The sequence below is a fragment of the Cuculus canorus genome, chromosome 13, assembly GCF_017976375.1.
Source record: "Cuculus canorus isolate bCucCan1 chromosome 13, bCucCan1.pri, whole genome shotgun sequence".
Lineage (NCBI taxonomy): Eukaryota > Metazoa > Chordata > Aves > Cuculiformes > Cuculidae > Cuculus > Cuculus canorus.
In genome coordinates this window covers 8,853,243-8,975,028 of record NC_071413.1, presented here as the reverse complement: position 1 = coordinate 8,975,028, position 121,786 = coordinate 8,853,243, and the positions used below count along the sequence as shown (strand labels likewise).

General features: G+C 40.3%; 4 protein-coding genes across 4 annotated transcripts; 2 read left to right on the top strand and 2 right to left on the bottom strand.

Moving 5' to 3' along the window:
- Window positions 1-363: 363 nt before the first annotated feature.
- GCSH (glycine cleavage system protein H) lies at window positions 364-5,800 on the bottom strand. Its single transcript, XM_054079139.1, has 5 exons — window positions 5,566-5,800; window positions 2,890-2,969; window positions 1,612-1,675; window positions 1,071-1,202; window positions 364-493 (listed from the first exon to the last, which is right to left on the bottom strand). The coding sequence occupies exons 1-5, from the start codon at window positions 5,696-5,698 to the stop codon at window positions 396-398; spliced, it is 507 nt and encodes a 168-aa protein (XP_053935114.1). The 5' UTR covers window positions 5,699-5,800; the 3' UTR covers window positions 364-395.
- A 1,364-nt stretch (window positions 5,801-7,164) lies between these two features.
- On the bottom strand, window positions 7,165-53,906 carry LOC104059400 (polycystic kidney disease protein 1-like 2). Its single transcript, XM_054079070.1, has 45 exons — window positions 53,789-53,906; window positions 48,655-48,768; window positions 46,544-47,011; window positions 45,835-45,999; window positions 42,568-42,753; window positions 41,678-41,788; window positions 41,174-41,321; window positions 39,307-39,536; window positions 38,246-38,650; window positions 37,058-37,156; window positions 36,307-36,356; window positions 35,104-35,221; window positions 34,330-34,537; window positions 33,483-33,600; window positions 33,082-33,223; window positions 32,397-32,597; window positions 31,798-31,943; window positions 31,126-31,320; window positions 30,136-30,261; window positions 28,554-28,736; window positions 27,384-27,508; window positions 26,466-26,592; window positions 25,230-25,364; window positions 24,345-24,570; window positions 23,775-23,968; window positions 23,106-23,336; window positions 22,784-22,885; window positions 22,391-22,569; window positions 21,891-22,037; window positions 21,203-21,402; window positions 20,828-21,054; window positions 20,079-20,295; window positions 18,754-18,982; window positions 17,749-17,980; window positions 17,217-17,313; window positions 16,055-16,195; window positions 15,183-15,368; window positions 13,954-14,281; window positions 13,309-13,442; window positions 12,281-12,408; window positions 11,782-11,942; window positions 10,896-11,106; window positions 9,414-9,515; window positions 8,153-8,284; window positions 7,165-7,489 (listed from the first exon to the last, which is right to left on the bottom strand). The coding sequence occupies exons 1-45, from the start codon at window positions 53,904-53,906 to the stop codon at window positions 7,364-7,366; spliced, it is 7,848 nt and encodes a 2,615-aa protein (XP_053935045.1). The 3' UTR covers window positions 7,165-7,363.
- Window positions 53,907-56,589: 2,683 nt separating this feature from the next.
- Window positions 56,590-75,091, top strand: BCO1 (beta-carotene oxygenase 1). Its single transcript, XM_054079137.1, has 11 exons — window positions 56,590-56,775; window positions 60,794-60,922; window positions 62,258-62,387; window positions 62,893-63,040; window positions 63,896-64,043; window positions 65,110-65,330; window positions 66,008-66,265; window positions 67,457-67,559; window positions 68,605-68,699; window positions 70,604-70,715; window positions 71,379-75,091. The coding sequence occupies exons 1-11, from the start codon at window positions 56,712-56,714 to the stop codon at window positions 71,549-71,551; spliced, it is 1,581 nt and encodes a 526-aa protein (XP_053935112.1). The 5' UTR covers window positions 56,590-56,711; the 3' UTR covers window positions 71,552-75,091.
- Window positions 75,092-77,247: 2,156 nt separating this feature from the next.
- GAN (gigaxonin) lies at window positions 77,248-111,128 on the top strand. The gene is made up of 11 exons (XM_054079074.1): window positions 77,248-77,486; window positions 91,780-91,894; window positions 92,749-93,099; window positions 93,578-93,795; window positions 94,652-94,773; window positions 95,256-95,368; window positions 96,389-96,538; window positions 96,819-96,955; window positions 97,458-97,586; window positions 103,504-103,613; window positions 104,926-111,128. The coding sequence occupies exons 1-11, from the start codon at window positions 77,320-77,322 to the stop codon at window positions 105,105-105,107; spliced, it is 1,794 nt and encodes a 597-aa protein (XP_053935049.1). The 5' UTR covers window positions 77,248-77,319; the 3' UTR covers window positions 105,108-111,128.
- The last annotated feature ends 10,658 nt before the right edge of the window (window positions 111,129-121,786 follow it).

Here is a 121,786-nt window from a genome sequence, read left to right as displayed (position 1 = left end):
TTTTCAATATCTTGGAAGCAATAGAAAAGTATTTCAGGTAAAGCTGTAGTCCAGGTTACAAGAACAGTCATGTGCCTACCACAGCATTAGCACATTAAGGCTGTTACTGCTAAACTTGTCAAATTAATCTTGGGAAGTATATATTTTAGCAAATACATTGTTTTCAAAAACATTAGAAATAACATCCTGAAGTTATGTTAATCAAGACAACAGGATAAAGAACCCTCGCAGGTATGCAGATGTTAAACGCTTTTATCACTGCAATGATTTATGGCCCTGTGTATGTGATCAAAAGTGGTATTTTTCAGGTTGCCAAAACTGTATATTCTGTACTTCACTGACTGATGACAAACTACATTGAAATATTGTACATGGATTTATTTCATAATTCCAGCTCAGTCCTCAATGGATTTTATGTATTTCTCATAGGCATCTTCGTTCATCAGTTCATCAAGTTCAGCAGGGTTTTCCACAGACATCTTGATAAGCCAACCTTAAGTTAGGAAATTAAAAACAGTTGTTAATATCCTACAAGAAAGATGCATTCATGTTACTATTAGAGAAGTCCTTCTCCCAGTAGGCATAAAAGCCCTGTAGCACTGGTAGAATCAACAGGATTTCTTGTGAAACCAAAACAATGTCTCAATACTTTAAAAAAGGAACAAACAAAAACCTGCCCTAAGAAAGGGCCTCTTGAGTCAGAGCAGCTGTCTGATGTAGTACTGTCTGTCAGTGGCGTTAAGGTGACACTGCCTAGAAAGAGTAAAAGAGCCTGAGCTCTCGATACCATGAGCTGTTACCTGATCAAGAAGAGAAATGTGATCGAGGGAAATAGATTTAAATTCAACCACAGTCTATGTCTGAAAAGAACACGTTGTAAAGCAGCTGTCAGCACAGACATGACTAAAATAAGACTTTCACGTTAAATTTTATGAGTCTTGAACTATATTCAATATATTCCATGCAACCCTCCACACCATTAAACGGGACGAACTAGGAACTGCAGAGCCATTTGTGATAGCAAGAATCCAGGTGGTATTCATAATTGAAATAAAAAAATGACATCTTACCATCTTGATAACAAGATTTATTGACGAGCCCTGGATTATCTGCAAGGGCAGCGTTAATCTCAGTCACTTCTCCTGAGAGAGGAGAGTAGAGTTCACTAGCAGCTTTCACACTCTCCAAAGCTCCAAACTCATCTGAAACACAGAATATGATTGAATACTTTTAAGAGGGAAATGCAGCACACTTTAGTTTTCTCAGTCAGACGTTCTGGTGACAGCCTGGCTATTGAAGAATTGTCTTAATCTTAAGCAATGAAAACTGTCAAGAGACTGAAGTCACCAACTTCCTGACAACGATCAGCAGTATTAAGTTGTATGTTTATGCCCTTGAGCTACGCTGGGGAACTTGCAGAACACTAGCTGGTCACACAGAAGGGACAGAAATTTCTTATCTTCGGCTAATCCCTCGGCTGATGCTTTACAGCATACAACATGGTATCAGGTTAGAAGGAACATAAAGATTACTTCATAAAATTGATCTTCACAAAGGGAGAGTGAGATGAGTAGAATAATGACTTCATTAGAATTCAGAGCTGAAACTTACCATTTTTACTCAATTTTGTCCCAACTTCTGGAAGACTACAGTAAACAACATCTCCTAAGGCTTCCTTAAAAGAAAAACAAAAACATCAAAGCATACATTAAGGAAACTGTACATAGGAGAGAGCAAATAAAATAACTCTAGAATCTCTCTATATAAGTAAGCTTAGTCTCTAAATGTAACTTTCATTCTTTAAGGACTGCATATTTTCACTTTTTCTTATTAAACATTTAACTTGAAAAAATTCTTTTGCTATCATGCTCCAAAAGCCAAATTATTGTTTATCTATGGCAGTGTTAATAATCCTTAGGCTGAGTTACAAGGTGTAAAGATTTCTTCAGGCAGAATGAGAAATAACTCTCAGATAACATCTGCTGATGATTTTAGCATCAGCTACAGTAACGATTTTAAAGGACACGGTTCCCAATGATTTGAGGGAACCGTTTGTTACAAAGCACAGGGGACTTACTTCCAGTGCAATTCGAAATAAAACACCATGATTCTTCCCCAGAGACATGGACAACTCCAGAGGTGTTAGCATACAATTTGTCCTCACTGAGTTAATAAGGAGCCTTATCACCTTAAGAAGCGGAACAGACTTCTGCTCTTCCCTGACCAATGCACCCCATCTCACAAAAGACCAGGGATCTTACAAAATATCAGTGTTGTTTACAGAAAACTGAGATTACAGGAAAAGCTGCTTGTCCCAAGAAATGTTAATTCCCCTTCATTGATAGCTTCTCACATTAGAATTTCTTAAGTTTCACATACAGTTGATCTCTATCCTGAAATTGGCTGTGACTATTCCAAATCAAGTACTTGCACAAGAATAAACGAAAATCCAAAGAAATTCCTGTCCGGGAGTAGGAAATATACTGCACGCTGTACTTCTATTCACAACTGTTCTTTAGCCAGAGGCATTACACCTTATTCATGTTCAAGGGAAATTTGGCCTACAATTGCACGATATCCTCTTCACACAGCCTGGAACTCCTCAGGCCTTTACAAACTGAAGTAATAAAGGTTTTAAATTCTGCTGAACCACTAAGTTTCTCATCAGGTTTGGCTGTTATAGGCTCAATCTGAAGTCATTAAGAATTTATCAGAATGCTAAATCAGCACTCACTTCACAAATAATGTGACAGATCTGAGTCCAAAATTCACGCTCGTTGTATAGCATGTGCAATTAGAACAATAAAAAACAGAAATCGTCCAAAGAGCAAGGACAAGAGCAGGTACGCATAAATAAATACTGCAGGCTTGGGTAAGGGGGATCAATACCTGTGCAAAATTGCTGATTCCTACTGTTCCAATGCCATTTTCAACTGATACCCATTCATGCTTGTCTGTGAATTTGCGGGCTAAAATGAAACAAACTTGATATTTCAGAAATATGTGACATGTTGCTCGCTTAAATACAGTAACACATTTGCAGGCTTAAACTCTGGGTTGTTTTTTTTTACTGAGGTTAGTTTTGTTTTTCTTGAAAAACATTTTAAAGAGTGCATACAATTTACAGAAGCATTTTGTTCTGCTCACAACACGCTTAGTGAAATGGTGGAAGCTCGCTAGGGGTTCTGCCGAGGGTATTGCGGTTCCTGTGCAATCACTTGGAGGCCGATGAAGTACAGGAGCAAAAGGAGTAGTTCGACTTCAAACAAAAGTATAAATCTAAAGCTTCTATGTGTACTATGCGTACTTTAATCATAGTTCTGCATTTCTATGATAGCTCAGTAGCTTTTCAAGCATATTTAGTGTTTGCTTCTGACACCCACTTTATTATTCCTGGAAAGGCCATTGTTGATGACAAGACATTAAAATCATGGATAATAGGAATTCCATTGGAAATGAGTAATAAACCATAACAATGCAGAATTGCATAGAATCTCAAATCCAAGTTGAACATTTGTGACATTACACACACCACAAAGAAGCCAATGAGTATGTTTTTATGTAGGATAATAATATTGTACACAAATTATTTATAAAGCAAGGTTTAAAATATTAACCCACCAAAAACAAAAGAGAAAAACCCAAACAACTTCCATGATCAGTTTAGAATACAGTAGTAAAGTGATCTCAGCAGTCAGAAGAGCACACAAATAGATGAAAAAGAAAGTGAATAATGATAAATTCTATCCATGCAACAAAAACCACTGCAAATAAAGTAAAGGTCAAATTAAAAAGAGTTAATAAGTAATCGCAAAATTTGAACTTTGAGCTTATGTGATCAGCCCATTAAATCAATCAAATTAAATGAATATGAAATGTCAAAGCATACCAAATCTCTTTTGTGAGCATTCTTTTTCAGAAGAGCCACCAAATTTACTCTAGCTTCGTTCATTTCAACATGACTGGTTTTGGCTTAACTAATACATTCTGAATTCAGACCTTCATTTATTCAGCCTGCCTCTATTAAATATTTTGTAAATATATACCTGAAGAATGAAGAAAAACTCACACCTCCACAAAGAGGCATACAAATTTTTTCCTCTCTGCCTAAAACAAAAGCATAATTTGTGTTATTCCTTCAAGTTATATCTATAGATACATTAAACAGAAGAGTGAAAAAAGCTTAGATCTTACTTAGACTAACTTAATTTGCAAATAATGATTAATGAATGTTATTTCTTTCACTTCTCGCAGAAGGCAGTTCAACAGATAGTCTTTAAACCTATCTGGAAGGACATGTGTGATCTTTTCTTAGTAGCACTCATTACTTTTATAGAATATTATCCTCTTCTCTGCTACCTTTTCAACACTTCTGTTTGCTAGAGTAGCGTAGATTCCGCTATTTAGACTTTGGTGGCTCAGTTTCATTCAGAGAGCTTTGACACCAGTAGATTAATTTCAGAATGAACTACATGAAGCACAAAATCACACCAAGATCTGCTGGGCAAATCCACGTCCTGCCTCACCCCTTCTGTAGCTCTACAGAAGCTCCTTCAGCACCAAACAGGCCGTGAAAACCCAGCTCGGGATTCTCAGTGGCCCACACCAACGTCTTCGCTGGGGCTGCTGCGGCCCCGTCGCAGAGCTAACAACAAGCTGTTTCAGCTCAAAAAGCCACCCGCTATTTCATTGTGTTTATTTGCTCCATGCTCAATGAAGCCTCGGGACGGGGCCAGAAGGGACAGAACCGCAGGAGTGAGACCAGAGTCGAAGCTTTCTGCCCAGGGAGGAGGTGAACCTGCTCCTCGGGGAGGAGGCACTGCAGAGTGGCATCAGGACGGGGGGCAGATGGAACCCTGAAAGCGAGGAGGCACCAACTGCCCCCGCAACAGCCACAAGCCCTTGTGAGGCTTCTGGCACCTTGGCAGCTTCCCCGCTGCCCACACGGGTCCCACGAGGGGAGATGATGCTCCATCCCACTGTCCCCAACCCCACTTGTCCATCTTTGCTCCCCTGATCCTACTGCCCCATCCCTGTTCCCTCCATCTCTGCTCCCCCCAATCCCCGCTACACATCTCTGCCTTCCCAATCCCTGCTCCTCCATCCCCGCTGCTCCATCTTTGATCCCCCAATTCCCACTTCCCCCATTCCTGCTGCCTCCAATCCCCGCTGTCCCATCCTTGCTCCTCCAATCCCGCTCCCCCCAATCCTGCTCCTCTATCCCCGTTCCTTCCATCTCTGCTGCTCCATCTCTCCTCCCTCCGCCGCTGACCCATTCCCGCTCCCCAATCCTGCTGCCCCATCTCTGCTTCCCCCATCCCCGCTGCCCTCAATCCCGCGCCCCTAATCCCTGCTCCCTCATCCCCATTTCCCCAATCCCGCTCCTCTAATCCCCGTTCCCTCCATCCACGCTCCCCTCAATCCCGTTTCCTCCCAATCCCCGCTCCCCCATCCCTTCTCCCCAATCCCCGCTCCCTTAATCCCTGTTCCCTCACCTCTGCTCCCCCAACCCCTCTGTCCCATCCCCGCTGCCCCCGGGCCGCCCCCGCTGCTCCCGCCACCCACCGGTCAGCACGGGCGCACTGGTGCTCAGCCTGCGGGCCGCGGGCACGCGCAGCAGCAGCAGCGGCGGAGGCGAGAGGCGCGGACAGCGCGGCGCCAGGACCGGCCCTACCCTCCTCAGGGCTCGCCACGCCATCTTAGCCGCGGGCGGGCGCGCGACCCTCCCGGTGCGCGGGGGGCGGGACGGAGGGAGGGGGTGTGGCTGCTCGGAGCTCCGCCCCCGCAGGCGTGGACGGGCGGGGGCGGTGCGCGCGGAGCTCCGCCCCTGCAGGGGCGGGAGTTGGGGGGGTGCGGCCGCGCTGAGCTGCTTCCTCGGGGCAGTTGTGGGGGGCGTTGTGCGCACGGAGCTCCCTCCTTGTGATGGTGGGGTGGTTGCATTGAGCTCCCTCTTCGCATTGGTGGCAGGGAGGCAGCTGCACGGAACTCCTGGCGCACGGAGCTCCGCCCTTGCAGGGGCGGACGGAAAGGGCGGTGTGCGCGGAGCTCCCCCTCGCGGGGGCAGGAGTGGAAGGGTAGAGTGGTGGTTGCACAGAGCTCGTGGCGTGCGGAGCGCCTCCTGGCGGCGGGAGGGAGCAAGGGTGGTGGGGGGGGGCGCAGGCGGCCGCGCGGGGCCTGTGCGGGAGCCCCATTCTGCCGTGGTGTCGCTGGGCGGGAAGCGAGAGGCCGCGGGCAAACGGTGCCCGGAGCGCTCGGTGTTCATTGGCTGCAGCTGCTGAGGCTGCGGAGGCTTCGTGCTGGGCTGAGCGCTGTCTCTCGGCTGAAACTCCGCGCCCAAAGCAACGGTTTATGGGTTGAACACGGCAGTGTGCGGTCAGGAGCCACGATTGATTGATGAAGAGGAGGTGAGGGGAGACATTATCGCTCTCTACAGCTACCTGAAAGGAGGTTGCAGAGAGGAGGGAGCTGGGCTCTTCTCCCAAGTGTCAGGGGACAGGACAAGGGGGAATGGCCTCAAGCTGTGCCAGGGGAGGGTCAGACTGGACATCAGGAAGAAATTTTTCACAGAAGGGGTCATGGGGGACTGTCAGAGGCTGCCCAGGGAGGGGGGGGAGTCACCATCCATGGAGGTGTTTAAAAGATGGATGAGGTGCTCAGGGACATGGTTTAGTTGCAGATAGGAATGGTTGGACTCGGTGATCTAACAGGTCTTTACCAACCCAGTGCTTCTGTGATACAGAAAATGGTAGCAAATAAACTCTCTAAGGCTTCTTTCGGAGCTTCAGGAACTGAGCATCCTTTATCAGCGTGGGCAACACAAGGAGTGATCTTCATCAATCGTGTGCCGCGAGACAAGAGGTGGGACAGAATGGATTTCCCACTTAGATGCACATGGATAAATTTCCCAGAAATCTTATGCATATTTATTACTTTCCTAGGACTAATTTTAATGTCATTATGAGCTTCACAACAGTCAAAACCCTTGCTAATTCAGGACTGGCTCCAGCTCTGCCTGACCTTGCATTTGGGATAGAAAAACACTGCAAACAGAAGACATGTCTGTTCAGCACATATCACACAAGACATTATAATTTCCAAAAGAGCCATGAGTGTAACAGTGTAACAAAAGCGCTATTTGAAAAAAAAAATGGCCATAGGAAAAACATGCAATCAGAGGGACATTCTGCCTAACTTTCAACAAGTACAGTTGGATGAAAACTCTACTTTTGCTTAAATGAAAATATCCCACTTTTTGTAATAGTAACTACTTTTTGTATCAGGATAATCTGAGCCTAACCACTGCAGCTGATAGTTAAACAGCAAATCTTTCACCCCCAAAGTGGCTTTTTGTTGTGGTTATTGTTTAATCACCAGCAGGTTGTTCCAGTTTATCGTTAGTGACTGGCTGCTCTTCCTTCTTGCATTTAATCCCGAAGAAGCTGCAAAGTTTCATTAGCATTAAATCAACAATCTCCTCTTCTTCTGAAGCCTGAAATAATAACAGGTAGTAAGTTACTCGGATGCACAGACCAGAAGTGATGCAGTCCCTGCTGGAGCCAGAGAACATCACAAGAGAAAATCATAGAACCGTTAAGGTTAGAAAAGAGCTGGGGAGGGGCTGTTCGCAAAGTCTTGTGGTGTTAGGATGGGGGAGAGTGGGTATAAAGTGGAGAGGGGCACATTTAGACTGGACATAAGGAATTTCTTCACAATGAGAGTGGTGAGGCCCTGGCACAGGTTGCCCAGGGAAGCTGTGGCTGCCCCATCCCTGGAGGCCAGGTTGGATGGGGCTTTGAGCAACCGGATCCGGTGGGAGGTGTCTCTGCTCATGACAGGGGGTGGAACTGGATGGGCTTTAAGGTCCCTTCCGACCCAAACTGTTCTATGATTCTATGATCCAGTCCAACTGTCAGCTCAACACCACCACGCCTACTAAATCATGTCCTAGAGGGACATTCTTTACTTTACATGAAATAAGCCAACTTGGACTGCCAGAGCAAAACGTGCCAATATTTTTGTCAAGACACAAGTCCCAGATGAATGTGGGTGAGCATGGATGTTACAGAAGAGTTTAAGTGGGTTTCATCCTAAACCACGAGTAAGCACTGCACAATAAATGTTAAAAATGCCAGGAGAGCTTAGATGAACACACCTGATAGTGCTTCTGCTCGTCACCAAAAGCAACCAGAATCACTGAAATGAACAGATTCAGTACCACAAACGTCATGAAAATTATGCAGGATCCAATTAAGAAGGAGCCTAAAACTGGATTGTAGTCCAAGACCTGTAGTATTTATAAGGTAAGACATCATATTATAACTGTAAAAACAAACAAACAAAGCAAGTGTACAAGCAGTTAAGACACAATAAGGACCTTGTCTCTCTGAAAATCCTTGTGGCTAATAAATTATGCTACATTTATTAGACCTATATATATATAAATTTTCTTCTCTAGTCACTTTCCCATGTTGATTTGATATAGTAGAAAGATGATGAAATATTTTATGAATATGGACAATCTTTGGAGAGTTTTAAGTATTTGCATTTGATTGTAAAGTTATGCAAGTTTCACGTGAAAGTTGACAAGCTTGGAGATCTCTTTGCCCAGTAACAGTCGAAACTCCATCATGCCTTGGCTTTCAAACTATATATAAATCTCTGTATGCTTTTATTTTATGCTTTACAGAGAAGCCCAGTCAGACTGTCATGGTCACATACAAACTAAGAGTTGTGTTAAAACCTTAAAACCTAATTCTTGTGTAAGCTATAACATAGGAATATATTTTAACGATTAACAACATGAGTGTGATGTAGAGGTGACAAACTTTGTGCCTGATTACTGATCTTCAAAGCTACCCACACCCATGGTCTGAAAACATTCACCGAGGAGGACTTTGCAGTCAGAGATGTCTGAGAATGAGCTTAATCCACTAAGAGCTGTTCAAAGGACATTGTAAGATTTGAAAGAATTTAATGAAAAAGTCAAGAATAATAGAAACAAACGTTACATAAAACTCCCTTGTGGAAAGCCTTGCCTCTCTTGGGAAGCTGATGGGGGGGTGTTCCGAACAAACGCAGGGTGTCCCTCACATTTCTGCTTGTGGCTTTGTAAGAAAATTGTTAAATACTTTCTATATTCAATAAGTAACTTATCTAGTTAAAATGCAAGCAACTTTCTCAATGAAAGGTTCACTATGAGTCTACTGATGGTCAAAATGGGATGTGAGATGTGTTTCGCTTGGTGTCTCTTTCTTGGTGAGAAAAGGTGGTTGCTTTAGGAAGCTGTGGAGCTTGCAAAGTTAGATCAATGTCTAGTGCTAATTGAAAGTCTTCCTATTTGCTGAGTCAAAGCATATCTCATAGCTCAGCTGCTAATTATACAGTGATAAGCTTCTCAAAATTAGAGATGGTACCTCCTCATAGTTGAAGATTCCCAGCTGAAGACTGACCATGGTCTCTGCTGCGTCAAAGAGAGTTTTGTAAGAGTAGAGCTTCCATCCAAATATCAAGTTTGTCTGCAGAGGAAAGAAGGCGTATCTTGTGGTATGATCAGAGCCAAAATCAGCTCATGACTGCTCTTTTCAGAGAAAGCCCTCCTGCCCTGTCCTCAGAGTCACAAAGTCCTCTCTTTGTGTTTTGGGGTCGTTTTTCTTTTTGTGTTTACAAAGAGGGGAAACACCAGACAGAGTCACGGAAGACTAACCTAGAGCTAAGAACTGGATTCACACTTTCTGAATGTATTTAGCTGTAAGACTTTTTATCATGGATATGAGAATGTCTTCTGTCTGCCAACTTGTCACTAGATATGTAAAAAATCTGCAAATACATGACACAATCACAAGAGTAATTTAGCCCACCTCCAAGGAGCGGATTTATCCTGGCATAACTGACCAAATTAATAATAGTTGCAAACACTTGCCTTTCAATGCACAGATCCTTCCAAATAGGCATTCTCCTTGTTTGGCCTCAGTGACCAAGATGCTACTTTCTTAATTTATATCTTACGGACTCGCTGTGTCTGATTTAAAAGGTGGCTGCTGCAGTCTCACCTTTTCCTCCATCCCTCTGCCTCTTTCTTTCATAGCTGCATCACTTGCATGTGACAACAGACTGGGTCATGGAACTGATCTTATCACTTATTTTACCTGTTCAGTTTGTGGCTACAGGAGTGCCTGAAATTACTCATTTATAGCGTGTCAGAGCTGGAGGGAGAGATGAGGCAAATGAAATCAGGCAGTGTGAGACTACAGCAGGTCCAGTTGGTCACAGGGCTGCCTTTTACAAAGCAGTTTGGATTTGGCTCTGATGGTTTCTACTTTTTCAGTCATTTTGCAGTTGAGATGAGCTGAATTTCCCCCATCACTCTGCCAGAATATTTACACAAAACATTTCAGCTAAACAGTAAATATACATAAATAGTTGCATCAGATAATTCTTTAATCTCATTGGAATGAAAATAACATTTTATTTGCATAATAAATGTTCCTATAATATGCCTCAAAATAATAATTTCCCACTTAAAAACTAGCCAAACATATAATGGCACTTGCTGCACTCTCCCCAATTTGAGCTATATCCAGAAAATGATTGTTCCTGTATTTTGTTCTTTGTCACATCTAATACATCCAAAGAACCCATTTTCTTATCTTAGTGTTTGATTTTCATACTAAATTTCAGTTTGCAAAGAACAGACGGTGTTATTGCAGATATTTTAACTTCTCTTTCATGTGTACTGAAGAATTGGGCACCAAGCTGCTAACCTTAGATTTAGGTAGGCAGCTTTGTTCAGTTTTATCTTTCAAAGCTATGTTGATTTCAGCATTCAAAAGTACTTCATTTAACCTGGCAGTACTTGGATGCAGATGGCAGAGAACAGAAACCACAGTGGTACTCACAGCAATAGAATAGGCAAGGAACATGATTGCAATTACAGTGATGAATCCAGAGATATCACCCCATGCCCTCCTTAGAGTTGAAGTGATCATGTTTAGTTTAGGATTGAGCCTCAGGAGATGCCACAGTTTCACTGTGGAGAGAAGCACTAGGAATGCAATCAGGTAGCCAAGAATTGCATCAGCTCTTGCTGTTTCATTAAAGCTTACACAGCTGTTAGGAAAAAAGAAAAGATGTAGTAGAGTGCACGTAGAAGCCTTTGAAGTCCATAAATGTGTACGCTGGGAGAGCCAGTCACTCTGTTCTTGTGTTCAGTGGAGAGCTAACCTGAGTTCTTGCTTTAATATTCCTGTCTGTACTTCCCACTGCGTGCCCTCAAAAAGCTTGGTTGTACACGGCAAGAGTTTTTATATCAGTGTTAGCTAGAGCTGAGGGAGGGCAGAGGCTGCAGCCCCAATGTTGCTCAGTTTCAGCATCTGTTTTTTAACAGATGGCATAATTTTCCTTTCTGTGTTAAATAAGCTATTATTGTCCTCTAGCCGATGGCTTTATACCACAAAGACTGAGGCAGGTGATGTACTACCTAGATGGGTGTCCTGTAGCAGAAAGGCTTGTTGATTCAGGAGAGGGTGATGCGGATAGGGAACTAGCAGGTAGGCTAGGGGACTTGGTGCTCACGTCTGCTGGATTTTGATACTGCAGTATCAGAAGAAATTCCTATTGCTGACACACCTCTAAGCCCTGAAAGTACTTAGATGCTTCATGAATATAGCCGTGTGGGGCAGTGTAAGCTAGCACAGAGAAGCTGCTGTCTGGGAGAGGAAAAATAGATTTATTTCTGTGTAAGTAACACCAAAAAAGGCTGCACTAGGTAGCATTAGTACTTACTCCTCTTTGTGTTCCTGGTAGTAGCTGATGTCTCGGGTCCCAAGAATTGTCCTCTTCACAAACACTGACAGAGCACTCCAGCTAATCAATATAATGGCCATCTCCAGGAGATTCCACTTGCTGTGGAAGTATCTCCATCTCAGAGTCTTTATCAGTTTTCCCTGTGAAAAGAGGAGTTTTACTGTTTCAGTCTCATGCCTTTGTATCATACAATACACCTCTAAAGATTAGGCCTATCCCCTGTGCAATAAAGCAAACTATTGCACATCAGTAAAACTACATCTTGCACTGATTTCTTATCTTTCTTCAAAAAAGCATTACAGACAAATGAAATGTTGCCTTCCTCTTATTTAATACAGATAGAGTATCTGAGTCAGACTTCCATTGCTGCAAGTCAGCAGCAGCACTACTGAAATCAAGCATAGTTCTACAGTTTTTGTAAGTGAAATCAAAACCAGACAAGGCGATGCCGTCACCCAAACATTCCATTGGGCCTCACCTGTACTATCATGTAGTACACAATAAAGAGGAAATAAATTACTTCTGCTGCAACCACAAAGATGTGGAGACTGTTGGTGTATGGGTAAAGCCGGACACTTTGCAGCTCTGCACTTGTGAAGAAGGCCCCTAAAAAACAAACAGTGTTCACCTCGGTGCTCTATGAACTACATATTTCTGTTTTTCATTCAAAGTCAGTTCACCAGTAAGACTTCCTTACTGGCATTCACATCAACGTGGGACTGAATCCAACTATCAAACTAAGATTTAGGCTTGATTATATGATTAGCCTTGTAAATGTTCTTTGAAATTTTCCTCAAATAGGAATTTAAGACAGTCAATGGTTTTTAGAGCACTAATGCTTTCCTGTGTGATGGTATGATACTAATCCCAGCAGGGCCGAGGTTGGGTTGGCCTACAAATGCAGAATTGTAGCAGAAGGACCTGGAGATGTGAATCTGAATCTCATTCTAGAAAGAGAATGAGCTGTTTTGTGGTCTAGGCATTTTCCAATACTATGCCAGACCTGTGGGAGGCTGCTTCTCAGATTAGGTGTTTTTCTATGGTCTTCAAACCAGAATCTAGTTTCACTATTTCCTTTGTTGTATTCAGATTATGTATTGTATGATTACACAGCTACATAATAGAAGTCTTCTGGAACAAAAAAGACAGGCTGTTATTTGTACTTTTTGTCATAAAATTGTATTGATTAGCTGAAATAATTAGGAAACATAATTTTTCTTGTTCCTGTTGTGTAAATTCTGGAGATGAAGTTTCAGTACCATCTTTTCAGCAGATGACCACAGCATAAGTGAACGTAAGGTATTCCTTACGTCTGTATTGCTGTAATGCTACACATTTCCTGAATGGCTTATACATTTTGCATTGATTCTATCACGATTAGATTTACTAAAACACTTCTGTTTACTGAATAAAGAGCTAGGTAGACACTGACAGCGTGTGAATCTGTCCTCTGTAAGTGCATTGCTTGCTGTCTTCAGATATGTGTAACTTTGAAAAGGTTCTTACCTAAAGCATTGGTTTCAAACATCAGGCTTACAATGCAGAACAGGTTCACATTGGCATTGTAGACTGTAAATTCCACAAACACTGCTCTTGTGAAGGTGTCGAGCCAGACTTTGTTGAAAAGGTACTGGAGAATTCTGCCAAAAAAAGTGTACAGCCAGTGATAGAACTCATACAGGAAAAAGACAGTATCACATGGAGGATAGGGGTGTTTGAATAATCTTGTAGAGAAGGAGTAAACCAGAGGTGATATGTTCAAAAGGACATCTTGTCTGTCAAGATTGGGTGTAGGGGATATTTTTACTATTAGTATAGGTGGTAACTTTCTTCTTGGCTCCTCTAGAGAAGCAGGTACCAGATATTGGCCAGTGCTAAATCTGAGGCATCTCAGGTATGTGGTCATTTAGCTCATATTGGTTAGGAGAAAAAGGTTCTACTTTTGGAACCTGATTGTTACCTGGCATGGAGCAAGATGATAGGAACATAAACTACAGTGATGGCACCATGCTAACATCTACAGTATTCAGCGCAATGCACAGCAGAAAAACTCAGGATGAAATCTGAAGTGAACCTTAAATAGGATAGAGGAAAGAGCATCATTGACGCTACAGCATATATGCCAATAATGTACAAGAATACAAGTGGTACCTGGAGGTGTTGTCAGGATCAGTCCCCAGGTGAACCACGTATCCTCCTCCCCTGTAGATGGCAAGTTTGCCCCAGATGGGTTGCCCTCGCAGTTTGGACTGACTCTGATATTGCCATGCTGAACTGAAGTCAGAAGAGTTATCAAAGACTGAAGTATTCCAGCGTTCTGCATAAACTGATGTGTCTTCTGTTTGTTGGGAATATGGAGCATGACATTCCTGAATCACATGCTGGAGCTCGGGGGAAATAGGGCAGGTGTCTCCTTTCACTCTTACTTGGCGAATTCGAGCACTACCCACCAGCTTGGAATTGCCATCTGTAATGAATCCTAAACAGAAGGTATAAAAGAGCAGCACTAGCAATATGACAGAACTACTAATAATATTTCTTTCATTTATCATTCACTGATGCATTAATATTTTGCATTAATATTTTGCATTCATATTTTGCTATGGACTCTTTTCTAAAAAGCAATGTAAGCAAAATAGTCATGAAAATTAAGCCCTCATGTTGATTCGAACCGAGTTCTTAGATAATGTCCATAGATAGTACAGTCACTACTGTGACTCACTACCTGTCTGTATCTTATACAGAAGGAAACTGAGACCTTGAGGAGAAAACTGGCTTGCTTCGAGTCACACAGAAGAGTAGTGGTTTGCAGTGTTCATTTGTACACAGTTGGTCAGTACCTGTTATATCCAGTGAACAATTCTGCTAATATATTTCAATATTTGCTCTTAAAGATGAGCTGGAAAATGGTTCATATTTTTTACTGGGTATGGCTAGACAGAAACATGGTGATATTGCATAATTAGCCTTCAAACTGACCTAAGTCATGATGCAAACAAAGCTCTTCTGAGGAAAAGCTTTATAGTGCCACCTATTTGCTGTTCTATTTTTGAATTATATAAAGGAACTTACGTAAAACTGAGACATTTATCTGAATATCTGGAATAAAGAATGTAAAATGTAAAAAATATAACATTACAGTGCAGTACTTTTGGTTTATGTTAAATGTAAGGAAAACACCAGAGCACATTGAACTTAAGATCAAACTGTGGGGTTTTTGTTATCCACTAATGTTCATATTATAAGAGCCCATATGAGACTTATAAACTCACAGTCTCTTTCTCCAGTCAAATATGTATGTGCAGGTTAGGGTAATGTAACCTAGATAATAGATAATGTTTCAGAATCTGGAAAGCTGAAGTGAAACAATGAGACAGCACCTTTATATGATCCATAAAGATTTTTGACTAAGGTGGTGTTTGCCCACTTGAAAAAGTCCTGGTAACTGCAGATATCGTGGAATCCATCTGTAAAGCTGTTCTCAATGTGTTTGTTTAAGTAGTAGGAATTGGGATCTCTCTGCCCATAGGCAACCAGTAACAGCATCCATAAAAACCCCAGATAGGCTGGAAAAATTCAAGAAGAGAGAGCATGTGTGAGCTCAGAATTAACACTGCTGTCCGAAACAGATTGCATGAAAGGTTATTGCTGTCATCACTTATTAGGTTAAAGAGATGTTTTACTAGATTCTGACTGACCAGTGCTAATGAATTTACCCAAGCTACTTCAACGTGCTGCGGTTTAAGTGTATCACATTTGCAATACGAGTAGCAGTTGAGAAAGTAAGTGGTAAGGCTGCTGGACACCAATAGTAATGACGGCTCTACTTTCAATGAGTAGTGTAACTTTGTTCCAAGTGAAGTTTATGTAATTTTTTCCCATTGCTTTTAGAGGAAATAAAAGGGGGTATAAATAATTATCTGTATGTACATACTATCTGCTTTTAGAAAGATGGCTTCCTTCTGTTCTTTTCATTTCAGCTTCATCCTTTTACCCTTTCTAACTTTTCTTTAACCCCTTGTGTCTTTAATGTATTTCTGTACTGTAACATCAAGTCGTCAGCGACACTTTTATCTCTAGTTAATATTCCCACCTCCTTTCAGCTCCAACTGCCACTGAACAGCCCTGTCTCTACATGGTAATGGCTGGCAGAAAGCTAAAGACATGCCATAACTTTTTCACCCAAGAGAATAATATTCTCACTGATGAAAAAGACTGAAATAAAAAAAGATAATCTGCATATGTATAATACCCAGGATTTCCCTGAGGAGGGCAAATGCTTTCTGCTCCTTCATGCAGCTGATTTTCATTTTCTCAACATCAGCCTTAGGAGGTGGCCGGTAAATATTGCTTCCGCTGTCCCTTCGGGCTCCAAAGAGAGGATTTGAGTCACCTGTGTGTGAGAGCAGTAAAACCTGGGATTATTTATCAGATCATCTATGTCCTGCTTTTTCTTTCTTTAAGCATTATAAGGAAACATTTCTATTTAATACTTTCCCTTAGGAAAACAGGAGATGTGATTTTAACGATTAGTGTAGTAAGGCAAACAGTGAGGAGGGAAGGAGGTCACAAATACTTAAGTGTATTAAGCTTAGGTCCAGATACAGTCCAAGTGTCTCTCTCTAGGCTGAGCATCTCAGAAGGTGATGTATTCAGAGTCTGAGACTGATCAGGAAGGAAGCTGTTGATCAGGATTCTTTGCTGTGCCCTAGGACTCCTGTCTGCTACTATCAACTTCTTTTTAAAGGTGATTGTGATTGTGGAAGCCACTATTTGGTTTATGGGAGTAATAAAGATAATTGTGGTTGTGGAAAACTGTGTGTATTGAGGACTTTAATATCATAAGACTTACAGGAGGTGGAAATTTCTTTGAGAGAGAACTGGAGTTTTAGATATGCTTGTCAGATAAAGATCTACGAGTCAGATAAAGATCTATCCATTTTGCACTGGATCTCATGTTTGTTTTCAGTAGGTTGAGGAGTAGTTACAGGTTTTGTTGTAAGCCATCCCATGAATACTCAGATATCTGCACAGAGCTAAAACAAGCCTCCTTGTGTACCTGATTTATTTTATGTCTGACATGAGAGCTAAAATATTGAAGCGTGGTTACTGCATACTAATAGCACTAATTCATTAATTTTTATTTTAATATTTTCTCCAACAGGTACAAAATGAGTTATTTAGGTTTGTTTCCACTTTCACCTTGATCTTGGCAATGCTAACGGGTAGGCACATAGTCACAGCACTTGTGGATTTAGTGATTTCTGCTAACCTTGTTAGCTAAGATTCAGGATATAAAGATAACCAGTAAAGTTCTCAGTTGAGCTGAGTCACATATTTGTGCATAAAGCATTTCAAAAACTTAGAGAATGCTTCACTTTCTGTAATAATTTTTTCATTTTACACACAGTTACCTGGTGTAGATAAAGGCCCGTTAATAGCTGTGTTTTCTTCATCCTCATGTTCCACCTTCTTCAGAACCAGAGCAAAAAAAGCAGCAAATCCCAGCACCTGGAAGGAATTAGCTATAGACTCATGATACGCTCACTTCATATAAAGAAGCTCAGGCTTTGAGCTGGATCACTTTGGATCCAAGCACTTCAGGAGAACAACTGTGCTTCAGCTTTGTTGAGCTCATGCAGCTGAAGCTCATAAAGAAGAGAACAGTGCACATCACTGGGGTCCATCCAGCTAAACTGTTTTTGCCATATGCCCCATCTTCACTCATCAGAAACCTAAGAAACTCTGACACAACAAGGGAGATAAAACTAATGGAGTTAATGTCAGCAAAAGACGACAAAACACGCTAGCCTTTGTTTTAAGGGCAGATAATTCTCATTTTACAGATGAAATCCTGTGGTTCTTTAGAACACAATACATTGTCTTCCTGAAATGATGGTAGAATGAGTTCTTATTGGCCAGTGTCTGTATTTCTAAGGATCTCACCTTTAAGGGCTGTGTGACAAAAAGACTTTCCAAGAAGGAGATGGCCATGGAGATCAGCCACTTGATGGAGTTCTCCTTGCCGTAATGCAGCCCATAGAGCATGGTAAAGAACCCAGATACTCCACTGGTGGCTACAACAAGGAACCAAGCAATGAACACAAACCACCAGGGCAGGCCTTTGGAAGAATAACTTTTCTTGCTGTCACCAGAGAAGCTTGGAATAAGAGAACACCTTGAGAGACAACCAGAAATGAAAAAATCAGTCTGCAGTGGAACAAAAGCCAAAATCCCAGTCTTTGGGTTCAGAGGTGATAGGCAATATCTTATAATTTAAAATCTCAATCAAAATAGTCTAAATTCTTTTAACTAACACAATTATATAGGAGACATAGATAGAAAAAAAGTACAATGAGCAAAAATATAAGGAAGTGTGCAGCGATCAGCTATAATCAAAACAAATATGATGGGTTTATTTACTTCTCAGTTCATACATAGTTAAACATCCAATAGGAATGTTGACAAATAAAACCACGAGAACATTTTAGCTGCTGGATGCATCTCTTGTGATCATCATGAAGGTCAGAAAGATAATTAGTAGTATTCTCTTCAATACATCTGACTTAACTATCATATTTCACTGAAATATTTTTGCCTGCTTGTTAATTTTTCTTTATCCATACATTTTAAGAGACGCCTGAGACTTTGAAACTTGGTGATTATCCCAGTTTACTATCATGTGGCATTGTATTCTAACATTCAATTTTGGAGGCAATAACGACGGAGAGCAATGATCTGTCATTATGGCTTTTGTGTGCAGTTCATTGTGCATTGAAAGTTTTTGTTGCTCCTACAACAGTATAATAGTAATACTTTGTTTCTACTGCTATAATGATGGTTATCTAGCACATATTAAACATTAATTATTTGGACTCTGTCATCCTCACCAGTTTTGAAGTCATGACCTGAATTTGCTTTGCACTGCAAATGAGATGAGAACTAGGTTACCTCTCACTGATGGACGCTGATGAGCAGATGTGGCTCTCCAGGAGGTTCTTCATGTGCTGAACCTGCTGAACAGCTTGTGTGTAACTCTGAGGTGTCTGAAATTTCTGGGGCCCTAGTAATTCCAGCTCCATCTGTACATGCTGGAGTTGCATGTACAAGCAGCGGTTGTAATCGCTGTATTTCAGTTGTTCACACATTCCCTTCTCTGGAGTTGAGCTTTTTGGTTTTTCTGCAAGTAAAGAATTATTTGATTTTTTCCAACAAAATCAGCAGAGGTTTCGCTAGATTAAAATACTGTACGGTACAAAGGTGAGCAGAACTGGAGCTAAAGCTTCTGAATGTGAAAAAGTGAAGAGTAACATTTGAAAAAGCAGATTTAATACCAGAGTTTTAATGCTTCTCTGATGGAATTGTCGCCAGGAGGCAACTTAGTAAGACAGAGGTCCTAAACCTTAACAAGAAGTCAGATAAGATCAAGTTAATTTGTTCATAGTTTACCTGTGCAATTAGTAGTTTGGAACACTAATTGGAAAAGCTAAATGCAAGTCTTAAAGAAATCAGTGGGATTGTTTACTCATATATTATCTAATTGAAAATGAATGAATGCCTAAGTTGAGTCAAACTGAAAACATCACAAAGCCGAGAAGAAAAACAGGACAAGACAGAAATACTGTGGAACAACTGATATTTGTGACTCTATGCTTTTAGATACTGATCCTGCTGCAAAGCCAGACTGTTAGCTAACATTTAATTCTGCAGCATAAGAAATAGAAATTTCACAGTGTCTTTACTCAGTTGAGCACTCAGTGGTGCACCGTGAAAGGGCAAGAGGCAACAGGCACAAATTAAAACATGGGAAATTCTATCTGAACATAAGGAAAAATTTTTGGGTTGTGAGAGGGATTGGACACTGGAAGAGGTTGCTCAGAAAATTTGTGGAGTCTCCATCCTTGGAGATACTCAGCATCCGACTGAACATGATCCTGGGCAACCTGCTCCAGCTGATCCCGCTCTGACTAGGATTGTGGACTAGACAATCTCCAGAGATCCATTCCAACCTCAACTATTCTATTTGTGGAGTCTCCATCCTTGGAGATACTCAGCATCCGACTGAACATGATCCTGGGCAACCTGCTCCAGCTGATCCCGCTCTGACTAGGATTGTGGACTAGACAATCTCCAGAGATCCATTCCAACCTCAACTATTCTATGAACCTCTAATGGCCTTTGAGTCAGAATGAAAGAAGAGCTTGGGTCTCACATCCAGCGTTACTGTCATTTTCGCTATAAAGGATTCAGTAGGCATGCCACATTGTGTTGTTTACCTTGCATAGCCGAAGTGCCTAATGTGACAATTATAGGGTCATCCTTCTTTTTGCTCTCATCATAAAACTCTTGCCCAGCTCTGTTCTGCTGGCAGATAATGTCCTCAACCAGTGCCAAAAGTGTATTGATGTTAGTTGATTTTCCAAGAGCTGATACTGAAGTGACAGCTGGAGTCCTCAGGGCTTTAAAAAGTGAGTTGGCAATTCTTCTTATATCCTAAAAAACACAGCAGCAGTGCAACAATGACTCTGAGTGGAGTGACTTAAGCTGATGTGATCTGAAGGCACTGCTGGCTGGGAGCTGCACCTGTGGCTAAAACCTGCAGAACGGATATGGATAGCACATCCTGCAGTGCTGGACGGGACAGGCACATTTCAATGTATTCAGCAAGACAACTCTCAGGATTCAAAAGTACAGCTTACCTGCCCGAGGACATAAGCTGAGAAAGATGGGGTCTATGCTACGTTTTATCTTCATTGTCTTGCTTAATGTTTGCTTTTAAGCCTTGAACAGTCATGCACATAAAATTGTGCAAGGGCTGGGATGTACATAAGAAGGTCTTAAGTTGGGGATTCCAGGTAGATGGGTAATTGAGTGCTTTGCACCAGTGCGTAATTGGCTTCTCACTTCTAACAAGCTGAAGGGCATCTGGCACAGAAAATTTCTGCTGTTGAGTTGAGGATGTCAGGTAGTGCATGGCAGCAGAGGGCAGTGCAGGATTCTCTAGGGTGCAACCCCAGGGACTTGCCTTTATCACCGCCTCTGGAGTGAGGGAGACAGCCTGGGTGACCTGTGGTGTGGGAGGTGGGCTTGGGGACACTCGACCATTCTTTCTTGGCTTCTTCTCCCTCCCTTTCATGGCTGGCCGGGGTCGTACATTCCTGAAGATCTGCACAATGAGCAGGTTGATGGGGAACATGAGGAAGGAGCTCTCAAAACCAATCATCACTTCCTGCCACGTGAACTCGATCTTACCTGTCAAGATCAAACAGAGACGAGAAGCAAAAATAACCTCGTGAACAATCAGATCTCTCTTGTGACAAAGCCCATTTGTTCAACTGTCCTACTTCTAGATTGTGCTGTGTCTCTATTCCCCTGCCTAAGCAATGAAGAGGATTGTTACCCAAATCCATTTTCTGCTCGGCTGGGTCCTTTGGCACTCCCCAGAACATGATGCTGGTCAGCATGGTGCACAGAAGCAGTGAGAAGCAACATGACACGCGCTGGGCTCGTGTGAAAGAACTTCGTGGAGAGCGGCTGAAAACTGAGTACCAGATGTGCCCATCCTGGAAACCTTTGGAGGTCTTCATGAAAAACAGATTGCTAGGAAGGAGGAGAGGGAAGAACAGAGCTGCAGTTCAGGGTTCTGACCTGTTCCTGCTTCTAGGCACTCTTAGAAGAAATAATAATTGTGATAAATTGCCAAATATCAGAGCGTGGTTTGCATGGAATGGTTGTAGCTACGTATATCTCTCCTTCTAGCCACACCCTGGAGGGAAAGCTAATCATTAGCAATTTCTATGCAAATTATAAAAGAAATTATACACAAGAGAAGGTAAGATGCTTGGGTTGCTGTAGGTCTTGTCAGGCTATCCTTCTTTAACACCAATAATTCCAGTGTGGTATTACTGTTAGCATAATGATTAGACTTACTTAATCATTCCTCCTCTTTTCTTTGTTCAGAGCCCTTTGAACGCAATAGAAAGACCTTCCTTATTTTCATTTTTTCTTGAGTTTGATATTCCTTTGCAAGCTTGCTTTTCTAGACTGATTGCTACCAGGAGTGCGAAAGTACATAAAACAGAGGGTACCTGAACTGCTTCATGTCCTGTTCTGTAGCTACTGGGAACACTTTATCAAGGACACATTCTCCAATATCAACAGATAGCCAAGAGTTACAGAGGAAATACCATTTCTGATCCCATGCCAGATCGTGGACCAATACTCGATTCACATACCTGTTAGAAAAACATAGAGGGCACATTCACATGTAACTGAGTAGTATAAAATTCAAGACTCAACTGGATTATGGAAGACAAATTCTGGCCTTTAACTTCTTAGGTTGTGTCTAAACTGTAAGGCACAGAACACATCCCATCCTCTACTGGACACAGGGTATGGGAAACACTCCTTTTCCTGCAGTTTAGACTATGATTTAATCTATTCATCTGCAAAAATGAGAAACTAACACTTCCTTCCTTTCTAGATTTGTAGAAAGGGTAATTTTCAAGTGCTAGAAAAGGAAATCTGTTATCATTATAAAAAATCTTGATGGATCTCTACTCTCCAGGATCTCCAGATCTCCACTTACCAGGATGGACTGTCTCCTGAGTTATCATGCCACAATCTAATACTCTGAAGCTCCCCAAGAGGGAAGAAGGTACAGAGTAGGAAAACATCCACTCCTCCACGTTCAAAGACTGGTGTATTGGGATCAGCTAGATGGTGTGGTTCACTCTCTCCTTCCAGTCCATAGAGGGTGAGAGTCACCTGGAGGATAAATTGGCAAAATCAAGACTTGCACATCTCTGTCCTATGTATGATTATTCACCTGGCACGCTCTTTCTCCTTTCATCAAATCTGAGGACTTTCTGTCTTTCTGCATTTGAGCTGTTTTGTTTAATAACCTCAGATCCTCCATTATCCATCTCATTCTCTACAAGGAATGCATAAACTGTCTTACCCCACACAGTGCCATTGATACCTTGGAGGTTGTGGCTGCACCACGGCGGTGTCCTGTGAAAACTGTCACAAGATAACGATATTGAGCAAAGGGGTCATTGTCTTCCAGTACTGTGATTTTCACCTGCAGAGTGACACGATACTAGTGATGTTAGCTGTTCTGCTAGTGTGGATTCCTTAAAGCTGTGGATAGGAATTTGTCATCTTGTGAGCAATGCATATACTTACCAGTAAACAGAAAGTTACAGAGAAGGTAGAATTGATTGAAGGATTCCTACTAAAAGGGGCTAGGCAAAGCGGGAAGTGGCCTAAACACATTCTGTCTTTATTGGCTGAAAACTTACTTTGGCATCATCCTGGATGTCTTTCCTTCGAGCCCAAATAACTGCAAGCACGTATATCAGAAAGATGCATCCTACAGTTGTCACCACCACAGGGTTGTTCACAAATGTGCCAAATAGCTCTGCAGTTTTGCTAACATCTATGGCATTGGGTAAGACAAAGAAGGAGCTCCCAAAGAAGGTCAGATGATTGCAGAGACAGTGTGTACTTCTAGGATTTGTTTTTGGTCCTACCTGAAAACCAGAAAAATTACCTGATTAAACGTTAGGCTTCAAAGTATTGAGTAACTTATCAAGTAAATGAAAAGTCTATGCTGAAACTGGTAAGTTAGTGTCGAGAAGTGCTATACAGAAAAGAATTGTTGAAGTTCTGATAGTAATATTAATTCTAATGACTAGCCAGGAACAGGTGTTAAAATATAATACAACCTTGTCAGAACGATTCTGTTTCTTCTTTTATAGAAGCCCATCCCAAGGAATTGAAATGGAAGTGTCATTTGAAGCTTAGTGTGGTGTGACTAAACTCTGAAAAATTTCACTTTATTAAAACATGTCAGAATTATTTTGCTTTATGGTTTGAGTTCAGTGCTATCATATTACCACAGGATGGTGGTTATAAGGGCTAGCTTTGAAGTAAATCATATAAACATGGTTTTGTTTTGCTTTACTTACGTGACATCCATAGCTGTTCCAGTTCCCCTGGTGCTCATCCCAGAATACGCAGCGGGATGCAAAGCAAGTGACAGCTATAGTTACCCTTTCGTAAACTGTGGAATCCATTTCCATATCTTGTAAAACCATGAAATAGTAGGTTCCCTCTCCAAAAATGAGTTCTTCTGGGCTAAGAACCCAAGCGTTTGTCTCACCTTGAACATAAATATTTTAGTTTCAATATATATAGAAATGCTAATTCAGAAGTAAGCAGTTGTGTTGTGTATAATCAAATCAACAAACTGAACTGACTAATTGTTCAAAGCATCCCACTCTCAGCTCCTGTTAGTGAACGCTGTATGCTAGAGAACTGGAACACTGAAATATGACAGATGGAAACTCCTTTGAGAAGTTTTATTCCAGTTAGGTCTGAACTCATGGTCCAGGCTCATTCTGCAAATAGATGCGTGTGCTGTAAAGCTGCGCATGAGCACTCACTGTACTGACTGCCCTTCTCTTGCTGTGGGTGGTGAAAAATCTTACAGAAGCCCAGAATTCACAAGTTCACAGGTCACTAAGAAGTTGTCTTACCTCTAGTTGTTTTGTTGTAGAACAGATGATTTTTCATATCATAGTTGGTTTCATTTGGACGATAACCATATCCTAAGTAGAGTATTAGTGGAATGTCGCGTTCGGATTCCAGGTGGATCACTATAGATGTGTTTTCTGAGGTAACATTGAATTGGAAAGTGCTAAAATTGCCCAGATTTAACAGAATCCTATCTTCCTGAGCTGCTGAAAGCCTTGGTAATATTATCTGGTTTTAGACAGAAAGACATAGCTTTATATACAACAAAGCATCTTGCGCTTTCTATCTATAAGCACAATACAGCCACATAGTAGATAATGTTTTTTCACTACATAAGGAAAGCACAGCACGCGAAAAATATTAGCTTTAAAGTAATTTTCTTGATACTGTTAGCTACTCTGAAAAGTTCATTTGAAACCTATGTAGACTCACCACAAAGTTCATGACCTTTGGTCCATTTCTGAACAAAAAACCTGAGATTATAAGTGAAACACAAAGTGCATATATGAATGATTTAGATGTCAGCTGGTACATGGGCTAGGAAGTCCAAGCAGTCACAGTAGGAACATACAGTTATTTGATAATGAAATCAGACATTACACTGTGTTTTGTGCTGACTGTAATCTGAAGTAATTTTCCATAACAATTAGCATTCTCACATCCATTTAAATGAAGAGTAAGATGCTTCTTTTTTTAAAAAAAATAAATATTTGCAATTTCATTCTTAAAATCACACAAATCCTTCCATCATAAATGCAGACACTATGATCCCATTATACACTACCATCATTTGCAGTCACTTCACAGAAGACAGCAAAAATGACGGTTTGTAAATTGAGAAAGGAAAAAAGGGAAACAGAGAGAATGATAGGAAATAGTGGGTTTACCTCAATGTTTTCTTTGAGATTGCTGACCGGTATGATCGAGCCATCTGGACCAGTAAGACTTAGACCTCCGACTGTTCCACTGATGTCAAAACTAGTGTCGCTGGAGAAAAATGGATTCATGGCAAAGCTCACCATCTATTAGCAAGACATTAATGAAGAGCTTTGAGCTATTGTTAGTATTTCATTATATTCACACTAAATTCCTAAACAGATAAAGCTTAAACTCAGACCCAAACAACAGTCAACTTTAAAGAAGCCTGCATCCAGATTTAAATAAGAAGCTACCTTATCTATAAGTTAGGCCAAAAGCGGCCCTGGAAAGTGATTTTGATTCTGAAAGGTGGTATGTGTATAACAATGTATATTGCTTTCCGTTAATGGTAACCCTTTTCCCTTTTAGATACCAGATAACAAAATGTAATCGCAGAAGACACTTTCAAAGTAGCTCCACCAAAGCTAGACTCTGACACCCCTCTTGGAATTTCTACTGCAATAGCAATGCACAGAAGAGCACATTAGAGCTGTCAGTCCAATGAGAGGCTCTCTTAATGCTCGGGTAAGTCAATGGATGTGTTTTAATTGGTTTCAGTGGGCTCTGGATAATTTTTAGCAGAGCTGGAGAAGACACAATGAAAACCTACGTGTATTTTGCAGGTATTGTGGAGGCTTCCTGAAAATGTCAAATGGAGCAGAGAGATCTTTAGAAAATTTATTATAAAAATATTATAATAATGTACAATCTATTGTTCTGAGGGAAAAAATAACATATCCTAATTCAGATGAGTAATGTGTTATCATCAGAACATTCACAGGCCTTTTGTGTCTTGCAGGATCTAGGTGGCTCAAACTCATTTATTTTTAGCTAGGATGGAACGGGGCTGCTGCAGGTTAGTTTTAATGGTGATATGGACTCTGTGCTGTTGCAGTCTCCTTGGAGCATTAAATAGATTTATAGATATTGATTCACTCCATTGTGTTCTCTAGCTATGCAAGTATGAATCAGGAGTGTACGTGAGGGGCTGATGGCGCCCTTCTTAGCTTGCTGAACCAGTCTCAGGCAATTAAGATAAGTGATGGCTTTTTGATCAAAAATATTTCAAATTATTTTCTGGGCATGACAGAAGAGATGACCTGTGTGCTTGTGTATTTGTTGTAAAAGGAAAAAGGATTCTAAAACCACTCGACCAAGAATTAAGTTGTATATCAGATTGAGTCAGATAAAAGCTGTTTACTTGCCCTTATATCCACTGTTTCATCATCAACTCCTAAAACACTGAGAGAAGAAGCAGGTGGGAGGCTAAAGCTGGCAGAGCTGGAACTGCAGATGTTGATGGATGTGCCATCTATGTTTTCTGTTTGTAGTCTGTCCAGTTAGGATTAGACACAAGCAAAACAGAATAAAAGATAAAAGGAAAAAACACTCTCTCCCCTCAACAGTGTAAACTTATATCTAGAGAAAAGGTTTCTCACTTCATAGGTACAGCTTAGCTGGAAAACTACATCTAACTCTGCCAGTAAATACTTTGTATGCTCTCTGTCCCTGACGTAGTACTCCACATCCATAGAATCATCAAAAAAGGAGTGGAATTTGTGTTTCTGGAAGTTTTACCCAAATAGATGTACTGACGTGGAAGACGTGCCTGGTTTCTCTGAGAACACACTCGTGATTTGAATGCACAATTAAAGGTGGATGCAAACCAGGCTCTCGAGAAACAATTTAGGGATGATTATAGGGAATGGAGAATGCTTGTCAGGCTCCTCATGATTATATTTTCTTTTCTAAGCTGGTTACAATTCGATATAACATGTCATTGTTGGCAACTTGGAAAATAAACCAAAACACCTTATCTGGCCTGACATGAGTTTTCCACATAATTTCAAAGGTAAAGAGCTATTGCCTCATCTAGGAAATAGAGGTAAATTTCCCATTGGTCAAAGAAGACATGAGAAATTCTAAGGCGACTTTGTGGAAGCTAATTGGAGTCCAAGCTGTTCTCACTATCAGTTAGTAATGACAGCCTCATTGCAGTGCTGAGGTTGTCATTATGCCAGAATATTTTGCTGGATGGTTCCATTTAAGGGCAATGAAATCAATATTTGGGGCAAATTTGATTAACTATGAGGAGCCTAGATGGGAGAGACTATCACTGTTACCTGTGTATATACAGCAAGGCAGAAGGAGTGGTGAGGACAGTTGGTTCGTCATCCGGTTCTTTCCCAAACAGAAGGGCGCTCTGTAGATTTTCAATTGTATTCAGGAGCTGGTGTGCTGCTGAACTCTGGAAAAGGATTAGAGGTGGAAACTTGCAATGAAGCTCCTCAGAATCACCGAGTTACACATTATTTGCCTTTTCTACCTTTAAGGATCAAATGCTAATTTTCTTACAAAGTCTTACAAAGCTGGCAAACATGGTGATGCGCTTCTTAATCTCAGAGAAAGTTATTCTAGTCAGCAGTTCAATTTCTCTAATTCTCACTAAAACATTGCAGGCAGCAAATAAATATATCTTACAGCTTTTACTTTTATATTATATTATTTATAACTTCTACACATTGACATTTGAGAATAAATACAAAAATTACATCAATTTAATGAAATATATTCCTGCACTTCTCTACATTAATGGCCTTTAGTTGCACACTTCTGTATGTAGTTACTTGCAAATGCAAGACCTAATTGTGTGTTATTAGTGTGTGATGCGGGGGGGGGGGGGGTTTGAATAGTTCGTAACCTTTTCTCTTAGTTTAGATTTGTTTCATGCCTTACTCCCTTGCAAAGTGTGTTCAGGCCAGGAAGCACACAAAGGCAACTGTGACAATTCACACACATACAGGAAAGGATAGGACAAAATAAACAAGTTGCATAATTCTGAAGAGAAAATCAGTGTGGGCTTTCTGAAAAAAAGTAAGCAGCAACCAGAGCTGATTTCAGCTTTGAAGCACTGGAGCCAATCATGAGTTTTGAATACATGTGGCTTCTTTGAATCATGGGGCAAAAGGAGAGGAATCAAATCTGATAAAAAGATCTGTGTGTGCTTGTCATCCGTTAGAGGTTGCACGTGCACACTGATGCTGTGTTCTTCAGTTCTCTGTCCTGTTCTGTTTTAAATGTAACAAATCTAGAGGTTTCTGTCATCTTCATTAGCAGACCACTCAGTCCAACAGGTCTAACTGGGGAGAAGGTTCCTTTGATATTCAAGTCCATCATGGTGTGGCAATGAACCCTACCCAACGCCAGTTTTAAAATGTGAGTGGCAGTAGAACCCTTAAAATCTTCCCAAAGCAAAAATTCATGTACAACAAACTAGACCAAAAGAAAATTACCTGTTCTGCCTCTGGCACTGAATTGTTTGCAGTTCTGATTTGTACAGAAGCTTTAAGGACATTGCTCACCGCATTAAATAGATAGTTAGCTGCATCTCTTAATTGCTGGTCATCTCTGCTGTCCTCTGTGTTTACACTGAGCAGGGAAGCACTGACCTCTTTTAGAGTGTTGCTAGCTTCCACCTGCATGGGGAGCAAGGGGAAAAGTTTATGTATTGGTACTGCAAATGACAGAAGTGGCACTTGTGTCATTTACTGAATATTGCAACATAAGTAATCTCATGGAAGTAGTTGTGGCTAACACTGTTTTTGCTATAATTATTTGTGCTGGAGTAATACCACAAACGCCAATAAAGATGATATACTAGATGGTATACTAACATGGTGGTATACTAACTAGACCTGAAAGATGCAGCCTGCTTCTACAGATTTCATCAATAAAAAAGATGAGTAGCATCAGAAGGAAGCTTGTCTGTCAAACACTAGGCAATGATACAGTTTAGGTAAATGGAGTAAATTAGGTTATATTTTTGGGTGGTGCATACGAAAAATATCATCATATTGTCCAGTGCATGTGCATTTCAGTCTCAGTTCCCACAAACGCTATTGAATTGCCAGCAAGTAATACTTTGGGCCTTGTACTGTACCAAATGCCAAACAAGAATGAGTTTTACAATTTCTGTTTTGTGCCCAAATGCAGCCAGTGATTGCTTTGTGATTGTGAAAGCACTGGCCAAGTTTCAGACTGGGGTGGTGAGAGAGCCAAGCAAATTCATTGCAAGCTTGAACATATCCATTCCCATAGTCTGCAAACAGTTAGCAGCCTTACTGTAGGGTGAGCGCTGAATCTGAGCTATGTTCTTGTCTTGCCGAAGCTAACCATGTACTGCTGAAATGCTCCCAAGCCATTGTCTGGCTGCAACTGTGTAATACATCAGAAATCAGGACAGCTCTTTTTGTTGCCAATGTGTTTGGGAAACTTCCCCAGTGACAGTTTGTTCTGTCCTGCCATGTGCTCACTCCTTATGCATAAATAGCATCATCTACTTAATGCCATGCTGCCAGATAAGATTCAATAAATACTTTACTGAGGGTATTCTGAGCATTTATGCCCAGTTCTTCGGGGTGCTGTCATGTTCCTGCTTCCCTGATAACTTGCCTACAGGCATTTTGTGGCACTGCACGGATCAGGGACCAATGGATTTGGGCAATTCTAGAAAAACCCTCCTGAGCTCTTTTTCTTCAGGATTCTAAGAGCGCTTTAAAAGATGAAATATACATCCTAACATGCCTCTGAGTAGAAGTTAAGTTTTCCATCTTAAAGGTGTATCATAAAATGTAACTGGCCAGACAGTCATAGACTGGATTGTGGTGGTTGCTGAGACAATATCTGTGAGTGCAAATTCACATGCTCTGAACAGCACAATGTGTTCTCTTCTGGTCAAAATACATATGCTGGTACAGTTGAAAAAATGGGTAAAGAACAGGTAACTGTAAGACACCAAAACTCTCCCAAGGTCAGTGGGATGCAGTAGAGTCTACGCTATTCGTGTGAGGAGATATAAGATGAATTGCTTCTTACCTGTGCTGAGACAGACAGCTCTTCACTCCTGTAAGTGATTTCTTTCAATACTTCTGACATCTTAAGAGCTGTCTGCATTGATGTGACATTAACAGCAGAGAGAGTTGTCAGCATCAGCCCTCGGAGCTTGGGATGAAAAAAGATAATTAGGCAAAAGAATAAGATGCTAATTAGGACTGTGCAAGTAATGTTGTATAATGACAGGCAGGCTTCTTGTAAATTATGCTGTAGAGTAAGACTCCACAACAAGGATCATTTGAACTGATATTAGTTCTAATGACAAGGTGCCACTTGCCTTAGTAACTGTATAATCCTGGATTTTATATTGTCTCCCAACACAGAAAATTTATACACTTAACATCTATTAATAGCAAGGAGAATTAAATGTGAAAATTTGTACTAGTTTATGGGAATTACTGTATAAGTACCACTTTCAGAGGAAGCAGAGCCATGTATGATTGATGTTACTCAAATGATGAATCATAATTGAAGGATACATTGCATTTCTCTAGGTGTTTTCATCTTAGACACTCAAAGCACTGCACAAATATAAGATTATAACTGAAACATAAACCAGTAGCTGAAATGAGCAACGTAAAATTACCTGCCATCTAGTAGGTTTTTTTTTGGAAAAACAGATAGGATATTTTCTCCCACAGGAGTGGCTTTTATTTATTTGGATTTAAATTGTTTAAGGAAAATCAGGTTGATTTTAAGTTTCAAAACACTGTCCAAATTAGTTTAAGTTAATGCAATAACAATTAAGAATCAATTGTTTTACTGGTGGATGATAAACCAAATTATTTATGTGGGCAAATGGTGAGGAATAGCTGAATCCTGTGCCAAGCACTGAGCCAAATGCTGGAAACTTGAAACATCCATTGATTTCAGGTGGTGACATATGAGCTTTTTATTACTTAACAGCCATCAAAGAATATGAAGAATGCATTATATTGCATTGTACTGCTAGGAAGCAAGTGTCTGGCTGACCTCTTTTCGTGTGTCCATCGGTAAAGACATGTTAGAGCTTCCCCCTTGAGTATCCTGGTTAAGGACTGAAGTCACGGACTTGTATAGCTGGAAGAGGCTCATGCTGTGGTTCCCATCTTTTAGGATGGTGTTTGTTTTCTTAGACACAAAAGCCTGCAGGGTCAAGTTCCCATCAATCATGTCTGCTTGTCCAACCTGATGAAGAAATCAGATGTACTCTTCACATTGCCAACACTGTTATAATTACCTTCGAACAGCTTCCATGATCATCTTATTGACAGCCTAGCTAGAGTGGGATGGAAAAAAATGTGTTTCCAGTTTTTTGTTTTATTTTGAGTGGCCTGGTTAGGGTTGCCTTACTGGGGCACTGGGGCAGAAGCAGGAGTTTTCTGGGGCCTACATAGAGTAAATCCAGACCCACTAAATACAGCTTATGCCACCCAATGTCCAATTAGATCATCTTTTGAACCTCCGTCCTAGAAAATGAACAGTCACAGATTCTTATGACTACCTTGAGTATACAAAGAACAGTCTCTGTTAGATAGGAAAATGGTGATTATGGCAAATACAGAGGGAAGTAATACATATAAAATAGAAAGAAGTTCCAAATCCTGAGTCACAGGTCAGGCATCAATTTGAGAGACCTTGAAATAAAGTAATTCTATCGTGTACCTTCACTGAAGCGTGGGTTTGAACTGTATCACCAAAGTTGTTGCTAACAGTAATTGTCAAATATAAAGTGAAATTATTTTCCTGTTCTCCAAGAGGAAGATAAACTTGGAAGAGTTCAGGATCCGGGCCACAGTGCAGGAGAGAATCTGAAATGGGAAAGAAGGGATCACTGACTGGACACCACATAGACACCTCCTGTTCTTAAGAACAGGGGACTCTGGACTTGCTCTATGCAGGCCTGATTGGCTCATTATCAGTCTTCTGGGGGAGCAGAGCTTTTGTTTGTGGAATTCTACAAGCTTTTGCTTGTAGAATCATAGATCATATAATTGTTTGGGTTGGAAAAGACCTTCAAGATGATCACGTCCAAGCTTTAACCTAGCACTGCTAGTCCACCACTAAACCATGTCCCTAAGCACCACATCTACGCATATTTTAAATACCTCCAGGGATGGTGACTCAACCACTTCCCTGGTCAGCCTCTGCCGGTGCTTCACAATCCTTTCCATGAAGAATTTTTATCTCTTGTTAGCAACACTGACAGTGCTAGTTAGAAACACAGAGAAGCAGTTAGCCAAACAGTTCACCTCAGGACTTACTTGATTTCAGATAGAAGCAGTATGTGAGCTGCCTGTTATGACTGGATTGACATGAATCCGCCAAGCATGGAGTGCTGCAGGAGACTGTGAATGCGGTGAGCACTGATCCCTGCGTGGGAGACACAGAACAACTGGGGATCTCGGGGGGAGGCACAGTGCTGACAAGATAGGTTTCCTCACCGTAGCCACGCTGAGTCATTGCTAGGAGTGGGGGAACAGAACGTCAGCACTCATCATACCCCAGCAGCACTGATCTTCAGACATTAATCTTGCCTACTCTAGCAACGATGCTGTCTGTTCAGGCACCAGAAGCATCAGGGTGGGCTTAATCAGAAACGAAATCCCACTGATGAATAAGCCATAAGAGGAAAACTATTGTTAAAAACATGGTAGTGTTTGCATTAAAAGGAAAGCTCTGTTATTTGATCAAGTAGTTAACATAACCTAATTTCCAGATGAGCTTTAACAAAGTTATTAGCAGCTTGGAGTAAGATAAATTAATCTGTCCTGCTTTACAACAGCTCTTAAATATTTTAAATAACCCATATATAAAGCAATAGCTCTGAACTTGTGGACTAATTTAACTTCATATTTGTCAGCAAGGCTCTGTGTATCTAAAATTAGTGTGATGTCACGACAGCAGAGGCTATATCAAAGGAGTCTGAAAAACCCTGCTTGTCCCTACCTGTTACTTTAATTTGAAAAGCTTCTCCCTGTGTCTGCAAGAAGGAGCTGTTCATTTTCAACAGGGATGTGTTGCTTTGAAGCAAAGTCAAAGAGTTCTGCTGGAAACCAGTCAGGCCACAGGCTAGAGGGAGGGGTGTAGACTGGAAAATGAGATAAAAGAGAACATGACACTAGGAGCTCTTTGCTGTGATTTCTGTTGTGATTTGTAAGGTGCAAGGTGGCAGTTTGGTGCCCTTCATTATAACCATTCCCAAACCAGGCACTCCCTTGTCTCAGTCTTCACTATTATTTTCAAAGCATCCGTTTGACACATTATTGCTCTGAGGCCACGTGACTTTCCCTCAGGATGGATGTTTATTTTTGAACGTGCAGTATTTCTGACAAATCTGATGTTCTCACCTTGCTTTGGAACGTGTTATCTAAATACCAGTTATAATGTATGCCCTGGGAGTCCTGCCTGGAGACACTCAAAACAACTTCATCATTAGCATCCACTGGCTTGCAGTTTGCCTCGCACCTGTAAGGAATTAAGATGGTAGTTGTAGGTAGTAACTGTAAGAGGTGTCACAGTCCTTGATGTTGATTGTTTTGCTCTCATTTGATGAGAACCTGCAAAAGCCCTGCGATATGAGACAGGTGGCGCATAACTCACAAATATTAAAATACTTAATCTTAAAGCATGAGATTTAGGAACATTCAATTCCATTTTCAACATGACTGAGGCCCAGAACCCACAAACTATTTGTGTTGCAAAACTGATGCAGGCTCTCAAAAGAAGCCTGCCTCTATGTAAGCTCCTGAAAGGATTATATTAGCAGATCTTTGAAATGCCACTGCTCTTTAATGAGGCACTAGACTGTTGATGAACAGATTCATTAAGGCAGTGGTGTGTACCTGGGTGTCTAGTACAAATTTCTTAATATCTTAATATCTTATGGCATTTATTCCCCTTATTTCAATGAGTTTTACATATGGAAATCACCAACATTGAAAAAATGTAGTGGGTTCAAAAGCCTGAATGACTTTGGGAAGAATTTTATTCAGTTTATAAAAGGATTATGTTCAGAAATGTGGACTGGAAAATGCAGCAAGACCCATTTTATCTGTAATTCCTATGATGGTAAGGTATAAATTGATTTACAAGTACCTTATCACTTTATTATCATTATTATTGGTAAATGTGGCCTTACACTATCTTTGTGTAATAATAATATAAAGTAGTGAATACTAGGGTTTAAAACCAGACCTGATTTCCAGCTGCAGATCTTGTTTTGCAGTCACATAAAGACATTGCTCATCCTGCCTCTCTTCATTGCTGTGGTTTCGGACTGTAACCCTGACAGTCACTGCTGACTTTGGAGGAGGAAGGCAGGAAGGTGGAATTTGCACCTCAGATTGGTTGGTTAGGATTGTCTGTTGCTGCACACATTCATTCCACTTAGGCCAGCATGCTCCTGCACAAAGATTTCCTTTATAATTAGAATACTCATAATAACCAATGTCTCTATAAAAGGCTTTCCTGCCATAGTTTCAAAGAGCTGAAGAAAACAAGTTTTTTGAACCCAGTTTTAAAGAGTGGGTAATCACAGTTCAGAGATAAATACAGGGACAAAACACACATGTCCTGAATCTCAATCTAGTTTTCAGCCATAAATGTTTTTGCATCATCTTTGATGCTAATTATTGCTGGTTTATTGACACACATGTACTTGCTAATTGCCTAACCAAATGAATTGCTTGGGATTAATTCTTGGCTATGAGCGTGAGGGCTTAGGGCAAGCGGATCTTGAAAAATTGAAACCTAGGAGTGGCCACCTTTGGGAAATGCCATCTTATATATCATAATTAGTTTGGTGTTAAAACCAGGGTAAGGTAGAAGGACGTTATTGCTGTACAGTAAGTGGCAAACCTAAAGAGTAAACTATTCTTTAGTCAGATTTTCACTGCCTGATCTGACTTGACAGTGAGTTTGTCACTCCTCAAATAGAAGTTGGTGGAAATGTTCAGGAAAAGCACATACCACAGGACCAGAGAAAGCTGGAATTATTGTTGTAGTCTGGCCAGCCAAGCACAACAGTTGTGAAAGGGTCCACATGGCGACTTGGTTTAATATATATTTTGCTTTTTCTTTTGTGATCCTGAATTGTAAGTAAATGTATCAGTTAAGACAGGAGCATGTATAAACACACATGGATCTTGCTTCTTTATGATGAAAAAGGTCTGAAAGTGTAGACCCTAAATCACTGCATATAGATCTGTAGTTTAAATAATCCTTTTCTGATAAGTGGTAGTATGGAAGTAGAAGCTATGGCAATAGAAGCAGATGGCACAGAAATTGTGCAGCAAAATACTCCTAAATTCCTAAGTAGCTTAGGAGCCCAGTTCCCACTTTCAAAACTAATGCAGATACTTAGGAAAGTAATTCTTATTAATTTTCCTCTTCTGGAGCAAGACCTTTAACCCTTGGACAATTATTTTTCTTCTAGTACATCTTCGAGTACATTCCTTTTTTATCTGAATTGGATACATCACAGCTATAGACAGAGAGAAAAAGAAGGTTGCTGAATTTGTCTTTCTGTGCAACGAGCTGTGATAAACTCAGTTTTGAATTAGATTTATATTCCTCTGATGCAATATATTCTTACAGGCAATCTGTAAAGCATGATGCCTTCTTGTGAAGAGGCACGTCTCCTGCTGCAGACAACTCTCTGCTAATGTTAGTTAAAAAATAGGCCTAGAATATTATCTCTGGCAATTTTATTATAATTATTTTCTCAGTTTGCCATAAACTGGATATTTCTTCTTTGCAAACTAACTTAAACATTCCAATAGAGAAGCAGGAACACCTAGAAACAATATAAAGACATATTAGACTCTGAAGGAAAGCCCCTCAAAGAGAGTTTCCATTAGACAAGAAGATGATTTAAAAATTCATCTAAGTTCATATCAACCTCCAAAACTGAATTATTGGGAATAGTTAATTTTCTCTAGTCTTGTAGTTGTTGCTAGCAGGCTTTTACAAATTGTAGGTTCCTGCCTGTAAACACGCTTGTCTCGGAGACTTCTGGTGTAGATTTTGTTAAGCCACGTGGGACGCAGAAAATCTAGTCCATAATATCGTATGCTACAAATACTTATTTTTAGTATCTATGCAGAACTTTTACTGGTAAGAACAATTTGTAAGTATTTCAATTTTAAAGAAAGTTTCTTAAATAATACTTACATTTGTCTTTTGGATATTTGTTGTGGAGCCACCTTCTTCCTTAGCAGAATCTGTTTAACACAAAAAAAGAGCTGAATATTTTAGAGCTACCTGTAAAGCTTTCAGACATCCTCAGTGAATGTGACTTAAATACACAAGATTATACTACCCACAGTCTGAGAGGTAGGGCTCTAAGAATCAGACTAGAACTGTGATAAACTGTCTAGTTACAATAGATAAAAATAAATAGGTAAAAATAAACAAGTCACACACTATGAAGAAGATGGTCCTGATTCTTCAAACTTACTGGTGTAAACCCAAATAAATTCAATGAAGGTGATGGAAAGAAAAAATGCTGGAACGTGCTGGAAAAGTCTCAGTAGAATCCATACTAAAGTCACTTTATTCCTGATATAATCTTTGTAAATGTAAGGATGAGCCACCTAGAAGCATTTACTGACAGCAATTTATGAGACTGCTGTTATGCAAATACTTTCTGGCTTCAGAGCTATGTCCTGAGCCACAAACTTCAGTAATTCCTAGGACAAATAGAAAATGTGTGATGTTTAACATATACAGGGGGTTAATTTATGGCTACTTCAAACACAGGAAATCTGCCTTCATCAGGAAAAGGCCTCCATCAAAGTTTTCAGTGCTGTTGCTTGAAGGAAAGCAATTGCTAGATGCAAACCATAAACACTCCACAGAATGCTCTGATTGCAAAAAGACACTTATGTGGTCAAAACCAACACTGTCAGATTAGTGCAATTACCTTTTTCATGAGAATTGTTTGCCAGCACAGTGATAAACCCAAGATCCAGGCTCATGTTTGAGAAGGCATTCATGGCCACCACTTTCACTAGGAAAGTGCCTAGAGAAGAGAAACGACCAATTAAGAATAGCAGTGGGAACAGTCCATCACATTTGAAATATTAAATCCACTTAGTAAAGAAAATCCTATCCTTTTCTGTTAAGAAGGTGTTTTTTTTTTCCTGATGAGTTTCCACTGATGAAACACTTTTCAAGAAATGTTCCTCTCCTTTATTTCAGCTTTTTAATAACTCTGCTGCTTTGTCCTAGCACTTGCATTACTGTTCTTTGTTGGGTGGCTATGATATTGCAACATAGGCAACTAGAAGTGTGCTAGTCCTGGAGCCCAAATGAGTTTAGGTGTCTTGAGAGAGGAGCTGTCTGGTTTGAAAATTTCTGCCCCCTTTGAAAAGGGAAGAGATGTTCAAATGGGTGTAGGGAGAACCAATAAAACTTTTAGTACTTAATACTTTTAAAACATAAAATTGAAATCATAGTTGGCTTCAAGTGTTCCAGCTTGGGCATGGGATTTGAATAGTTCATTAGAGGACGAAACTTTTTTATCTTCTGCCACTGAATGAACTTTTAAGGACAATCTCCCTAATCCAACATTTTAAAGACTTTGATTTCTTAAACCTTGTAAGAAATATTACTAAAAAGCTTTTCCATAAGTAAACCCAACAAAAGCTACATGTTGGAGACCAGAGCTCCCCTTTTCTTTGTCCTCTTTACTGAGAACTCTCCGGATTGCTAACTACTGCAGTGTAAAAAGCAGAGAAGTCTAAACTTGAAAAATTATGCGTATAAACAAACAGGGGAAAAACACTGCGGTTCATTAAAATATTATTTGTACTTGAATCAGATTATGTAATGAAAAAATAAACCCTAGTTAATTATATCTTTTTACTGTAAAAATCAGGAAACTGAAGTTTTGCTTTCAGTTTCCGTGTGGGTATCTGTTTGCAAGTTCAATTTCTTTTAGCTCACATACAAGCCAATAAGACTGTGCTATTCCTCCTGTTCTGCAGACCAAGTCTGAACAGCCAGAAAAGCTACCAAATTCAGCTGTATGTTATTGTCCCCTCCCAGACTGTTTGTGTAAACTCCTCAGCTCTGTCTTGGAAGTACAGAAGGTGTCAGCATGCTCTACCTTCAGACTGCATGGGAATGGTGTACGTTCGAGGTTCCACATGAGAGCCATCTTCTTTGTACGAGTGAGTTTCATTAGATCCAGTCACTTCAAATATCAGCTTATCTGGGGCACCATGAGACACAGAGACATTTATCTCCAAATTCTCCCTCAGCTGCAGAGTATGAGAACCTAATGTGGCCTGAAGACCAGATATTGGCTCAATTAAGTGAACAGCAATGCTCTCGGAGATCTCTGATGCGGTTGTGTTGCTGAATGCTCGGATTTCCAGTTGATGTATCCCTGGGCCTAGCAGCTCTTGAGAGGCACTGTCAAGTGTCAGATTGTGAGGGACTATTCCTTCCTTTGCACTGGATTCAGTGAGTGTCATGTTGTCTGCTAGTAGAATGTAGGTCACTTCATTGCCTGCAAAAAGACAGTTCAATATTTCTCACAGCTTGCACGTAACAGGCCAATAAATTCCAGCTGCTTTGGGCAACATTCAGGTATTTATAAAGGAGTCATAAGAATGCTGCAGCAATGCAAGCTTTTGTGCCCCTCTAGGCTCCCTATGGAAATCTATCATCACATGCGTTTTCTGCTGGGAATGTCTGGGCAATCAAGACTACTCAAACATACACCACTGAATGTTATTTTTAAGCATATATGTGGATTCCAGGAACTTGAAGTGAGAAAGAAATATACATCAGTAAGTGTGAACAGCTCAGCATGGAATACTCTTATCCTCAATCAGAGAAGCATTTCTGTGGATTCTTTAGTTCAAATATGGAGATAATCCTACTGACTTCACATGGATTCATGTGACTAAAGTTATGCCCATGCTTTGCCAGCTTTGTGTAGAGGGAAAAAGGGTTTATACTTATGTTTAAGGTGGTATAATAGCTCTGAGAAAGAACCCCTCCAATGGGGCTGAGAGCATTCAGTTGCAGGAATGCAACAATTAGAGGGAAAGCATTCACTAAAAAGTAGTATTGTTTTGCATAATGAAAATTCCACTTCTATCCCATGGGTAGCATAATATTTTGTTCACCATTTAAGTCATACAGAGTAATTACCCTCACCTCCATTGAGTTCAACTTGAATCCACAACACGTCCCCATACAGTGTGCGGCAGCAAGAGCTGTTCCCAGATTCATACTGGCTATAGCACCCAGTGATGCTTAGTTGATCCATCTTATCTTGAACAGTCACCCGCTTCTGTGCCATCACATGCCATTCGCTGGTAGAGCATTCCACAAAAACAGTAAACTCTCCAGGATATGAATATTTGTATGTGACATTGCTGACCAGTCTAGAATAAAAGAGAACAGCTGCTTGTTGTGGAAGATCATCCTGAGAAGTCCTTAACCTTACATGGTAACAGTGATTACAATTCCCAAGTTTCTTACATGACTCAGCTCTCCTGCAACGACTGTAATCTCGGGTTTAATTACATAGGATTTTTAGGGTTGAAGATTGTTCCTTTGTTCCAGCCAAGGTGTCATTAAGGATGTGTATCAAAGGTGCTTATTCTCAAAGTGTATCTACAAGGGTGGATACATTTTGATGTAAAGTAGGTAGCTCTGGTTTGTGACCTGTTGGCTCCGAGACTTGTGACTATGCACATTAGAACATGCAGCGGTGCCCTTAATTCTCTACTCTATTTTATTCCTGTTTTACTGTCTCTTAAATACATCAGCGGAAGATGAAGCTCCTCAGCATTTTGTCAGAGCATTCCTTTCTTCTTTTTTTTTCATATGCAGCTGCTTCTATACTAGCCCATGCTAAGAAAAATGTTTCTTCCCCCCTGGGTCTGGTGCAGCTCCACTCATGATAGCAATAGGAGATAGATAGGAGATAGCAAAATGAAGACGTCTGTGGCAGTTACTATTATTACTAACAAGCATAGGGAGATGGTAAAAAGAACCTAAGGATATACTTCTTGAATGACGTGGAAGGCAAATAATAAGTAATATTGCTGACACTGTTCTCTCTAATCTCTATATTCTTATCATGGTACTACCTAGAAAATGCAAACAAAGATCAGGACATATCATCCTTGGTAATGCATATATTTCATTAGCTGTTTTAATGAAGAAAAAGGTTTTATCCTAACTGCACTTCAAAAACACGCCAATGACAAGATGAGACCAGAAAAGGCAATTCTTGCAAGAGTAGGTGTCAAACTGGACACAGATAACAGATGATCAGGACTGAGAGCCATTTAATAGGTAAAGTAAAAGGGCTTCCTATAAAAAGCGAGCCTCTGCTTACAGCTAGCAAAAATATTTTATTTAAAGGCTCACTATCAAAGCTTTTTTTCTTTCAAATTCTATACAGCTACAGGCCTGTCATAGCTCTGAAAGGATGTTTACTCTTTCTAGCATGTTACTACCTTTTGGTCTTCATTCTTCTACTCTTGCTTTTCGAGTTGATTCAAGTGGGATTCCACTAGTATAAAAATAAATATCTGGAGTCATTCTCTGTCATTCCTAGCACAAGAACAAGATCTGATTTTTTTTTTATCTTTTAAAATTTAATTTTTATGCAATTAAGCAAAAATAAAAATGCCAGAATGCCACTGTATTACTTTAAACATTATCAAAAAATACTCTTTAAACTTATAAAAATAATGCTTGCCTGTTTCTTCAGCAATTACTGACATGTTTTCCATAATTTTGTGTCTTAGGATCTGGAATAAATTGTCTTAGTAGTAATAGGAATCACTTGTCATAATAAGCAGAAGAAAGATTGTGTTTGGCTGTTTGACATAAAATTTTGTATTAATTTCAAAACATATTTTTGCAGAATCCAAGTGTCTTATATATATGGTCTGTTAGTAATCTACTTAATTTTTAACATCTCATTTGAGACACTTGGAACGTTCAATAAGATGTAAGCAGTGAGATTTACTGGATGTCTGATTGATACGTGAAGGACATATCTTACGTTAGAGGGTAGTAAGGATCAATAGTGTGGCCATCTCCAGTGCTGATGATGCAGGAAAGGTTGCCAGAGTACGGAGAGAGCAGCCAGTTCAAACTGACTGTGATATTTTCAAAGACATAGCAAGTTTCTGTTACAACCAGCTGCAGGCCTGTAAAACATAATGACAGAATTCAATACCACTGTTTTCTTAAGTAATTCGATTACTTTTCATGTTTTGAGAGTAGAGCTTCTCCGGAACAGAGTTGATATTACTGCTAATCTGAGCGCATTAGTGCTGTGACAAGGAGCTGGTTCTTTTCCATACCTACTGGCCAAGATTCTTGTTGGAACATAGTTTTGTTTAAGTTAGGACAGAAAACCCACATTTTTTGTGTCTATTTTTCATTATCACTGCTCTTCAAGGTTATTCCCTGAGGATGGTGCAGTGATTTCTAACATAATGGTCACAGTGTTAGAGCAAAGAGTAGAACAGGCTTTTAGTGTTGACAGCACCCTCCCACTTACCTTCCTTGCAGTGGTAGTGAATGGACAAATAACTTCCTAAAGCTGGGCAAGGATCACCAAAGAACGTGCCATCTGCTGCCACCTGGCAGACTTGAAGCCCATGACACTGACCTGCAAATAAAGACTGTTTTATATGAACTTGTAGGATTTGCCTTTGTCATAACAGCTCAAGTGAGAAGTGATTACAGAAACTAAAAGAGTAGAGGGAGGAGTATCATATTATTGATTTCTAGACAAACTTCCACATCACTTTGACTTTAGTGTGTTGCTTATTGCCTTTTTCTGGGTGCTAAGAAATGGTGCTATTTCTTAGCGCCATTCCGCTACATTGGAATAAAGCTGAATTAGAGAGGGGCAAAAAAAAAGAAGTTACTTGTTTTGTTTAATTTTTGCTGGAAACCCAAAGAATCACCATGGAGACAGGTCGTAGTCACCGTTTAGTCTGGCAAGCAATGGAACCCTGCAGCTCCAGCAGGCTGTGTATTCAACACATGGCAGGCAGCATCAGATCCCTCCTGCCCTCGTGTCCCCATGGATGCCAGCCTTTTCACCCTCCTGGTTTGGAGTTAGGTTTGTGTAGATGTGTTCTCTTCCATCTCTCTCAAAACTAGTGTCTCCCATTGAGTTCATCAGGGCATTGCTGTGCCCACACATTTTCTTCACACTGAGATGAACTCGGTATGCCCTTGTTCTCCATTTCTTCTCCTTCTCTAAATGTTTGCTCTTTGCAAAGTTCCTCCTTTCCATCCAGCCTCCTGTGGGAATGTCCTCCATGTCAGAAGTTCTCTGTGATTGCCTTTCTTTTAGGAATAATCCACTTTCTCATTCACTAACTCCGGTGAAATACAAGATAAAATACTTTAGGGACCAGGAACAATGTAAGATACTACCTGCTATTTCATCTTTGACACTGATCCAGCTACAGTTTTCATCTGTATCATGCTGGAGATGAGTTTCCGATACGCAGTAGTGAGGGTTTTTCCGTCCATAGAAGCTCTCTCCAATTTGAATAACTTGTCCTGATCCACACTGTACAGTGGCATTGTAATTATCACAAGCAATGCTCTGGCCAGATTCTAATAGGAGAAAAGAAATCAGATTAACTTTTTGAATTTGTAAGAAATTCTGCTACAATTCTCATGCCTATCCATGGGGAATTTTTGTTGCTTTTTCTTCCCTTTTCTCCTTATTAAGCCAAACAATTAAGAAAAAGAAAATAAGAAGAAAATATTTTTCAATTTTTTAAATCTGAACAAATAGATTTATAGGTTTTACTGCCTTAAACAAAAATTTGAGAACATTCTTAATAAATCAAAATATTTCAATTTAAAAATAAGCATATTTTTGAGAGAAACATTTCACATTGCTTGACCTGCACTACTAGAAGGTTTAAAGCTACTTCTTGCTTCCGAAAGAGCCTTGTGGCAATATGTGATTTGCATGATATTCAGGTAATTGCTTTGGAGAGCAGATTGCATATTAAGTGTGGGACCTGATCCCATTTCTGCTACAGAAACACCTTTGCTCTTGTGTGATATTCGACTGACTTCATTCAGGAGGACTGCACAAATAAGGCCACATCTCTAAATGTATACACATCATTCTATGACTGATCCAGGACAGTTAGTTATCTTTCAGAATCCCTAGTATCCTGTGATAATTGGGATACTTAATACCCTGAAGAGGAGGATACAAAGAAAGACTGCTCTCATATGGGAGTGTTGCAAAAGATTGTTTTTGTTTTAGCTGTCCCAGGTTTAAATACTTTGTCATCCAGCTGCTGTTTTGAGCATTTCCCTAAGTACCTTGGTTCTCAGTGCCAATGTGTGCACACTGCAGTAATTGTGTGCTATTGTTATTTAAAGGCTAAATCTAAGCCTGGCTGTAACTATAGCAACGTGATCAGTTTACAGATTAGAGCTCTCTAAATAAGCTTGAAAAATAATTTGCTGTTAAATTCTAACACGGACTATCATCTCATGCATTGTGTTGTTCTTTACTTTGCATAGAGTTCCCGTAGTATTTGCTGTGTCCAGTTCTGGAATCCTCAATGTGAGAAGGATATGGAGCTGTTGGAATGGGTCCAGAGAAGGGCTACAAAGATGATCAGAAGGCTGGAGCGCCTTCCCTATGAGGACAGGCTAAGAGAGTTGGACCTGTTCATCCTGGAGAAGGCTCAGAGGAGACCTTATGGCGACCTTCCAGTACCTGAAGGGGGGGCCTACAAGAAAGCTGGAGAGGGGATATTCATAAAGGCTTGTGGGGATAGGATGAGGGGGAACGGGTATAAACTGGAGAGGGGCAGATTTATACTGGACATTAGGAAGAAATTCTTCACTGTGAGAGTGGTGAGGCACTGGCACAGGCTGCCCAGGGAGGTTGTGGCTGCCCCATCCCTGGAGTTGTTCAAGGCCAGGTTGGATGGGGCCTTGGGCAGCCTGATCTAGTGGGATGTCCCTGCCCATGGCAGGGGGGTTGGAACTAGATGATCTTTAAGATCCCTTCCAACCCAAACTATTCTATGATTCTATAAAAGAGGCTATAATTGCCTCAATCTGTTCTCAGTTTCCTGGGTAATGGAATGGTGGATGCAGTGTAGCACATTGTCATTCAATAATGCAAATACTTTTTAATGGGCTTTAAGTCAGATCCTATGGTAACAGATGATAGCTTGCCTAAAAACAGACAATTGTCTCTGTGGTTGTAATGGAAAAATTATTTTAGTCTGGTTTTGCAAGGAAAATAAGCTTAAGGGGTGGTGCTGTCTGCCAATTTCCTCTCCCTCAATCATCTTTAATGTTACTCATCTTCAGGCAAATTTGATGTATAGATATAAACCTCAAAACACCCTAAAATTTCATGAAAGTCAATGACTAAGTAGAAGACAAAGAGCTACTTTGGTGCCTCTATTAGGAGTAGGGATTATAACCCAATGTTTATCTGTACCAGGATGTGGGATTCAACTGGTCAGCCCATACGGCTGGGACTCGGAGGCAGCTGTATAGAAGGGGAGGGAGTTAGAAAGGGGAAAGAGCTGAGGGAGGGGAAACTATTTGCAGAGGAGGAACCTGCTGAGGACATGGGAGTGAACTGGGAGTGCTGAGGAGGAGGGTAGGGAGAGGATGTGGCACAGAAAATCAGGACAGGAAACAAAACTCTACGTGGAATGGCTTGTTAATTATGTCAGAAGTAGTACCAGGGCAGTAGCAATTCTAGGGCTTGTAGTAACCTGTTCTTGCATACTGGATTTGAAGACTTTTTTTTATATTAGTGAGCTTACAGCCAGTCTCTCCTTCCAGTGCTCGTGACCTAAGTTCCAGTTGCAGTTCAAAATGCTTGCATTATGTGCAAAGTGTGAAGAACAAATTTCCCTCATATCTGTATGTTGAAAGGGATGACATTGCCGGCATTCCTTTCCAGGACTGTTTGTTCCAAGTCACAGTTTAAGGGTTACAATGTCTGTAGATTTTCTGTCTAAGCACTTATATACCACTGGGAAGCACAGGTTCCTGTCTGCTTCCTTATCCTGGGGAAGCCCTTGAACTTCATGTGAGGGAAGGGTCTGAGAAGAAACAAGAAAAACTTGCTCCTACCTTTGCTTACTCCAGGCTGCTTGGAATGGTGTCTTTGGGAGCCTGGCTGTATTTTTAATTCAGTTGCAAATGGAAATTATTTTGGACCATATTTACTTGACTAAGAGTATGTTTAGAGGGCAGTCATGCAGGTCCCACCTAGCCCAGGTCTTATCATATGGTGGGAATTTATTCTTGCAGCTGTGTTATTATACGCTACTCAAAGTGGCTGTAAACTAGGTAGCTTATATCTGCTGTAGACATGGACTGCTACACATTTATATTCAGTCTGAGATCCGTTTCTATTTTATTAGCCCTCTGTTGAAAACCTGGAGCTAAAGGGCTTGTTGCTGAGCACCTACATCTCCCACTGACTTCAGGGTTCTCCTTTCTTTGGATCAGATCTCACATCAGTGCACTGGGAAAAAAACCCACACTTGCTGGCATTACACATTTTTTTGCTTGTTTGCTTTTAAGAAGATTTATAAAGTTGTTGCACAGCCACTTTGAAAGCAACAAGGCAATTTATGCACAGTTGTGGACATGGCATGCTCACTTCTCTGTTCCAGCTGTTGTGTATCTTACCAAACTCGCAAATGAAGTCAAACTCCTGGCTGCAATTTTCAGTCACACCCCACTGGTACTTGGCATTCTTCAGGATGTACCCACATGTGGATGAGAAGGAGGATGGCTGATCCTTGTACCAGTTATTGTAGCTTATGTTGGAAGTGTCCAGCCAAATCATTGACCCTGTGAACACAGTAATCATGTTCTAAATGTTTATATTCTGCAGTAACACAATTACAGAGTCAGAGCCTGCAGAGCAGGACTGTAGCCCTGCTCTTACTGAAGGAGATGTGGTTTAGTCCGGATAGGGATCTTCAATTACATTTTATATTTAATGTGATATAATCACTAAAAGAGACACCGCCACTTCTCCCTGTGCTCACAGCCTCAAGGTCCCACCATTTCCCTTGCATGAGATCTTGCAACACTTCCTAGCGTGGTGAATTCGCTCAGCCTGCTCTTCCAGTACAGAACTAACGCAGCTCATTTTTTTCACTGTGTCAAATGATCAAATTCACCACCACAAGATCTCATGGAAAGGGTGACAAATGCAACTGGAAGGTGAAGAAGGCAATTAAAACATCTTAATATAAATCTCAAGTTACAGCAACAAAAGAAAGTGGATTTTCAGATGTCTACAGAGGGACTAGTTTCATTTGTTTTCACATTAAGTAAGCATCATGGGCTGATACAGTTTTAAAGAAGACATGATTTCAAAATCACCTACCATCAGTAGTTTCATCCAGCAAGGAGTTTGAGATCATTCCAATCCACCATTCCTGATCCTCAGCAAGATGTTTTTGCAAGAACTCTTGAGTTTCCTCATTTTCAATAAAGACAAGATGACCACCTCCTCTCTCACACCAGCTCTGGGCACTTGTGAAGGTATGCTGGAGTCTAACAAACTCATAGCATGAATGGTTGAAAGCCAGCTGGTACTTTGAGCAAGGAGTTTCTTCGTCAATGGTTACCTCTTCCACAGCCAAACATACAGCGAAAGAAACCTGAAGTGCAATCCCAAGCCGCATTTTCTGCTCAGTGCCCTGTGTGGCACTAATCTTGCTTATCACATTACCACTCTTTTTGCTGCCTTTTTCAAAAGCCTGAGATGTCGTCCTGGTCATGTCATCAGCGTTTCTCCTTCCTCTTTGCTGCTTGTGACAGCAGCAGCAATAGAGTGTGGGACAGATTGCTTCTAATACATAATGGTGATTGTGTCAGAGGATACACACAACAAGTATTGATGCTAAGTCATTGCAATGGCCATTGTGAGGCCTATTGTACAAATGTCTCATTCCATGTGAAGTCTGTTTGAAGAGAAGACATTTGAGTATCGCTTTCCTCATGAGCAGAGGAGATAAAGTTGATATATGCTGGTATTGGACACATGGGAAAGTGAGATAAAGCTCCTACATCAAAGGCAAGCTGGAGGTCTTTACAACAACAACAAAGAGATACAACAGTAAGAATGAAAGAAGAATGAGGAAAACAAGAAACACAAGAAGTTGTGAGATGGGAAAACACACAGTGCTCCTCTAGATAGGTTTAATTGGTTTGGATTGTTTTATTTTTAATAATTATTATTTGAGGTGCTTCTTTTGGATGATAATGCAATGTCTGTAATTGTTGTGTTGTATTCATCCTGTCCATCTGTTTACACATATGCAGGTTAATCTCATCTGTCCTGAGTAACCTTCATTTCGAAGTGTTGTATCTGTTTAGAATTTCATACTCCAAGTAAAATGCTCCCATCATCCCTTAAAAGCTGAGCTGCTTGACTATATAGAGCCTACGGTATTCATACCTGCTAGGAGGTAGAAGGCCAGAAGTTAAAACAGTGATTTAGAAAAGATGAAAGTATTACCTTAATCATCAGAACTACTTGGGAACCCTATGTGCACATTCCAAAGGCTGATGGTGGACTTTAGGAAGCCAGGCCAGCAACATTTAGGAGCTAAAATCTCCAAGTGTTTCTGAAACTTCCTTAAGACACCTATTGGGTTTACTGTGCCACTGGATTAGCAGAAATACGGTACAAATAAGGACCTTTAGCTATTGCGATCCTCCCGTCCTTGGCATTAACTCCATCAAATCTGATGCAATTATTATTAATTTATACCACCATAATCACCACTATGCAGGATGTCCCCTTTCCCACTACATTTGAAAATCAAGACTTATCTCAGCTTGGAGCAGATCCCACATTTAATTTCTGGCTGATTAATAGGGAGGTCTGGTGGAACAGCTGAGAAGTGACTATTCAGGCTGGGTTTCCTCTGGGGAGGACCATCCACATTCTAATTTACTGATGGATCTGGCCCAGTCAGTGCCCAGATAGCCATCCTCTTCCTGGAAGAGACCATAAAACTGGTTATCAGCTGCTTCTGTTGAGGACATCTGCAAATTAGGAGGCCCTTTTGAGGGGGAGGGGGACTTGCATACAAAACTTCATAGGCTTCAGTTTGGGAACTCCCAACCCCACTGTTTTATATTCAAACTATTGCAAAGGTTGGAGCTGAGAGCATCTGCTGTTTGCTTAGTTGGCCACTCTATCTTTCTGTGACATTTACATCAGAGACTGTGTTTCCTCTTGGGGCAAGCTGACTTGCCAGTCTATGGAGAAGCTGAGAGCCAGCCCATTTTGTCCTCTTAGGAGAAACAGCCTGTTTCTGAAAAGAGAGAAGTGTGATGAAGGAAACTGTACTTAAATGTATGTGGCTCAGTGATACACGTTGTACATTTCCAACCGGTGCTATTTATTCACATTTGTGATGAATGGATTCTGCAGCATCGTCCAGTTCTCCCTCTGCAGCTGGAAATTTGATGGCATGAACTTACTGCTAAAAATGCTGGAGCTGGGGGAGCCACAGGCTGTCCTCCGGGAATCTGCTCCAGAGCCATTGAAATTAGTGTAAGTCTTGTCTGTGGCTTTGATGGATTTTGAATCAGGCTCTAAAAAAGAACAAATAATGTTTGTAAATGTCTACAAATAGAGCTAAGCTCTCCAAGTGAGTCTACTACTGGCAATTTCTACAGCAGTGTGATTTTTTTTCCTAATCTACAGTTGCTCTAAGTAACTCTTCAGCCGCCTGCAGCAGATGGGGAATGGAAGAAAGACAGTTTCCCTCTTTTGCAGTTTGTTGACTTTGTATATTTTAGTGCCAGTAAAGCAGTCTGTCAGTTTATTCTGTTTACCACAAGGAAGAGAAAAGTGTACCCAGAAAAGAAAATACGAATTGAAAAGCATCAAAATTAGCAACTAGGGTCCTCAGGAAAGGAGAAAATTGCTGAAAGCTCTTTTTCCCTCATAACCAAAAATTGTCTTGATTTCAAATAAACAGTGCTCTGTGAATTTACTCTTTTGTAGGAAACATGCTTTTTGCAGTTTTCCTCAACAGAAAGACATTTTAAAAAATAGCCACATGTCCACATGGAAACTTCACAGTACAATGGTTTATTAATTTATTTTATTTTTTTTTCTCTTTTCCTTTGTGTAGCTGGCTGCATTGAAATAATTTAAATAATTTAGAAGTGACTTAAGTAGTCACATATGCTAGTGAGGAAGAGACAAAATGGTGCGCCTGGCTGTGTGATCTCATCTTGCGTGATGCAATAGGGAGCCTTAGAAGTGCTTAATTAAGCCTCTGTCATTGTCTCAAGGGGGTGTCTGGCAATTACAGTAACTTCTCCTCTGCTGGCAGCCCATGGGAGTCTAACTGACCCCTAACAGGCATTGGAAAGTTGCTCCGGTATCTTCAGGAAAGTGTCAAGCATAATATCAGCTGTATAGATTTTGGATACACCAAAACCATCCATTTGCTGTTTTCTGTCTGCCTTTTGCACAGATCTGAAGAACTGGGCAGACTCACAAAAGAAAAGACTGTACATAAACTTTTTTTTAAGGAACTATGAGCCTTTCACATACAGTCAAGATTTGTTAATCCTTGTTTGGTTATAGCCGTCTGCCTGAATGGCTGATGTAGCAACCACCCTTACAACACGTGTTATGTACCAGTGACTTAAACTAAAACATACTCACTGACTAAAATAAGTCTTGCAAAGCAATTGTGTTTTGCAAGCTTTGACTAGAAATTAGTGACAAAGCTTTCTCAATATTTGCACACCCTCACTCCAAGCAGCGATAAAGCTGTGAATAGCTCCTTTGTTTGTGAACTCTCTTGCGTCTGTTGGAATAAGTCTTTCATTTTTCTCAGAAGTGCTTTAGGGGGCCCTGCAGATCTCAGAGTCCTAACGTGCCCTTATGAGTTACACCAGATGGTGGCCATCAAGAGAAAGTTTCTTCAGAAAAGCATTGTGCTATATAAAACATCACAAAAAACAATGATAAAGTTTTTATTTCTTGTTTTCAAATGAATCCTTCAAGGTTTATTAATTTATTTTATTGTTGTTGAAATCCAAAGCACATTTTGGTTATGATGCTGAAAAAGTGAATAGGTGTTTAAATAATAGTGGCTTATGCTGAGATTCTGTAAGGGAACTTTCTAGCCAGTGTTCACTACTCCTAAAAATTGAACCCCTTAAAACCAGCTTATTTTTGGTAGCCAAATCTCAAAGTACTTATAATCACTAATTTTTTTAAAACGATCTGAGCTTATATATGCCAATTATATGCCATTTGGAAAGTTTACATGCCTAAATTCTTATAGAACAGGACATGAGCACACCCAATGCTTATCTATCACAGGTAGGTGTGGTAGGCTTGCCTTGACACCTTTGGGGAGATTTTGCCTTTCATGCCCCAAATTAGGCACCAAGTACTGTATCACAATTTTTGGAAAATACAAGCCTGAATTCTTGCTCAGCATGATCAATAGCTCTATAGCCCAGGGCACCTTGAATAAAACTGTAAATATCTCCAAGAGCAACTGCTGCTATTATGAGAACATATCATTCACAAGACTTCTCTATTTCTGAACTTTGGTGTCCCAGACCTGAGACAATCGGTTCCAGAGTTTCACTGGGTGATTGGAGAGCTTGTTGCACAGATAAGGAGGAGAGGTATGGTGGCACCACTGACTTCAGAGTGGTCTTGGTTTGTATCCTAGAGCAGATTACAATTGCATTATGATGGCCTAAGAATATCCAGTAATTCAAAAGGCTGTGACGGTACAGCAGGACAGCTTGACAATCCTTAATAGAGGCCACAAAGTACTGGATTTGCAGAGTTAAGGAAGTGGAGAGCTGTCAATGGGAAGGAATCACACCCCCATTTGTTTTGGCTGTTGTTCATTTGCCTTGAGGAAGAGCAAGTAAATTTACACTCTGTAGGAGGATATTACTATCTTTACATTCCTGAATATTACTGAATATAATGCATAGATTTTATTAGGAATAGAAATATATCTCTCTTCTATTATTTGAATAATTATATAAATGGGAAATTGATTTCTATTACTCTGTCTTAGAGGTAGAAAAAAGATGACTTTCAGGTATCATTAATTTGAGACAAGATTGTGAGTGATCCGTTTTAGTGTGTCATCTGCACTTCCGCAGCCTGCAGAACTGCCTCTTGAAAACATCTCTTTCATTTATACCCAAATAGGTAGGACGTAATGAGTGCTGAGCAGACTGTCCAGAAGGGGACGGAGAAAAGCGCCTAGATACACCTTCAGCTTCCATCTCCCAATCTGGCTTTAGAAAAGCCCATCTACCAATTATTATTTTAAGGAGGCGGGTCACAGTCATGCTTCCTTCCTTGCTGCTCTCCTGGTCTGCTTGTCCTGATAGTGAGACCCGGTTGTTTGCTGACTCACAAGGGTTTGTTTTTATTGTTGCTCTACTAATGTTCCATGTGGCAATATGGTGAACTTAGCAGTGAGTCTTGCCGAGTTGCAATTTTGATGTTATCTTGTTAAAAAACAACAGAAAACAATTCTTATCTTTACAGGGTGCAATAATTAAATTAGACATTCATGCCTGGCATGATGGGGTCAGATAAAGATAAGTAGGACTACATTCAAGATTTGCTGACTTGGACGTAATTTCTGTTTATAGGATGTGTTTGGTTACCTTCTGGCACAAGTGTCACCTGGATAAGCCCCTGAGGATCTTCTCCTAGGAATTGTCCCTTCAGAAGCATCTAGTATTGTCTTTGAGCTTGTAGCTTGACTGTCCCCACCTGTCATACAGTTGGTGTCTCAATACCTCCCTGTTTCTCAGCTATTTCGTAGTTTTTATTGCATTCCACAGCAGAACTTCAGCTGCTGGGAAGAAGAGGATAAGTGTGCCGCCCGAGAACATTAATCAAGGTAGGGTTACTGGTGGCTAAGGTTAGCCTCGAATTCACATAGAAAGTCTCAGAACTATCTGAAACATCTGCTGACACCTCCTGTGTTTTTATGATCATGACTGACTAAGCGGCACAATTTAGATATGCCATTACCTTAATATCTTAATAAGAGAACTGTTGTAAGGTATAAAGGTACCCTCTCTGGGTAAAACATTAACTGGTAGATACAAATGAACTGAACTTTTAGGGAGGCAAAAATTTGCCTGGATCTAAATTTACAGCTTTCACAACTCCACTGGTGTCTCAGCAGTCACTCCAGATTTCCATAAACATAAAACTGGCCAGATTTCTAAGGCAGCCCAGCTTCCACCTCTTGTTTGTTTTATTGATTTTTGTTACACATTTTTCTTCTGCTTGTTTTGAACTCTTTCTGAGCTTGCACAACATGAAAACAGAAAGCAAAAAAGCTGAGTTACAAGCTGTTTTCACTAACAATGTTTCTCATCAATACATCCAACACCCCACAAAAGAGATCACCTTCACAGTCCCCATAATGAGAAGACGGGAGATTCAGCAGCTTTTTTTTGGTTTCTCTTTTATGTTATCTCAAAGACGTACAGCAGGCTAAATAGGTAGCAGCGTTCACTGTAAATGTTTGTAACACTATTTCTACACCTTCAGACATGGGACTGAATGCCAACCTTCATGTTGTCATTCTGCCCACTTGAAAACACATTACCGAACTGTATAACATATTAAATATTAAAACATGTAAATAGTCTTGGGATGTTGAAATGTGCAGATAAGGTTATAGAAGTCTTGTGGTGAATAAGTTTATGTGAGTACTGTGGCTGCTTACTTGTTTGAAAGTCTAGTGTCTAAATTGGCATTTAAATCCTTGGGCATTATGATCACTGGGCAGGCTCAGGATACTGGTATGGGTGGGAGGGCAGTTCTGTGCCTCAGCACTTGAAGAGTTTTAATACTAAATTATATTATCTTTTTATTTAAATGAACAAATCAGTATTTCTGGTGATATCTGTTAAAAATATGACTGTAGTAAAAGAAAGTTTGTTTAGCACAGAAAATACTGAAATCTCATCTCACAAAAAAATGAAATCTCAGCAAGAAAATGAAAATCTCATAAAAATAGTTATTTTGATCCAAATAGTGCTGATCAAAACAGTATTTGATTAAAACTGTTTCGATCCAAGCAAAATCTGGTCACTACAAACTGTATTAGTAGTTTGTATTTGCAATTATACATTGATGATGCAAGAAAAGTATGGCTAGATAGTGCTGGTGGTATTTCTTTTGAAATGAGGTCATGTTGGCAAGCTGGCATTTAACAAAGATTAGAGCTTACATCTCCTGGCAGAGTGAGACAGCAATCAGTGCCATTCCAGCAGAAATGACTGTTAAGTTTGTTTTACTGTTGGTGCCTTTATTTGGTTATAGATAACAGTTGGTATTAGAAAGTTCTTATCACAGCTTGAAGTCATATTCAGGTAATTTGACCTTTGTTAATGGAACTAAATTAGAACTCCAATTTGAAAAGATAAAGGTCGAGATTAAAGTAAATTAAGTACTTATTTCAATATAGAAATAAGAAATAGTATCAGTCTCTCTCTAATTTATTAGGCAGTGATTTGCTTCTTGTGTAAGTGAACAAAAAGTACACACAAAGCAATGACATTATTGTTATATTAGATATGTAGTTACCCAGCTTCTCTGCCTTGGGAAATTCTGTTTCTATTGACCACAGCCCAAATGTCATCCCCAGTCTTGCGAGGCCACAGGGCATGGCCAGACGAGTGCTGTGCTCCAAAGATGTCTTCATGGTCCTTTTTAAGTCTGGGAGAGAAGCTCAAGGCACTCAGAGACTGGATGGAAGTGGAAGAATAAAGAACCCACAGGAAACAGCTTGTAGCCTTCACCACAACTGTTTGAAGCAGAAAAAAGTATAGTGAAGAAAATCTGCCTGGGGTGGGGAGCTGGTAACTTCAAAAACGTTGTCATGAGGGGTGAACAGAAAGAGCAAACTGTGGGGAGAAAGTCTGGATTTGGTTGGAAGATTTCTATTTAAAAGGTTCTGCAGCTGGATAGTGTTTGTAAATAAGGACAAGCATCAGGAGAGGCTGTTCAAACCATGGGATGGGGTCATTTGCATCAAGGCTTATGTTTTCAATCTTCCTTTCTAGGAAGAGTGAGACAGCACAGTTTCCCTGAGTCTGTAACATTCTGACAAACATTACATTGTGTTTGGTAAACCCAAGACCGAAGACCTGCAGGTAGTCTCTACAGAGAGGGTTGTATTTCCTCTATGTGCTCTAGAACACAGAATTCTATAACCTTCTCCATTCTCTCCCACCAAGCGTGGTTTTACAAGGGGAGATTGTGAACTAATAAGACTGGAAAAGTCACTTAATCCACGTCTACTTCTGCTGATAGTTACACATGAGAATTGTGAATCAATACATTGATATTTCTTAATTTCAATGTAAAATAGGGGAAATTACACTGTTAGAAAGGAAATTCATCTCTCCATACCTTATTAACTGCTTAACAGTCATTAGCATGATAAAAACAACAAAAAGACGTTGCTTACTGCTGAATGAAGTATTTTTCACTGACAAGTAGGAAAAATGACCTTTACAAGGTCTCCTTATTTAAGTTGTACAGAACATGGGACAAAACTTTCCAGCATGGACACCTGAAATTAGCTGCCAAAACACCTTTGGGTTGATTTCAAAAGTTGCTGAGTATCTGCAGCTTCTTATTCTTCCATTCAGACAACTTTTAACAAGGTTTCAAATTGTCTCATCCTGGCTGAATCTTAACTAGATGAACAGTCATAGTAAAGAAAGGCAAACTTGCTTCAAATTAATCTTCTTTATTGCTTCCTTGCTCTATGGAAATCTGCTTAGTACTGCTACAGATTAGACCACTCACAGGTTAGATAATTAAAACTGCAGCATTAAGAGCTGTAGCCCTGTCAGTAGACGAGGATACGTTGACGAGAACATATTAAAACAAAGCAGAAGATCATGGACAGAGAAAAAGTCCCCATGGCTTAATGGATGTAGAATTAGATGGCTTTGCTTTTTGACTAGATCCTGTTCGGTCTGTAACACTGCAGACAAAAATCCCTTACTTGGCTTTGTGTATAAAAATAAGTCTACATCTCAATATACACACATGTTCTCTCTGTCTCATATATGAGTATACAGTGTATGTATATGTCTATGTATATATATACCTCTGCATATGTGTATGTATGTGAACTTCGATACCCTTCATCTCCTACAGACATCTGGTTCAATCTGGCTGTTTCTTTATTGATAGTACTGATTCCAACAAAGCCCATCTTTCTTCTTTTTTAACGTGGCTTCTTATTTTGTTATGACCTTTTTCTGTCAGTGCTTTCCGAACAGGGACACAGGCTCTGTCTGGATGAGCTCCCCAAGGGAACATGGGCCAACAAGCAGACAATAGGCTGGGAAGAGAGGAGCAATGGATATGGGTAACAAGTGTGTCAGAGCAGTCGTGCGCAGCACAAATCATGTTTTAAATAAAATAAAATAAATATATATATTTTAAAGAAAATAAAATAAATACATATATTTTAAACAGATCGGTCAGCCTTAAAAAGTGATGTTAAAACATTTTGGGATCAACAGTGATTTAGCTGAAAAAAATCCGATTTTAGGGTAACCTCATATAAAATTGCATAATATATAATTGTGTAAAGAACCTTTTTATCCTTCATGTTCAATGAAGCCTATGATTTGCTATGCAATCACATGCTTTATATTGAAATAATTCTTTTCCCAAAGGATTTAAATTAACAACATTGAACTCAGTTAAGTACCTTATCTAGAAACAAAAGCATGAAGTTAAAAATCCCTCTTATTTTTAATTATTCCTGCCACACTTTCACTGAGTGGATTCAGGTCACATATGGGAGAATACGTTATAGTCTTTGTTTGTGAAAAAGTGTTTAATTCAAAAATGTGCCTCTCAATTCACTCTGGAACAGCTTGTGTATAAAGAAAACGATACATGCCTGTTCAGTGATGTTATTTTATTAAGTACTAGAATAGCCCAGTTTAAATTTCAGAGAATAGGGGGGGAAAAAAGGATGGCACCCTGCTCTCCTGCTCTGAAATGTCACTCCCAAAGAGCCTAATCCGGAGCAGTGGGTAGAGACTTCTTTTCTTCTTCTATCCCCACCTGCCAAATGGCGCAAGCGCTCCTATACTGTGTTTGATATGCTGAAGGTGATGGGTCAGATTTGTTCTACCTGACTTCCTGGGTGTGCCCGGCTGCTTCAGAGAGGTTCTAAGGAGCAAACAGGCAAGTTAATGTTTTTCTTACTTCCCCTTTTAATCCTTGAAAGAGTTAATTTTAATGAGAATGTGCAAGAATTATGTGTATGTGCTAGGGATTAAAGATCAGCTATTATAAATTGTCAATCTATAAACCACCAGCTGCTGGCTCGCATTGCACTTTGACCTTATCTTTATATGTAACAGGAAGGAGCTGATCTCAGCCCAGACAGGAGGGGACCACTGCGCCTGCAGGAGCAGCGGGACAGAGGACACGGGAACCGTTTATTACACAGGAGCCGCTTATTACACGAGAGATGGATACAATATTCACTACAACTAAAGAAGAGCACCCAGAGCCCATAAAAGCTGAAGTGCAAGGTAAGTGACAGAAAATCTGTGCTAATACATGTGGTTACTTTGGTGTTTACAAATATGTAAACACTGAGATAGTTGTTCACCCAAATCAGCACTGAAAGGGGAAACGAGAAAGCGAGAGAGATAATTTTGTTTAAAAGATTGACCTCAAAAAATATTTATGTCCCGATTTATTGGGGGGTAGTTAATGTTTTGTGCATGTTATGGGCATTTCTGTGTACTTTACCAAAAAGCCAAGTTGAACGGAATCTACTGAATTTGGTGGTGAGGGAGGAAGCCTTCAGATTTAATCTGGTGACACCCCTCCCCCATGGCTCTGCTCAGGCTTTCGGTTTCTCCTCTCTGTAACCCTTCTCTACCCTCCCTCTGGCTGCTCATGCTCTTCCTTGCCTCCTGGAGAATGTCACTGAAATCTGGGACTCTTCAACAATAGTATTTCTAAACAGAAAAGCAGCAGTAATGGATGCCACCATGTACCATTAAAAAGAGGATTCAGAAGTTAATCCAGTAAAAACTGCGGAGTATCCTTCAGGGAGACAGTTTAAAGTGCCTCTCTAGGGATAAATGCTTGATCAATCTTTGATTTTTAGTGCTTTTTTTACTTTACATATGAGTTTTTTGCTACAGCTACAGGAGAGGTTTGTTGCTGAGAACCCAAATATATGCTGCATTTTTTGTAATAGGTAGTCCAAGAAACGGTTGGCATCTAATATTGATTTTAAAGTCAATTCCCAAGTACAGCACTAAAAAAGATGACAATTAAAACTTGCATGATCACATTGTTCAATTTGGTTGCTGAATTAGAAAAGACATTTCAAGTCAAAGTGTTTTGTTATAATTTGCAGTGGGTTTATGCCTTTTGATTTTTTTTTTCTCAAGACAAAAACTTATTATTGAAACATTTGATGTTGCAAACAAACTGTCAGACTTAATCTGTATTATGGAACGGTTTATTTGAACAAAGAGTCCACATTTCACTAAATAAAATAATGTAAAAAATTTTTCTATAATTGTAATGGTGACTCAGTATTTACTATTAAGAAATCTAAAGAGAACCTCAACCTCTTTCAATATTTTGCTAGCCCTATTCTCTGCCAGTATTTTGGCACCTTGTTACTCAATGTGTACACTGTAAATATGACCCCATATTATAACATTGGCTGTAATTTAACCCATGCTCTCCTAAACACTGTACAGCCATGCGATTGTATGAGACTCCAATAAACTTCCAAATATTTGGAGATTTTACTGCATCACTGTTTTGTCCTCACATAGTACAGAAATGTATCATTATTTCCACTTCAGACTCAAGCCTGAACTAAGAAAAGATACAAGACCCAGACTTTTAAAGCTATTTAAGCACTTTAGGATGTTGATTGGTACCCAATGTGATTTACAGAAATTCTCAGTTCCCACTAAGATGAATTTTCATCTAAAAACCCCACTAGATGACCCTTTGCTCCATACTTTTCATACTGGAATTATGCCAGCAATTGCACTGAATTACAGCAGAGATGCATCAAGGCTACATTGCCTTAAAAAGATCACCTTTTTTCACTGTTCATGTCTTCCAGTGAAATTATTTTATTGATTTGTTCTGGAACTTTTTGAGCATTGTTAATCTGATATAGAGGAATAATCTGTAAACAGAGTTTTTAGCCCTAGGAGCTGTGAGATGTTCACTGAATTGCAGAAATATCTGTTTATCTTGAATGATGGACCCCAAAGCAGAAGACAGTATTACTGGGTCAAAATGCAGTCATAAATGGCATTGGTAGAAGGGAGGAGCACAAAAGGTTGCACTCACTACACTGCAGTGGCCCACAGTACTGGAGAAACAGGAGGGCCTGCAATCTTCTGTTGCCGGATAACAGAAAAGTGTAGAAAGGGAAGTGGCAAGAACAAAATGCTAATATTTTAGGCATATTAGCACATTAAACTTGTTCAGCACTCCTTCGTCAGTAGTCAGCCAAACAAAAATTATGTATCTATTTGGAATATATAGTTTCTTAAGGTCATATCCTGTTCTCTCTGAAGGATCATTTTCTTCTGCTAACTTATGATTTCTTCACTGTCTTTTCGCCAACTATTTTTAGTTACTCAAGTTTTGTGCAATTATCTATATTACAGGTTAAACCTTGTTTATCTTATACCAAAAAGTATAATATTATTACATTGGAACTTCTTGTATTAGATAGGCAAGTAAGGTTTGCTTTTCAAAGCTCTTCCAGAATATAATAATAATAATGAATGTCCATCCATTGTGTCAATAATTCTTTATCTTCCTCATGTATTCTAGAACTGTAACCCTAATAAAGTTGTATGAGTCTTGCGGCATGCAATATTAGTCAGTTAGCCTGGTTGAGAATGTGTATTAGGTAAAGCTTACAACTACTATCCTTCCTTTGTGTCTGGATGTGGTTTTTTCCTACTGTACTTAGTGTCATTTGTTTGAAGAAATGGAAAATGTCCTTGTGTCCCTTACCTAAGAAGGTCACCATTTAGGAAATGTTATCCAAGAAAGCAAGCAAAATCCCTTCAGGATGTTTGGGACTATAACAGAAGATAGGTGAGGAGAAATTGTAAAACACGCTTGAGTGACCTTGCAGCTGAGATGCAGAAAAACGTATAAATCATACTAATCATTGCTTGGTCCTGTGTGCTTGACAAGTAGAACCTTTGTGCTTAGGTAGCATAGGCCTGTGATAAACTCAGGCCCATCCCAGAAAACATGCTTGAGATTCCTGCGCTGCTGCAAGAAAGATCAAAGTCAGTGGAAAACTGCTATGCCATTTGCCTAATAAATATGGGCAAAGCAGAGGGTTTGGTACTCACATTTTTTTAGCAAGGACCAAGCTCTGCCATTCCTGTGTTCCCTTTTGTGTTCCCTCTGCCCAGGTGCTGTTTCAGAGATCGCGTGGTTTGTGAGGTAATGGAAATAAATTTACTCTTTGCATTTCATCTGTGGCTTTGCGGTTGTTCCTGGATCCTGCCCGGGTTCAGCTCACACAGGATCACAAAAGGTCTAACAGCAAAACAATTGTTAACTCTCTGCAGCTGCATCAGCTTTGACAGATTTGTTTCCATGGGAGGACATTTCTGTCTGTTGTCAAGGGAGTCTTTATAAGGAAAGGCATTGACATATTCAACATGATGTCACAGACCAAATGATAAGGAGAATTAAAAGTTCTTAGTTTTTTTATGCGGAGGCAATGTTCTGTGCAGGCCTTGTGTGGAAAAGTAGTATGGGATCTTAAATATTCCCCTGGAAGGCACACACACAAATAAGCAAGTGAAGCTTCTAATTTAATATCTGATATGCTTTTGTTCAGCTCTTTAACACTAATGACATTCTTTAATTGTTGTTACTCTTTGTCTCAAATGGTAGGTAATGTATTTTTTTGCAGTGATTTGATAAGAAACGTTTTGTATTTGAATCTCAACAATATTTATGTATTTTTAGTATAATATTCCTACCCTTTATTTATGTTCAAAGCACCAACATTCTGACTAGTGTCACAGAAGAACTGCCAAAATGACTCTACATTATGTTGTGTAATTTAATTAATGCAATTTTTTTTAACTGGAATTCATTTAGCCTGAAGTTTAAATCAATGTACTGAAGGCCAATGCAAGTCATATAACCTATAAAATGTGTTTATTTACATAAGCTCTAGCTTTTCCTGGAATGAGTGAAAGGGTTTAAATGTATCACTTTAAAATCTGAGTTCAGGAAAGAAGTTTTATTTATTTAACTTTATTTAATTCCTGATCTTTAGCAAATTACATTCCAGCAATCTCATCTTCTTCTAGTTATTTCATACAGCAATATTCATGCAGAATATTATTACTGCCAAATTTTTGAGCAGGTCATATCTTCGTTAACCAGAAGTCCAATATATTTATATGCTATTACAAATCTTACACCCATAGTCTGTCTGTCTATGCCCTAAGGAAAATTATCCTGTAATGTAACCCTCACCTAAATGAACAGATACTGGTATCTTGGTTTTGTTCATAGGTCAGTTGCCCACCTGGTTGCAAGGGATACTTCTCCGAAATGGCCCAGGGATGCACACAGTAGGGGACACTAAGTATAACCACTGGTTTGATGGCTTGGCTCTGCTGCATAGCTTTACTTTTAAAAATGGTAAGTTGTTGCACATCAGAATTAAAAGCTCAACAGCTCACATGTTGGTGCCTAACGTTGCTGATTCTGTTTTGAGTTTGATTAGTGTTAGAATGTCACAGGTTTTGTGTGCAGAGTGACGTGTGTGGTGAGGTCGTAATGGCTTTCGGGAAGATCTCTCCAAACACGCATTCAGACTTCACTCTCCACAGCAGCAGCAAGAGGATCTTTGTTATCGGAGATAGATTAGGTGGTTGTTCTTTCTGAAGTGCCGAAGTTCAATATTGTGTGTGCTGCAGGACTGCCTGCAACGAGTCCTGAGCAGGTCACTGCAGGGCAGCCTTTGCCTTCCACTCAGAGCAAGAAAACCTCCATTGTTTCAAACTTGATCAACCACGAGTACTGTAATATCAGGGAGGGTTTCTGTTGTGGATGAACAACCTAGTTTCAGGGAAGACTAATGTTCCTCTTTTGGTATTTGGTTGCAGCTATAACAGCTGCCAAGAGAGAAACTCAGCCTCACTTACGTATACTTGACACCCCTACAAGCAGTTCTGTTATTTACCATTCTTGTGGAGGGAAAACAGGTAGCTCTCTATAAAAAACAATTTCATGTTTTTCTTTTCAATTAAAGCATTTTTTATCAGTTCAGCAGTTTTACAGTGTGAGGCAGGATGTTTTGCCCCTAGGTACTTGCTGCAAAAAGTATGTATCTGTAAAAGAACAGGGTTTTACTCATCATCCTCCATTCCTAGTCTTTTTTTTGTTTTCATTTCTGTGATCAGAACCTGCAACTGCAGGATTTCTTCTTAACAAAGTAACCCATAAAGAGATGACCAATGTTTTCAAAATTGCCACTTTATTTTACTTACCTAAAGAAAACAGACATAAGTTCAGGTTTAGTGATCCATTAATTTGATTAGGATAGACATTGATTCCTTCAATCAGTTTGTTACTCTCTCATAACTAAATTTTGCCAATACAGATATATCACCACTCGTGCATTGATGCATAGTTAATAATTTTTACACAGACTGTTTTGATTTACTGCAAGAGTTTATGCAACTCCCTTCTCCCCCCCCACCCCCAGTATGCCAGTATTGTCCAAATATGTTGGGAATTAAGGAAGCTATATAAATTGTTACCTATCTCAGCAGCCACAAGAGCAGTCTTGGGTTCCTTAGAGAGCTGAAAAAGCCTTCTAAACCAGGGATTCAGCAGAATTGCCAGTTTCATTGCAAACTTTTCTTAGCTAAAGGATGTCTGCTTGAGAAACTCTTTCTCTGACTTTACCTATGCTAATTTCCTAAAGAATTCAGTAAAAAATGTGATTGAAACCTGTTTGGCCTTTGTCAGGTGAAGTTTACTACAGAAGCAAGTATCTCCGAAGCGACACATATAACTGCAATATAGAAGCAAACCGAATCGTGGTGTCTGAATTTGGAACTATGGCTTATCCAGATCCATGCAAAAACATATTTGCCAAGTAAGTGATGCTTTTGCAACAAGATTCTTCTATCTACTTATCTGTCCAGCACAGATGTCTTTCTGTTTACTCTTGACACACATTTACATGTAAAAAACCTCTTTATTGAAAATTCACAAAAGTCTAAGAGATCCATCCAGCACTGTACTCTTTGTTATCCTAAGGCAAATATTTTAAATTCATTTTACCAGCAATATTGGCTGTTTTATTCACTATTGCAAGTAGATTTTGTTGTAACTTTAAAAAAACACGTATTTTTTTTTCCAAGTGTCTCACAGAAGTTTATAAAAATGATATTCTGTAAGGGGAGAAGCAGCAAGAAAGGAAAAGATTAAGACATTGGGAAGGAATTTATGAAAAGTTCATTTAACAAAAAGAAGAAAAGCATCAACAGCTGCTGCTGTGCATGGCCCCACGGCTCGGGGACCTGCTGCTGTGTGCGGGGTGAAAGCAGGTACAGCCTCTGCTGCTCTCACGAACCGGTGCAAAATTTCCCTCTGTACAGGGCATTCTCCTATTTGTCTCACACCATTCCTGAGTTCACAGACAACTGCCTGATCAACATTATGAAAACTGGGGATGATTTTTATGCTACCAGTGAGACTAACTTCATCAGGAAAATTAATCCACAGACTCTGGAGACATTAGAGAAGGTATAAAAGACTGTCTGTCCTTCTGGTTCCTCATCTGCTAATGTTTCAGGCTGACTCATAAGGTTCCATTCACGTGCAAGATGCAGAACTGGAAAGATATTTCTTCTGCTATTCCTTTACTTTTGAAATCATAGTAAAGTGAAATAATAAAGATACCAGATCTTTTAGTAACGCATGAGTTCAAAGTTAAATCCTGGGTAGAATGGGAAAAGCTGGGCTTTGAGCAATTTTACTTGTGCATAATCTTGCAAGATTGCAGGAATAATACCACATATCATGCTCATGACATAATTATTTTGGATGATTTCCATTCTTATCCATCTGTAGTTATCAAGTGATTTACATAATTAATGACTCAGTAGGTCAGTTATATGACTACTTTTCAAGTACTTTATGCAAGATATTACTTAATTATTAAAATGAAATCTTTTAGTATTGAAATATACAATGAGTCTTGTCTAGCATGCTGTACAGTTTGCGTACAGTTTCCAGGCTTTAAATCAAATAGAATTCTTTTTGCTGCAGAAGATCGCTAGACTCATATCCCTACTAAATAAACTGCCTGCAGGATGAAATGAGCATTTGCAGAGTAACTTTAGTCAATGCTTCCATTGTGTTGTGTGGCTGCAAGGGAGAGGTAAATATCGTTCTGATTCTGTAACTTGGTTTAGCCTTGAATTAGGAAAGCATTTGACTACCCACATAAGTGATTTGTTTAAATTTCAAGGCCTGTTGAAAATGGGGTACCAATGATAGGCTGACGGTGCTAAAAATCTGGTGGATTTGTGGTGTTAGCTGAGATGAATTTTAATTCTCTTACATATCTCTAAAATCTCCTATCATATGATTTTCTAGGTTGACTACAGCAAATACATAGCTGTAAATGTGGCAACTTCTCACCCGCATTACGACAGTGCTGGAAATACTCTCAACATGGGTACTTCAATAGTCGATAAAGGGAAGACAAAATACATTATGTTTAAGATTCCTCCCTCTGTGCCAGGTAGGATATACCTTTTATCAGTATTTTCCAGAAACTGGTTAGCAATTTCTTTTCTTCTGAGGTTGAGGGGTGGTGGTAGAGCTCTTTGAGAAACCAATGGCATTCATTATCTTAATTTTAACTTATTGTCAACTTGATGTTAACCTGTTAGCCTGTCTGGGGATGTGCTATTACAAAAGTTCATCTTGAATACTGTATAAACAGGGTATTTCAGTATAAAGAACACTGCTTTTTGAAGAATGCTACTTTGAATATTGCTAGAGTGAACTAACTCTTTTAGAAGGATTTCCATTCGCTGTATTGTGATATGTAGAGGGAGGATAAACAGAAACAATTTTAATTTATAGAGCAGTATATATAATTAAAATTATAAATTTTAATTTTCTTCATAAATGAAAATGCTCTTAAAATGCTGATAGTGTGATTATAGGAAAGCATAATGCCAAGCAATGTCTAATATGGAATTAATTTCTCTCTAATCTGGCCTACACTAGGCCCCGCTGAAATACTGTCCTTTATTCACAGAGCAAATCACTTGCTCTTTTTCCTTCAAGACAGTCTTTTTTTTTGTGGTGTTGTTTAAAATCAGCTGCTAGTGTGATGTCTGTCCTCCTTATTGAACAATCAAGAGGCCTTTCACAGCTGAAAGGTTAGTTTGTAATTTCGAGCTGAGGCTCAGACAAAGCCACCATAGATCAAACAGGAACATCTCCTTATAAATTCAAAAACACAAGGGTATTTGACCCCTTTATAAAGCTGCTGATTTAATTAAGCATCTTTTTCCTCTGTGCTGGGACTTCTGAAGAAGTGGAATCAAATTGTAAGACAAAGGGGCTCTATCTGAATGGATCCAGCATTGTGATACTACAGTGTTGCTTCACTCAGATGCACACTTCTGAGTGTCTTAATGCTGCAGGAGGACACAAACCAGTTTCTGAACAGGGAAATGCAAATAAAACTGACAGGACCCTGTTCTTTCTAACTCTATACATGGGAGAAATCCAAGCGCAAGATTGGTTTGGAATTTATTATAAATATAATTTTATTTTTTATCATTTACATTCAGAAAAAGAAAAGAAGAAATCTTGTTTTAAACATATGGAAGTGGTGTGCTCCATCCCTTCTCGCTCTCTGCTGAACCCAAGCTACTACCATAGCTTTGGAATCACAGAAAATTACATTATCTTCGTAGAGCAGCCATTCAAACTGGATATTGTCAAAATGGCAACTGCTTACATCCGAGGTGTGAACTGGGCTTCCTGCCTTGCCTATCACAAGGAAGAGAAGGTATATGTTCTAATGCTGAGCAGTAGAATCAGCCAGGCCAGTGACCTCTTCCGCACTGTTCTGTTTTTCATCTGCTTCATTAATTTCAGTAACCCCTCACTTTTTTCAACCCTTGACTTTCAGGTTGCACATTTTTTTACAAGTTGTATTTTTTTAACCTATGTCCCATCTCCAGAAATTTCACAAATAAATATCTGATGCTGAAGTGCTTGAGAAAGAAGATAATTTGGCATTGTTAGAAATATTGTGTGCTAGCAGAGACATTTAAAACTGCACTAGCATCCTCAACACATGCAGTTGCTCCCAGGCCATGCTGAGGTACAGGGCACCAGCACAAAGCACTACAAACACTCTGGACAGAGGCAGATTTATTTAATGTGAAAATAGAGCAGGGGATTTTACAGGTTTTACTGGAAAGCATCAGTCCTCAGCCTAGCCCAAACAGTAATTTGCAACAGTAAAATGAGTATAAAGCACATCTACACTCATTTTAGTCCTGTATTTTTGGTCTTCAGGTTGGATCATCTTGTCGCCTAGCAGCAAAACCTGAATTCTTAATATGCTTCAGTAGAAAAAGACGATACATTAGAATGTTACTGCCTGCCATTAGAAAACAGTTTCCTAAATTACTACTTGCTGACCATTAACAGTTTTAAATAATGTTTCTTATCTTTCAGACTTGGTTTCACTTTATAGACCGGAAGACTAAAAAAGAAGTATCCACCAAATTTTATACTGATGCTATGGTGATTTTTCACCATATAAATGCTTATGAACAGGATGGCCACATTATTTTTGATATTATTGCCTATGCAGACAACAGCTTGTATGATATGTTCTATTTAAAAAATCTGACTAAAGACTTTGAAGAGAAGAACAAGCTTACTTCTGTACCAACCTGCAAACGATTTGTTGTTCCTCTGCAGTATGACAAGGTAGAAAGAAAACGGCTTTTTAATCAGTTCTCTCATCAGTAATTTAGTTGGCTCTTTCATCAGTAATTTAAAATACATTGGTGTGCACAATGAGTGAATTATGAGTTGCCAGCCCTTATGAGCAGATTTCTGATTCTTTAAAAAATAATGCATACACGAAGTGTGCAGGAGTTCTGGTTTGTGTAGGTATTGTGAAAAATGCCATGAGCAGATGGACATACAGGTACATGGCTCTAGGTTCTGATACCATCGATTATGGAGAACAGGGCTATTCAGTGTATGTGATTTCCTTACTAGCAAGATTGTTTGTAAAATGCTATCAAATAGCAGATACATCAACTTGGCTGTTGATTGAAAGGGCATGCATGAGGTTTTGCACAATGTTTCTTCCATTTTACTGAAAGCCTGTCTATAATATACTCATGTTCACAACTGTTGCAATGGTTTTATTTAAATTACAAGATTTCATTTAAGTGGGACATTTACCAAGAAAAGGAAAGATTTTATCTTTCAATTTAATTTAAAACATCATTTTACGTCATTGTTTGCAGGGAAGATTTTATACTGCCCAGCAATTTGGGCAAGTTTCTGCCTGATACATTTGGAATGGATAATACTTTTTCTTTCTACATACTAGAATCTTGCTGCTTTGTTCATGTCTCAAAAACAGTTATGCAGCAGTGACGAAGGATGCGTTGGATCACACCAGCTATCCAAACTACCCTGCAATCTTAAGAATTTGGCAGTAGCGTATTAAAAGCAGGAGTGTGTTACACCTGGTTTTGCATTTGATTTATAGCAGGTGCAAAGAAACTAATCTTGGTGACTTTTAGTGTGAAATTGATGCCTAATTCCTTGAAACCCATCTTCATTAACTACATTCACAAACCATGCAATCCATTTATTGTGCTTCTGGAACACAGCCCTGTCTATCTAAATCTTTCTAAAGACTCAGCATGATTCACAATGATTGCTCCTTGATATATTAATATCCTCTGAGTATAACAAGATTTCTAAGGAAAAGGTCAGGGTCTAACATTACCAGATAAATGCTGTAAGAATTAACTTCTTGAAGCTGGATTATTTGTTCCATCCCAAAATCGTTTATATTTGTATCAAACCTGATGAAAGATCTAAATTATAAGCATATTCTTAGAGACACATTACTTTTTCAGTGTATGTCTCTTTCAGGATGCTGAAGTAGGTTCTAACTTAGTCACATTTCCATCTACCGCCACTGCTGTAAAAGAGAAAGATGGCAGCATCTATTGCCAGCCTGAAATACTATGTAAAGGTGAGACATACCCAGTATACAAATCAGAAATATATGTTCTCTTACACCTGCGTATCTGCATTCTAATAACGCCTCAGAGCTGTTCGTATACGTCAGATCTTTATGAAGCTAAGAGGGACAAAACTTTTCATTAAAGTGTTTAGTGTAGTTATTGACAGTATGTTTTTCTTCCTTACTTCCCTCCTCTGGTTCTATCAAGTAATATATGACCCTGAGCCTCCCATATATATATTTATCAAGAGTGAAATCCTTTAAATGTTTGAAGTTACATCTTTTATATTAATATAGGATCCCAAGTGTGATCTTGCAAGTATTACTATGGCTTGCAAATCTACCTGTTACGAGAGTAGTTTTATTTAAATAGAATCATAGAATAGTTTGGGTTGGAAGGGACCTTAAAGATCATCCAGTTCCAACCCTCCTGCCATGGGCAGGGACACCTCCCATTGGATCAGACTGCCCAAGGCCCATCCAACCTGGCCTTGAACACCTCCAGGGATGGGGCAGCCACCACTTCCCTGGGCAGCCTGTGCCAGGGCCTCACCGCTCTCATAGTGAAGAAATTCCAATGGTTCCGTTATAAATAGTAACATCAGTTATTGATGTATATTATAAAGATTGCCTCTGAAAGTGGATTTTTAATGTTTTTTTTTTCAGGGGATAATAACAGGAAGATCTAAAGAGTATTTATTTACCTAAAGTGAAAGTAATGGTAGCTTCCAATTATATCTCAGACGTTCACATCTCATGTATTTATGAAGAAAGAGAAAGAAACCCAAACCAAAAAAACCACTCATAAGTTTCAATATAATGAATCCATGAGAATGAAAAATTGTCATGTTTGAACCCTGGTATAATTATTTTGTTATTAATATCCATCTTCAACCTTTTAAAAATTCAGACATATAAAAAAATCTATGCAACACCTGTCTTAAATATTGTCAAGGTTTTTCATAGGGTAAAACTTGAAGATTGGCATATGTAAATGTACATTTGAGTTATTTCTCTTCTCTTGTTCCTAAGTCTTGAACTCTATTTTATCCAGGGATAGAACTGCCTCGCATAAACTACGACTATAATGGCAAAAATTACAACTACATCTTTGCAACAGAAGTGCAGTGGAGGCCAGTTCCTACCAAGGTACGATTAACATTTACAGAGTCAAGAACTGTACTGATAGAACACAAATCAAACTTAAGCAGCTATAAGTAGACCATGCTTTACTAGTTTGGCCCAAAATATAACCTAATCTGCATTCATACATGCAAATTCAGTTTGTGGTTCTGAGTAGTAGTAGTTCCATAGGCAGCAGAACAAATTCTTTCTTACAGAGACTTGAGATTCGATTCTCGAGTATTCAATAGTGTATGTGTTTCTCTCAAAACTTTTCCTGTTGGTGGGTCATTCACATGCACAGAAACACAAAATGCCTAAATTCTTATAAAGGTGAGCTCATGTTGTACTATTTTTTTCATAAAGTGTTAGTAAACTCAGCCTTCTTTATCCAGCTTTATATGCCTGCAAAGTCTCTTGAACTCAATAGTTACTGAGATCCTCACTTTTCTGCACAACTGGGCTAAACTTCTGTAATGTGCCAAGAGCTACAAAGGAGAGAGTAGGAAAAAGAAGTACTAGACAAACATAGATCTGTAGTGTCTTTTTCCCTTTAGGAAGCCTAACTAAAAAATATGTTATTACAACAGTATCCAATTAATTAATAGTAGTAAAACAACATCTAATTTTTCAGAAGGTTTTATCTTTTGCTAGCTAGTTCTGTATTAGAGGGTAGCAAATGCTTCATTTGTGTACACATGATGCCAGCTTTTTAGGAGAGAGCCTAGAGTACAAATAGATTAAGATGAAAAGTATTAGTGGTTGAAGGTAAGAGCATTGTACAGACAAACTCTCTCTTTATAATTCTTGTTCTGTGACTATAAGGCAGCGTAATTTGAGTTCACTGTTGGTTCTTGTATATAATTACCACAACTGATTACAAAATAAAGCTGGATTTCTGTATGATGCAAGAAAATTTATTGCAGCACCACTGACAGGAGCTCAAATAAATCTGCAAGTTTGTGATTCCCAGTGTAGATAATCCCTGCTTCACTTAAATATAATAAAAAAATGCTGTTAAAAGATTTTTTTTTCACATCTGTTACTCTTTATTGAACGCAGGCACAACAACTATGTATAATACTTACATAGTATTCTGTCAGCAAAATTGCTGCCATATTGTTAGGAGGGAGAATTCTTCCAAATTCTTCCTCCAGTAATTTGAATAGTTTCATTTTTATGTAAACATATTTTTTGACTAAAGGGAAAAAGGGAAAAGAATATAACTGCATCTGTACGGGTAGAGAAAAAGCCTTAATAGAATTGAACTGAAAATGCTGTGCATCCTCATTGGTGATTGCTTTGGTCAGGCACTTGACCAGTTAATGAGGTGAAAATCTGTAGTCTGTTCCTTCAGTAACCACCAGTATCTGTGTGGGATGCTTGCCCCATTAGTATGAATTTTACACATCACTATTAATAGCCTTTGTTCTGGCATGTATGTCCTACTTAACAACAGAAGGCCCTGAGAAATATTGAGGTCACAATAAAAGGAGTATTATTTGCACAGTTATAAAATGGAAGGTTTAAATCCTGTTTCCTGCTTTACTGCAGAATTGCAGTGATTTGGCATGAGTCACTTAAATCTTCTGGGTCTTCGACTCTTCCTCTGTATAGTGAGGGATTTGTTATAGTGAAGATTCTTTCCTGATCTGCTGGTATTTGTAAATCACTTCAAACCCATAAGTGAAAGGTGCAATTGTGATCTAATGAAATGAAATTGCAAGAACACCGTGTGATTGTACAGCCACTAAATATGACTCCGAAGTTTAATGTTTTCCAGGTGTTTCCTTCTTGTAATGACACATGCTGTGTTCCTCCATAACTCTTAGCATTGGTCCCCCCTGCCAGCAGTCAGTTCATCTTGTACCTTTGGAATAAACCACTGTCTGGGTCACTGATGTTTTTCTTTTCTGGTCACAACGATTTAGATTGTAAAATTTAATATCCAGACAGAGGAGATGCTCCACTGGGAAGAGGACCACTGCTGGCCATCCGAGCCTGTTTTCGTTCCCAGCCCTGATGCAAGAGAAGAGGATGATGGTAAAAGAATGGCAACATTCTGAAATTTGGAGTTACATAAGTTTGGCATTAAATCTTACAAGTTTCATTGTTCTTAGTCAAGAAATCTGTTTTGATGCCTCCACTGTGAGATTAAAATTTGCACTAACCATTTTACTCCTGCAGACAAAAAAAACCCAAAACAGCAATGAACCAAAATCACCTTCTTTAATATCCCGAGGTAGCCATAAAAACCAAAACCGATGCCGAGGACTTTCCAAAGAGCCACTCAGAGCTGGATATATCAATGGTCTGGGTTGCTGAAGCTGTGGGAATTCAGTGTTATTATAGATGAAAATGTGAAGTGGCACTGCAAGTATCCCTGTCATCTTGATCCAATTTTGTTCTCAGGTGACTCCTTGCACAGGCAAAAGGCAAACAGCTAAAAAGATGAGTCAGAACTGCCAGGTACACAACACAGTGTTGGGTTGGATTTTTTCCTTCCCAGTGAATGGCAGGCAGACCAGAAAAAAGCACAGGAGTGAACCATTCATTAGTTCTTTAGCACTCTCAGCAGACCTCTTAATCTAGTAAGCAGTTCAGTTGGTGTCCTAAAATTCTGAGTAAGCAAAAATTGTTTCCTGACAGTGTTGTCTTTTCTCCTTTTCTACTATGTGCTTCTAATTCTTCATTTATATGTCACAGGTGTTGTTCTGACGTGTGTTGTGGTGTCTGATCCAAAGGAAGCACCCTTCCTACTTGTCTTAGATGCTAAAACATTCAAAGAATTGGGCCGAGCCAAAGTACATGTAGAAATGCATCTGGACCTACATGGAATATTTATACCAGAGAAAGATTTGAAGACTGAGACTGAATAAAATGCTATTCATCCTATTACACAGACTGAGACAACCTTCTACTGAATGTGGGATAATACCATTCAGGAACAACCTTATCTTATGACAAAAAATGACTAAATATAATCTCTTCAATAACTCTATATAATCTCTTATAAGAGATAGCAATAACTTTTACTACAAATAATTACATGCACAACTAGTACATAACTATTCCAAAAGAAGGATGATCAGTATTACGTGCTAATATTGTATACGACTTGTGGGGCAGGGAATAGGAGACAAAGATAACAAGAAATGTTTTGAGTACAGTATAGCTTTCTGAGCAAATGAAATACTGTATTTATAGGGTGATGCACTATGAGTCACATATGTCTGCAGGTCACATAACTTTCATGGACTGTTTCAAGACTGCAGCTCACAATGAAAGTTGTCTCCTGCCAGAAAACCTCAGGTTAAACTGTCTGCTGTGATACTAATAGTTCATGGCAATGCATTCTCTTGGTGCTTGATTTCCTAAAGACCACCATAACCAAAGTATTACATGGAGGTGCTACAACTTTCTAATTTAGAACCTAAAAAAACCTGCTTTGCTAATAATTTCATAGTGTGTTTTCCCATTTTATGTTGACAAAACCGAATAACTTGAAATAGAATATATGGGTTTTTATAGCATTCAATTATACTTTAGTACTATTCAGTCAAGTATTTTGTATTTAAATCAGTTTTCCTTAAGGAGACTATCTGACGTGACATTTCATGTAATTAGATGATTACAGTGTGTAAAAGATAAACAGAAATATAATATTTATTAATATTACTAATAGTCTTTGTTAATAACTGTATGTATATGAATGAGGGCAGTATATTTCTAGCAGAACTCAGATCCATGTGTTCAACAAATTGTGAGGTGACAGACCTAAAGTAGACTTCATCTGAACTACATGGTAGCTGAAACTACAAGCTATTGCTAAGTTAAGCATTTGCTTTATTGTCTGCTTGGGAGCATCCATGTTCTGACATGGATTTGTCATTGCCTGTAACAGACGCTTCCTAATAAAAGTACACAACTCTCATTTATAGTCACAATTAAAAAGCACATTTCAACATAGAGTTCAAATGCCAAGTATACTGTGACTGGTTTTTGTTACAGGATGGCATTTCTTAATGCCTGAGTACATTTCTGTTTTCTGATTTGGGGCATTGCTTTTTCTTTATATGAGAGGTTTTCTTCTTTGAATCATATTTTCCCGTCATAACTGCATTTATTGTTGGAGCCATCTTTACTGATGGAGAAAACTAGATGTACAATCCACCCATTTTAGGTGTTCATCTGGTCTGTCTGTATCACTGCACTACTCTGGTATCTCTCAGTTATATATGCACTTTCACAGTGTCTCTGCTGCTCACTGTGTTTTACAGGTAAGAAACAATGTAATCATTGTTATTCACTGTCTTCCCATCATATGAGAATCTGGGCTTTGGTGGCTTTTTTGTGATTACGTAAGATGTTTACGGCAGAGCAGGAAACAAATCAACATCAGTTCTTGTTTGCTCTGTAACCCTTGCGAAGGCAACCACAAAGCAGATAATCAGTCACTGAAAATAATGAGAGTTTACTTAGCACTCCGACAAACAAAAATAAACCCTAAGTTCAAGCGTTAAGAATATTGCTACACAACTACCATAAGAATTCCTAAGTTTCATGAAGAATCCTTTAGAAAGATGACCCAAAATGTGCACAATCACTCACTCACAAAAGGAAATCTCTCACTCAAGGGTGCCCAGAAGATAGGATCACTGACCCAAAGGGGTGAGGGCTCACTCAAGGATATAGCCAGAATAAATAATTATTCACCAAAAGGAGGATGAGAGCACTCAGTTCCAGGGAAGTTACCTTGGGTGGTGTTACAATCCCAAAGGGAGAGTCCCAACTGCTGACCCACATCTCTGAGGAGGGACTGGCTCCAGTTAGCTCTCTGGTGGGACCAAATATATGAGTCGAGTCTGATGTTTGGTCACTCTAACTGGCTGGAGACCAGGGCTCTGTGCCTGGCAACAGTTCTCTACCCTACTCCCCTGGCCCCAGTGGCATCAGGATGAGTATGGTGGTTTCAACAGCTGGGTAGCCCCAGTCTTTGTGTCTTTGGAAAGACTGATGTCTGTTAGGTGTTCAGCAGGCCCAGATCTTGTTGGGTCCTTGTCAGGGCAATTGCACCTGCCACAGTAACAACTGCACCTCCCTTTCTCTGCTCCAGTCTTTGTAAGTATAAAGAATATACAGGCTATTTATAATGTGAAAAAGTCACAGTGGTCAGATCTAGAGTGAAAATATGCAGTCTGGAGCATTCAAATGTTTATATAGTCCATAAAACGGAAATAGACGTTGCACTAAGCACTGTCTGCAGGAATAGGCATCTTTAGTGGTTTCAAGGTATATTACTATTGGTAGTTAAGAGAACTTTATCTTCTAAAGAAGAAATTGAATTTAATTTTTGTAAGTAATATGGAACCAGTACTGGAAGGGAAGACTGACTTCTGATGTTGGCGAAGAACACCAGCTGTGAGGTTGTTTCTTTTAATCTGAAAAAGTTTGAATTTAAGAAGTCCTGCAAATCTTGAATGAATCAAAATTAATCAAAAGTCTAACCATTATTATACACCTCCCTTTAAGAGTTTGTCTCCAAAATTTCTTCTCTAGAACTCATAGTGTTATGTTTTTGGATGATCATGAGCTTTGATATAGGAGTTAGTTGACTTTAGAGGAGCCAATTCTTATTGGCAAACATGACATGATAGGGGGATATTCACTGTGAAAACAATCTGCAGTCTAAGAAAGAAAATGTGTTATTTATCTTCATGTAGAAATATTTCAGAAAATAAATAGCAAGAACTTGTCTCGGGTATAAAATTTTAAACAGTGTGCTGTATTCACTTGGTTGGTATTACACAGGATTTGATTAGCGTCCAGTTTGTACTCAACCTGAAGAGGAACAGAGTGATGTAAATCCAGATTTGCCAGTCTCAGTATCCTCCTCTGGCAGAGACAAGATGAATAAAACCATAAGGCTAATCACAAATTTGTTCAAGAATGCTTTTAGCAGTTGCACTAGTAATCTGATGAAACATTTACCCTGAATATGGTAATATACTGTATCATTTCCAGGCTGACAATTGCAAGGGGAATGTATACGTGTTTTGCCAAGTGGCTGCAAGGCTTGTGGGTTTTCTTTGTTGTGGTAACATGGCACATGCTAATGAGTCTGTCATTTGGTTTGCTTCTCTGGCATCCTTCACTGTGAATGAAATCTTGAGGGACAGAAAGGTTTCATTCTTCTTTTGCACCAAATTAAGTCATAAATCAGCCCAGTGAAACTAGTGGAGTTATTGTAATGGCATAAAAAAGAATCTAGATTCAGTGACTGCAAATAAAAACAGTAAGCGTAGATAGCTCCACAAAAGAAAAAAAATACAGTTGAGCAAGAGAACCAGACCACGGGTGTGCATACATGTAATTACTTCAGAGATGTTACAAATGGCCCTCTTATTGGTAGAGTGGTTTGGAGGTGTTTTGGTTTTTTTTTTTTTTTTTTTATTAATGGGTTTCCTTAATGGAACAAATAACAAAGCATAACAATTAATTTATTCTCTGGAGGTGGATATTATCAGTTACACCTTGTCTCATTGCCCCACTTATGTGGCAGGAGAAGCAGAAACACTGTTTACTAAGACGAGTTAAAAACCAGATATACAGCTATGTTTTCCTGCATAACAACCTATGCAAGAGGCACAGAAACAAACCAGTGTTTTTCTTTTTAAATAACCAGGCCACTCAATGACAGCTTTTGCAATAATTTAAACCACTATTCCCATAGGTATGCAATTAACAAAGTATTAATAACAAGGAAAATGCATCCTTCACCAGCACTGCAAGATGCAGAGAGCTCCCTGCTCTCATTACCCTCAAGGAGAGCTGGGGATGTGTCCTTTGGATCTCTTCTGCTCTTCCTCGTTCTACACCTGACATCCTGGATAATCATACCCAAACCAGAAGAAGTAGCCTTCTAATATTTTTAAATGGGTATATTACCACAATAAGTAGAGCAATGTTGCTTGTGTTTAATGCAGATTAATATGTTTTCAGGCATTCCATCAAACCAGGACATGAAACACATCCTCTGCTTCCAAAACTCTTGTTCAAAGGTGCGCAACACACCTAGAGAGAGCATGGTACTCTTTTCCATTTCCCCTCTGCACTCGATCAAGTGTTTAGCTGTAAACACTGGCTTAAACTGGGCTATTCACACTCTCCACAAGCAGACACTTGGTGTAGTGTTTTGACTACTGGGGTCTACGTGTGCAGATGTCCTAGCCAAAATCTCCCTCTGGAGAACAAACCAGCATTGTGTCTAGCTCAGAAAGGACAATATTGGCTTTGTAAAGTCATGTGTTTCTGTTTCCTGTGGGGGCATTTCCAGATAACTTTGTTCTCTTTCCTCGTGGTAAAATAATTTGGAGACACCATCAAACTATGAATCATAAAATAAAATTCAAGTTCTCCACACTTCAAAGATATGTATTTTTGACATCACTGATTTAAAGAAATGCAAATAATGAATACATGTGACCCATCACAGCTTTATCAGGTCAGGGCCTCTGAAAATCCTCTTCTCTCTGTGAAAAATGGAAAGTGCGGTGTTCTTTGTTTGTTCCACAGCCTCAGAAAACCAAGTCTTGAACTGACTGTGAGGGCAGGAGGTTGCTGCTGTGTTTGCCTGGATTGTCAGTGCAGCAGATCACAGCTTTTGAAACACTTCCACTCGGTGCAGTTTCACAACTTAAACAGTGGATGATGTTAAAGAGAACAGCAGCAGATGCAATCAAGTATTATCTCCTAATGTGCAATTAAGCACGTTAAGTATATGGCCTAAAAACTTGTGAAGTGTTGTGAAGAAAATCTTTTTTTTCCTCAAAAGAGCTTATTTCCAGCTGCCAGCTCGGGATAGCGGCACCATCCAAGAGCCTCACTGGATTTCATTCTCCTTTCTTCTTTTGTCTCATCCTACTGCCTACCATTTTCCCCGCCAGGTCAGGTAGGGGAGGGGGAGAAGAATCACAGAAGGGACTTTAAAGCCCATCTAGTTCCAAACCCCCTGCCATGGGCAGGGACACCTCCCACTGGATGAGGCTGCCCAAAGCCCATCCAACCTGGCCTTGAACACCTCCAGGGATGGGGCAGCCACAACTTCCCTGGGCAACCTGTGCCAGGGCCTCACCACCCTCATAGAGAAGAAATTCCTCCTTGTGTCCAGTCAAAATCTACCCCTCTGCAGTTTATACCCATTGCCCCTCATCCTATCACCACAGGCCTTTGTGAACAGGAGCTTTCTTGTAGTCCCTTCAGGTGCTGGAAGCTCACTATAAGGTCTCCTTGGAGCCTTCTCTTCTCCAGGCTGAACAACCCCAACTCTCTCAGCCTGTGTGCGAAGTGCTCCAGCCCTCTGACCATCCTTGTAGCCCCCTCTGGACCCGTTCCAAGAGCTCCATCTCCTTCTCACGCTGATGATTCCACAACACCACCCCCCCCCACAAACACACCCACAGCGCAGCCTTCGGCCACTCTGTGACTCAGTCCCAGGAGGGGACAGGGCGGTGCTGGCCCCGCCCCTCGGGGGCGAGTGGGCGGTGCCGGGGTGTCGCGGGGCGATGACGTCACGGGCGGGCGGGCGGCCATGGTGTGAGACGGGTGGAGAGCGGCCGGCCCGGCTCGGCTCGGCTCGGCTCGCAGCATGTCGGGCCCGAGCGCCGTGTCGGACCCTCAGCACCCGGCGCGGCTGCTGCGCGCCCTCAGCTCCTTCCGCGAGGAGAGCCGCTTTTGCGACGCGCACCTCGTGCTGGAGGGCGAGGAGATCCCCGTGCAGAAGAATATCCTGGCGGCCGCCAGCCCCTACATCAGGTACAGACGGGCCTGCGGCCGCCGTTACGTAAGGGCCCAGGCTGTCGGGGGCTGGGGGGTCGGCGGGCGGGGGCCCCGGGGCTGTCGGTGTCCCCCGGGGCTGCTGCCAGGCCGCTCTGCAGGTGCCCGGTACCTCCCGGAGCTGTCGGTGTTCGCCGGCCCCGGACATGCCCGGTGCCTCCCGGCTCTCCAGTCCTTGGAGCTGCCCCCGGGGCTGCCCGTGCTCTTCAGTCCTCGGAGCTGCCCCTTCGGAGCTGCCTCGGCCCCCCGGGAACGCGCCTCCTGTCCGTCTGCCCCGCTCCTTCCCCCCTAGTCTGGCGCGGCCGCGTCCTCTGCATTAAAACTGCGGCTGCTGAGTGAGGTCGGGAGGCTGAGCGAGCGGCGCCGCGAACAGTTCTAGCGCTACCGAGTGCCCAGTGTAACCACCCGGTCCGGCGAAGCGAACCCCGGGCAGGGGCAGCGCCCGGTGCCCTCGTGAGCCGCGCAGCGGGGAGGCCTCGGGTCGCGTCCTCCGGGTGTCTCGGGCTCCGGGTGGTCATCACGGATTCTAAAGTGCATCAGCTTTTAAATTAAACCTCGTAGCGGTTCGTCTCCCCAACCTGTGTCCCCTTCTTCCTGTGCAATGGACGTGGAATTGCCGGAGGTTTGGCCGTGCTGGGAGAGCTGGATCTTGGCAGGGCTGCCGGCAGCGAGCTCAGCCTGACAGCGAGGGCTGGGCAGGACAGGCTGTGTCAGCACAGTCGCGGCTCCCGAGCGGTCCCGGGCTCTGCTCTCGGTGAAGCCCATTCATGGGAGGCCTTGCTGCAGCCTCTGGCAGCGGTTCAAGCTTCTCCATCGTGCCCGGTGGTGATGAGTCCAATGACATCAAGTAAGAAGAATATACCCTCCGTAAGAAGGTGTTTATAGTACGTATCTGCGTGTCAGAGAGGGTAAACGAAATGTACAAGTGGTTAATTCCAAAGGGTTTTTATTCTAAAGTCCTGTAATTTGCAGGTAATAAAGACATTAATTTTGTCTTGGCCTGAAAAGCTGGTGCAGACCTTTCAGTGTCCTTTAAAAACAGGATTGTCGTAAGTCTGTAACCATTACATTTTGTAATGGTTGAGCCTTCCTTCCAGGTGTAACTTTCTGTGAAGTTGTACTAAAATCCGCATGTTTGCGCTAGGTGGGGGTGGGCAGTTTGTGTGCTGCTCTCCAAAAATGTGCAACCAGCTTCAGTGTCACATCGTCATCCGCTTTTAGTCAGTATGCTATTTTTGGTGACCATTGTAGTCAACTTTGACATTCTCAAGTACAAAAATAAGCTAAAAATAAATAGAATATGAAGTTGGTAATTAGCTTTTAAATAGGTGTTGATGGTGGACACAAAGAAACAGTTTGCTGCGTGGGTTGAGCTGGCGGGGGAGGAATATAAAATGAAATAAAACTCACAGATAAGGAAGGTCAACAAGAATTTGCAGAAAAGGCACCGTGGAGCCTGTGTACTAATAATAATTTTTCTCACTGCTTGTCTTGGGAAGCAGTTTTGGGAGACTGTGGTGACAGACAAATCAAAGATGTGAAATGGAAATGAGCCATTGATCCAATACTCTTCAAAGCACCTGCATGCTTTTTAGGTTGTTTTTGATGATATTTTAGATGACTGTATGCTTACCTGACATTGACGTCCAGAAGGGTTGCTCTAGGTGGAAAGAGGTCATGTTGTTGGAAAAACTTGTTCTACTATACCAGCAAGATGAGTTTACAGGAAATGTGCAATTCTTTACTGTAACAAAAAGTGCTTAATTATAACATATTTTAAATTATTCTGTGGTGAAGTACCTTTTCACAGAATTTAATCCAAGTATTGCATTTTGTTGTTCATCTCTGAAAAATGTACAGGGGAAACATTAGTTAAGTGTGTATGAGGTGCAAGACTGCCAGACATAACTATATTAGCAACAGAGCTTGTAGTCATTAGAGTTGTGGTTTTTTTAAACTCAAAATTGTTCAGGTTTAAATCCCATGAAAGAACTCATTAGCTATGTGTGAAAGCAGCTTACATGCATTAATATATAAATATGATTAAGTTTTGGGGATTGTTTTTTTAAGCTTACTCATGTTTTTTCTTTGGGCTTACATGTTGCAAAGAATCAAAAATACACGTACGTAGTTTTTGTACGGCACAGTAAGAAACGTATTTCTTTTAGCTACCTTTGCAGAGTCTAATTTTTACCTGCTACCTGTCTCTTCTTTTTGTCACTCCAAGATCTCTTTCTTAGTCCAGCGGGTCTTCACATTGGGTAGGATCGGTCAGGTAGGTTGCCAATGGTGGAGCAATTACATTTCCAGCCAAAAATAATGTTTCAGTGGCTCTTTTTGGAGATAAAAGTAATCTCCAGTCTGTGCCTAATCTATGCAAGTCGTATTTGTTTTGATTTTTGGTTTTTTTTTCCAAATGAAGGGATCAGTTTAAGTTTAAAGAGCTGTTGCAGTACACTCAAGAGTTTTATGTCCTTAGATTTTTTAAGGGTAGACAATTACAAAGCGTGCTCTGGTACCAGAGGCTGATACAGTCTCCAAATACCAGTTGATTTGCGTTGCTTTCATTTGAAAAATTCCAATATAAAGCTCAGAAAAATCCACTAATTAATTTGAGAAGTAAAGCTTGGAAGAGAGATGAATGGATATGTGAAACATACTTAGCAGTGAAACAGTGGAAGCCGGAGTTTGTGTGGTGTTTTATGTATCTGTCTGTGTCATTATGTATTGTGGCTGTGGGCAAGTTGGTGGGCGAGCTCAGAAGCTGTGTAGGGTTTGCATTAATGCTTAGTTTAGGGTGTGAGTAGGAAAAAAAGCAGGCATGGATTTTTTGAGGGGGTGGTTGGGTGTGAGCAGAGTCTGTGTGTGCTGAAGGATTTGTGCAGAGAGGAGCGTTACCTGTTTTTTAGTTTTGCATGGAAGCTGTTTGGCCGACGGGTTATGAGTAGGACACTTGTAAAATTATAGTGGTGTGGCTTCCCTCCAGTTATTTGGCAACTGGATTACCCACGCAGCTCAAGAACAGCAGCTTCACTGGGGAGAGGACAAAAGACGTGAAGGGGATGCAGAAACACATAGAAGTGTTTCTGGTGTCACGGGTCTCATCTGCTGTTCTTGTCCATAGGCTAGCATCTGCACATACAGAAAAAGAAAAAAAAAAAAGCCTGTTTCATGAATAAATTTTCAGTCTGTGGGACCAGTAAGAATTAATTTTTGTGGTAGTTTGATTCTTGAGGTCTTGCCTCAAGTTGCTTGTAGCTCAATGAGGTCTAAGTTGGTTGTGTGAATTCCTACAGAATTGCCTTATGTATATGGGTTTATCTAATCCCTCTGTATGCCCCTGGAGCAAATCCTGGCATTTGCAAAACACAGAAGTCTTCCTGCATATCTCCAACATCTTGTGTTGTGTTCCTGGTCCTGAGAAAAGGAGGATTCCTCGGGAAGAGGCTGCCATAGGACTTAGTGTGGTTTGGCTCAAAGTGTTGTTGCTGTGCATCACGGGGAAGTTGAAGTTGAGCCAGGTTAGATCCTGATTTTCTCTGCTGTAACAAATCGGCCAGAAGCCTGCACTTTTTTAAAGCACTTTTTGTCCTGGCAACTGCCCTAATGTAGATACAATTCTATTGCCCTGGTTTAATTTACTTATTTTGTGAGCCCAGTATAAATTATGGTGGTATAAGAGTGCCTTTACCAGAATAAACCATGCTTGCACTAGTAAGTTTGGCATAAATTGTAGCATATATCTGCAAACCTTTTATAGGATAGGTTTGGTCCAAGTATCCCTGGTATCCTCAGCAGCAGCAGATGTTCTCATCCGAACAGATCTGTCACTGTCTGGCATGAGTGTTCCTGGCCAGCTGAAACTTGCAACTCTTAATGTTTTGTGAGTTTACTGTCTGTATGGCAGGGAGCATGTGGGAGCTACCTTAACAACGGCAGGATTTAAGCTCAGATTCTTAGATGAGTTTAAGGTTGGTACACAGGGACTCTGCTGCTGTAGCTGAAGTCAAACTAAGATGTTTTTGTTACTTCAGCAAGTTTTGTCTTTGGGTTTTGCCCATCAATATGAAAAGATAACAGATAGGGTGTATGTATGCTATGCTGTTCCCCAAGGCTCTTCTAACTTTGTAATGGGCCAGTAACCATGTTTTCATTTGTTTCCAGATGAAGGTAATATAGTCACACCAAAATGAAAATGTGGTATCAAGTTCACATTCTCTTCCATTTACTTGTAAATAGCTGTACTGCTTGTAAATCAATTTTGGTCAGAAATAATGTGACAGCATTTGCATCTTTTTGCTTGTGCTGTTCAGCCTTCTGACATCCCTAAAGCCTCGTAAGACCCTTGCACGGGCCCAACACCGTAACCTTTCTGCCAGTGCCTAAAAAGACTTCTATGGAGATGTGGTGGGACATACCCCACAGTGCTGACCTCCTGTCCTTTCCTCTGCTGGCTGGCACTTGGAGCATTCTGAGTTGTTGTGGAAGCTGTGAGACGACAATCTGCTGAAACACTGTCCTTTTGTGAATGTGTCAGTGAGCATCCTGAGGTGCTGGGGTGAAAAATGGGGTGGGACATCTGTCCTGCACCGCACTGGAAAGGCGTGACCTGGCGGGTTTTGTCACACTTGTTAGACAGCAAATATTGTAGAGCAAGGTGAGGTAGAAGCCAACACGTGCCAGTAGCTTCTGCTGCTTATTTCCTGATACCGATATGTTTTTATTGTCATTTACAGAGAGCTTTTACGGTGATTTAAAAACCTGTTTGGGACCAGTACTGAAGTCACAAATACAAACCACTGCTGAAAGTGGGAGGTATTTGGTTGACAGGACACTGTGACTCCAAGTTTTGGTTTAGCTGAATTGGGCTGTCCATGTGCCAGGGCTTGTCCTCTCTTCACTGGGTGTGCAGGGCAGTGTTGTGCTAACTCCGTTATCAAGGAAGGATCTGAAGCCATGCTGTCTTCAAGGTTTCTTATGAAAAGTTTGTTTCTGGCAGTCTCCTGGGAACTTGATAGGCTGTCCTGGCAATAGGAAATCAGAAACAAATCAGACCAGGATTTGCTGCCAGGCTTTCACAGCTGTTTTTTAAATTAGGCATAACTTTGGTTTTGGTTTTTTTTTTTTTTTTAATGAAACTAAAGTGTCATCTGTGATGTTTTGGTAATAACTGAGTTGTAAAGTCTCTGTAAGTTTGAGAAGTAGTAAATCAAAGTAGTTTCCTTGCCCAGAAACACTCTACCTGGCACAGCCTGGGAGAAGTGCCTGAACGTGTGTTGTGTTTGAATGAGTAGCTGAAGACCAACAGTGATACAGATATGTTAAAAACTTACAGTTTAGAAAGGGATTTACACCAGGCTAAACGTAGAGTTGTTAATTTTATTCCTGCTCCAACAAGCCCCTAAACGTGACCTGAAGGGAGGAAGCAATGAGGCTCTTCCCCAGCTCAAAATAGCAAGAAAATACAGTTGGGCTGCTCCTATGCGTCAGGCAAAGGGAGAACTGGAAATCAGAGCATCTTGTCTACACAGGAGAACTTGGCCTTTCTTTGTATCTGAAGATGTACAGTTTGTCTGCGTGCCTGATGTAAAAGGCAAGTTGGGGTGGAAGGAGGTGTGGCAGGACGGAGCTGCTTGGCACACCTGGGTAGTTTATAGTCTGTAGGTTGCCTTTACACCTGCTTTAATTGCCGTGTTTGGCAAAAACTTTCATTTTTTATTATTAATTTTTCTTGCATGCTTTAAAATGTATTTTGTGGCTGAAACAGGGCTGTTCTGAAGGTGCCCATGTGTCTGGAGAAAGGTCTGGGGTTGATGAGTGGAATTCTTGATTTGTATTTTGGTTTTTGTTTTTTCTCTCTGAACCTGTTCTGTTTGCATTGATCTCTCCTGCACCTACAAAGGAACTTCCGCCTCATGTGGGCTGACAAATAGGAAAAGTAACTAATGTTTCTAAAGGATTTATTTCTTCACTCTCTGTTCAGACCTCGTACTTCATGTTGTACAAAGCTTTCTCTCTGTCCTGGTACTGAGTACCAACATAGCGTTACCTATGCATAGGGGAGTCTCCTGCCTCCTGTTTGTCTCATGTATCATATCTATGCCACTGGTTAACATTTCCAAGAAAGCAACAAAAAAATCACTGTTACGGACATCTCCAAAATCACTTGTTGCCTATTAAGGAAGTACGTTCTTAATACCACGTAGTTACTCTGGTTTGTGTCCTCAGGCACACCGGTTTACATCTCCTCTGTGACTTTAAGCTGCCTAGTACAGCTCTTGTTATTATTTATGGCTACAGTTAGTACTCTGAATTGCAGACTCTTGGCTTTTCCTTCTTGTACTGGTGAAATCCACGCTCCTAGTTCCTTTTTCCTCTTGGCAGTGTCATCACTTTCTGCGATAGTCTTGCAGACCTCTATTTTCCAGGTCTCCCTGTGTCTGGAGTTCTGCTGTCTCCCTGTTTGGATTACTAGAGACACACTCAATACTCAGCATTGCATTTCTTAAATATATTTATTGTTAAGTTTAGCAACATGGCTATGGTACTATACTTGTTCCTTCTGGAAAAGGATTTTAAACAAGCTTAAAAGCAGAGTTAATTTGAAAGAAGACTCGTTTTCAAGTAAGATAAAGCTCGTTCTTGATTTAAAGCTGTATTTGAACTGCTGTTCAGTAGAAAGCTAATTTTCAGTGATGTTGAAAATCTTCACTGAAGTTTTTCACTGAAAATCACATGAATCATCTGTTTAGTGCGTGAACTTGTATAATGTGTAGCACAAAAATGGCACGAGTGTGTTACAGATTTAGCTTCTTGAGGAGATGCTTTGAGTGTTCTATGTGAGCTAAGCTGCTGCCTGTTGAGGAATAAAGATTAGATATTTTTTCCCCACCTTTTAAAAAAACAAGAAAGAAAGAACTCAAACCCACCTTTCTAGATCCAGTGACAGATATTTCCAATACAGGAAGGTACACAATAGATCTGTGCTTCCTGTGAGAAGATCTGATCATCTTGCTGCTGGACCATGTCTGCTCAGCTGCATGCGAAGTGCATGGCACAAACCATCAGAGCCTAGCAGCCAGCTCATCTACTTTCCTTGTGCTTGGCTTGCTTGTAAGCTCAGCTGGCACAGTCACTTGTTTCTTTTCCAAGTTAGCTAAAATAAGCTAAAGTCAGATGAAATGGCAGGTACTTCCTGCTGCTGAGAAGCTCCAAGAGTCCATTCTGGGGCTTGTGTTTGTTAAGCGTGTGTTCTGTCGTCTTTGGGCTAACTCGCATGTTCAGGCAAGTGCTAGTTGAGAGTAGATTTCCAGTTGAGATTACAGTTGAGATGAACTCAGTGTAGTAACAGTAACTTCAGATTTTCAGAGTAAACAAGCTCTTCATTGAGTGAAGCCCATGAGCCCTGTACTTCTCCCCTGGGCTGCTGCTGAAGGGATTGCTTTGTTTTCTTCCTTATGGTGAAGGACTTACATTTTCACCTGACTTAATATTTTCATCTATTGGAAAGTTTATTCCTAGTTGTTTCCCTTAGACCAAGCAAAGCGGCTTATGCAGATTTTTGTGCTGAGCTGTTAGGCGGACTCCTTTGCCTTTAGACCTGAAGTTGCAGTTACAGATAATCTTAAGAGGAGAGACATACGAGAGGCATAGCCAAAATCATCTGAGAGCTGGCACCCTTTGCAGGGTGTGGTGAAGGCAGTCTTTCATGTGTGCTGCTAAAGGCCAGGGTGCGACCTCAAAGAAAACCTTCTGATTTGGTTGTAAAATATCTTTTTGGAGGATGGCGATGGGTGGAGTGAACTGCTGCATCATGCTTTTCTGTGTGACCTGTTTAATAATGTGATTATTAAGGTTATTTACACGCAGAGAGACCAGCCTTCATGGGAGAAAATGTTGCAGGGATAAAGGCAGGCAAATGAAGAAACTTTGCCATTAAAATGGTCAATCGTAAGTAGGACATAATTAAACATGGAGAGCCTGTACTTGAAAGAGTCAAGCCTACATAAGGAAGCCCAGGTCAGGAGGAGGCTAAAATGACCTTATGTTCACATGAAAAGCAGAATTTTAAAGTTTTCTCCTTACTCAGGCAAAATCTCAAAGTACTTGCTTGTCATTTTTAGGACTGACTCATCCTTGTGAGCATGTTTCAGGTTTGGTGCGTGTCTTTGCTAGAAACCTCTGTTGGAGATATAACTTCATTTTAAAATGCTAATGCTCTCTGGAGAATGCCCAAACGCGGGCATAGGTGAAGGATATATCATCAAACTCCAGTTTTATTACTCCTTGTTTTGGAAGGATGGCTTTGCTACTCTAACACTAAGGTTTGCTGGGGTGGCAATATTGGTGAAGCTTGTGCAGAGCAGCCCTTATGGTTTACCTGGAGCAAAATCATTAGTTTAGAAAGACGGCTCCTTTCAAAAAGCAAAGTGTTTCCCTCCTGCCTCCTGCAGTGCTGTTCCCGACACCCGGCTACAGCTCTGAAAGTAGGTCAGCAGAATGCATTGCTTGCAGTGTGGTGATGGGAGTACAGGTAAGAAGTGTTGTGTTGCAAAGCATCAAAACCAAAGCATCTGTCTTTTGTTTCCCAGATTTTCTGATTGTTGGTTACTGTCAGTATCACAAACCTGCCGGAAGTGGATGTGGTCCAGAGCATTCTCACTTAGAAAGGCAAAGCCTTTGCAGACAGTTGTTTTTTTTACCTGTTTAGATACCCATATACCAGTGCTTTAAGGATTAAAGCATTCTGGGAGTTATACCTTTCTCTTTGTAACTTACGTCACTGTTGTGGAAATACATGGTTTATCTTTTCATAATAGTTCACAAATAAGGCTGAGATTCTAAAGATAAAAGTATTCCCACTGAATTATGTGTGATTCAGGAAAGCAGCTTTATTGGTGGCGGCTGAATTGTTTGGTTTGGCTTTCATTTTGATTGTTGTTTTTTTGTTTGCTTGGGGTTTTTAAAGTTATTCTTCCCTCTCCTGTAAACTGAAAAGTTGGGAGTATGACTGTTTTTCTTTGGGTTTTTTCAGTTCTAATGCAAGGCAAGTTGGGAGATCCATCTTAATTTTAACAAGAACTGTGGACAGTCTTAGATTATCTGTTGGGGTTTTTTAAAATTGAATCTGGTTTATGTCGTTAGATGTGAGTTGTGACTCCTAGCAATATCAGCATTTCTTCTTTATTCATTTTAACTATTCACGTTGCTTGTATTGTTGCTTACATATACAGAAGAGGTACTGGATTTTTTTTTCCTCCTTCTACCTTAGGTAGTGTCATTTGAGATGACTCATTAGGATTGTATTCTTTAAGTGATGTGGAAGAGCAGATTCTAAATTTGTCACACAGACACAGGACATCAAAACACAGCATAAACCCAGTTGTTCTTGCATCAATTCCTCAAGGTGCAGCATGTGCCAAGCAGTTTTCCTCACCAGATACTAGGAGTTGGGGTGAATGCTATGTATTTATAGAACACTACTTGTGTTACTGGCAGCAATTTTGGCTTACAATGATGATAGTCTTAATTAAAAAATGGAAAACTTTCTTTTGAAATATGTATGGAGTTAAGCTGCTCAAAATTAAATTACTTAAGAAAACAGGATGAAGAAGTTGCCTTGTTTTGTTTCCACCAGCTCCTTATGCGTATCAGCTGTGCTCTGCACCCAGCTAATGGCTGTTCTGGTTGGTGTGTGTGTATGAGGGTGTTCCTTCTAAATCTTTATATTCTGGTCTTTCATCTGAATTAAGGAAAACTGAGGCAGCCTTTTCTGCTGTGGTTTGGCAACTTAGAGTCCTTTTAAAATAATTAAAAATGTTGTCTGGAGTAGGAAGCGCTTATACGCATGTGTTGGAAGCAGCTGTGCTGCTGCTGAGCATGTCTCTGCACCTTGGATGCTGATTTCAGCTTCCAGCTTTCTGCCACATAAATCATGGGCTGAATAAATCACTGTGAGGAAGAGCATGGCGGAAAGAAAGCATCCTTCCCAGGATACCCTTCCTTAGTCCAGCTGATAGAGATCCCCACCCGAGGAGAAGCAATACTGGACCCTGAGAACTATTGACCTGCCAGCCTCACCTCTGTGCCTGGGAAGATCATGGAACAGATCCTCCTAGAAGCTATGCTAAAGCGCATGGAGGACAGGGAGGTGATTAATGGCAGCCAGCATGGCTTCACCAGGGGCAAGTCTTGTCTGACCAACTTGGTGGCTTTCTATGATGGGGTAAACACAGCAGTGGACATGGGTAAACCAATGGATGTGATCTATCTAGATTTCTGTAAAGCCTTTGACACAGTCCCCCACAACATCCTTCTCTCTAAATTGGAGAGATATGGATTTGATGGGTGGACATTACAGCGCATGAGAAACTGTTTGGATGGTCATATTCAAAGAGTAGTGGTCAATGGCTCAAAGTCCAGATGGAGACCTGTGACAGGTGGTGTCCCTCAGGGCTCCATACTGGGACTGGTGCTGTTTAACAACTTTATCAATGATATTGACAGCGAGATTGAGTGCACCCTCAGCAGGTTTGCAGATGACACCAAACTGAGTGGCGTAGTTGCCACACCGAAAGGATGTCATCCTGGACAGACTGGAAAAGTGGGCCTCTGAGAACCTCATGAGGTTCAACAAGGCTGAGTGTAAGGTCCTGCACCTGGGTCGCAGCAATCCTTGCTTTCGGTACACGATGGGAGGTGATGTGATTGAGAGCAGTCCTGCAGAGAAGGACTTGGGCTGCTGGTCGATGAGAAGCTTGACATGAGCCAGTAATGTGCGCTTGCAGCCCAGAAGGCCAACCGTATCCTGGGCTGCATCAAAAGAAGCGTGGCCAGCAGGGTGAGGGAAGTGATTCTGCCCCTCTATTCCTCTCTTGTGAGACCTCATCTGGAATACTGTGTCCAGTTCTGGAATCCTCAATGTGAGAAGCATATGGAGTTGTTGGAACAAGTCCAGAGAAGAGCTACAAAGATGATTGTAGGGCTGGAGCACCTTTCCTATGAGAACAGGCTGAGAGAGTTGAGCTTGTTCAGCCTGGAGAGGAGAAGGCTCAGAGGAGACCTTATAGCAACCTTCCGGTACCTGAAGGGGGCCTACAAGAAAGCTGGAGAGGGGATATTCATAAAGGCTTGTGGGGACCGGGTATAAACTGGAAAGGGGCAGATTTAGGCTAGATATTAGTTGTGGCTGTCTCATCCTTGGAGGTGTTCAAGGCCAGGTTGGATGGGGCCTTGGGCAGCCTGGTTTAGTGGGAAGTGTCCCTGCCCATGGTGGGGGGGTTGGAACTGGATGATCTTTATGGTCCCTTCCAACCCTATCTATATTCTATCTGATACTATGATACCAACAGATTAGATACCCTCTGCTTAAGCTTAGCAGGAAACACTTTTCTAAAGAGAAATTTGGTGGAGGACCAGGGCTAAGTATTTTACACCATGCTATCTGCTCTGTCTTTCTGAACTGGGAACAAAGGTGTTTTGAAACTCTCATTCCGTCTGTTGCATGTGTTATGACAAGAGTGCCCAGACCTCAGTTTGCAAGCAAGGTGTAGGTGCAGGTAAGAACTGATGCTGGATGATGCAAGGTGAGGCATGGCTCCTTGCCTTCTGCTTACATACCTCCTACTTTTTTCTCATCCTTCAGCTTTTTTCCACATTAGACTCAGAACTTTATCTGAAACTCTTCCAGCCCCAGACTTGGTTATAATGTGTCTTTGCATCAGTTTTTTCCTTGCCTGGGCCAAACAGCCAGCAGCCATCATGTATACTTGATTTGAGCGACAAGAAGTACTTCCAGCTGCTATTTGGGAATGGTTATGATGTCTTAGCTCAGAAATCTTTGTACCAAAATAACCTAGTAGTTTATTAACTGACAAATAAAAATTGTGTAACAGATAACTACAGCTTCTCAGGACGCATGAGAGGAGCAAAGCTTAGTCTGAATTAGGGTGCATTTGTGTAAGGTGTAGACATATGAGTATCTATAACTTGGAAACCAATTGATTTGTTCTCAAGATTACTTTTCTGCTTTGAGTTTGTGTTTTGGGCTTGCATCGGTGCTTGGTTTGTTTCTATTCAGGTTAACAACTGTTGATGCCTGAAGTAGTACACAGTAATTAGAACATCTAGCCTGATAAGACCCAAAACCTCTGAACAATACTTTCTTGTTACTAGGAGGTGTCAGTATTAAGTCCACGCAAGAGGTGATTTAGCTTGGGTGTGAACAGGTGATGCTAAGATGAAAGTTAATGATAAGGAGCACTAGGCCTTTCCCTAATTTCCCCATTAGTGCTGGTGTGCAACAGTGTGTTGCACACACTTTGAGTTTATTCTGTGCCTGACATCTGTTTTAAGTCTCACGTGTGTTGGACTACCCAGGTTCTGTGTAGGTATTTGACCACACCAACTGCTCATGGGTATTTGATACACATGAAACACTGATACCATATGACTGTCTCTCTGTTCTGGTGAAGGAAGCCAGACCTGCAAACCTTAATGTATTTTATGTTAAACTAAAAGAAAACAGTTTCATATCAGGAAACAAGATGTAGTTTTCGTTGCAAACCAAGAAACCCAAAACTTGAGTGTAGTCGACATAATTAAAATTGAGGTAGTTTGGATAGGCTTGAAAATGAGTGTAAAGAAGCCTCGATACTGGCATAGGGTTGAAAACACATGTTCCTCTGTGTATTTGCGGATGGCATGAGTTGGGATGCATGTTTTACAGGATTGCTTAAGCTCTGTATTTGGTTTAGAAGTTTTCAACTAACAATTTGCAGATCAATGTCTGCTATTGCAGCACATGCTTTGTTGGAAATCATGTAGGGTTATTTTTTCTAATCTCCTTCCAAGTGTTAGGAAGTAAATGATTTCCTAATCCATATTATATTGTTATTTTTATTATTTGTATTATAACTTATGCTAGGTGCTGCAGAAGCACAGAATGAAGCAACTCTGCTCCAGAGCTTGTACAGCCGTGCGTACGCATCACAGCAGCATTATCTCCCAGAGTGTTCTGCTCGCTGACAATGGGTCTCTTATGGCACAGAAAAACAATACGAAGACAAAAGCACAAATATAATTAACTTCAGGGCTAAAATAATCATCCTTATTCACACTTAAAAATATCTCCTTATAGGCTGAGATTTTATTTGATGTCAGTTACATCTTATTTTGTGAGGAACTGATTTATTCTGATATGAGTACCTGAAGCAACTCTTAAGCTAAGTCCTGTTTATGGATTTACTTAGTATGAGTGTGGGTAGCAGAACACTGACACTTTCAGCTGGGCAAAGCCACAGCTTGTTACATTAAGAAAGTAATTATTTATAAGAATATATTCAAATGAATATAAAAATGTAATTTTTATTTTCTGCACTGTAATATATATACAGAGGCAGTGAAACAAATTTTCTGGTCTTTATACAATGTCTTCATTGTTGCCTAAAATATGGAAAAAAATATATTCAAGCTGGTCTTTTAGCTCTTGTGGCTGTTTTCATTTGACTGGTGGACACTGCTCCCTTTTGAAGTTGTCTTTCCTGGAAGAAGCGTTTGCACTAACAGATAATGGAAAGCAAAGCTGTGTCATCTTTTCCCTCAATCTCCCTCTGTTCTGTTCAAAGGCACATCAAAATGTTCCTGGTATATTTAAAGAAATTGCTCATAAGTGAAGTGTCCGCTGATGCAGATGAATATTTAAAGCTTGTCTGAACAGCACATGGGCTATTTCCTTACGACTGTGAGCACATAGTTTGGTACAGCCAGGCATAGCATTAGGCTGATAACATCATAAACTACACAAAATGGTAACGCAATCCAAATATTTGTGCTGCCAGCATTTATTCTGATTGCATCTCCTCAGTGTAATTTTTTTCTTGGTAAACTTCTTTTGTTTGGGTCTTTTTTCCACCTTTATCAAAGCAGATTTTTGTGTTTCATGTGTTAGCAAAGCTGTTGCTCTGTTTGAAAAAATTCACTCTGAACCTCAATGCTTGTGATGAATGAGCTGGGAAAAATTAGTTTGACTCTGCTATGGGTAGTTTGCAAGGCTCATGTATTTGTTCAATTTGCAAATGTGGTGAGCAGTATTAGAGACCATACAGAAATCCTTCTCATGCTAATTCAAGAGGCAGTTTTCACGCCGTATTGCAAGGTTTTAACAACTCTGTTATACCTCAGGTGATCCATAAATAGTGTTTGTTTCCTCAGAAAACTGAGAGCAAGCAATGCCCAGGTTGTGAGCTTTCTGTTTTGTTTTCTCTTCTCTTAGAACAAAACTGAATTATAATCCTCCAAAGGATGATGGCTCAACATACAAGATTGAACTTGAAGGGATATCTGTTGATATCATGAAAGAGATACTAGATTACATCTTCAGTGGGCAGGTATGGTATTAATAGAAACTAGGCATAAATTGGACTATTTAGCAAAATAATCTGGGTATTGCTATCCTGAAAGATAAACCTGTCGAGGCATAAAGATCTGTGATAAAACTTACACAAAGCAACATATATCGTTCTGGGGCTCTGCATGGAAAGTAGAGGCAGTGGACTCTGTAGGACTTGTCTCTACTCTTCTTGTGCAGTGAGGGAGGACTCCAGAAGAGTCAATGTCAAATATTTGTATTAAAATTTGTGGTTACTGTCAGTAACCTACTTCTAAAACACGCAGTCTTTGACAACTCTTAACAGAGAACTGGTTTGATAGCAGTAGAGATTGAGGCTGCATCATTGACTGTTGCAGTGAATCAGGCATCCTCCCTTCCTGACCCTCATGCCCAGCTCTCCAGCCTCTTGCTGCTGACAGGAGGCCCCTTTGGATCTTTGTGCCAGTAGCCTTAGCAGGAATTAAAGTTGGTGTGCCTGGTTTGGAACCAGATTGAGACTGCTGAATGAATTTAAGCAGAAAAAAGAAAAGGTAGATGTGTCTTGAAATTCTCTTCTGGGCATACATTTTAAAAGTTTGTTTATTACAGCAAAACTCAAACTGGGTTCCCAGATTAGATGACCAATTGTATGGTTACTTCAGGCACAAAATTCTTCTTGACATCTTCTGTCAGCAAAAGTCTTTCCATCTGTGTGTTAATTTATAAATGTGTAGTAGTCATGTCAATTTCTCATAGTTTTTACATTGCCGTTAATATTCCATTTTCAGCTACTGAGAATCACTGTGATGAACACGGACATGTCATGAAAGAGATGAGTGATAGTAGCTATAACTTCTGAATTAATTCTTGCAGATCAGGCTAAATGAAGAAACTATCCAAGATGTGGTACAGGCTGCTGATCTCCTGTTGCTTACAGACTTAAAAACTCTCTGCTGTGAGTTTTTAGAAGGTTGCATAGCTGCTGAGAACTGTATCGGTATCCGGGACTTTGCACTGCACTATTGTTTGCATCATGTTCACTACCTTGCCTCGGAGTATCTGGAAACTCACTTTCGAGATGTCAGCAGCACAGAGGAATTCTTGGAACTGACACCTCAAAAACTGAAAGAAGTGCTGTCGATGGAGAAGCTCAATGTTGGAAATGAAAGATATGTCTTTGAAGCGGTCATTAGGTGGATTTCTCACGATTCAGAATCGAGAAAGGTCAGGACATCTAAATGTTTATATTTTTAATGTGTTCCGAATCAGTGTGTGTGTTCTAATCAGTGGGAACTTAAATAGACATGTTTCTTGCAAGGCTAATCTTAATCAGAATTAGTTAAATTTTGCCTGAAAGGCAGATGGTGGGGTTGCAGTAGAAGGGTGGAAATTGTGTTGATGATGTATCATCCACTACCTTTATTATTTAGTAGATATTAGGAAAAAAAAAGGTACCTTTCTGGCATTTGACGATACAATCTTGTCTCGCTACAGAGAAAGCAAGTAGCATGTTTGTAGTGAAACTTTGAAGACTTCCTGCATTTTCTTAATAACATTGTGTTGTGAATTTTGTTATTACTTCCAAATACCAAAAATACTCTTCTAAGATTTTTGATGAATATGGAAGTATCTGTATGTACTAGTTCCTTAATGCTGTTCTGTAAAGCCTGGGGGATTTTCTGGCATTTATCTCTTTTTATAGGTTCACATGAAGGATGTCATGTCAGCAGTGTGGGTTTCGGGCTTAGATGCAGCCTATTTACGTGAGCAGATGATGAGCGACCCACTGGTACGGGAAATTGTCAAAGAGTGCAACAATATTCCCCTCACACCGCCCCAGCAGGGAGAGGCAATGCTGGCCTCCTTCAAGCCCCGGGGTTACTCAGAGTGTATAGTGACTGTTGGTGGAGAAGAACGAGTGTAAGTATGTAGTGGCATCACAGGTCGTTACTGCTGCTAAAAATACAGGTGTCTGGCATTCATGACATGTCTGAAAACACGGTGTGGAGGGAATGTGTGCACCTAAGGGGCTTATTACTCTATCGTTTGAGTTTGGTTTTGAGTTGATCAGATACGCCTGAAATACCTTTGTGAATGATTCAGCAATAAATAATTATTTTGTGATATTTTTCTGACATTCAGCACAGGGTAGGATGTGTTTATTAAGTATTGGCTGTTGTTTTTTGTTAAACTGAGTAGACTTTACTCAAAATAAGCACAGAATGTTGGAGAAACACTTTTCTAAATATCTGAAGAGCATCTGTAATAAACTGTTTTGTTGGTAATAGCTGTGGCTCCAGAAAATGAGATGCCAGGTGAAAATCCCTATTCCACAAAATAATCCCTGTCTCTTCTTGAGTACCCCTTGAAGTAGAGGATGAGGTTTTGTCCTGTTCAAATAAGTTTAGTGCTTAGATGTTTGCTCTTTATGAAAGTGTGATAAAATACTCAAATAACATTTTGTGCATCAGTTTGTGGGTCCATTTATTCAGACGTTACTAATACTCTGTCAGTTCTTTTTGTTTTGTTCAAAGTTCCTTCATAAAAAAAATGTTACAGGCAGATACAGTATGAATGAAGTGCATCTGCTTTTGTACAAAAGTAAACTTAGACACGTTTGGTTTGGAGGTGGTCTTACCAGAAGAATGCCACACTTTGTGAATATATATTAAATCATGAGCAAGCAAGTTTCAGACACAAGTGGTTAACAGTGAACTCTTAAAATACTGTCTTGTCTTTCTGTTTTCTGTTTGTTCCCTCCCCACCCTGTGTTCAGATCACGGAAACCAACCTCAGTGATGCGGTGTATGTGTCCTCTTTATGATCCCAATAGACAGCTCTGGATTGAACTTGCTCCTATGAGTATTCCAAGGATCAATCATGGAGTACTGTCAGCAGGTAAAGGGGAACTTTGTATTTGTAAAGTCAATATTATGAAAACTCACCAGTGCCTCAAAATCTGACATACAGTTTATAATAAGACTTTTATTCTTAAAGATTGACTGCACTGGGGTTATTTCATGCTTCCCCTTTGTCTGCCCAAAACTTTACTTTATTCTGTGAAAATCCCTGTCATCTGAGTTTCTTAAAATCACTATTCCTCCAGTGTTTTGTGGCAATCTGCTACATCTGTCTCTCCAGGAGTATTTAATGTTTTACGTAAGTTCTAGCTGCTGCATCACTGAATATGTTGATTATCTACAGTGCTAGAATTGAGTCCACTATAAATACGTGCTTTACCTTCTCCAGTCCAGAGTCTGACTTGTGGCTGGTCTGAATCTCTTAGTGAATTCCAGGATACAACTCGCCAGTCGTGTTATCTTGCTCAGTGTACAAGTGTGAATCCTGTTTTTAAGATCATACCATGTTTTGTTTTACAGAAGGATTTTTATTTGTGCTTGGTGGTCAGGATGAAAACAAGGGAACACTAAGCTCTGGAGAGAAATATGATCCAGATACCAATTCATGGAGTTCCTTACCACCAATGAATGAGGCAAGATCACTGTCTAACTTGACAAAACATTCCTCTTGTTCTACAAAATTTTACTTTGAATTTCTGATCACTTGCGTGTTACACATTCAGAATTGTGCTACGGACTGCCTTCTGTTTATATCCTCTTGTTATACTTGTGCTCTGACAATGACTTCTGAATTTGGAAAAACAAAACTGTTGGTCAAGAGCTAGATGTAAAGCTGAACTACAAAATTGCAGCAGTTCAGGGAATCAGTCATATACTTAATATTCTCCATATGCGTATTTGTAGAAGGCCAGTATATGTTTTCTTTGTGTTGTACACAAGAAAGCTTTTATAAGGGTAAAGGGATTGGGCTGCGCAGAAGAGAGGGACAGAGGACTGGCTAACATACAGATCGTGGCTTGCAGAGACATATTCAAGTTTGGTTTAAGTTAATGTTTCTTTAAGATTTGCATTCCATCAAATAACAGTTTATTATTTGTAAACATACTTCCTTATTACACCTGTGTTTTTATCTTCTTGAATCAGCGTAGGGTAATTATTATATTAAGAAATTGTTTCCCACAGGATTTTCCTCATTAGTCTCTGGTTGGCGAAGGCCTGTAGTTTTGGCCACATTTGTGGTTATAGTGCATTACTCTGAATAAAACTGAGGGTAGCTGTGCTCCTCCATACAAAATAGAAGAGCTGCCTTTCACAGATAATGGGTCCAAGTCTTGCGACTGCAAAGACCTGAAAGCAACAGCTTCGATGTGTAGACCACTACTATGCAAACTGAAACACAGTCAAGCTCTCTTAGATTTCTGTGAGGTCTCTTGATTTCGCTGCTCTGTCTTCTTTGAATGCCCTTTGTTTTGTTTAGTTGAAGAAGTTTTATCTTATTCTGGAGTTTAAGACTTCACAATTTATAAAACAAAATAAAAACCAGACAGAATGCCGGTATCCTGTTGCAGACAGATATGCTGAAAAACAGATTGTAGTAATTTATTCACAATAGCAGTTGTGTTTACAGTGTTGACTTTATCAATATTCCTTAGGCACGACATAATTTTGGTGTGGTAGAGATTGATGGAATACTGTATATTCTGGGAGGTGAGGACGGTGAAAGGGAGCTCATCTCTATGGAGAGCTATGATATTTATAGCCGGACCTGGACCAAGCAGCCAGACTTGACTATGGTTAGAAAGGTAAGAACTACACGGTATGTTATTGTATTGCTTATTGTTAAACAGTTAATACCAATATATCTATATATTGCAACCTTTTGTTTCAGTAGAATTTGCAAAATAATCTCAAAATGAAATGAAGGAAAGCAGCTTCTTTATTTATATACCAAATCAAAACTCTAGCTGAGAATTTTTTGACAACCCAAATACATACGTATGTGTATGTGTATATAGTTAGTTTTTAGCTTTTGATGCTGTGCATGTGTGTAATTGTAGATGCACTTTTTCTTTTTTCCACAAGATTGGCTGCTATGCAGCTATGAAGAAGAAAATCTATGCAATGGGTGGAGGCTCCTATGGAAAACTCTTTGAATCTGTTGAGTGTTATGACCCTAGAACTCAGCAGTGGACAGCAATCTGTCCTCTGAAAGAGAGAAGGTGAGTGAAAATGGAAAGGGGGAACTAGATTGCTGTGTACGACCTTTAACAGTCTGGAAAGGTTGCCCTTTCTCTGATGAATCACTGAAGATGGCTGTTAAAGAGACCTATGAATTTCATGTTGTCTTTCTGAGTCATAGTGGCCTGTAGTTAAAATGCCAGCGTGTGGCTGAATAAAGATAAGCATCCAAGCAAGGAATAAGAATTTTGTAGAAATAAAGTCTTGATGCTACAAGCAATACTTTCCTGATGCAAATGAAAACTAGAAATTGGCACTTCAGATTTTTTTTTCCAGAGATAAATACTTTGCTTCTTTGTTCTTTCACGTGATCTGAACTAGGTGCTTGTAATTCACAGTCATGACTCATATTGTTGAACATTTAAGGGGTGTGTGCATGTATATAAATGAAAAACAAAAAAAAGTGAAAAATGGGTACAGTTCAGAATAATGACTGAAATAGTTTTGATCTATTGTAATTTTTTTTCTCGTTTGAATTGTCAGATTTGGGGCAGTGGCCTGTGGAGTTGCCTCTGAGCTTTATGTATTTGGCGGGGTCAGGAGTCGTGATGACAGTCAAGCCAGTGAGATGGTGACGTGCAAGTCTGAATTTTATCACGATGAGTTTAAAAGGTAACTAACTACAGCTATAAACGTAGCAAATAAGTGCCTTTACACACTCGCCTGTCTGTTCCTCCCCTCCGTGCTCCAGCACTTCAAAGCATTTTACATCTTTGCCATACATCTGTTACTCATTTTACCTTTTATGATCCAGTGTGGCTATTATGAAATATTCATCTGCTTCAGCGTCTCGTCTCTCTAAGATACCAAGCCTTAAGCTGGGCCACCATGTCAGTCTCGAGTGCCCCTGGACAGGAGAAAGCCCTTGATCATACTGGTAGTTTGCCTGGTTCTTCTTACCCTGTACTGTGCAGTTTCCTCAGGTGCAAGGTGCTGCTGCTGCTCTCCACCTGTACTCGTGCCCTAGGTTCCTCGTGAGTGCCCGTGGAGGAGTGTAATTATGTACAGGGGTACTTCTCCGTGACCCAGCCCTGTCTTCAGGGATTTGCAGCTTAGGGAATTCCTAAGCTAGAGATAATAAATTTAATGCATTTTTGTTCCAAGTATTCATAGCTGATTGCTTTTGAACACATGTAAGCTTTTACCATAGGAAAGACACTATGGGTGCTGTACATTCCACAGCCACCTTAACACCTTATGCATGGCTGATCTCGTTTTGTTTGTTTTGAATCTGCTTCTGATGACTTCATCTGTTATCTCTTGGCTCTGGTATTGGAATCCACCTTACTACCTTTGGTAACTATTCAAAATGTTACGCTAGTCAGAATTTTGTGTATAGTTACCTAATTCTTCAGTCATAACTGACAAGCTTTGGTATCTCTAGTGTTTGGATTTTTTTCTTGCATATAAGATTGGGTTATTGTATTTTTTTATAAACTAAATTAAACTCTTCAGAGTAGTTATAGGAAGCAGGCAGTTAAACGCTGTTGGCACTGATGCTATCTAGCGTGTTCTGGCCCTACGGGGATGTGGGGAAATGCTAAAAGCTGGTTAATTTTTTGGCAAGAGAACTTCTCAAAGGAAAGAATTCTTGAAATAATTGCTCTCCTATCTCCTTGCTATTTTCAGTTGAATTTGCCTGAAATATTTCCAGGCTGATTCTGATCTTCAGAAGGTGTTGTATAGTTCATTATTCCTCACCAGTGACTGTAAACCTGTTTCACTGGTTGCGAGGGACTGAGCTTGCATAAATCCAAGTTTGAAACAGCTGGGAGGTTCCAGCGCAGGTGCTGCAGGTGAGTCCGTGGTGCCACCTGCTGACTGCAGCACGGACGCCTGTCCAGTGGGATTTCCAATATGTCTCTGTGTCTGCTTGGTGGCATCCCAGAGGTGTTAGTACACGGTTCAAGTAACATTCTAATAAAAATCCAGTTGCTTCAGCTCTTGTTCTAGCACCTTGTATGTTGTGTGAGGGGCACAAGGGCTGTGCTGGTACAGAGGATGGTGAGGCAGCAGTAAGTGATCTGCCAATGAGTTGCTGGAGGAGGTGTGCGTGACAGATGCTGAAAAATCCAGACCTTGCCTTTCTACTTTGCCGCTGCACAGAATTTGAGTTCAAAAACTTAACTGAGCATAAATTTGTGCTTGCACAGCAGGTGGTTCTCTGGTTGTGTGCATTCCTCTGGAAGCAGAGGGCCATGAAAGAGTGGGACAGTCACCACCTCTGCCTCTAGTGCTGCTAGCTGGGGTTCATAGGATCATAGAATGGTTCGGGTCAGAGGGACCTTAAAGTTCATCCAGCTCCAACCGTTTGCCATAGACAGGGACGCCTTCCACTGGATCAGGTTGCTCAAAGCCTCATCCAACCTGGCCTCGAACATTTTCAGGCATGGGACATTCACGGCTTCTCTGGGCAACCTGTTCCAGCGCCTCACCACCCTCAAAGTGAAAAATTTCTTCCTAAGATCTAATCTAAATCTTGCTTCTTTTGTCTTAAAAACTTCCACCTTGTCCTGTCCCTGCACTCTGATAACGAGTCCCTCCACAACTTTCCTGTAGGGCCACTTCAAGTACTGGGAGGCTGCTATAAAGTCTCCTTGGAGCCTTCTTTTCTCCAGGCTGAATAAGCCCAACTCAGCCTGTTGTCATATTAGGCGATGCTCCAGCCCTCTAATATTTTTTATGGCCTCGTCTGGGCTCAGTTTAGCACCTGCTCTCTGGTTCGGGGAGGCCCCTGATCCCAGCCCCGGGAGGCAGAAGGGGTGTTGCCGGCCAGAAGAGGGGGCAGTGCTACCGCGTTGTGTTCCACCACTCCAGCTGCTGGGGTCTAAGAGCTGCCAGGCAGTGTGGACGCCTCTCAGGGTGGCTGTGGCAGTGAATCTTGCACAAATATTGAATGACTAATAAATGAAGGCAAGTTTTCTTTGGAAAACATGAGGGTATTATTTCCTGGGCTGATTCAGAAATAGTAGAAAACAAATCTAAATCACTATATTTTGAGTGAAGGATGAAAACTTATATTATATGCTTCTCTTAAGTCTGAAAAACCTTATACTAAATACCGGTGTGTATGTTTGATGAGTTAAGCAGTTCTGCTTGCGTGGGGCATTGTATGCCCTGCTGTGCATCATCACTCGAGTAAAACGTGATGCTATAGAACTTACCACAGGTGGACGATATCTTTCTCCCAATCCTGCAGTGCATAGTTAATGTATTATATACAAAGGCTGATTCTTCATCTTAAACATTACGCTGTTGTTACATGGTGATAAATGTATAATTGAAAAGTGCACTTATTTCCTGAGCAGTAGTTTCTGAAACAAAGGTAATTGGTCCCCCTCGAACCAGCAGCTTCAAAACATTATGAAGGATATAAGCACCTTCAGTCTCTACAGCACACATTCTTTTTGCAGTTACAGTGTTGGAATAATACTGGAACCGTCAAAGCTGAAATATCACATTAGACAGTGCATGTGTATATGACTGACAGAGGTCCAAATATGTTGGCTTAAGTGAGATGTGTGGAAAGGAAGAATATGTTTGCAAGATCATTTCGCAGTAGTGGGTCAAAAGCACAGTGTGTAAAGCCTAGTGGTCTCTTCATAGTGTTTTTTGGTAGTTATGTATCAGTATTGCATACTTCACAATGAGCTACAGGCTAGCTGTTACTCACTAGCTGTTACTTTCTTCTTGAACAGAAATAACTTTTTGAATTGTGAATTCAGCCATCAGATATTGTTGGATGCAGGGCAATGCAGATGTGTGGTCTGCATCTTTTTTTTCATATGTACCTCAGCTCATTACCTGAGAATACAGGATCTAGCGTTATCCTAGGCATCCAGGCTCCATGAGGATCTAAGTTACAGGTTTTACTTCGTGTGTATGTCTAAGCGTGTACTTGCATCAGTATATACATATATTAATTCATATAAACCACCATAATTCTGGCTTGAATTGGATTAAAGGACTGAAGCTTAACTTGTTTGATATTGCTTACTTTGACAGTAACTTACTCCAGAATAGCTCACACTGCACAGTCTTTCTAAATTGTTATTCTTAACCATGACACAGACTTTTCTAAAGACTAGGGATATGCAGAGATCTTCACACTAGCAAAAAAAAGTAAACACTGAAACTCCTGTTAAGCTGTGCTGTATAAACAAGTAATAAAAGAAATGAAGTGAGACAGAATACTAGCATACACATGAAATGTGGACAGAATAATGTAGAAAATAATTCTCATATTTGCAGTGCTTCTGTAACTGAATTCATTCAATTAATGAATGTTTTGTCAGCCTGTCTTTCGAGTCATATGCATGAGTAATTTTGAGCGAACTGAGGATAGAAAATATGTTCATCAGACTGGATTTTTTTCGAAGCCTATAGATTGAGGTTTGAACATTGCATCCTGGTTTTGGGACTATGGATCAAGCTAAAACTAGATTTTTAAAAAATTGCAGTGGGAGATAGAGCTGTGAGGGTATCTTCTGCTCAGTGATCCAGTGCTGGCCTACTCCATAAAAGTAGGAAATCTTAACTACATATTAAAGACCTTGATGGGTCAGTCTTTCCTTCTGCCAGAGTTCATAATCTGTAATATGCCTTTTTGCATTATGTAGGTGTGTGGAGGACTGATTTATGTCCATACGCATGGGTTTGTTTGCTTGTTTTTTTTCTTTTCAGTGTGGTTATTTGGAAATATTTAATAGAGCACAAATTGGCTTTAGGATTCTTTGCGAGGGCTGCTGGTGGAGCTCTTGAGCATAGCTGCTGCTGCCTTTCACTGGTGGTCTGTAAGAAGAGGGGTAGGCTTTCTTCCTTCTTGTGAGCTCCTGGTTCAAAAGCATTATCAAAATCTGCAGGTACCAAGAGGGACAGAAGTGAGATATTTGTTCAGAAGCAATACTTGGTAAAAACTCATTGGAACTATTCTTTTTGCTACTGGAACATTGTAAAAAAAGGAAATGCTTTCAGCAGTGAGTAGTCAACTAAATAATCTTGTAACATAGTTTCTGTAATTAGGAACATTCTCCTATTCAGTGTGCAGGAATTTCATTAAAAAAAAAGTGCTTATGCAAATATAATGAGAAAACCAACTGATTGATAGCGCTGTCAGATGAGAGGAATGTAGAAGATTTTCACTTGTCTGTAGGCTTCATTTCACAGCTGGTGTGAGCTTCAGGTGATGTATCTGGAATATATTGGTTCTATATCGCATTTCTATTTACTTCGCACTTGGAAAATGAAACAGGTACCATCCTGCTTATTATTTACAGCAGTATGGATGGATTATTTTGCTTATATCACTTTAAGACTGAAAAAGTTAAGGTTCCTTCCCTCTTTTTTTTATTTGAGTGGAAACAGAGGTACATGCCTTCTCCTCTGCTACTCTCTGATTTGGTTTAAGTAGAGCCATCCCAGGGAAGTACGCAAGAGTTATGTTCCAAGGAGTGTTTTCAAATTCCTGAAGATGTGATTATTTTTTTTGTCATGGTGTTTTTTCCATACTGTTCAAACAGTAGGCACAACCCAGTTAAGCTGGAGCGTAGTCAAATTCTGATGAAATGTGATCCCTTGCCCTTCCTGTCTTTGTTCCTTCCTAATTTTAACTGCTAAAGCTGCTGAAAGCGTTCCTGAAAAGTTGTGCCTGTTTTTTAAAGTATGTGCCTTGAGAAAGGTTGAGAATGAATTTTCACAAGCAACTACAGATACTTTAATATTGTCTTTCCGTGATGCACAGTAGTAAAGTGCTCAGGCTTCGCACTGTGGGTTTTTTATTAATTTTTTTAAACTCTGCTTAAAGTGAACATATGGCACTTTTAAGTTTATAGTAGGAGCTAGAAAGTGATTGGAAAGAGCCTGATACGTGATCGGGAAGGTCTCTTTCTGTTCTAGGTAATGGGCGTTTCTTCCCCAAAATCCCTTGCTGTTTTGATTTCCAGTCTTCTATATCTTATTTAAAGTTTAACATTGCCAAGTGCTACATTTTTATTACTGGACAGGGGATTTCTTGGTGCTGATGAGGTACAATTAAAGCAGGTGGGGAATTACATGGCAGAAAGCACTGCTTAATAACAAGGCCCTGCAATAGCAATTTATTTCCTGTAGTATTGACTATTAAGACTTGCATGTGTTTATGACTCTACTGATTTTAAGACAAAGTAGCCTAAAATTTTCTCTGTAGGAAAGGGTTTCTTATATGCCTGTTGTCTTCCAGAAAGTCACGCTGGGTGGCTGCAAGAAGAATTTATTACAGATAGATTACACAGATGAGTGGAGCAATTCTGAAATAAAGCAGCTTCAGGATAAAGTAGCCTAAGCTTCCAAAAAAGCAGTCCAAATTGCTTTTCCTGCCTAGGAAAAGCCAGGACTCTTCTGAACTAGACAGTGTTTGTAACAGTTTTTATGTAGCAAATTAACTTGTATGCTTTGCTTTTGCATCAAAGATGACAGTTGGAAAAAGAATCTGCGTTTTTTTTAATGTGCTCGATAAAAATCACTTACCATTTTAAAATTATTATTTTTACAGGTGGATTTATCTAAATGACCAGAACCTATGTATCCCAACTAGTTCTTCTTTTGTGTATGGAGCCGTGCCCATTGGAGCCAGCATATATGTGATTGGAGATCTTGATACAGGTCAGAATTAGAACTAATAACCTGCTATTGCTTGTCTTCTTCCAGTCTTTTAAACACTTGGCACTAAAGAGACTGAATTTTTTTAGAATAAAAGGCTGGGACCATGTTCTGTTAAGTACTGTGGTCTTCAGGGAAATTATGCTGGACGTACAGAAATGTACAGGTTGGTTTTGTTCATTGGAACTCCTCAGAAATAAGTTTAGCACTATATGCACTTGGTTAATTAGAAGTTTGAAGATCAGAAGAGATCGAGACTAAGAGTCTGTTACTGCATTTGTGTAAACATAAGAAAAAATATTAGTGCCTGAGGTTGTTTCTCCCATTTTTGCAGTGGTGAGCGGGTGGTTCTGCAGTTTGAGAGCATCATCCAGTGGTTCGTGTGGATATCATAGTAACTCTAAATCCTAACAGAATGAATGTATCTTAAGAAGCATTCTGTACTCGACTTTTAGCATCTGGTCATGTACTGTAAAAGATATTTGAAAGACTACTTGTTTTCATGGCCATATATGAGATCTGACACACAAAAAAATTGAGACCAACCCTATAGCTCAGGAACCAGGAGTGGGAGGGAGGAGATGAAGACACAGTAATAGAACATGTTCTAACCTGTCATGGTGAGACAAGGCTTAACTTGGGCGCTTCACTCAGTACGAGTGGATGTGTGTCCAAATACAGACATTTTCTTGCCCTCGATCAGAAAATGTTGGTGGGCACCAGCCCACAATGTCTATTTCTTTGTCTGTGAGCAGTTTTTAGCTAATAACATCACTGTGCTTGAGCATCCACCCTGCTTGCCAGACCTGGGTTCCCTCTTCTCAAAGATCAAGTTGGTGCCCAAAGGAACCCATGTTATGTCAGTAGAACAAAAATAACAGGGATCCTCAACACCCTCTCAGAAAGTGATGTGTGGAATTGCTTTGGGTGTTGGCAGCATTGTATGCAGCTGTGTGTCAGCTCAGAAGGGAACTCTTTTAAAGGTGTTTGTAGTTTATTTTCTTAATTTGTCAGATGCAAAGAGTTACAGGCAGAGTCTTGTGGGGGTTTTTTGTCAGACCTCGTATATGTATATGAGTGCGTGACAAGGCTTTCTACAAAGCAAGAGTGAAATTCCGAATGTAGTGGGCTTAATCACATAAGAAATGTCATGGTAGTTTTCCTTTTGACAATAATTTCAACCACATATCCAGAAACTGATTTGAGTTTCTGTGCATGCTCTTATTTGCATATTTGCCTTATTAGAGGCTCACCGTGGTGGTAGATACAGTGTATTTTAAGCGTTTTATCTTTTTTTGTGCATGTATGAATTCAGGTACAAATTATGACTATGTTAGAGAATTTAAAAGGAGCACGGGAACCTGGCAGCGCACTAAACCACTGTTTCCATCGGACCTTCGCCGTACTGGCTGTGCAGCTTTGCGGATTGCAAACTGTAAGCTCTTTCGACTGCAGCTTCAACAGGGATTATTCCGCATTCGCGTACCTTCTCCGTGATCTGTATGCTGATAGTGGAGGAGACTGGAAGAATTCTGCGCAGTCCACCATAATATAGCTCTATATAAAGGAAAAGCTGAGAAATTACAACTGAAACTTACACTGTATGCTGTGCTTTGGTATGGTAACTGTTTTTGTTTTAAATGCTTAAAAAGCTTGAGTCTCAGTTCTTGTTTCGGGAACAAATAACTTAAGTATACATTAAAAAGAAGAGAGAGGGGAAAATAAAATGAGGAATCAAGGAAACGCCTTCAGTCGTAACCATCTGGGGTTTAAACCATGTTATTGAAGGACGATTTTTGCATCTGAAACTGGTGGGAACTGGTATTCCTTTGGTGAAGTTTATTGAAAAGCAAAAAAGATTTAAGATGTGTTTCCCCTGAGGGGAACTGATAAGAATAAATGTGCTATCTTGGACTGGATAGCTATAATACACAGAAGCTATACGATAACCAACGTCCCTGCTATACTGCAAAGACTGCTGTTTGGCTGTAATGCCGTAAGAGATGTTGGTTGTGGCACCTTTTATTCCTAGTCCTTCCTCAAAAGTTAAGGTCTGTGCCTAAAAATGGTGGAGATGTGTACATACGGTTTTTCATTCATTTGCAATGTTTTCATTCCTACAAATATTTTTAATATATTTAAAATGGACTAATCTGAAATGGATACAGTATACTACCGAGAAGTAAACTGTTTTTTCTATGCTGTCATTTGAATAGCCTGATGAACTGGTGTACAGGTGGGTGGCATGTGTTTCTCTGTGGGATTTGGTGGCCGTTTCCTTAAAGTAAAAAGGGAAACGCTGTTTGGAACGGTTAATGATGATTGCTGCTTTTGGTAAAAGACAACAAAACTTGACAAATTAAAGGAAATAGCTTGCGTTCCTTTTTACTTCAGATCACTAGCAAATTAAGAATGGGTTTTAAGACCGAGGATTATAATGAAAGGTGCATTTTGTCTCTTATTAGAATAAAGGTGAAATATGACAAGGTTATTTGTTTTGCAGAAAATGTTATTTTTTGGGCTAGAAGTTAAGGAAAATTTGTACAGTGACTTTAAATTGGGATCAAAAGTCAGTTTACTAATGAATTCCATGCTGAGGTACAGAGTCTTGTTTACTGCTGTCTGACTTTGCAAGCTGGGTTTTATGGTGCGGTTATAGTGAAGAATTTAGTATCTTGCATTTTATTTCTTACTAAGTCTTGTTCACATCGGTAGCGATATTTAGTTGACTTTTGTTCACAGTCAAGATCAGCTGGTAGAACACTTTTACCTCAATTTTTTTTTTATTTCATTGTTGTTGTGATGGGTGGGACATAACCTGTATTTCTTTAGAAGGAATAAGATGAGAGAGATGGAAATAAAAATAAGACCTCCTGCCCATCAGAAAAAGAGACTTTGTATAACCAGTATTATAACTACATATGATACTTTCCACTCTGCAACTCTGTGGACCTCAGACAAGCCAATCTCTGCCCTTGGTTGTGTTAGTGTAAACCTTCATCTTTATTGAATCATGTTGGATCTGCTGAAATACAATCCCAAACTACTACAAAATAATTATATTTCACTAAATATTCCTTGAAGAGACATTCTGAAAGTTACTTCTGCTCAATCCTTTCCTAGCACTGATGTGTTTGGAATTATTCTAATTCTAAGCAAAGGGTTGAGGGGGAAAAGAAGAGGGCAGCAGCCTATCCATTGACTATTATTTATTTATTTTTATTTTTCACAGTACTGAAGTGCTGCAAAACTTGAACTATACACATCAATTCTCTTACTTATTTTATTTGGCATATTGAAAAGTTTATATATTTATGCATTGCAGTAAACTTGATGTGTGTGTGTATATATATATGTCTTCAGATTTAAAATTTATATATAATGCTTTACTACAGAAATGTGAACCACTATTTCCATCCTTGGCTGTCTTGTGAAATAAATCAAGTGCTGTTAGTTTATCTGTAAAATTTCCCTTTTTGAAATCTTATATCGTTCAATTTTTTTCTTAGACAAAGTGCCAAGATCCCAGATTCAAAAGTGATGAATGTTCCTCGTTGTCCGTTTCACTTTTGAGTGCAGTTTTCTAAATGGCTTAGAAAACTTCTGAAAATGTTATTCAGAATATTGCAGGCTGCTACCTCTTGAGTCCCTGTAGCTTCCCAGCACACGTGAGGGCATTCAGCATCCAGAAAACCTAAGTAATAAATGCACATGATAAATCTGAACTGTTTACTCTAGCAGTGTTTTGCAGTTAAAGTTATTGAACCAAATGTTTACACTTAAAGTAGGATTAACAGTAGGCATTCTTACTTTTTTTTAAAAAAACATAAATAAAACAAATCTGCTGGTAATTGGAGCGTGTTGCGAATGCACTTAGTGAGATTTGACCAAGAAGTTTAAGCAACTTGAAACCTGAAACAGCAACAAACTTCATTTCTTAGCAGGCATGTACTCTTGTTGCTTTCTTGCATGGTTGGCAGCCAGGGACCAAGTCTCTAGGGATGTTGTCTCCCTGAGCTGCGAGTGCATCCTGAGGTCTCAAAATTGGCTTCCTTGGCCTTGCTTCAGTGTGATGGGCATCATTCCCCACCTGCATTGTCTGTGGGGCTTATCCAGGAGGTGTTCTAGCCTGTGTGTGTGTAGGTGGGAAGGGGCCTTATCTTTTGGCATGTGACTTGTATCTGTCTGCCCGGTTCTGATCCTCAAGCCCAGTGATGAGTGCATCTCTTGGGATGTGCAATAACCAGTTGCCTCCCAGTATGGAGCAAGGCTGTGAAGCCAAGACCCTCCTTTCTCCAGGAAGAGCCTGATTGTATAGGTGATGATTGTAAGAGAGGGATGTTGACCTCTGACTTTTCTTGGGAAAGAAATGGTCCGCTTCAGTAGAGGAGGGAGCCTTTGATACTTGAGGTGCTGAGTGGAGGGAGGTCACCAGTTTCCTGAGTGTGTTGAACATACCAACAGCTACAGATTTAACTGGGGTCACTGGTACCTGCCACCACCCCAGCTGTCCCTGCGTTCTTGGCAGCTGTGTACCCCTGCATATGATGGCTGAACCACATGGGAAGTAACTCATGAGTTTTTTCAGTTTGCAGTCCAGGGGGTTTAGGTGTTTTGGCAGTTTAGAAACTCGTTTAAGTTGTCCTTGCTTGTCACAGTAGCCTTGACAACCATCCCACCTTAATTCCTTCCAGCTTGTGAATTGTCACTCTTTAAATCCAGCCAGTTCCCCCACAGGTGACTTTTTAAGTGATTTTCTTAGCTGGCTGTCTGTGCAGTCTGTTGGCTTCCAGACACTGGGATTTTAGGCACCTTCCTTGATTTACTGAACTGGGTGCCTTGTCAGGGCTGTGAGTTTGTCACAACATTGGCATGCTGATTTCAAGACCATCATCTGTGCTCACCACACATTGGGTCAGGGCTGCATCCTTGGGTGCAGGTCGTGGGAGCTGCATCTTGAGTCAATCTCAGCACGATCCCAAATGAGAACGAGGACTGGCTGGTCTCGTTGCAGGCTGAGTGAATTGGGTTGGGCCTCGCTGTCTTCTCCTCCTTCCTGCTGTAGAATTGGACCAACCCCAGCCATTGTAGTCAGAAAATCACCAAATATGGGGTAGGAGTTGTGGAAGATGGGAGTAGCGGAGGCTTTTTTTTCTCCCCTCACTCCACCTCTTGCCACAATCCTTCCCCCAAAAAAGTTTTCCCTTCTTTTTTCCGTGTGCCATGGGTTATTTTTGGAAAAACTTTGGAATTCCTAATTTAAAGGGAACATCAATGCTTCAGTGTACAATTGGGGGAAAAAGGAGATAATACCATAAGCACACAACAGTGTCATTTGTGCGTGTTTTACACGTGTAGTTTTGTGGCTGCTCTGCACAGCAGAGAGTTGCAGAAGCAGAGGTGTGAAGTACTGTTTCTCTGGTAAAATACATCTCTTGGGGAGGCACACACCCGGCCTGGTCTCTGTTTCTTACCTGGCCTTGTGAGATGCTTGTGTTCTTAAAGAGTCAGTGCTAGATTTCAAATTCTCATCCTTTCTCTTTTTATAACCTGAAAAAGGCATCCTGAGCAGTCTTCTGTTTTGCTGCACCTCAGTAAGATCTGACGGTCCTCTATATTTTATCAGCTATTCCTGAAGTTTTAGTTATTGTGAGAATGCTGCCTCAGCTCAGCTGTTCCTGGCCAACTCGCTTTCTGTAGCTGTGAGGGTACCTAATTTTTAAATTACAGAAAAGGATAGCGGTGAACCTGAAAACAAAGGTGAGTTTATAAAATCAGTTCACTAATAACTGTGGGCAGGCTGTATCCCTTTTGCTTTAGACTGCATGAAACTTGCATATCACACAGCCTGCTTTCTTAAGCAGAGTTCTTGCCGAAAGTAGTTTTTCATCAAAGTTATTGAAGCACCTTGCTTTAGGAACTCTGCTTCCAAAGCAAAAAAGGCAGCCTGATTTCTTTTTTGCAATATTTGCTGTACCTGCCTTACTTGGTAAATGCATAAATACAAAAGTGATGTAGGAAGCTTTTTTTTCCCTGTTGTAACCACAGTTTCTTTGGTCGGTTCCATAAATACTACGGCTGTACAGCCTGCATGGATTTTGCTAACGCGCATTTGCCATGCAAAGTGTAGGATGCAATAACAAATGCAAGTTGTTACAAGTGCCAAACTTTTGGTTTCCTCTCCATGTAACAATAATTTAACTGTTCTGTTAATATACAGAGATGCTTAAAAGTCACTGTGTTCAAAAAAAGAGCAGTGAGTTTGGTTTTTTTTAATGAATGCTATTTAAAACACTGTAAATCTTTACTTTTTTTTATGATAGTTCTGCGGATTTGTGCTACTCTTCACAGCTGCCTTGAGACATCACTCCAAGTGATGCACGTGGACACTGCTGTTTATTAGAGCACTAGTGCCATGCAAGTGTATAGTAAATGGCAGCTGACAGCAGGTTTTCATATTTAAAATTATAACTATTTAGCTAAAAGTGCAATTCATGTTATTTAATCTTATCTGCAGAAGGAAAGCTTGGTCCTGGGAAGTGTGACTACCCAGGGGCACAGGCATGCTGAAGATTGTAGCTAAGGTATGTTTTGGTGCCACTCACAGCGATGCTTTCCAGCAAGTTGTATTTACTTTGGGGTATGGAGCCCTTCTGACTCTGTTGTTAGCATTGAGGTTTGGAGCTTTGCGTTCTCTAACCCTTTGGAGTACTTTAACAGGTTCTTCGGGTGGGTGGGAGGCCTGTTAGTTGTATGCAAGTTTATTTTTCAGTGAGAAGCTACTGTTTTCATGTTAACCTGCAGTATTTCCTTTTACTGTTAAAGAACCAAGTAGTAGCCTGCGTTTCAGTGATCAGTGCTGTAGCCTTTTGACGTTTGCCGTCTTCTGCTGCTCTTCCTTGTTTGTTATGGGAGGCGAGAGCTGCGTTGGGAGGGTGGGTGATTCTGTGGCAGGCTACTTGTGAGAGAAAAGGAAGGAGATCAATTTGATCACTTCAGATTGAGAAGGTGAGCTGGTAAAAGCAGACGGAGATAATGCTATAAAGCCAGTAAGATTTAGGTGAAGCACTGCTCGTTTTCTGTAGAGGTCGCATCTCTGTGCTCTAAAGTTCATTGTCAGGTTGGGCACCTGCTCTCCAGCAGCCTGATGGTTTTTGAGGGCTTTTTTTTCTGGGAAGTTCCTTTCTGTAGGAAGGATCGCAAGGAGGCTTTAAGGTGACATTTCTGATCAGCCATGCCGTGTCTGGCTCTGTTGTCTTACTGCTGTTTCGCTCCAATAATCACTTCTCTCAATTTTTTTATTAACAGGTAAGCTAAAATAACAGACTAAAACTATGCAAGTGCTTAACTTCATAAATACCTACTAAAAGGGATTAAGATGAATAGGAGAATTGAGTTATAAACCGGTACCAGCAGGTGATTGTGTTTCAAATTTACTTGTGATACAAAATCTTAAAGTTATTTTTAAAAACAGCTTATTCCAGGTAGCTGCTTATTAGTTATAAAAGTAATTATAACGCGTAAGTATATACTCCAGGATTTGTTTGGAGTATGTTAGAAGGTTATTTGAAATAATCTATTGAAATGTTTTGAAAAGTGAGCTGGAAGATTGGAACTTTTCAATATAAATTATTAAATCTTGTTGCCCAGAATTTGTGCAGGGTTTCATGTGAATAGTGAGCACCTGCCAGAGCACAGCAGTACATGCTCAATGCCATTGCCTACCTGTGCCCTTGAATTTTCCTAATGAAATGAGTCTGTACTGACCCCTTGTAAAAGCTGATGGATCTGATTACAATAATAGGATAGAAAGAAGCATCCCCAGTATAAGTAATATTATTTTATTGATAAAACATGAAAATGTAATTTTATGTTTTTAAATACTAAGTGCTTTTGAATTACAATCGAATGCCCTTGATTTTTCTTTCTTCTTTGCCTTTCCTCCTTCCTTTATTTTCAGTTAATGCTAGACATTCTCTGCTTTGGTCAGGCTTCTTTAATATACAGTTCTAAACCCAGTTAGAGCCTGAAAGATGCCGTTTTGGCAGCCTGTACAGCGTGCTGCTTTTACAGGTATAATTTCTGTGTGTTCTGTTAGCATGCTGCCACCTCTACTAATTTCAGAATAGAAGAAAAGACGTGGAACAATGTTGCTCCTGATGAATGCAAGACCCATCCTGCAAGGTCTGAATTTCAGTATGCGGTAGGCTGTGTGCTACAAAAACCTTATTCCTGGCTGTTCTTGAGATTCTCACCTTTTACTGATCTCACACACTGAAGCTTTGGCTAGGCAGCATCTGTTTTATTAATTTACACACGGTAACAGGAAAGCATTATCATCCTTGTTTCTCATTTAACTATTTTTAGGTCTTAAAAAATGAAATCTGCTAAATAATAAGTAAACGGGTGCACTGGGGTATTTGGCAAGGTGAATAGAGCTGGTGTTCTTTAAAGCTCTCATTCTTGTTAAAGTTTCTTTCTAAAGGGAAGCCAAAGAGTACCCCCTTAAGAAATACTTTGAAACTCTTTCAGAACTAGGCTTAAAGTAGTTCAAAGAACTCTTCTGGATTGCTTGTAGAACCCGGGATCTGTTCTAGCTTTTGTTTTTGTGGGGAAACAGCTGCTAAGTCGATTTTAAGCAGGTTTTTTTAATCTCATTGACTTCCAAAACCCAGTGATGTGCTGCTTGTACTTGTATTTTGCAGTGTATGGGGAGCATTCTATCATATCTGAGTTTAATCAATGTGAACAGCAAACCGTGTTCCAGTGGACTCCTAGAAGGCAGCATTACGGTGCTAAGGGAGGGGGAAAAGTATCAGTAAAACAAGATCTTCCTTATGCTGCGCGTAGCCTTGCTGTGTGTATCCAATGGGGAAGAGGCCTGTTTTGGCACAGAGCTTGTGTACTTGCTGCCCCTCGCTGCCTTTGGTGTTTGGGTACGTGGCTGGGACATTGCCTGGCTGCAGATTTGTCGAACGCCAGAGAGTAGTTGAGGCTGTGGCTGGCTGAGAGTTGGCCCCCAGAGCCCCACTGAACCAACAGATGCAGATTTCTGGGCATAACCTGTGCACAGTGCCACTTTCTGCCCTCAGTTGTTTTGTCTTTTGCTTTTATTAACAAGACTGCTTTCACTTTTGTCCCAAATTTACTTTGAATGCATTGTTTTTGCCATTGATCACTAGAAGGAGCACATGTGGGCTGGAATACAACCACACAAACTTGATTTTTATCTGTGTGCTGGCTTTTTGCACATCTCTGCATCTTTTAACTCTGCGCAGTGCATGTGGGCAGAGTGCGTAATACGCAATGAAATGACTTTTCATTAAGATTGTAAAACTAATATCATCAGGTTAGAGATCCCCTGAACATCTGTAAGCCATCCTGTAGGTAGAGCACGTGTAGCCCACTCCCATGTATGCGTGTTACTGGTGGCAGGAGGTCTGCCGCTTTTTCTGTGGGATGAAGCCTCTACTCCCTGCTACCTCATTTTTTTTTCTTTGCACTTTGTCAAATCTTTTGTTTTGTTTTAAATTGTGTTCTGTCCTTCAATAAAAAACTAAAAGCAGACGAGAAGCAGGGCAGAATGATGCCGTTATCCAAGGACAGTTTACTTTAATTTCATTTTAAATGCATGTTTCTGTACAAACAGACCAAGGTTGACCTGCAGCTGCTGTAAAAAGTAAATAAAAATTTATATTACTTGAAAGTAACTATTTTGCTTGTAAATGAGAGAAGCCATGGAAAGACTGTCATGTTAATTTTTAAATAGGAAAAAAATCTGTTTAAAAAATAAGGCTCCGCTCTTTTAAGGACAGGTTAAATAGTTTCTCTCTGCTTCTACTCTGTGCTGTTTTGCCTGTGAACTTTATTTTTCTGTAATGTCTTAAACTGATTTTTTTTTTCCATGGAGGTTCCCCATTTATTCCCGTACAGAGAAAAGACTGTCCAAATAAATACCCATTATTTGCCCATTTCCTTGAGATCTTCAATTATGCAGGGTTTTGCTTACCTTGAAGAGTTTGGTTTTTTTAAAGTGTGTTCTTCTGCTTCTAAAGGTGCTATTTTGACATATTTTGTAATTCCTTACACTGTGCTTGACTTCTTGAAGTACCAACATAGGATGATAATCAGCTTGTGTTGATTCTCTGGCTTTTGTTTGAGTGTTCAGTCTTTTCTAGAAAACATCCCTTTTCATAAGACAGTTTCTGAACTGTCAAAAGCCTTAATAATACAAAATGTAATGGGAAAATGCTGCCTTTTTCTGTCTTTGTAAAGGCAAAACCAATAAATGCTTCATGGGGAACATTTTCGTCTAAAATTTTAAGTAGCAGCTCCTATTAACTTTGAATTAAACGTAGCAAATATTTTACTGGCCATGCACAAAGAGCAGGAATAAAACAAGGAGCTATTTATGTCTCTGCAGACTGTACCAATTAGCTACTAATTCCAGAGCCTTCTATTGGCATCATGGTGGCTGTTCAGTAAATATTAATCTTCTTGGGCTGGATCCCAGGACCTGGCTGAGTGGTGTTCCCTGCTTCTCTGGGACACACTGACCTCTGTGGCTGTTGGAGCATCTGGATGTTGGGCCAGGTATGGGCTGTGCCTCAAACCTCGTCTGTTCAGCTCTTGTTAGAGGCACACATATGCCTTGCGAGGTCTGTTCATCCCAGAGGGTTATCTGCCCTGTGCGCTACGGGTGGTCAGGAGGTAGGAGAAGGGAAGCTACCGACTTCTGCCGTTGCTAGAGTGATGTCAGCTTGGTAGGTCTGAGGAGAAGGCTCTTGTAGATGCAAGCCATGGAGCTGAATTTTAGTCCTGTGTAGGAACTTTGTCATTCTTGTGCTGTCTTTTGTTTTTCATTTAATCTGTATCATCAGTTTGGTTTAGGGATTTGGTAACTTCACATTGCCAAAAGTTTTCCATTCTGTGGAGGATGTAAAAAATTGTACTCCAGCCCTGTCTGAAGCAGCAGGAAGGAACAGGAGGTTGATACTTGAACTTGTCACATCTCCAGACATCAAGTTACTGCCTTTTCATAGGCTTCACTGTCCCAGTGGGGTAGCATTTCACAGCCTTGTTAATCGAAGAGCCATTTAGCGTTTTGAAAAGAGTCCTGGGACTGCCTTGTTATTCTCCTACTTCACGTTGGGTGCTGACCTCTAGACCATCTTAACTCATCCACACCATCCCTGTCCAGGAGCCACAGGCTGGTGGCGTTCCTGAGGAGTTACCTGCAGCAGGAAAAACAGCCCATAAACAAGGGATCATGGAGAACCCTACTGAGCTTGCAAATCCTCAATCCTCTTATTTTAGGGAAGGCTAAAGAGCAGCACTATTCATTGGCAGGGCTGTGCACATGCACCTGCACCCCGGCAGCATGGGTAAGGGTGAGTCTACCCTGTCCGTTAGAGAAGAGAAAGGTATGAAGGGCTGAGATCTGGTATTTTGTGTTTGTTTTATTTAAATCTGAAAGTGCTGGAAGCCCTAGAACTATTTCTGCAGGGTGGAACAGCAAATATTGGCCTAAATAACCAGGGAGTTCCTGGCCACCTGGTTTTCCCTTCAAGTTTTGGATTTGTTTGGGGTTTTTTTGAGAAAACAGAATTGTGTAACTGCTTCCTAGATTGTATGCTTAGTGTTGAAATTGTTTTAATTTTGCCTTCAAGAGGAAAAAGCAAAATCTATTAATGTTAGATGCTCTGCCTTCAGAGTTTTCCCTCTGTAAACTATGCTTATTTAGTACGCGAATGGTGTAGCATTGGACTAAAGAAATATATATTCTATGAATGATGATTAATATACTTAGAGTCTGACTTTGTACTGTACAAATATTCTATTTTAGTGTAAGACAATGAAATAACTACATTGATTAATCTAATTATGATATCTATATTCCATGAGCTGGGTAATAGCAGAGTGTTGGAACATAATGCCACATTGCTGCTGCTCTCGTAGAGCCTTCTGTCAAATCTAAGATCTTGATAATTACCAGGATATTGTCAGAATATATTGCTGTTTTTTCTGCTAAAAATACATCAGCGTGGTGTGGTAGAAACACTCACCTGGTCTTGTTTACCGTCGCTGGCATGCAGCTTAACAGCAAGGTTTATTCCCATCATCCAGCTGTTGTGCTTTGACTTCTGTATTAAAGACCTGTTTACTGTTACATGCTTTTTATGTGCGTATGTTTTCTGTGGGTCTTGGTGCTTAGTGTGGAAATGGAGTTTTTGCTTCTATTTGTTGATGTGCCCACACCAAAATCTTCCTGTGTTGCTTTAAAATGAATCCGTGAATCATTTCAGGCCAAGCTTTGGAATGCTCTGACCTGAGTATGTTGAATTACTTCTGTTAAAAACAGGGAAAAATGAGATATAAATGCTCTTTGGCCTCCATCAATCTATGCAATATAGCACACCGGAGAGCTGAATTCCCTGTGACGCAAGATGCACGGTTCTTGTGTCCTTCCAAATCCAGTCCTTGGTCCAAAGTTAGGAGAACTCAGTGGCTGCCCAAGAACCTTGCATCAAAATCGGCTCTTGGTCACTGGTTTCCTCCTTCCCCCTGCCTCGCCCCTAAGTTTTACGTGCTTTGACTCTGAATGACGTGCTGTCAAAGCGTGTCCCTCCTTTCTGTCTCATATTGTTGATTGGAGCTTGTCATGTAAACCCACCAGTGTGGCTTACTCGCTGGAGTAAGTTAGGGGCCACTTCATGACTCTCTGCTCAAGAGCATGTCGGGCGTTTAGGCGTTTAGGTCTTGCTTTTATGTTCCTTTGTTGTTCAGTTGTGAGCTTGGTGCTTACAGTCAAGAATACCTGTGACGTCTCAAATCCAGTCCACGTAAGTTTTCATTTCCACTGGTTGTGTGTGTATGTGAGTTTGATTTTGCTGTTTCCATGGCAATTCAGGGATAAATGCCCATGTGGTCAGGACTGCTGGTAAAGATTCTTTGTTCTCCCGTTGCTTCATTTTTTCCAGTGAAGTTTGTTCCTTGTGTTCCTCTTCTGCCCTGTGTTAGATACCAGTAAACCTGTGTTAGATACCAGTAAACCCATGACACTGTTCTCCACTGATTATGCATCCCACGAGTAGCTCTCTCTACCAGTTGATCGTGTTTTCTCGCCTTTACATGCGTTCTTCTGAGTAGTTTGCCTATATTTGTCATTTACTTGTCCCACCTGGTACCTCAGACCTCCGAACTCCTTTTAATGTATTGTCTTTCTTTAATTCAGGTCAACCTTGATTGATTTCTCTGATTTCAGAAAGGGATTTTGGTGCATAACACGGGAGACAAACAGAAAATCTCTCTGCAGATGTCTGTGTGTATTCATTCCCTCCCCAGCACATACAGTGTAAGGGGTTCAGCCTATTCCACTCCTAACCCTATTTTTTTCCCCTAGTCTTAGGCAGAACAAAGTCTGGTGGTGTTTCTTATTACTTTTGGTAATCAAGAATATTTGGAGATTTTCTTCTTCGAAGTAGCCACTGCGGCAGAGCAGCTGGCAGTGCGAGAGGGTTGTTATGCTTCCATATTCAGTGTTTTTAATTGAGGAACAAATAATTTATTTTGGGGAAAAATGTAAATTTTTTTGTATTTGTATGTCAAAGTGGCCTTTATAGGAAAAGCACATAAACTATTTAGATTAAAATTGCTTAGTTGTGTAATTTTAGTGGGGATTTTTGTATTGACAGGGTTTCTATGCAGTTTTCAAAATATACTTGCTCTTTTGTGTTAGAATTATCAGAAATGTTTTTAAAAACCTGTATTACTGCATTTTCCGTGGTTGATCCCTTTACTATCATTCCTTTTGAATACTACAAAGATTTTAATTAACCCTGTACATTAATTTTCCCCCACAAATATTTGCATTGTCAATATAATGAGTTATAGCATGGGTATGTAGCTTTAAGGGAATAAGCCTAGTAGTGTAGCTTAATTATGGAGAGATCTTTTCGGAGGAGGGCGGTACACAGTGTTTCAATTGCACTTAGAAGACTAAACTAGCAAATAAAGTTTTTGCTGTACCTCACTGGGAATTTTTGACTGTTTCCATCCTACATTGTTTACACTTGAGTGTTATTTGAATGCGTACTGTTTGTGCAGTAAGCAATTCTCCTTCGTTCTCTTGGGTTAATGCTAATGCTAACAGATAGGACAAGTTTTGGAAAGGGTGTGGTATCCCAAATGGATCTGACATGATTTTGGGGGAGGGAGGAGAGGAAAGTTATATCCATCAGTGTATTTTTGTGTTTAATTATGTACACATTTTCACATTAGCTGAGACTAAAGTAGCTGATCTTACAATTGACTTGTAAGTAAAATTAGTGGTTGAGGAGGAGGAACAAAGAATGGGTTTGCAGAATTGCAGGCAAAAATACCCTTTAGTTGCACTGCAGTGCAATTGCCTTGACTGCCTATGCAAAGTATAACCCGAGGTTGATACATCAGACCCTTTGGCGATTGCTCTGATTTTACTTTCTGTTCTCAAGGTGTTATCGTAAGGCTTGCTATGTAGAACCTTCCCGGGAATGTTTGTCAACTGACACTTCAGTTGTATCATTTTAGGTTTGTATTTTAACTTTTGTTCTTGTTTCTAATTCGTAAGAGATCCTGCATCATTCATGGGTTGGTGTAAGCGCAAGCTTTTGGGTGTAGTAACAAAAGAACATTGCATGCTACCGTGTATTCTCATAATTGAAGAAAAATGTGCAATTTTAATGGCACTTTGACCTATCGCTGAAACGTTGGGTTTTGCAATGAAACAAACTCAACAACTGAAAACACTGTGTCTACATTAGATGTCTTGAAAGTGAAGATAAAGGCAGTTACTCCAATTGTACCCACAGATAATTTGGTATCGATTTATTTATTTATTTTTTTAAGAATTTTTGATCTGGTTTTGGAAAAATACACATTTCTTGGTTTACTTTAGTTGCCACAAATTGCCCAGTGCAGAGTCTGGTCCACTTCCATCCATTTATTTTTATGGAGTAGTTGCACATAAAATTGTAAGAGCAGAGCAGGAAAGCTGTTCGGTTACTTCCCAGTAACCTTCCTTGCAGGATTGCTTTGTGGCTCGTGCGCGATACAAAAACAGACAAGAGAATTTTCCTGGATTAAGTGGCACTTGCTTCGTTTACGTGTTTAGTATAACGTTGGGTGACTAAAGGGAGGTTCCCTTTTTAAAGTATTTGACTTGTGCTTTGGGGACTTAGTTGCCACTGTGCAAATTGTGCTGTAATATTGTACCAAGGATCAGTGGAAGTGTTTTATCTTTTTTAATGTCGTTTGTATTTGACCGGGTTTTATAAATGTAAGAAAACAGAGTGTTGTATTTTGATCTGAAATTTGCGTATGGTAAAAGTAACTTTGCTTTATGTATTGGAGGTTTGTTCAGAACTTGAATTATTTTATAGAAGAGTACAGACCAAAATTAATTGTCTTAAAGGTGTTTAATAAACTAACCAAATAAAACATTGATGGTTTGAAAACTTGTTAACTGCTCCTTATGCTTTTTATTTCTATTTTTAAAAGAAAGGAAGAACGTAGTTCAAGATTTTCTCTCAAGGTCTTACGAAAAATGTGAAAAAAAAAAAGTGGTAGATTTTATAAATATCATCTCCCATGAGTTATCTGTTTTATTATTAAATGTTCCTGCATGCCAGAAGTTTAATTAAAAGGGAAAACCCAAAGGAAATAAATGGAAGAGGAAAAGCTAAGGAAATGAGGGGAGGTGGGAGCAGTCCCTGTCTGGCTCTGTCCAGGCAGTAAATGCTTGTGGCTGCTGGGCCGTGGATGCTGGCAACTGCCACTCCAGGAGAAGTGGGAGTGGGAAGGAGGTCCTGCTCACCTGCAAAAGCTCTCACAGTTGTTTGATGGTCTCTGTTCTCCTCTGCAGTCACCTTCACTCGTATTCTTCACAAATGCTGCTGCTTTCATGTGACCTTTAAAAGCAAAGGAGAAAAATATGTGAAGCGTAACTGCTCCCAAGGGCGGGTACGAACAGCTCATTCCAGGGCTGCCAGATCCTTGGTGACCCTCCCTTGCACCACGGTGTGCATACGTAACCTCCCGTTACGAGACCTGGACTTCTTGAAGACGCCAAGCAGCTGCGACTCCAATTAAGCAATATGCTTCCTTCACGCTGCGCTTCTCCCTGTGCTGATGTACCAACCATTACTTGTGCGAGTGCTGCCTCCGCTGAGGCAGAAGAGCCGGAGCGAGGACTTTTGGCTGTTACTAGGAGAGATGCCATCCTCTGTGACTGTTAGTGGGGTGCGATGGCAGCGATAAACTCAGCCACTGCAGTCGCCCGATACCTTTTATCTTCAGGAAAATACACTATTGCATCCAGAGCTCTATCTACCTTTTCTCAAACAGAAAGACATTGAGGCAAGGCTGATTGCGAAGTAGGAGTCTCGAAGAGCTGAGTTTTGGGGTAGTTTGGTCAGGGGCAGTGAAGGGGGGTGGGCAGCGCAGCTTCAGAGTGCAAAACTGGGTGCTGTAAATATATTCTCCAAAGAGACAGTGGATATTAGAACAGAAAGGTAGATATTGGCTGCAATAAAAATCTTTTCTAGCTTAGTTCAACAGCCGTACTGAGGGAAGCGCAGGTCCTGAACTGCCAGCCAGTTTGGTGCAGAGAGCCGGAGGCCTCCAGTGTAAACATGGGTTGATGATAGGGAATCTTGTGTTGATTTACCCTTGTTGCTGGTGTTCCCATGGTTATGGCTGCGTAGATGGGCTCTGCCATATCTCCCCTGTCTTTCTGAGTCTTGGAAACAAAGACAGGAGGGTGAACTTGGATTTATCTTTATTCCACAGCCTGGAATCCTAACAGAAAGGGAAGAGGGCTGCTGCCTGGTTTTCTTTACCTTTTATGCAGAGAGGAAATATAACTTGAAGTTTCCTTTTCTTCCACTTTTTACCCCTCATTTTTCCCTTAAATTATCACAGAAGAAATACAGAAATGGTTCCTCAAACAGGACTTTCAGGTGAGGCACTCAGCGCCAGGGAGGAAGGCCTCCCTGTGCCTTAAATGCAAAGTACTCGCCGAGAAGGCTACGTACTGAGTTGGTGCAACAGGGCTGATGTCTGTGCCACAGTTGTCCACGAACTTCTACCCCAACCTGAGAGAAGAGTGCCCCACCAGCATTTTCCTGGCAGAACGCGCTAGGAGAGGCAATGCAGTTGGCAAAGGCTCTCTGCGAGTCGGAGCTGTACTGGAGGTGTCTGGGGTGTGAGCAGCTCCGGCTTTGCTGAGACGGGCGCTTCCCAGGGCCGGTGCCTCCTTGTTAAACTGTGGTATCTGGGTCCTTTGCAGAGCCCAGGTCTCAAGAGTTTCACCAGACTGAGCTTTCCAGGTGAAGAAAAGAGGTGATGTGGGAAGGACAAGAAGCTTTTCAGAGCAGGTAACTGGCTCCTGGCCACCAGAATCTCGAGTCAAGCAGCAAACCTCGCTTTTTGGTGAGCTCTGTATTGCTAACTCAGTCCTTTGGCACAACAGTCATTGGAAACAGTAACATTAACCAAAGAATTAATTACCATTCAGAACTCAATACAACCCTCCATTTTTTTTTCTGGAAGCTGCTGCAAAGTCAGTTTCAAAAATTAATGCAGTGTCCACAGGGTCCTGGGAAAGGTGCAAGTTATTTGAGATGAATGTTGTTGCCATCCACTGTATTTTGACTGCTGCTCCAGGTGAAGCCGGTGGCTTCCGAGCTCTTCTTTTCGCTTTTTCTCCAGTGTATTTGGATGCACACAGACCAAGCTCTGTCACGTGTGGTCTCTAAGGAATTGTGAACCCCAACACCGTGGGCTGGGCTGAAGGAGTTGGCTAATGGAGAATTTACGGTAAGAGCAAAATGTATTTTTATCCACCAGGATATGCTTATCGTCAGGAAAGGGCAAGCTGCGCTCCTATCTCTCCAGGGAAGGGGAAGTGTTGCCTGTGACTTTAGTTTTGTCCAACTCCTTTCCAAACTACAAAAGTTTTTTATTTTTTTTCTTGCTGAGACTTGTTGTTGGATTAAATCAGGGAGTTAAATAGACATCAGTCCTGGGTCAGAGGTTAAAAATATTAAATGCCAGGCATGCGTTGTTTTTCCATTGCAAGTCATGTACGTTCAGGAAAGACCTTTGGAAAGAGCGCTTTGAAATGGCTCTGGTTTGCT

Coding starts and splice junctions, on each gene's coding strand:
- LOC104059400 (XM_054079070.1), bottom strand. CDS start 53,906: ATGAAGACATCTTTGGAGCACAGCACTCGTCTGGCCATGCCCTGTGGC. Junction 46,000..46,543: donor GCTGGATGAAACTACTGATG/GTAGGTGATTTT, acceptor CTGTGTTCACAG/GGTCAATGATTTGGCTGGAC. Junction 7,490..8,152: donor ACGAGCAGAAGCACTATCAG/GTGTGTTCATCT, acceptor TTATTATTTCAG/GCTTCAGAAGAAGAGGAGAT.
- BCO1 (XM_054079137.1), top strand. CDS start 56,712: ATGGATACAATATTCACTACAACTAAAGAAGAGCACCCAGAGCCCATA. Junction 56,776..60,793: donor CATAAAAGCTGAAGTGCAAG/GTAAGTGACAGA, acceptor TTTTGTTCATAG/GTCAGTTGCCCACCTGGTTG. Junction 66,266..67,456: donor TTCCTCTGCAGTATGACAAG/GTAGAAAGAAAA, acceptor TGTCTCTTTCAG/GATGCTGAAGTAGGTTCTAA.
- GCSH (XM_054079139.1), bottom strand. CDS start 5,698: ATGGCGTGGCGAGCCCTGAGGAGGGTAGGGCCGGTCCTGGCGCCGCGC. Junction 2,970..5,565: donor CAGTGCGCCCGTGCTGACCG/GTGGGTGGCGGG, acceptor GTTTCATTTTAG/CCCGCAAATTCACAGACAAG. Junction 1,203..1,611: donor GACAAAATTGAGTAAAAATG/GTAAGTTTCAGC, acceptor TCTGTGTTTCAG/ATGAGTTTGGAGCTTTGGAG.
- GAN (XM_054079074.1), top strand. CDS start 77,320: ATGTCGGGCCCGAGCGCCGTGTCGGACCCTCAGCACCCGGCGCGGCTG. Junction 91,895..92,748: donor ATTACATCTTCAGTGGGCAG/GTATGGTATTAA, acceptor TAATTCTTGCAG/ATCAGGCTAAATGAAGAAAC. Junction 96,539..96,818: donor ACTTGACTATGGTTAGAAAG/GTAAGAACTACA, acceptor TTTTTCCACAAG/ATTGGCTGCTATGCAGCTAT.